Source organism: Macaca nemestrina, chromosome 8 (assembly GCF_043159975.1).
Source record: "Macaca nemestrina isolate mMacNem1 chromosome 8, mMacNem.hap1, whole genome shotgun sequence".
NCBI lineage: Eukaryota > Metazoa > Chordata > Mammalia > Primates > Cercopithecidae > Macaca > Macaca nemestrina.
The window spans coordinates 55,702,238-55,846,416 of NC_092132.1; the positions used below are offsets into that span (position 1 = coordinate 55,702,238).

At 37.0% G+C, this 144,179-nt stretch overlaps 2 long non-coding RNA genes across 2 annotated transcripts; one reads left to right on the forward strand and one right to left on the reverse strand.

Annotated features, from left to right (window-relative positions):
• Positions 1 to 34,584: 34,584 nt before the first annotated feature.
• Positions 34,585 to 94,207, reverse strand: LOC139355622 (uncharacterized). The gene is made up of 4 exons (XR_011606400.1): positions 94,170 to 94,207; positions 54,587 to 54,670; positions 49,057 to 49,159; positions 34,585 to 34,720 (listed from the first exon to the last, which is right to left on the reverse strand). It is a non-coding gene; the product is annotated as an uncharacterized lncRNA (long non-coding RNA).
• LOC139355623 (uncharacterized) lies at positions 67,312 to 85,785 on the forward strand. The gene is made up of 2 exons (XR_011606401.1): positions 67,312 to 73,181; positions 73,705 to 85,785. It is a non-coding gene; the product is annotated as an uncharacterized lncRNA (long non-coding RNA).
• Positions 94,208 to 144,179: the final 49,972 nt, after the last annotated feature.

A 144,179-nucleotide genomic window follows, 5' to 3' on the forward strand; every position in this document is an offset into this window, starting at 1 on the left:
CAGATATGTTCCTCTTGCTTTTTAGCAGTACAGTTCTAATAATATTTGCTGAAAGAATGAATAAATTCAGCAAATATAGCAAGACTTACTGAATCAATGAGTGAATGAATGAACAAACAAACATGATTTGAGTCAGTCTTTTTGTCCTTTTCTGCTCTGAGCAATGGGCTAATCACCATGTGTGTAAGTACATACTGGTCCATACATGAAGTTGTTATTCCTAATGATATAAATGTGATTTTTTAAAAAACTAAATTCCAACTTGAGATGAGTAAATAATAAATATGTAACAACTATATATCTTATAGATGGTATTAAGTCAGCATTATATTTAATTCCAAGGAGTGTTGAGATGTTTGCTAATAGTTTTTGGGGTTTTCCTAGGAGTTATATACAATGGTTGAAGCATTTTCAGTAATATACGTTCACCCCACCATGTACTTTTGTGCAATGATATACCAGAAACGCATTTTGGTAATTAAATGTGATAGTACATGTGAAGGCTACAGTGCATGAGACAAATTGATTGTTCAATAAACATTAGCCATTATTATGTTCTTATCATTGCATAACCAGAAGCTTTAGACTTACCATTGTGAAAAGGTAAAATTACAACAAATTTAGTGTAAAGATCTCATTGGGTTTTATTTGTAATTCTAAAATCAGGCACACCTCATTCTATAAAGTAGAATGAGTATTTTGATGGGCTGGGCAGAGGAGCTTGGCTTTACAGGAAGAAAAGGGCTGAGGAAAGCAGAAACAGAGAAGAAAAAGAGGATTGGTCATTTCAAAGTTACTTTCTTTGTAAAGTTTAAAGCAGAGGGGACTTCCTTACCATGCTGGCTAAAACCTACTGTTCTTAGGGTTTTGGATTCTCTCTCCCAGCTTCTTGGAAGGTCAGATAAACAACTTTTTTTTTTTTGCTGTGGTGGTGTGGAACTTCAGGACCAGTAACTAGATTTGGTTTGGTCTGTTTGGTCTAGTGCAGGAGCTCAGTCCGAACCAATGTCCTCTTATAAATTTTATTTAACACTACATAAAACCATGGGGATAGTTAATCTCCCTATAAACCTTAGAATGCTACACCAGATCTTTAGTTTCTCATCTGAAAGGGTCTTCATCCTTAATTTTCCAAGATGATTGAAATACAGTTATTTGCAGTCTTCCATCAGCTTTCAAGAATATAGTTTCTCAAAAGTACTACAGTTAGATACATTCTAGGACTAGTTAAATTAATTTAGAACCTGTTTTGTAGTTTGGAGAGTGGGTTCATATAAAGCCATAAATATATTACCCAGATCCACATGGGCAAGAGTACTCCACTATGCTCTGTATGTAATGTAGTTTACATTTTCCCAATGAAGTGCTAATTACACTGATAATGGCTTTATGGTCCCCCCCCACCCCACCCGTAGAATCTCTCTCTGTCACCCAGGCTGGAGTGCAGTGGTGTGATTTCGGCTCACTGTACCCTCCGCCTCCCTGGCTCAAGCGATTCTCCTGCCTCAGCCTCCCGAGTAGCTGGGATTACAGGCACTCACCACCACACCTGGCTAATTTTTGTATTTATAGTAGAGATGGGAGTTCACCATGTTGACCAGACTGGTCTCGAACTCCTGACCTCAGGTGATCTGCCCACCTTGGCCTCCAACAGTGTTGTGATTACAGGCGTGAGCCACCACGCCCAGCCAGCTTTATGTTTAAAAAAGGAGTTATTGTGTTTTATAAACATGAGCAAGATAACAGATAGAATGGTACATTTCAGATTTTCTTTAAAATGCTACAGTTGGGGAGAGGGTAACAGATAAAACAGGATTGATCATGAATTGGGAGTTCAGGATACTATTATATTTTCATATATGATTTGCAGGCTTCCATAATAAAAAGTTTAAAACAAACCAAATATAATGAAAACCCTCCCAATAGGTCAGGAAGTAATTAGAAATTATTTAATCAATGGTGCATATTTTGTGATATGCACCATTCTAGACACTAGGAATTAAATGTGAGCACTAGGAATTAAATGTGTCCTCTTGGACAAAACGTCCCCAGCTGCTTTCTTTCTCAAGACTGTGATCCATGTTCAGCAAAGTGCGTGTTCCAGTTGTGATCACAGTACTGTCATTTTCCTCTGGGCCTGTGATTCTCAATCCTGGCTACAAAGTGGCTACGTCCAAGAGTCCTAGGAACTTGACTCTGCTTGTGGGTGTGTAGCCACAGAGCTAGCCCTATCAGATTCTTAGCCTTTATCCCCCTTGACTGTATTCCATTTTCTGTAGAGGTCGTTGCCTTCCAACAGGGGTGGTCATTTCCAATCAGACACCTAAGAACTACCAATGAGCAATGATGGAGGCACATTCTAGATGGAGGCACATTCTAGAAACCGTTGAAACCGTGTGTTGCTTTGGACAGCTATTTCATGTACGTTTTGGAGTGGGAATGGGATCAACCTCTCAACATTTTTCTTGTATGGTGATGTGTTGTTAATGTAATGGCTTTGATTTTAAAACTACCCTTATTTCCATACTTTCAAATACAACAAATTAGGTAATTTGCAGTTGGTTTCCTATTCATTGATGCCTGTTATTAAGGCCTATGGTTTTCTTTCTTTAGTTCAATAAAGTGTATCAAGATTATAAATTTATTCTGAACATTTGAGAATTCAAAATCATGCAGCATGACAAACTTCTTTCATTTTGCTTCTCCTCAGGTAGTAAAGATATATTTTTGAAGTGACAAACACACATAAAAAGAACCTGAAGGCATCTATTGTACATGTGTTTGTTAGCATTGTTACAGATTTCGTTAGAATTCTTTCACATCAGTCATTTAATGGAGTCTCAGCGTGTAGGAAGAGTGGATGAAAGACCGTGATTACTTATTTACATTTTCAAAAATTTGTTTTCTTTAGGTGTTTTTTCCTGTTTCCACTTTATGTTGAATATTATTTACATACAGTATACACAGCATCATAAGTTTATGAATGCCAGGTTTAATGAATCACCTAGCACAGACTGTATATTTAAGTAGAACACACTTACGAATGACTGATCTAATGAGCAATGATGTTAATAAATGGTTGTCACTTCCAAACTGTGGGTACCCTGCCCAGATTTCAGAAACATGCACAGGATAGTTAGGGTTAATGGTTGATAAAACTATAATTCAGGGAATGTTGCTACCCACACAACCTCACTCCTCTGCTTACAGCATGTAATGGTCTTCACATCATTCCTACACTATCATCCAAACTCCTTAGGATGGACCTTCATAACCTGTCCAGAACCTACCTCAGCAGTCCTATTGCCTTTTGATCTCTCCTTGCTCACTGTGCTGTCTTTACATTCTTTCCAAATTCATTCCAGGGACTCAGAGGGTTTAAAGTCTAGATTCATATAACTTGTAAATGGTAGAGCTGGGATTCAAGACTAGGTTTGTTTGATATCTTTCAATTTGTCTAATTTAAAATAAAATATATTATTTCTCTTCAGGAAAATGTAGGAAGGAGGGCTTTACTTTCTGTAGAACATTTGTGTAGGGGAAGAATAATAATTTTTTTCTCCAACATTTTTAGACTTAGTTGAAATGAGTCCCTATAATGAAAGACTGATTAAAAAAATAAAAACAAACAGAAGTTCATTAACATGTATATTTCTCATATACATGGGAGACACCCAGGGAGTGAGTAATTCTTAACAAGATAGCTTGTTCTGAAAATATTCCAAGGCTGATGTTTCCTTTAAATCAGTCTAGAGATTGAAATGTTAAGCACATCGTCTCTGGATTGAATGTAGTCATTAGATGTGTTTAGTTTGATTGCTAGTGTAAAAAATGTTGAATTTGAATGTCTTTAGAGAAGACTCATACTCTAGTTCTGCCACAAACCCTACCATTTTCTATTCTTTTAACAGCAGACATTCATTTATATATTTGAGTGACCCCTGAGGGCCTTTCAGATTTGATCTTTGCTTGAGTATTGAGGATGAACTGGCTGTCTAAATGACCAAAATGATACTCACGTTTTGACTAGTAGTTGTATCTTAACTTTAAAAACTGAAATTCAGTTGGATTTCACCACTTGCTGTGAAGATGAGCTACGTACCTTTTGTAAGTATCAGTTTCCTTATGTGTAAAATGGAAAAAAAAAATACAAATCTCTAACACTGTGGGGTTGTTGTAAGGATTACATTAAAAGATATCCAGTATATAATATTACATGTTCAATAATTGAAGGTATTATTGTTGTCTTCTATAGCCTTACCAAGTAAGCTTTCAAATACCCATGGTTGACATAAATACTAATAGAAGTAACCTCATAAAAATAAACATTTATAGTGTAATGTCTATGCTCGTTATAGTTATTAACCTCAACAAGTAAAGATGGCAATATATTTTAGATTACTTCCATTTTGAAAAACCTACTTTCTAACAAGTTTCTGGGAATGATTTCTCAGCAAGAAATATGGTGCATGGTTTTTGGCCATAACTCCTTTTCTGAGGGTGTTATCTGTCATTGGTAAGAAGTGCTTAGGACCCAGACACATGGGATTCCCTTAAGCATTTGAAAGGAATAAAGGAAGGTAATTTTTTGGCAGCTGAAGAGTGAAAACAGTTACCATATCGTAATTACATGGTATGGTTGATGTATGTTTTGGCCCAAATTTCTGTGGAAACATGACTTACCAAATGACTTTACCACTGTGCCCTTTTGTGTAGCACAGATGGGGATGCAAATAGCAGTATGAGAGAGCGAGTTACCGTCCTGCATCTACCTTTAGTGACCATGGAACATCACATAAACAAACACGTAGGCAGCAAACAATCTACTTTTTAAATAAAACATCTTTGCCTTTAAAAAAAGTAACCTTTTGTTGTTCGTAGATTTTAGTTACATTTAATAATAATATAAACACAGAAAACCTAGGAGACCAATGAATTTTACAAGCACAACTATCATCTTTGGGGCAATGGTTTGTAATATAATACATTCTTCCCATTAAATTGCCCTGCGTATGCCAACAATCTTGCCAAATATATTTATCTGGGTACACAATAGCAGCATATTTGGCATATGGACAATAGAAACTTTCGAATCCTACATTCTTGCAGGAAAGAAGGTGGAAAGCTAGTAAGGTATAAAATAAAATGTATTTTGTAATGAGAAAACTTAGCTTTGGGGGCATAGTTCCAATATGTACTATCTGAATCTTCATTTAACTGCTCTCCTTATAGATACAGCTGCAGTGTCCCCATTTTTCAGATGTAGAAACTGGCAATCAGGAAGGTTAAGTAAATTTGCCAAGGTCATTCATCTAATTAGGGCCTGAGTCAGGATTTTGAACCCTTGCTTGACCGACCTGGGCTCGATACCTCATGATCTACCTCCTCATAAAGAAATGCTGTCTAATTATGAGTCATTATTCACAGGAACTAGAGAACAGGTGTTCACCCCAGTCCTTGGGACCAGAAAGGAGAGATATGGAGAATAAAACTCAAGAAAAGACAGAAAACTTGCCCCAGGGCTGCCTCTGAGAACAAATTAGAAGACAGGAGCCTAAGGCTGAGTCAGAGGAGTAGCTACCAGTAATTAATCAGTTTGACAACTGGCTGCTGGCACAAAAGAAGACCAGCTGAATTGGGAGGGCAGAAAATAGGGGAACCTACAATGCCAGTGTAGATTTGGCCAAAGCAGGAAGAAATTTGGAAAAGGAAGAGAAGGCAGAGGCAGCATGAAATAGGCTACAAGATTCTGATTCCTGTTACTTTTTACATGTCCTTGGGAACTTCCTGCTGGGAGGACAATGAGCTGCCCAGGGGGGCTGGACCTTTTGCATTACAGGCATGTGGGATGGCAGGGGAACCCCACCAGGAATAATTTTAACAGGGATTTGGGAGGAGGAAAGGAGGAAACAAGAACCACACCGAACAGAGCAGAGAAAAGCCACCAAAAAGTGAGCTGGATTCTCATTTTTATATGCAGAATGGTACAACTTAATTCCTCACTCTGTATGGATATTGCCAGGGAGTGATGGAGGGAATGCCCAATGAGATAGGTCACCTGTTTCAATCTTGCTAGAAACTCATCTTTGATTGGGGAAAAAAAACTCTTCTGTGAATGTGACATTCCTAGGTTTTTAACAGCAGATGTAGGGGGTGTACGTTAGGGCAGCAGATAGAAAGGCCACTGGGGGATCACAGACAGGTCTGGCCACACTTGCCTCACTCTTTTTTCACCCTCAGTCTATACCCTTGAATGACCTTTTCAATATATGTGTAGGGAAGAAACAAATTTTGCAGTTGCAGTATCCTGAAAATGTCATAACAATATGAAAAATGGTAATTTCCCATAGGAAATTAGTTTTATGGGCTTGAAGCTTGCATACACTTTTGTATCCTTCCTTTTTTTTTAAAGTGACATTTTCTCATCTTTGTACTTGTTGGCATTATGGAACCAGCCATTGGTGTGAAACAGAGCTGTCAAACAAAATACAGAATTCTATAAGACTCAGAAAATTGGAACTCTTAGTCACTACACAGGGCCCAATTTCAGGTGCATTACATGCTCTGTCATATCGAGTAAGACTGCTTCAAGCTCTGTCACTATTACAGCTGCACATCCCACATATCATTCAGTTACTGCAATATTTTCACTTTTTTTTTTTTTAACTACTTTATCCAATGGCAGTGGTGCTGAACACTGATGAGAATGACAGAGCTCTGCAATGCCAAAAGCATTCAGGGAATTTAATCTCAATTCTAAATGCATAAGCTCGACTTCTGCACAGACACTTAGAATATTAAAGGGCTGGAGGAAATGGTTTTGACAGATTTTAATCATACAATAGCTAGGTACAAAGAAACTTAGATATAGATAGGAGAATTATTTTTAAAAGCTTCGTACAAAGATGTGAAAGCAGGAAGTGAATTTAAGGGTCTTTCTTTTAACAACTTCCAGCTTCTCAGTACCAATTGAACACAAGAGTATACTGCCATTTACTTTGGGAAATGAACTAATCTGAAAATCTGATGTTGCTTTTGTTTCTAATTATTGAATAAAATGCATTTACTAAGAACCACTAGGCACCAAAAAAATCTTAAAATTCCATGGTATCTGTGCTCTCACAATGTAGAGGTAATGTTCTAGAATATCTATGTGATATGGTTTGGATCTGTGTCCCCACCCAAATCACATGTTGGATTGTAATCGCTAATGTTGGAGGTGGGACCTGGTGCAAGGTGACTGGGTCATGAGGGCAGATTTCTCATGAATGGTTTAGTACCATCCGCTTAATACTGTCCTCATGATAGTGAGTTCTCTTGAGATTTGGTCATTTAAAAGTGTGTGGCACCTGCCCCCCACTCCCCGTTCTTGCCCCTGCTTTCGCCACGCAATGTACCTGCTCCCCCTTTGCCTTCTGTCATGATTGGAGGCTTCCTGAGGCCTCCCCAGAAGCATATGCCACCATGCTTCCTGTACTGACTGCAGAACTGTGAGCCAAATAAACCCCTTTTCTTATAAATTGCCCCATTTCAGGTATTTCTTTACAGCAATGTGAGAATGGACTAATACACTATGCAGCCTTTTTTAGCTGAGGGTGCTGTGGTGGTTATGCCCCTAACTCTTTATAACCTCTTCTTGGGAAGTCTTATTTAATTGGGTGCTTTCATAATGTTTTATTCTCTTCTACTACTGGTTCTGGCGCAGGACTAATCATATTAATATGATGTTGAGTAACCCTACCTTTCAGGATGCCAACCCAGTGTGGGGGGTATGCATGAAGTATATTTGTACTAAAAAATGATCTATTATTTATCTGAAATTCAAATCCTATTGGGCATCCTGTGTTTTTAATTGCTAAATTTGGCAACCCTACCTGGGAGACCTGTATTTATATAATCCACATTTCTTTTATGAAAAATGATGGAGTTATTCAACATGCATGCATGTGTATGTGCATGCATATATACACACATGCACACAGGCTCCCATTAGTTAATCTTTTAGGAAAGCAAGTTCTAGGGCAATGCTGGAGTTAGCACTCACTCAGCTCTGTTCTGCATTTCTGAACTGAAGTACCCTCTACCAGATGGTTACCTCATCTTCTAGAAAGCCTTTTTTTCCTCCTCAGTATAGATGCCTGTATCTTTTCATCTCTTAATGTTATCCAACTCTATATTACTTATTATTAACTGATTCAGAAATTATAATTTATTTCATTAGTCTGTAGTTTGATGGGTGTGAAGGAGGTATAATCCTTATCATTTTAAGGATTTTAAGTATATGCCAGAATGCATTCTTTAGGAGAACTCAAGCATCATTTGAGGAAAGCCTAAAAATTCCTCATAATCATAAATTAATAGTATTAATATTCATAATAGCATTAATAGTATTAGCTGAATACATATTGAATGCTCTATTTCACATGTATTACCTAATTTAATTAGGAGGTAGGTGTTATTATTTGATTGCTGTTTTAGAGAGATAAAGTCCAAGTTACATACCTACAAGTGGTGGATTCAAGCATAGGTATGCCAACTTCAAAGCCTGTGCTCGTAACCACTCATTATTCTATACTGACAATTCTGCAAATGTGACCTCAGGTCATACTTTCCTCTAAGTTTTCTAAAACACTTGACTCCGAATAGAATCCTAGGTATAAGCAGTATCACAGAAATTGCATCTTTAATATTATAATGAGTTTAGAACTCTTCTGATATTTCTTCAGGTGAATCAGCTTCCCTCAGAATTCTGCTTAATAACATTTCATATTTTGAAAAACATTCTGGTCCATTAGTTGAATCAATGAGGTAACAACGGAGAGAGGAAAATGCTAAAAATATTAACAGCCAGTAACCTTGCTTCCTCAGGGTGAGTTCTTCAGTATTATAGCTGTAGAATAGCTTTGCTATCTTCAGCTAAGCATATAGTTCAGAAATTAACCTTCACTAAACATATGAAATGATGATAAAAATACAGAAAATGTTTTCCATTCATCCGTGAATTAGCTCACATTCTGTGTGTAAAAAGGAGAAAATATCTTTGGAAGCTTTAAAATGATGGTATTTTCTAAGTTACAAGAAATTTAAGATTTGCAAATGCTAGAACAATCAATTCCCTTTTATTCTCTTAAAATCTAGGTGAACTTGATTCACTGTCTAGATAATGGTAAGGTTTACCAAAGTAGACTCTTATGAACAGCAAGGTAGAACCCTTCAAAAAGACTGGACTCCTTCATTTGGCTGTCATTTTCTCACTGTGCAACTGCTTAGTTCTAGGGTTTGTATTAGGTTCTAGGTTTACAGGGATGTGCTTTTAAGAAGGTCACAATTTGGCTATTGGGGTAATGGAAGTAAATGGGGAAAAATAAACAAGAATTATTTTACTGTGGAGAGTGCTATAATAGATTTAGGGAGAAAACATGATTGAGAGGAAGATCACCCCTCCTGGGAGAAGGTACCAAGAAGGCATCTTGGAGGAAATGACATTTGACCTGGATTTTAAGGGATGATTGAGGTTTTGGCCTCAATCTGGATCTATTGCAAAAACTCTCTATAGTTCTTTGCCTTCAAAGTTTTCAGATTTTCTTTCAAGTTGCTGTTTGTCTTCTCTGATGTGTTCTATTTTGAAATATCAGATTAATCATCAGAAAATGCTTGTCAATAAATGAATTGCATTTGCTCAATATACACATTCATATTTATTTTCAGGTAACTTTGAACACATGGTAAGGAAATGCATTCATTTTTTCTCTGAGAACTGCTCACCTAATTGCTTGGTACAGTCATGTTCAACGATATGTAGTTGATTAAAAAATGACAAATACTGTGACCAGCTGCCCTTTTGATGTCAAATAATGTGGAAGATTGAACACCATGCTGATCCATTAGCCATTTCTAGGTCTGGCTCTTTTCAAGTTATGTACAGTCATTTTCTCTTTCAGAGAGAATATAACTTTTTAAAGCTTTATTCTTTGCTCTTAGCTTATGAAAGAAGGAATTCACACTTCAAGAGGATGTCTGTACCTAATTGTGATTTATTAATTGGGTAGATTATTTCAGGGTATAAACAGACAATGTTCCTGATGTTTCAAAGATATGGCATTGGGCCAGTGAATCAGGCTAAGGTCTTCATGCTTTTCTCCATGAGAGCATCAGTTTGCTGTGGCTTGAATATTTATATCCTTCCTCTCCAAATTCATGTGTTGAAATCCTAACCCCCAAGATGACGGTATTAGGAGGTGTTAGGGGACTTTAGGAGCTGATTAAGTTACAATGGTAGAGCCGTTACAAATGGGATTAGTATCCCTAGCTCGCTCACCCCTTCTACCATGTGAGGACACACTAAGAAGGTACTCCCCATAAGCCAAAAAGCAGACCCTTTCTAGAAACTGAATTTGCCTGGATTTTGGACTTCCCAGCCTCTACAACTGTGAGAAAGAAATTTCTGTTGTTGATAAGCCACCTAGTTTCTGGTATTTTGTAATAGCCACCTCATTGGACTAAGACATGGTTGCAGTATTATCTCCTTAATTGTCCATCACTCAGCCATATTTCAATACTGTAACTGAAATGAGATTTTCTCAGTCTCTCACAATTTTCACTAACCAGACTCTATTGAAAGTGAGATAAATCCAACTCAAACTAGCTCAAATGAGAATTGTGATTGTCTCATGTTCACGGAAAGCTGAAAAGGTTAACATTTTGGCATCTTTGGATCTAGGGATTCAAACCATGTCATCAGAAATTTCTCTCTCTCTTTCATTTAACATTTCTCAGCTTTCCCTTCCAGCTGAATTCTTTTTCTGACAGCCTCTTCCTATGCAGTAGCAAAAATCAATGCTGATCGCTTTACACTTACATTCTACTTCTAGAGATCTCAGAATATAGACTGATTGGATAGCTCTGGAAAAAATCCTGGGGATGAGTTTGAATTGACTGGATTTGGGTTCAGTGACAATCCATGAACAGTCTACTGTGACCAGGGTGATTGTATCCTCTGAGCAACACATCTTGTAATAGATGTCACTGTTGGTGCTGGAAAGTGGGGTCAGACTCCTGAGTCACTTGGACTGAGACTGGGGATGGGACATTTTCCAAAATATGCTGGGAAGAAAGAAGGTGTCTACTATAAACCTATAGATAGCCAAGTCAGAATTTCAGCCAGTTCTGTGTGATCTTAGAACATTAATGTGAAAATATGATCATCCATTCATTCAACAAATATTTAGACATTTTTCAATGCTATATGATAAAATAAGACAGAAAACTTGCCTGCTTATATGGAGCTTACATTCCAGATCAAGGCAGAAAATAAAATATTCAAAAATAAGGACAAAAATATGTTTTCAGGTAGTGGCAAGTTCCCTAAAAAACTTGCATGGGTGAGTGGTGAATTTAGCTGGTGATGTCAAGAAGGTGATTATTTGTGCAGGAACTGGCCATGGGGAAATCTAGGGGAATACATTTCCATACAACAGATGGCAAGGGCCTTGGGAGATGGCTTACATGGCTTGGATTTTCTTTCCACTAAATTTTTTTCCTTCCCCCATTCCTTGATGTCTGTATCTCTAATATTCTATCTGTTGCATTCAGAACTAAATCTGGACTTGTGACTACATGGGTTCTTAATTTTTGTTCACGTAAACAGTCATTATAATGATGATTAAATGATACCCATTTAATTTTGTAGTCATGCTAGAGTTGAGAGTTGTGCTAGCATCTCTCTCTCCATTGCTAACTCTGTTTTTCCTTTTTGTCAGAGTGACAGATGTTTGTCACTTCCAATGCTTCCATTCTCCCCTGCCACTTCTGTTGCTTATCATATTGGCTGTTTGCCATTTGCTTATTTTTTCCTTTTTCTTCTCTCTCTCTACTTTTTTCTGTTACTTGGTTGAGACGGCTTGGATTTTGCACAAATTGGCTTGGCTCTTACAGTCATTACTAACTGTTTAGAGAGTATCCTTTCTTTTAATGTAACAAATCGACAAATCATAGCATATTCTGTGTAATTTTCAGCTCTTCTATTCTTAACAATTTTGCTGTGATTTTCTTTTCCTCTTCTAGAGGTACTTACCCTTCCTCCCCATTGGGTGCCATCCTGAAAGGTTGAGACTGCAGGACAGCTGATCTATCTGAGTCACTACTCTATTTGCTTACTTGCTTTTTGTACCCTACATCTACGCTAGGGCCAAACACCTGTATTCTTGCTGTTTACCAAATCCTTTAAACTTAATCTTGGCAGCATTTCTCACATTTATGCTTTTTTCTTACTGCCTTCAGCAAAACCAGCCTATTTCAGATTCTTACAATCTCATCCCTGTACAGCAACCTTCAGCTGTTCATATTTCTCTCTATCTTTCATGGTCCTTCGTATTTCCAACCAAATTATCCCCCAAATGCTACTTACTTAGTACCATCCTCATGATCAAAATCTTTCAAAATCTTATCACTAAATAGAATGAAAGACCAAGTCTTTAGCCTGGCATTCAGCACACTTCATGGTAAGTTATGAATCCACTGTTTTCAATGCTCACTGTAGAAATTCTCTAGAATCTCAGCTCTAAGCAAACTAATCCAAGCATGGTCTGTAATGCATATTGAATAGTCTTGACTTCACAATTTTTTGAAACTTGACTCCTTTCATCTGCCCAGAATTTTCTCCCAGTTCTTTGTCTCTATAAATACAACCAAAAATATGGTTCATATTTCTTAGCTATTTTTGAGTCCTGTGTAATGACCAAAGTTGCAAGTTCTGATTCCTTTTAAATCATTGTAGAATTTAATATATGAAACTCATATTCTGATACTGTTTTTGCATATGTGTAGAATATTTGCCAACTTGCTTATTAATACATTTCTCTCTATCCTTTTATTTCTTTCTGTCCTTCATAGTGCCATAGTCTAATGTTCTCTTCAAAATATGCATATTGAGTGATTTTATTCTTACTAATTATTGTGGTTTTATGATAATGTGGAAGACCAGGTAGGAAAGTTAAGCTCATATATAGCTATTGATATCTATGTAGATCTTATCATACATTATTTTATATTTCTATCTATATCTATATCTGTATCTAGATCATCATCTATATGTAACAAGAGTATTCCTTCAAATAGATGAGTGCTGAAAGCTATAAAGTCTGTCTTTTCATATGGTCAAGTTCCCTTGAATCTTTGCTTTTAATATTTCACTTCTAGGCCGGGCGCGGTGGCTCAAGCCTGTAATCCCAGCATTTTGGGAGGCCGAGATGGGCCGATCACGAGGTCAGGAGATCGAGACCATCCTGGCTAACACGGTGAAACCCCGTCTCTACTAAAAAATACCAAAAGAAAAAAAAAAAAAAACTAGCCGGGTGAAGTGGCGGGCGCCTACAGTCCCAGCTACTCAGGAGGCTGAGGCAGGAGAATGGCGTAAACCTGGGAGGCAGAGCTTTCAGTGAGCTGAGATCCGGCCACTGCACTCCAGCCTGGGCGACAGAGCAAGACTCCGTCTCAAAAAAAAAAAAAAAAAAAAAAAAATTTCGTTTCTGAGATGCTAGAAAAGATCCCTACCACTAAAATAAAAATTCATATTCACAGCCTTTTTGTTAGAGCTGAAATGTGTTGTTATTTTTCCACATATTTCTTTCTTAAAAACAAAGTACCAGCAATAACAATAGGTGTCGCTATAGCAAAAGAAACCAGCCATTAAGTTTTTTTTTTTTTTTTTTTTTTGTTCTTTTTCTAGGAAACGTTGCAGCGTTATAAGAGAAATTATAGACTAATTTGTTGAAGCTCAGCGTGTCCATCTCCCTGCTTTGAAGAAGGCAAACTTCATTAAAACTAACATCTTACTTGGCCTAAAACATCTTTGGAGTAGGAGATTTATGGCCTTTCTGGGAAAGTAGTTTTAATTTTTATAAACCTTAGAATTAAGAAGTCCTTTTGTAAATCCAATTATAATTCTTTCTTCTAGATTTAGAGTCATTTATTCTTATTCAGTATCCATAAAAGTAAATAATTAAAATATATATTTCCTCACCAAAATTTTATTAATTACCTATATAATTTATCTATTTAGGAAATGGAAAGAGAAACCCCTACCTTATAAAATTGATGGCAAACATGAAATGAGGTATTATATGCATTAATTCACTTTTTTATTAAACACATTTAGTTGAGTACCTGCTGCGTATGAGGCATGATGGTTATAATACAGATAATGTCCTTGCCCTTAAGGTACTCATACTCCAGCACATTTATAGAGGTTCCTACACATCGTGAAGCTTAAATTACTATTCAAGAGTAAAAGACATAAATTATTATTATTGAGATCTATTGCTAATCGATTGCTAGGAAGCCATTTTAGTCCTCCATTTAGGAAAAATATTAATAGGTAGTATCAGCTCTTTCTCATTTGGCATCTATTCACTTTTCTGGTAATAGCTCCCAGATAATCCTCCAGGCATCAACCCACTCACATTCAGGTCTTGTGGTTTGAGTGACACTGATTCCTCTCCACCCTCCACAGGCATCCTTGAGACTCAGATCTAGTCAATTAGGGTTTTATGTCCCAGTGTCTACAGTGTTATCACAAACCAGACCCTCCGTGGTTCATCTCCTGCTTCTCTTTGGACCTGATCTCCTGTCACTGACTGTCTCACATCACACCTGTACATACCATGGTGGTTTCGCTTATATTATTTGCTTATTTATCTTGCTTATCTTGGCCTCTTTTCCTGGGATACCCTTCTCCTGACTCTTCCTTTGTCAATTCTGTCCATTTTTTAAGACCTAGCTAGTCAACTCTCCTTCAAAAGGCTTTCCCCTCCTCAACTTGGATAAAGTTTCCGTTCTGAGAGCTTCCTCAATTTCTGGGCAGTTCTCTATCTGCAATTATGTACTATTTTCATAATATGCTCCCTGTGTCTCTGTTTTCCACTTAGATGGTGCACTCCGGCTGTCAGAATTTTACTTCTCTATGTGTTCCTAACACCTTGACTGATGTCTGGGACCCTGTGGTCACTTGATCTAGGCTTGTTGACTGAAAGTACTTAAGACGACTGTGGCAGAAACCTGTCTTTCTGTAACATGCCTTTGCTGAATTGCACAGCTCCGAAGAAGAATAGTTCAAATGACTATGTATTGAAACATTCTAATACCCCAGGCTTTATGTCTCTAAGAGAAGGAACGTTGCATTCATTAGCTTACTTACGATTGCCTTAGGGAATGATATCAGGACTTAATTCAACAAGTATTTATTAAGTTATATAGGCTTGCTGGATCATTCAAGCTTGCTGTGTTTTTCTCCTCTGATATCCAGCATGTACAGCCTGGGCTATTAATTTGGCAATTAATCATATGCTACCGTGTGAATTTTGTTTATGATGTATTTTCATGTAGTACTTAGCCTATTATTTAACATTTTACACCCTTACATATGAGTAGGGATTACTCATTCATTAGCATATTGATTATTTCTTCATTAAATATATTTTGAGAATTCATTATGTGTTCATATTATTTTTCTTTTTGCATATTGTATCAGTTGAGGTTCTGTTTAGGCTAGTAACAGAAACTGGCCAATTTAATAACAAAAACAATTTATCGAAAGGCTGTTAGGATCTGACTGTAAGGAAGATAGGATTGGAGAACCAGGTTTAGAAGAGAAAAGGCAGTGCCAGAAGTTTTTGATTGGAGGAAACTGCAGGGCAGTGTTGCACAAGAACCATAGCTGGTAAGAATGAACTCTCTTTCTTTCCTCTTTCCATTGTCACCCTTATCAAGACTTAATGTTCTGGGAGAACATGGCCAAATTCAGGCCGTGAGTTTGTTCCTTGGCTGTACTAGTATCGTGGGTGGGAGGACTTGAAAGAAAAAGACTGAAAGGATTTTCTTGGCTTCAAGTAAACACCAAAGCAGTTGAGGAACTCTGAAAAATTGTCTGGATATTGGGTAGTTTGAACAGATGACAAGTATCAGCAGTTATACTTATTTGTTCACACAGACGTGCTATCAAATCCCAGCATTGCCAGTGACTAAGTGTGTGGCTTTGTGAACATTTCTTACCTTCTGTAGGTGCCATTTTTCTCATCTATAAATGGGGATACCAATGTATATTCTTACATAATGGTTTTAATGATTACATTAAATACGATGTATCCTATAAAAGGTGCTTTTTACAGTGTCTGTCACATAGTAGCTACACAATAAATGATGGCTATTATTGATTGACCTATGTGCACACAGCATGAGGCTGTTCTGTATACATTAAGCAAAAAAGAAACAACTGTTATCTCAGACCTTGAACTGTTTGCAGTTTAATGAGAAGAAAGAGCATATGTGATTTAATTTAATCCCCACAACTACCCTGGAATTAGGTAGAGAAAATGTAATTATTTCTGTTTTTCATATAAGCAATCAGAGAGAGTCAGAGAAGTTTAGCTACTTGACTGTGGTCACACAGCTCTTAACTGACAGGGCTGAGGCTGGGGTCAAACTTACTAGATCTTAAATTTGGAGAGATAAGGATAGCTCAGTGAAGGACAGAGTTACTCAACTCAATTCCAACCAGAAAACTTACTGAATACCTACTATGACAGTTTGGGATATTGCTGTGGGGGAATATACATATAATTAGTACATAGTCCCTGGTTTCAAGACGATTACAGTCTAGGGAGAAAGATGGACATGTACACAACTTAAATTGAGATAATACATGACAAGGGCTGTATTTTCCATTTAATTCTCTTAATATACACTCATCAAATGTGTCACGGTCTGTATTAGGTGCTGAGGATTCAGTGATGGACAAAGCCATAAGCAACCTGTCCTCAAGGGGCTTACCTGTTGTTGGAAAGGGACAGATGAGAACATAAAGGAAATATATACATAAAATCATTTGAGATGTTGATAGTGACGGGTGCTAGAAAAAAATTTAGGAAGTTTTTTGGCAGTGAGTTGGTGTTGGCTATTTTCAGTGGAGTGCTCTTCTGAAGGTCTGAACAAGTCAGTCATGTTAATTTGTGTGGGAAGAGTAATCCAGGAAGAGGGAATTGTAGTGCAAAGACCATAGGGTGAGGATGACATTGGCGTTTTACAGAATAAAAATGAAATTGTGTGACAGGAACATAGAGAGCGAGAAGAACAGTGGTACAAGTGAGATCTAGAGATGGAGACAGGAGCAAGAAAAATGCAGAGCCTTGTATAATACACACGATAGATTAGAAGTATCTGATCTATCATTCTGCATTTAGAGGAAGCTCATAAAATTTAAGCAGAGAAAATGTATTATTTGATGGTTTTGTAAAAAAGATCACACTGGTTGCTATGATGAAATGTAATGTGTACATCATGCACGAACAAGAGAAAGAGTAACATTACTTTGAAAAAGTTAGGGGACATAGCCAGGCACAGTGGTGTGCACCTGTAGTCCAGGTTGAGGCAGGAGGAATGATTGAGCTCAGGAATTTGAGGCTGTAGTGTGCTATAAGTGTGCCTGTGAATAGCTACTGCACTCCAGCTGGGCAATATAGCAAGACTCCATCTCTTAAAAAAATAAAGTTGGAGAGGCATTGAGAAGGAAGAAGTACTTTGAGCAATGAGATGGGCATGTTTGGGCAACAGTGAGTTTTTCAGTGTGGCTGGAGTATCCAAAGTGTGGGGAGGATGTAATGAGAGGGAATCAGGAAGCAAGGTGGCTACCAGGTTATGTCTTGATAACATTTTGTAGGCAGCTGGAAACTGTTCTGTGTTTTGGAAAGATAATGTTGGTGACTGTGTCAAGGATATTAGAGGAGGCAAGAAGACCATTGATGAGGTTCCTACAATAGGTCATTTGAGAGGGCCAAGTAGTGACAATGAGAAAGAGGAGACAGAAACAAGAACCACTGACTTAGAGTGCTGACAGTGCTTGGTGATGAACTGGGTATCAGTGGTGAGGGGAGGGAGAACCTGGAGACATCTGCAAGGCAAGCTGGGGGCGCCCTTTTCTGTGAGAAGAAAGTTGGAGGATAGGGTAGAGATTTAAGCTTTGAACCAGTTGAATGTGTTTTTGGCAGGACCTCCACATGATCCTGCTGGAGAGACAGCAGGAAAAGCAGAGCTGGAGCTCAGGAAGTTTGGCTTTTAAGAGCACACCTATTCCAACTAATTTCTTATAATCTGTGAAAAATTTTGTGAATTTTAAGATATTCGCTATTTTCAAGAAGACAGGAGTTTCACGAGTGTTTGTCATAACCAAGTGGCATTTTCTACCAAATGAAAGGTTTTCTTCTTCAAAAAAACAGAACATTCAGTAAAGAGAAAGTTGGTTGATGATTTAGACTTCCTTTTCTTTCTTTGGAAACTGAGTTGTCAGACTTGTTCAGGCCCAAGGAATAAAATTAGGGAAGATCATTACACAACATTAGTGGTATAAGGAAAAGAAGCCTCGTTAAAATAATGAAGAGATAGACAATCTCTTATATCCCTGCAGGAGGTATTAGGAGAGAGTAGAAGAAAGCAACTTTTTTCTTAAAGTTTACGTTTGATTATTCTGATAGTTCTTGCAAAATACTGGACACAAAAGACTAGGTCTGGGGCAATAAAAATAGCTAGATGAGAAAAAAATATGTCAATAAGAGAAAAAGGGACTTAAAATGTTGGAATTGGAAATCATTAGTTGTCTGCAGTGCCAAGTTGAATAAACTAAAAAGCAAAATGAAAGACTTATGTTCAGTCCCAATCCCAGCATGAGTAGGAGCCTTATTCTCTCGGTTTCTCCTTCTCAGTTGTATAATCATATCTTTCTTAACAGTTACATTTCCTACTCGTGAGCCAGGAAATACATTCTTTGCTGATACTAATGTGAAGGTATGGAGCCAGCAGTGTGGAGACAACAGAGGTCATTTTTAGTTGCTATCTCTAGTGTCTCAGGACTGCATCATTGCTTACCCGACATGACTCAGCCACGGTATTGCCACTGACTCATGGAGCTCCTAGTAGAGGAGAATTAGTGTCACCAGTCGACTGGAAAACCAATCCACATGAAGCCAGGAAGAGAAATGAGGCTGCTGTTGCTGAATCCATAGCTGTCCTTAATGATGCAGGCTAGGAAAGACAGCCCATTCTGGGGGAGATAAGTCAATTTTGCCATGTCTGCTATTATCATAGTGACTATTGTCTTTCTGTTTTATATTTATTTACCTAAATTGTTTTGGAAAGACTCAGAGGTATAGAGACATGCCTACTTTTTGAAAAAATCATCACACTGTCATGGAGGCAGTCCGGGCTATGGGGATCTTATTTGTTGGTGTCTTGGGCAAGTTGCTTGACCTCTGATCATTGTTTGCTTATTCTTATATCGCCCCTATATTTCAGACTCACTCTGTGTCAGGCATTTGTTTATCTTTTTAGCAAACTCAGAAGGAAAAGACCATTGCCCTTGTTTTACAGGTGATGAAACTGTATGTTTTGCAAGGACACAGTGCTAGTAAGTAATGAATGTGAAATTTTAACTGTTTCGATCTCTTCTCAGAGCCAGTGCTCTCTAACTACTCTCCTAAACTTCCTCTCATCTGTAAAATATGGATGATAATAACACCTGTCTTACAGAGTTGTTGTACAGATTAAATAATAGAACTGTGAAATGTGTAGTACTTCATTACGCATTAGGCAATCAATAAATGGTTGATAGTGTTACTAAAAATAATGAAGAAAAATCTTCACTAAAGCATCCGTAGCAGTGAAGTCCTTGCTAGAACATAACCTTTGTCCCTTCAGTGTAAATCAGTGTGATGTTACCAGCACTTACAGCAGATGGTAAGGAACACAATACAAAGGAATGAATCTCTAGTAGTGAAATGTCAGATACTATAACATCTGGATGGAAAACAAGCTTTTGTACATGTTTGAATCATCTTGCTAACTACCATATCATTTCATGTTGATCTTAGCTTCCTTTTCCTTTAGTAAGATTGCCCTAATAAAAACAAAACTATTGAGTTCCAAGGTAAGTGGAGGCTATACTGATCTGAGGGAGGCTGGGGTTCCAGAATAAGTTTGTGAAACACTAATTTGGGATAACAAAATACAGTTCCTGATAGCTGTTGTAAATTTTATGTAAACAAATGCAATTAACAAGAGAGAAAAACAGGAGAAGGCAGTTTCTAGGTTTTTAACAAAATAGCAGCTACAGGGTAAGTATTGTTCTAGAAAAGTCCTGGTCAGGACACCTAAAGCAGAATAAAAAGGACTGTGGTTTGGCCATAAAGATTACTTGTGTTTAGACATTTATAAAGCCAACAAAACAGAAATAAAGATATGTTGCTTATAATGAGAAGGGACATCAATCTATGGCTTTGTGTAAGAAAGACTAACCATATTAGACTGTGACCTTGAAAATAGGGAGAGTATCTTATTCACCTTTTTTTGCCTAGAACATAGCTCCATCCCTGTCAGTTACAAAATGAACAACTAAGTAATTGTAAGGAAAACTATAGAGTGGAAATAATAAAGATAAAATCCATCATCAATCTATTAAAAAACAGATACAAGCGTCTATAAAGTTTAGCTTCTGATTATTGACCATTTCGTTTATTACTGCATGACACACAACAAAGCTAAATTCATTTTTCACCGAATTGGGATAAAGCCACATTTGGGATGATCTAATTTAATATACAACCTATGTCATAGCATAAATAATTTGATGTATGAGTGGGGCCAAGGGCACCACAAAAATACATGCAGACTTTTTAAAATTTGTATTATTTAAGAGATGGGGTCTCACTTTGCTGCCCAGGCTGGAGTGCAGTGGTGCAATCATAGCTCACTGCAGCCTCAAATTCCTAGGGTCAAGGGATCCTCCTGCTGCAGCTTCCTGAGAAGCTAGCACTATAAGCATGTGCCACCATACCTGGCTAATTTAAAAACAAAATCTTTTGTAGAGACAGAGTCACCATGTTGCCCAGGCTGGTCTAGAACTCTTGGCCTCAAGTGATCCTCTTGCCTTGACCTCCCAAAGTTCTGGGATTATAAGTGTGAGCAACTGCACCTGGCCAGACGTTGTATACAGCAGCAGATATTAGATATTATGGCAAGTCTGTGTGACTACAATTTGAATTCAGACATAGTGGACACTAGAAAACAACAAGGGTTCCAAAAATATGTGCCCAAATAGAAATAATGAAAGCAGACTTTCCAAACAGTAGGCAGCGATGTGCAGTTAACCTGCTTCCCATGTGAATAATTCTATGTAGCATGCTCCAGAGTATCAGGATTTATTCACCTGTCCCCCAGACATTAGAACTAAAAATATGGCACATAAACTCTTATTTCAAAGCCAGAAATTTTAAAGACCAGAATTAATTACTATACTTGTAGAAAATTATTATAACACTGATGTTATTTTTTAAAATTAAACTTTTGTTGAAGGTATGAATGAATAATAATGGGGTTGTTTATGAAGAGGAGAGAATGAAAAAGCTCAGCTTAGCAAGATGAATGCTTCTCTGTCTTGATGGGCTAAAGCCTTGAAGATTGCTATTGGGAAACTTGACCCAGTTGGCTGCCAAAGGACTACACATCAGGCTGCAGATCATCAAACAGATTCTGAGCAGTATTCCCTGGGGCATCCCCTAGTGCAGAAAGCAATAAAAATCAAGGAGGACAGATGCCCTTTGTGTTTTGTGTCTGGTCAACAGTGGGATATCTAAAGGCAGATGAGTATCTTGGATGGAAGCAATCACAAGATTGAATTCCAAATCTTAGACAGGAGAAAGTTAAAGAAAGCAGTTGCATTTTTCCAGGTTCACAGCATGAATAGGAAGAATTTGATTGCAGTGAAGTTCAAGAAACAAAGGGGTTTAGGAAAGTTGGTTAGTGTATGTAAATACCATCTCTTAGGACTAGGTACAAGAGATTCCAGAGTATAGAATGTAAAGGAGCATAACAACACCAAATGGCTTTTGTTGTTGTGGAGACAGGGTCTTGCTGTGTTGCCCATGCTGGATGGAGTACAGTGGTATGATCATAGCTTACTGCAGCCTTGACCTTTTGGACTCAAGTGATCCTCCTACCTCAGCCTCCCAAGTAGCTGGACCACAGGCATGCACCACCATGCTGGCTAATTTTTACATTTGTGTAGAGATGGGGTCTCACTGTTGTTGCCCAGAATGGTCTTGAACTCCTGGGCTCAAGTGATCCTCCCACTTTGGCCTCCCAAAGTGTTGAGATTGTAGGTGTAAGCCACTGTTCCTAGTGGCTTCTTTCATTCTATTACTAGCCCTAGCAGATAGGAACTTTTATTTTACTCATGCGTAAGTGTTGGGACTGAGGTTCAAAGAAGCTAGAAAACTTGTCTAGGGTCACATGGTTAGAAGGGGCTGGACTCCGTCAGTACTCTTAATTGCTTAATAGTACTTACCTCAAAGATTATGAGGTTTAAAGTGTTGGCAATGTAGGAAAAAATCCAGCAAATGTTAGTTCTTTACAATAAACAAGAGCTCAATGGTTAGGCAGTTAATTGGTGTCTCATTTGTAAACCCTGGCTTTTTGAGTAGTTTTCTTTTGACATTTTCTAATAGCATATGAGAGAGTTCATGAGTCAATATTTATAAACTGATAATTTTGTTGTGATAAGTTTTGATGTAGATTAATCAAATTCATTTTTTGATAATCTAATATGTACCTAGTGGGTATTCAGATTCATAGATTTCGTGAAAAAACTAATATTTGTTTTACATTAAGAATATAACATAGATGAGATTACAAATGTGAGCAGGAAAAAGGAAAAAATAATTTTTTTCTGAGTATCTTACATTCATTGGATGAGACTTGGTATAAATGGCCTGATGTATGTATGTGAAAGAATAGAGGACTTTTAAAGGACCAATTCTATGCTTTATGCAGAGAGAGGAACTTTATTTATAACGTATAATTTAATAAAGATGTATTTTTCTTTGGAAGTAACTATGATCCTCCTTTACTCTAGAAATAAGAAAACTGAGGCTAGGAAAAATTATGTGACCTCACATACCAGGGTTTGAATTCTATTGTAAAACATCTCTTTCACTATATCACACAGCCTACTTTGTAAACTACTTAAAGCAAAAAAAGATAAGAGGCCAGTCAGGGTTCATTGCATGAAACAGAAACCACTCTAGGTACTTTAAGCAGATAGGGATTTAATTCAGGGATTTTGAAGCTTGCAAATTTATTGGAAGGGCCAAAGGAGCAAATTCTAGGATGAGCTTCCTAGATGATTCTCAGAAATATGCAGAGGTGATACCTTTGGGCCACCATTAGACCTATGTCAGAGCAAGAACTACATCCAATGCTTCTCCAACTATCTGAGAAATCTGGAGAATGGACAATTAAAATTGTCCTCCAGGGAAGTTAAATCAGGAATCTACTATTACTACTATTGCTTCGGGATGTCCAGGAAGCTGGAGAGTGATAATGTAAAGTTTCTGCAGGGAAGTTCCATGTTTCCATGACTGTGCTAGCCAGCAGCAACAGCCAAGAATCATAGGAAGATGGTCTTTGCCTCAATTCTCTCTTCCACATATTACCTGAGCATATTAACAGAGTAGAACCTGATTTGCACATAATACCCTAGTTGCAAGGGAGTCTGGGAAATATAAATTTTAGATTTCCAGCTTCTCAACTAGAAAGAGGAGAAAATGGAGGTTGAGTAAGCCATTCCAGAAAAGATAATATTATTATTATTGGTTAAAAATGTAATAATTATTGCCATCTGAATATTCTAACTCAGGGCACCAAAAAATGAAAAGCTGATACACTTTACAATGGTTACTCATCTTTCAGTCTTTTTGCTACTCTTGGTGTCTGTAGGACACTCCTAACTGAGTAGGACCTTTGCTTTAGACACAGCTGTTGTTTTTTATCAGTGTGGTAAGCAGTTTATGTCTAACAGCAGTTTTCTGGTCCACTGACTGTACTGAAATGCAGCACTTTACCAACCATGAACTCTGACATATTTATATCAGGTTTTTAATCTGAAAACATGCAAAAAGAGTCTTCTAAATATAATTTATTATCAGAACAACTCTCACGTAGGTGTTGAACAGCATATAAAATTTATATATGGGCCTTGGATTTTGTCCTCCTTCAAGAGACATAGTGACATCAGTAGGTGAACTGAAGGTGTTGAAATCCCAATTGCTTTGAAGGGACATCAAGCCTTATGAATTTGCATTAGTACTAAAAACAGCAGGGTAATAGTATAATTAACATGTATAAGATTCCATTTTTAAATACAAAGCAAAACCTAGGATGAACTTTACAAAGGACCTTTCGATAAGCCCTCTGTTATGTCACAGCTAACAATGTCAATAGCCTTAGCTATTGTAGATGAAGATCGTATTTCTGCAAGTTTGTGGGCTTTTCCTGAATTCCCAATATATACTTTATTATGTCTGATCTTTTATTCCTTAACTCTGTCAATTATGTACTATTTAATGCCACTGTTTTAATTTTTTTCCCCAAAGTATTCAGTTCCTAAAATTGAATAGGAACTTCACATGCCTACATTTAGTCTGAAGTGTTTATATGCTTTAATTAGAGTAGAAATATTTCCTAGCTTTCAAAGTACTTCTATGCAGACCATAATCCAAAGCAAAGGGGAAAATGCTACTATTTAAATGACTGCTCTGTTCTAAAAGTACTCAAGAAAATTTAACTTTCAGCTGAGTACTAGACTAAACAGTAACAGAAATTTCTTGGTAGTAAAAGATGATTCAATATTTTGCACTCAGTGATTTGAAGTGTGCTTCAGTTTTTATTTTAATTTTTTCTTGTGAATATTTCATCAGTAAGATTGTCAAAATAAGTTTCTAGGAACTTAGCTGTTAATCAGTGAAAAGAGACGAAATACTTAAGGATAAAATTGATCACATTACACAATTACATTACAGATAAGTGCATATAACAGAGAGTGGACTTATTACATGGCTAAGGGCTTCTGAACACTAGCAGTGGCTCAGTTGTAGAATATTTTTGTGAGTGTACGCTGGGGTAGTGTGGGCCTAAATATACATGAATGTTTGTGCTCTAGGGGATTGTCAGTCTCAGTCAATGCATCTGGGAGAGCTATGTTTCTGAATCTTTCTTGGTCTATCATGTATCATATATGAATGTACATTAGTCAAAGGATTTGAGTATGATAGAATATTACTTTGTGTTTATGTGTCTATGTCAAAGAGCATGCAAACTGGTATGTTTACATTTGGATGAAGCTATAATCTTATTTATTTCTGTTGTATTATTGTTTCTAAAACATTTGATTACCAGTATTGATTACCAGTGTCCTACTTTGTTTTCTGCCATCCTGGTCACTCACCATCACCAAGATGGAACTCTAATGGTATCTCTCATGTCATTGCTGTTTCTAAAGCCACAGACTCAGGATCAGGAATCAGGAATCAGAAGACAATATTAATGATAACTTCATCCTCAAGCACAATGGACAAAGCTATAGATGTACCTAATGCTTCAGCAAAAATGTACAGTTATGATGTCATTGCTATTTTATGTTTTTATCCACTATCTTACAAGTTGATTTTAGCCTGCAATAAGCAAAATAATTCCGCTCTGCATAGTTCTCCCGTATCTACTCTTTTAGTAGATTTGAAACTTATGAAAACACCTTGCAATTTCTAATCTTTTCTCTTTATCTTAGGAATAAATGAGAAGAAAACCAGAGTAAGTTGCATATCATCTTAGCTGAGCGAAAAGGGGCTGCAGATCTTGGATTGGAAGATGAAGCAGTTATCATTAAGGGTTAAAAGAGGAATCATGAAAAATAATAAACAGACAAATTCTGGCTATGTTTACTTGAAGACATCAATGAAGATTTCAGTCATTAATTTGTGATACTGATATATTTTGAAGCACAACTGGTCACAGCAGTGGCAAATGATTCCATGAATAACATAGTAAGGGAGTTTCAGTCAAGGTGGGAGGTGCTGATTTCTGCAGATATATAAGACAAAATGGTATAAAACTTAAAAATAATGTAAAAAATTATTCAGTGGCTTTAAAGAGTCTTAAAGACAGACTTCCCCCAAGAAGTTCATGGACATTAAAGTCAATTTCAGCAGCAACACAATGCCCAGAGAATTTATAAAAACAAGAGCAAGGGGGTTGCCTTCCAGAAACATATAAATTCTTTGGTCTGTAACTTGGTTTTCTGGAAATCAGCCCTAGAGACTCTTCAACAAAGGTATATTTTAACTTTAGGCCTTGGAGCTGCTCTTACTTGCTTCCTTGGGCATCCATAGCTGGCTTTTCTCCCAGATATGTCTATGGACTCCATTCCAGCCAGGTCTTATTATGCAGCGCATGATAGTTGAGGCACAGTGAATTGGGAGCCATGCGATTCTTAGAAGATACGTAGGAGAGAACAGCAAAATTTGAGCGTAGGCTAATAAAACTTGGTCTTACCAACAGCAAATTGTTCAGCATATTTGCCAAAGATTCACTGTGTTTGAAAAATGCATCCTTTCCTTACCCACATCCATATAATATCTCATTCCCTTCTAGCTTCATCTCTGGCTCCAGGTTTGATATCACCTGTGGAATATTGCCTGCTCTCCTCCTTTAGATTCTTGACCTAACTACTCCCCAGAATTACTGTGATAGCTTTCTCCCTTAAATTGGCACCAATTTCTTCATGCTACTTCATTTTGCTGACTAAGACTCTCATGGATAAGGGAGAAGTCTGCCATCATGAGATAAATATTTATTGAGTGTCAATCTGCAGACTAAGTCTGAGACTCGGTTGTTCCTGTTTTTGATTGATTCTTTCAGTCAGCCTTCAGTCCAGAAAATGGAAGTCCCCTATATATTCCAAGAATGGAGGGTCTAGTAGGAAATTTGAGATTTATAGAATCATTGACGGACTGGAGAAAAAAGGCAAGAAAGTCACCATTAGGACACCACCGAAGCAGTGGTTCTTCAAGCTCACTTGGAAGCCACTGTAAATCTCAGGCTTCTCTGGAACTCTTCTGCAACTGTCCTGATAAGCAGCATTTAAGTGAGAGGTTTGCAAAGGGCCACTTTAAAGCTGCAGTGAATCTCATGTCTGCTCATGGATGTGGCTGCATCTGCCTCTGGGGAATTATGATCTTTCCTTGGCACTTGTGGTCATCTTGTAAAAATGAGATGATCCTCCACCCCAAATTTGATTTGAATATCAAGACTAATGATATCCATACAGGTATCAAGAAAGTATAAAAAGGTTTGCTACATAATGAGACTTTGTGGAGAGAGCAGGGCATGCTTCCAAGCAGGTCCAAAAACTTGCTTGAAGGGGGATAGAGCCTGTTTGGCTTTTATTGTGGTTAGGAGGTAGAGTTGTCATGATTTTTGCACATCCATAGGCTAGAGCTTGCACAGTTTAAACTTCCCACTGGCACAAAGGAAGCTGTTACCAGGCTTTCTCAGCTTTCCCAGATGCGGTACAGAAGGCAGAAGGGGAGTCGTGGGGTTTGAAAAACTGTCAGTAGTCAAATGTCAAAATTGGAGTTAACTCTTCGCTATTACACTATCTTGGAACTATGTAGGGAACGGGATTTGGAGATCTTTAAAGGGGGTGGTGGTGATGCTGAGTTAAATAGCCACACATCTCATAAACTGAGCATGGTCTCAGACTTCTTTATCCCATGGTACTCAGGCCAACAAGGTGCCACTGTGGATGTGAGCATTATTTTCTAAAAATAAAACAGTCCCTTTTGAAGTTAAAATAATATCCATTTTAAAAACCAAGATGAAGACCAGAAAAACCCTTTAAAATATGTAAGGAGAAAAAAAGAAAACAGTAAGTGACATAAGCCTTAAATCATAGTAAATCATCAACTAAATGTAGCTAGAAAGTTTCCCCTGCCAGAGAAGAGGATTGGTACTTGAAAATTACACACACACACACACACACACACACACACACACACACACACACACAGTTGTCTTCTTTAGATAGTTCACACTATTAAACACAGGACTACACTTTCTCAAAATTTCTCAAAGACAAATGGTGTGTATAATATGATGAATATGGATATTCACCTCCAGCATACACATGAACTGGAAATTTCAGCTTAATTAGGAAAAACATCTTTAAAAATTGGAATCATGCATATGGTAACTGTTTAGTTTTAGTGAGAGTTGCTTGACAGTAGGGAATTCAGTTCATGAAATACTGTGGTTTAACTCTGAGAGGGCAGAATATTACAGAAGCTTAGATTGTTTAGAAGTAGGTCACCTTAGTGATTAATATCAAGGACTCCATGAAATCCCTGATTATACAAGAATTACCAATGGATGCCAGTTTGATGTGACAAGCATGGGGTTAGGTATTGGGGATAAAAGCTAAATAAAATATGTTTTTTTTTCTAAGAACCTCATAGTCTATTGAAATCATTTTTAGTATTAAAGGATTCTAAGGATTCAAGGAACAAAAGTCTGCAGTTAAAACCAATGCTTAGCCTACTAAATAGCAACTTCTGCAAAACATAGCCTACCATTACCTAACATTTCAAAATAAAAATACAAATCTGTGAAAAACAAGTCCCCAGCCTCAATGTTTTTTGTTTTGTTTTGTTTTGTTTTTTTAACATATTATCTAAAATAAAAGAAAGATTAGCCAGGCAAGGACAAATTCTAATTTGATCTTGAATGTTTTCCATAAAAGATAGATGATAACTGACAGTATTGTCCAGCATTCTTAAGGCAACACTGATTTCCATTTGAAACAGAGAAAACAGTGACTTGCTGCTTGTTGAAGTCAGGCACCTCTGAGAGATGCTTTATTGTGTATTCCGAGGCACATCTTTCCAGGTAATGAGGTGTAAGAGTGACTGATAAGCACCGAGAATGTGGAAGAGAACAAAATAATAAAACAAGCAGGTTCACTTTTAGTCACAATTGCATATGGTAAATAAGCAAAAATCTTCTACTAAAAATGTTGAGTATTGAGAGTTGGAAAACTTTTAAGGTTGCTTTTTTTTTTTTTTTTTTTTTTTTTTGAGGCGGAGTCTCGCTGTGTCTCCCAGGCTGGAGTGCAGTGGCACCATCTCGGCTCACTGCAAACTCCGCCTCCCGGGTTCCCGCCATTCTCCCGCCTCAGCCTCCCAAGTAGCTGAGACTACAGGCGCCCGCCACCACGCCCGGCTAGTTTTTTGTATTTTTAGTAGAGACGGGGTTTCACCATGTTAGCCAGGATAGTCTCGATCTCCTGACCTCGTGATCCACCCGCCTCGGCCTCCCAGAGTGCTGGGATTACAGGCTTGAGCCACCGCGCCCGGCCTTAAGGTTGCTTTTTAAAGCCAACAGTCTAGAATTGGAAATGAATTTAATTCTTTAATAATCCTGCCCTAAGTAGTGAAGAACTTTTAAATGTGTCATGAGATATAAATGCATAAACTTTATAGTTTAGTGCACAACTGCTAATTTTTGTAGGTGAACTTGAAAAAATATTTTAGTATGTTTTCTTTTTCAGCTGGTGATGGGCCCAGCACTGATGATTTTAGCTAATGTTTTTAGGGAGAGATGTGTGTATGGGAGGGGGAAAGTTATTGTTTATTTTAATTGGGTGGTACTATATTTTGTAAACTTCCAGTTTTCATTTCACTTGGTCCACACAGGAATCTTACAAGGTAGAAAGAACAAATGTTTTTACACCAATTTCACAAGAAAAAGCAGATTTGAGGAGGTAAATTAATTTTCCAAGGTCTTTTTCGTTCGTTTGTTTTGAGATGGAGTCTTTCTCTGTCGCCCAGGCTGGAGTGCAGTGGCGCGATCTCGGCTCACTGCAAGCTCCTCCTCCCGGGTTCACGCCATTCTCCTGCCTCAGCCTCCCGAGTAGCTGGGACTACAGGCGCCCACCACCACGCCCGGCTAATTTTTTGTATTTTTAGTAGAGACAGGGTTTCACCATGTTAGCCAGGATGATCTCAATCTCCTGATCTCGTGATCCTCCCTCCTCGGCCTCCCAAAGTGCTGGGATTACAGGCATGAGCCACCGCGCCGGGCCAATTTTCTAAGGTCTTGTATCTGGCTAGCGACAGTCAAAAGAGAAGCCAAATCTACTTTCTCCCAGTCTAGATCTTTCTACTATGAAGTACTGTCTTCTTATAAGTGGTACCCTGCTAGAGCTTTTGATTTTGATGTTCTGAATTCACATTTTTGACATTTTTGATTTTGTATATAATAGTATTTGTTTTTTTTCCCCCATTTGATGACAATTTCTGATACCCATCCAAAAGATTTAGACTGGGGGATGAAGCACTATATATATATATATAATACTATATATATATATAATATATATTATATATATATTATATATATATATTCTAGACTATCTTAAATGTCACATTAAGGTTTTAGTATTTAAGGTATTAGTTAAACTTTTTAATAGGCTTTTTCAAAGAGATGTTTTAGGTTCGCAGCAAAGAAGTTATCTTTTTTACTCAAGGCTTGTATATTTATTCTTGTGTTACTGGAAGGCAAATAATTTCATAAAAATGGTTTGAGGGATAAAAACTTGCAATTAAATATTCAAATACGGGCCTTAATTTGGATACATGTTATTTTCTACTAAAATGATTTCATATTGATTAAAATTAAAAATATTTAACTCTTAATTGGAACATGTGATTAATTTCAATACTGATTTTTTAAAAAGATTGTAGATAAGAATATTATGATAGCCTTAATTTGACCTCATGGGTGCTGTTTTACCTATTGGTCATGGTTTGTCATTTACTAAGTAAAAAGAGAAAGTTTGAGATTATGGAAAGAGTAGAAGACTGAGTTTAAGTTTTCAGCACTACTGTTTACTAATTGTGTGAATTTGTCGTTCCTTCTCCCCATAATCTCAGTACCCTTAATCTTCACATCTATGGTTCTTCATTGTTCAGGACTCAGCTGAAGTATTACCTTTCCCAAGAGATCTTTCATGACAATAACCACCCCTGTCCTATGTAAGTAGTACATACTTTCACACATCACCCTGTTTTACTGTGTTTATTGCAGTTGTCATTGTGTGAAATGATCTTGTTTCAACATTATTATATTTTGCCAAATAGAGCACTATCCAACAGCGAGATGACAGTGTTGAAGTTTACTTAATGTTTCAGCAATGCATTGCATCATTTTAACTACTTGGATATCTTAAGTCCTCCAGGGCTACTTCCTGTCCTTAACAGTGAACTGTATTATGACATCATGCAGAGCCCATGGTGCTAGCAGTAGCCCTGCTGGTAATGCTTGCTTATGCTTGCCGAATTGGGGGTCAGCCTGTCCTGTGTTTGTGTTTTATTTATTATCTTCTGCATGTAGCTAGGGGATAAATGTGTGACCTTACTCCACTGTAAGAGAATATAAACTGATGCTGTGTAGTACAAAACGTCTCATTCAGGATATAGTTTTTCTGGTATCAAGCTGAAATGTAGATGCTTTGTTTTATGGAGATTAATTTAAAATTTATTTGTCAGAAATATTCAGAAGTGACCTTTAGAGCTGAAAGGAACTCAAGTATTTCAGAGGGATAAAGTTGAGGATATTATTTTCTCCTTCCACAATTCAGAAAGTGGGTAAAATAACACAAAATTTATTTGTCCTCCAAGTCCTGATTTTCACATGTTAAGAGTTAACTTATCTCAAGGCCTTTTTTGAATGACATGCTTGCAGATGTTTTTCACATTTTTTTCTTCATTTTGCAAGCTCAGCAGCTGTACACTTGCAAGCTAAGCCTTGTTCCCTGAATATGCCAAATGGCTGCAGAGGTAGAATCAGCTCTAGCTAATCTAACCTCCAGTAGGAATCATTTTGGGGAACTTGACACCTAATGCTGTTCTGGTGGTGGTCAGTTCATGTCCAAGACATCCGTGTGACTCCCATTTTCCTATCACACTCTCTGGACACAATGGGCCACATTTCCTATCTCCCCTTTCTCCAATTTCCTTCTCAGGACTCCTTTGAGGACTGGGCATGCTCTCAAAAGGAAGTTTGGCAAAACCAGATGTGAACCTTGTAAAATGAATGGGTGGTCTCTGGAGTGATCAGTTTACAGTTTCAAGCTCCTCTGAATTAAGAGCCAAAGCAAATCTTATGAAACAGAGAAGGAAAAATTACTTCATATTTTCCATCTCAGTTCTAGTTCATTTCATAATCATCAGCAAAAACAATCTACCTCACAAAGATAAAAGTCTGCATTTCCCCCAAATGTTATCTTTATCAAAGAAATTAGAAAAAAATGTGAGGCATGCATCATAGGAGAAGTGACTGAGGAATTAAAATGATGACTAGAGTTAATATTGCTAACAAATAAAAATACTGTTAAAACTTTAGATTTCAAATAGATAATATTGTTTGCAATAAATTACATGTAAAGTTGCGATAAATACTTACCTTTGTTGCCTAGTGCACTTCACCTTTCAATGCTTAACAAAAATGTTACTTGTTATATGAAGGTTTCCACCATCCTCAGGCAGAATTAATTACTCCCTCATCTGTATTTGTAGCACTACTTCAAACCTCTATTACTGCATTTATCACTGTAATATCTTTATTTTGTTGGTTTGTTCATTCATGAATGTATTAAATGGAGCAGAATGGTTAAGAGGATGAACTCTGGAGCTAGACTGCCTGGATTGTAGTCTTAGTCCCGATTCCTTCCTTCCTTCCTTCCTTCCTTCCTTCCTTCCTTCCTTCCTTCCTTCCTTCCTTCCTTCCTTCCTTCCTCCCTCTCTCCCTCCCTTCCTCCCTTCCTCATTCCCTTCCTCCCTCCCTCCTTTCCTTCCTTCCTTCCTTACTCCCTCCCTTCCTCCCTTCCTTCCTTTCTTCCTTCTTCCCCCTCCCTCCCTCCCTCCCTTCCTTTCTCCCTCCCTCCCTTCATCTCTTCCTCCCTCTCTCTCTTCATCTCTTCCTCCCTCATTCTTTCCTCTATTCCTCCCTCTCTTCCTTCCCCTCTTCCTCCCTCCCTCCCTTCGTTATTTCCTTACCTGTTAAAATAAATTTTATATTATATATAGCATACAACATAATCTAGTGGGATACAAATAGATAGTAAAATAGTTACTATAGTGAAGCAAATTAGCATCTCCATCATCTCACATAGTTACCCATTTGTGTGTGTGTGTGTGGCAAGAGTAGTTGAAATCTACTCGTTTTGCAAAAATTCCTGAATACAATATTATTAATAATCATCCTATTATACATTAGATCTTGATGTTATTCATTGTACATGTCTGCTACTTTGTATCCTTTGTCCTACATCTTTCAATTTCTGCTTCCTCCCAATACTGGCAACCTGGCAATACTGTTTTATTATCCGTTTCTGCATACTTGACCTAAATTTTTTAAAAAAAATTCCACATGTAAGTGAGATCATACAATTTTTATTTTTTATTCCTGGCTTATTTCACTTAACATAATGCCCTCTAGTTTCATCCATGTTGTGGCAAGTGGCAGGATCTCCTTCTTTTTAAAGGGTGAATTATATTCCATTATACACACACACACACACACACACACACACATATGTGTATTTGTTAATCACAGTTTTTTATCTATTCATCCACTGAAATACACTTAGGCCATTTTTATATGTGGCTATTGTGAATAACACTGCAATGAATATGGGAGTGTAGCTATCTTTAATGAAGGGTGATTTCATTTTCTTTGAATATACACTCAAATGAGGGATTGCTGGGTCAGAAGGTAGTTCTATTTTTAATTTCTTTAGGAACCTCCCTACTGTTTCCCAGAATGACTACAACAGTTTACATTCACCAACAGTGTTCAAGAAATCCCTTTTCTCCACACCCTTGCCAACACTTGTTATCTCTTGGTCTTTTTGATAATGTTGGCTCTACCACTTTCCAGCTGTGTGACTTTGTGCAAGCTCTTTCATGTATCTGTGTCTGAGTTTTCTCATATGAAAAATGGGAAGGACAATAGTAACTACCTCCTAGAGTATCATGAAGAATATGTGAGTTAATGTCCATAATGGACTTAGTGCCTGGTGCTGAGTATGAATTATTTAACAAATACTTATAGAATGTTTGTATATGCCAGAATCTACACCAGGGTCTGATTCCACAGATATGGGAAAGCATGTATTTTCATGGGATATGTATACTGATGACCCAGACATTCAACAATTCAAAAGCAGTGATAGGTTCTATTAATTCATTCTACACATATTTATTAAGCACCCATTTTAAAATGCCTGGCACTGTTCTACATGCTAAGAACACAGAGTGAACAAGACAAAAGTCCCTCATTGAACTCCTGTTCTGGTGCATGCAAGGGCTGTATGGACTTATGAACACAATGTTGTGGGAAGACAGATGGACCTCTAAACTAGCCTGGGGTGGGGTTAAGGATAAACGAAAGCTTCTGAGATGAAAAGATGCTCAAACCGAATTTTAAAACACACTTAATATGTAGCCAGGCAAAGAGGTAGAGGGGCTGGGGTTAGGCACAGGAACAGCAAGGTCATAGATATTTATTTCCTTATGCAAAAGCACCTGTCCTGTGAAGCTGTATATTCCGTGTGTACAGATGGAATGACACTGCTTTTCTGCTTAGAGAATCCCACAGAGATTGTGTCGACAATTTCTGGTAGTGGAACTTTTCCTTTGATATTCCATGCTGTAGATCAGCTTCTTCTCAAGGAACTTATGTTCTATCTTTACATCTTTATTGCATTTCATGTGATATAGCCTCGTTGCAACTGTGGAGATTTGGTGGAAATATCACAGAAGTTAGGTTCAGATGATTTGGATGCAAGCCTCAACTCTTTTACTTACTGGCTGGCTGGCTGGCTGGCTCTGTACAAACTCCTTTACTTCTTTGAGCTTCAGGTTATCTATACATTGGGGCTGTTTATACTGAGTCATACCTAACAGAATTGTGGTAAGACTCAAATAAAAAAGTTGTAAAAAGTGCTTTTTTTTTTTTTTTGAGACAGAGTCTTGCTCTGTCACCCAGGCTGGAGTGCAGTGGCATGATCTCGGCTCACTGCAAGCTCTGCCTCCTGGGTTCACACCATTCTCCCGCCTCAGCCTCTCGAGTAGCTGGGACGACAGGCACCCGCCACCACGTCCAGCTAATTTTTGTATTTTTTTTTTTTTTTTTTTTTAGTAGAGAAGGGATTTTACCATGTTGGCCAGGATAGGATGGTCTTGATCTCCTGACCCCGTGATCCTCCCGCCTTGGCCTCCCAAAGTGCTGGGATTACAGGCATGAGCCACTACGCCCGGCCAAAAAGTGCTTTTTGTGCTGCAAATGCTATAGAGTGCTACTGTTAATTACATTCCTGAAGTACACATTATTTTCAGCAATTGACAAAAAGCTCAGTGAGAAAATATGGCAAAAACAGCAATTAATTTTGCTCCAAGCTAATAGTGTAAGGGTATCTTTATTGACAATTGATGCTTCACAATTAGAATTAATAGGCATTTAACAACAGCTTGAGTATGAATCATGCTCTTTCTATATAATATTTCAATTGTATATATTTGGATTACATGTATTTTAATTGCATAATCTCAGTATTATCTCTGAACGAGGAGAGTAACATGCTCAATGTTGTATAATGAGTAGGTAGGAGAAACAGGTTTGAAACTGAAGTTTATTTGACTTCCTATCATGGATTTTCTTTCTGTAATATAATACTGCCTCTTCAGAAGCCTTGCAGAATGTACTTATCCTGAGGAATCTTGATTATGTAAACCCTCTGTTCTTTGTTGTTATGCAATGTAATCCTTAAAAGGTGGGCTTCACAGTCCTTCAATCTTAGAGTTCTTTATTTGGTTTTCTAAAAACTGTGAAGGGACTGGGTGGGGAAGAATAAGTAGATGAGAATAACACTTAAAAAGAAAAACCATTCTCTCTTTATCTGTTTCCCTTACACACAAGAAGTCCTATGCCTCATATCCCAAATTCTCTGAGAAATTCCACCCCTCCCTAACTTTATAAGCCTAGTTTCCCTCTGCCTCTCCTCATTTTTGCTCAGTTTCATATTGCAAAGCCTGAAAGAGTTGATCCCTGGAGAAAAGGGGTGGGGAGCAAAATACATCCATCAAATGGGTCATTCCAGAAATCTTTTTAGTTAGCTGAATAAAAAGAAAATCTGGATATACTCATACATTAATTTTATTCTTATAAAAAATTATACTGTTGTGGCATTTCTTAATTTCATTTTAATGGAATGACCTGAGTAACAGAATAATGGGTAAAATTTCAGCCACATCCTTGAGTATGTAGGCAGAATGCCTGTGTTCCTTTCTGAGAATGATAGGTAGGTCTGAGTTCACCTGAAACAAATGTTTTCTAAATTCTCCTGACTCTCTGGCAAGATCTCACTGGCTTCATGTCATGGCTGTTATTTATATTTGAAGTCATGCTTTCGTGTAGTGATATAATCTCCCTGACTAGACCTTTACTGTGACAATTGTACATATTTAATTTAGTTTACTAAGAAAGACAGATTGGTTAGGCTGATTAACTCCACATATATATTAATTTGATTAATGCTTATCAAGATGACCCACAATATATCTTTTAAAGAAATCCCTGTGTGGAAGCAAGTTGTTTACTCTAAATGGTAATCGATGTTGTCTTTTTATATTGCTGATTACATTTATGAAATTTAAATGTGCAAACAATAAAAAGTGGCATTCGAAATAAGTGTATTTTCTATTACCTTTCAATCTACTAAATTTTGTAAGTTTTGGTGAAGCCAAAGCATTAAGAAACTTAGTGGCATGTGTTATGGATACAGCAGTGTTGACAATAATATACTTCCATACAGACTATCTTATCATGCCTCTTTGTGTCAGAATTTTGCTCTACTTCACATTCCATTCTATTTCCATATATTAGTATCTTCTCTATTTTAGATACAGTGTTAGTTGCTATAAGGATGAAAAAAAATGTGTTCCTGTCCTTGATAACTTCAAATCTTAGACAGACAGACTGTATATACCTTGGACTATAGTTCAGTGTGACCTGTCTAACAATATATATATAGGAACAGCTTGCATAAATAAAAATGCAGGAGCCTGGTAAGTAGAGGTAGGTGAATTAAGGACTTGAGAAGGATTTCTGAGAAAGTTCACAAAACTAGGCTTCAGTAACAGTGACCACCATGTTAATGTTCTTATTATACCTGGACTTGCTGGTGCTAGGTTTCCAAATTGATTTTTTTTTGGCAGAAACCTGGAGATTCTCTAATTATATTTGGCAGTCAGGCTATTAATTATAAGAAAATGTTATTGTATTGTTTTAGGCACTGTCTCAATTAAAGCAGCACACTCTTCCTTATAAAGCACTGGAAGACACTCAACAGAAACTTAATAAACACATGTTTCCATTATACAGCACTTGATCTCAAGAGTGCTAACTACCATAACCATTATAACAAATCTGTTAGAAAATTGAATAATCTTAAAATGCTTGTCCACCCTTAATTACTTAGTGTTTTGCTTTCTGAAAGTATTAACTCCTGAAATATTGCAATATACTTTGTTATGTTTTCTAAATTCAAGTGTCATGCCAATAGATGAACTTAATAAATAGCCAACAATAACATTACAAAGCATAAGGCATTGACTGTTTTGGAAATCAACTTAGATACAAACCATGGGATAAAATCCCATTTTACTCAAAGAGAAGTAATTTCATCTAAATTATATTTGTGAAAAATTAATTTCTTTAATGAAATATTTTAAAAGTTATTTCTGATATACAGAGAAGGCAAACTCTGTTAAAGATATTTGAAATATTCAAAGAGTGTAAGAGAAACGAAAATAGGAAGTGACTAATGATTAAAATGTATTAAGAAATAAGCCTATATAATCTAAAATTCAGCCATTGATATGGAATCTTAAATCTTCAAACAATTACCTGACACATTGAGCTTGGCAAAATCTACATGCCTTCACAAGTCAATAAAATACTACACTGAAGACTGAAAAAAAGTCTTTGTAATATTTCTGTTGTCGCTAACATAAATAAATTTACCAGATTGTCTTTAAGTTTTTTTTCTATTATCTAGTCCATTAAAATCTATGCTCATATTTTGAAAATTTGTACCTTTTATGGTCAGCACAAAGCAGGTAACCCAATTTCAATTTTTCAATACTAAACTTGTGGAGAGAAGCTTCACAATTTTAGGACAGGTATATTAAAAAATACTGAATTGAGTGAATTTTGACAACAATCTGAGCAATTCAGGCCACAGAGAGGATGTAGGCTGTCTGTACATGACAGTAAACAAAACCCTTGGAATGATATGAGTGGGTTGTTTGGAGGAGGACAATGTCAAGACTTGAAAAAGTTCATAATTTTCAACTTTGTTTCAAAGGAATGATTTAAAGGGAAGCACTTGGCTGACTGTCAGTGAATCTGGTTTCCATGACACTTTGTTTTCAATATCCCATCTATATCTGCATGCCTCTTTGGACACACCAAGCAGAAGAGGAAGATAATTATGGAATGAAATATACAGAGTCATTTGAAACCATCTTGTAGAAATGCTTCTATGTTATAAATACAAAAAGCATAGGGAAATCTTTTAGAGAATAAGGTATTTAGACAGTAAGCTTCAACTTTTTAATAGAAAGAATGACAGTGGTTCAAGTAATGGAATTTTATTTTCAATGTGGGTTATTATAGTCTAGCTAAGTGTAACAATCTAAGTGATAGATCAAGTTTTCATGACATTGGTTCTGCTTTACAAAGTTTGTGATCCCCAATGGGAATAGATGAAATCAAACCTTAAATATAAAAAATAAAAGAAATGCATAACATGATATAGAAATCTATGGCATTTCATTAACTGTACCTTCAGCATTTGGATTAAAAGTTGAAATAAAGATGATCATGATCATAATGATGCTGCTGTTTTTATAATGGGGAGGAGGTAAGAGGAGGATAAGTATCAGTTGTTCTTGAAAGGAATGCTATTTACTGAATTAAAAGTTTGATTGTGTTTTGAAAGTTCAATGTTGTATTCCTAGGTATTTTATTCTTTTGGTGGCAATTTTGAATGGAATTACCTTTCTAATTTGGCTCTTTGGTTTGACTGTTGTTGGTATATAGAAATGCTAGTGATTTTTCACAGATTTCATATCCTGCAATTTTGCTGAAGTTGTATATCAGCTGGAGGAGCTTTTGGGCCGAGATTATTGGGTTTTCTAGATATAGAATCATGTTGCCTACCAACAGAGATAGTTTGACTTCCTTGCTTCCTATTTGGATGCCTTTATTTCTTTCTTTTGCCCAATTGCTCTGGCTAGGACTTCCAATACTATGTTTAATAAAAGTGATGAGAGAGTGCATACTTTTCTTGTGCTGGTTTTCAAGTGGAACGCTTCCAGCTTTTGCCCATTTAGCATAATGTTGGCTATGGCTTGTCATAAATGTCTCTTATTATTTTGAGGTATGTTCTTCAATACATAGTTCAAAGTTTTGTCAAAAGCCTTCTCTGCGTCTATTGAGATAATCACGTGGTTTTTGTCTTTAGTTCTGTTTATGTGATGTATTACATTTATTGATTTGCATATGTTGAACCCACCTTGCATCCCAGGGATGAAGCCTACTTGATCTTGGTGGATTAGCTTTTCAGTGCGCTGATGGATTCAGTTTCTGAATAATTTGCTGAAGATTTTTGCATCGATGTTCATCAAGGATATTGGCCTGAAGTTTCCTTGTTTCTTATGTCTCCACCAGGTTTTGGTATCAAGATGATGCTGACCTCATAGAATGAGTTGAAGAGGAGTCCTTCCTCCTCACTTTCTTGGAATAGTTTCTGTAGGAATGGAACTAGCTCTTCTTTGTACATCTGGTAGAATTCGGCTGTGACTCCATCAGGTGCTGGGCTCTTTTTTTTTGGTAGGTAGGCTATTTATTACTGATTCAATTTTGGAGCCCATCACTGGTCTGTTCAGGGAATCAGTTTCTTCCTGACTCAGTCTTGGGAGGGTGTGTGTGTCCAGGAATTTATCAATCTCTTCTAGATTTTCTAGTTTGTGTGCATAGAGGTGTTTATAGCAGTTTCTGATGGTTGTTTTTATATCTGTTGTGTCATAGTAAAATTCCCTTCATCATTTTTAATTGTGTTTATTTGGATCTTCTCTTTTTTCTTTTTTGTTAGCCTAGCTAGTGGCATATCTATTTTATTAATTTTTTAAAAAAACAATTCCTGGATTCGTTGAGATCTCTAGAATGAGAATTACAAAACACTGCTGAAAGAAATCAGAGCAGACACAAACAAATGAAAAAAACATCTCGTGCTCATGGATAGGAAGAAACAATATTATTAAAATGGCTATACTGCCCAAAGTAACTTACAGATTCAGTGTTATTCCTATCAAACTACCAACAACATTCTTCACAGAACTAGAAAAAACTATTTTAAAATTCATATGGAACTAAAAAAGAGTCTTAATAGCCAAGGCAATCCTAAACAAAAAGAAAAAGCTGGAGGCATCATGTTACCTGACTTTAAACTATGCTACAAGGCTACAGTAGCAAAAACAGCATGTTTCTGGTACAAAAACAGCATGTTTCTGGTACAAAAACAGGTGCATAGACCAACGGAACAGAATAAAGAGCCCAGAAATAATGCCGCACGTCTCCAACCATCTAATCTTCGACAAAGCTGACGAAAACAAGCAATGGGGGAAATGACTCCTTATTCAATAAATGGTGCTTGGATAACTGGCTAGCCATATGCAGAAGATTGAAGTTGGACACTTTCCTTACACCATACACATAAATCAACTCAAGACAGATTAAAGACTTAAATATACATCCCAAAACTATAAAAAACCTGCCAAACAACCTAGGCAATACCATCCTGGATGTAGGAATAGAAAAATATTTAATGACAAAGACACCAAAAGCAATCACAACGAAAGCAAAAATTGACAAGTGGAATCTAATTAAACTTAAGAACTGCACAGCAAAAGACACTATCAACAGAGTAAACAGACAACCTACAGAATGGGAGAAAGTATTTGCAAACTATGCATCTGAAAAGGTCTAATATCTAGCATCTATAAGGAACTTAAATTTACAAGAGAAAAGCAAACAATCCCATTAAAAAGTGGGTAAAGGACATGAACAGACACTTCTCAAAAGAAGACATACATGTGGTCAACAAGCATTTGAAAAAGAGCTCAGAATCACTGATCGTAAGAGAAATGCAAATCAAAACCACGATGAGATACCATCTCATACCAGTCTGAATGGCCATTACTAAAAAGCCAAAAAACAACAGATGCTGATGAGGTTGTAGAGAAAAGGGAACACTTACACACTGTTGGTGGGAGTAGACATTTGTCTGACTATTGTGAAAAGCAGTATGGTGATTCCTCAAAAAGCTAAAAGCAGAACTACCAGTTGACTCAACAATTCTATTACTGGGTATATACCCAGAGGAATATAAATTGACCATATAGTGTTTCTACCATAAAGACACATGCATGTGAATGTTCATTGCAGCACTATTCACAATAGCAAAGACATGGAATTAACCTAAATGCCTATTGATGACAGATTGGATAAAGAAAATGTGGCACATATACACCATGAAATACTATGCAGCCATAAAAAAGAACAAGATATCTGTGGACGGAACATGAATGGAGCTGACAAAACAAAAAAACAACAAAGAAAGTTAGCAAACTAACACAGGAACAGAAAACCAAATACTGCATGTTCTCACTTATAGATGGGAACTAAAGGATAAGAACTTATAAACACAAAGAAGGAAACAACAGACACTGGAGTCTACTTGAGTGGGAGGGTGGGAGGAGAGAGGGGAACAGAAAAGCTATTTGGTACTGGGCTTAATACCTTGGGTGATGAAATAATAAGTACAACAAACCCTTGTGACACCTGTTTGCCTATGCAACAAACCACGTGTACCCCAAAACCTAAAATAAAGTTTTTTTTAAAAAAGTTAAATGTCATCTTTTGATTTTAGATTTTTATTTCTGATTATTTCAACTATCTTTCTTGTGAATTTCAGTACCCCTACACATAAAATGAGATTTCTGTGTATTTTGTTGTTAGGGACTTAGTTAAGTTTGTAATACGTCCTGAGTACCGTGGAGTCAAAAGACACAATGTAAACATAAAATGTTGTTTGTATTTACTATTGCTTTATTCCTCTCAGACACCATTTCTGTCATTGATGTGTGTCATTGTTTCATTTTGAGAAACTTATCTCTTTTTTTCCATATTCTTAAATGTGGGGAAGTAGCTTTCCCCAGTGTTGTGGCTGCCATTTTTACAAAACAAATCATTGTAAAATCTGATCTTAAATCAATTTTATATTTTGTTAACAAATTCTGTAGGTCAGGAATTTGGATAGGTCACAACGGGGACAGCATGTCTCTGCTCCATGATGTCTGGTCACTTCTAAAAAGACTCAAAGGCCAGGAGAGGGACTCAATTGCTAAGGGTTGAAGTCCTGTTCACTCCTTTGTTTGGTAGTGGGGCTGGAAGAATTTGGATTAGGACTCCCTATAGAAGCGCCTGTCCATGTGGCATCCTTGTAGAATGGTGGCTATAGAGTAGTTGGATTTCTTACTGGGTAACCCAAGGCTCAGAGTGCAAGTGTTCAGGCAAACAAGATTGAGGCTGCATTGCTCTTGCTGACCCATGTTTGGAAATCACACAGTCCCTTTTGCTGAATTTTGTTGGTAACAGGGAAGACAGGGAAGACACAAGTCTGCTCAGGTTCAAAGGGGAAAGGACATAGATTTCCCCTTTGAGGAGGGATATCAAAAAATGAGCCACTATATTTTTTTAAAAAACCACTACAATTAAATTTTTGTTTTTATGGCATATAATATTAAAAAACTGTTTAATCAAGGGCAAAAAAACCAATAACAACAACAAAACTGACAAAAACCAAAATTAACAAAATGCATATTTAACAATTTGTGTATAGTTACTTTTTTTGGCTTGATATTTGTTTTATTTTATAAAACAAATTTTTATTTATATTTATTTTAAAAATATTGATGCATGAGAAAAATAAAGATTTTAGTTTAAACATTTATATACATGTTAATATAAGGAGAAAGATCACTTGTTTCCTATTTGTTTTGGTTTAATACTACATTTGATTACACATGAAAGGGGGTGAGGCATGGTGGCTCATGCCTGTAATCCCAGCACCTGGGGAGGCCGAGGCAGGTGGATCATTTGAGGTCAGGAGTTCTAGACGAGCCTGGTCAGCATGATGAAACCCCATCTTTACTAAAAATACAAAATTAGCCAGGCGTGGTGGTGGGCGCCTGTAATCCCAGTTACTCAGGAGGCTGAGGCAGGAGAATTGTTTGGACCTGGGAGGTGGAGGTTGCAGTGAGCCGAGATTGTGCCAATGCACTCCAGCCTGGGTGACAGAGTGAGACTCCATCTCAGAAAAAAAAAAGAAAAGAAAAGTAAAAAGAAAAAGAAACCTGTTTACAGTGAGTTAAGCAAACAGCAGTTTCATTTTTCTGATACAGCAAGAAGCCATTTAAGAAAATCATCAACTTTCTAGGATCCATTTCCTTATTACTCTGCTGTCTTTGGCATGTGGCCTGAGTCCTTATGTGCAAAGGATGGCACTGCATTCAAATTCCAGGTAAGAAGTAAAAGGAGAGAATGAAAGTTAAAAGTTGCTCCCAACACTTTGATTAAAGCAATTATTTTGGTAAGACTCATTTAATTAACTTCAGCTTTTAGTTCATTGGCTAGAATTGAGTCAGATGCTCACCTCTAGCTACTTGGGAGACCGACAGATGGATATTTTTAACCTAGCACATGTATATCTCATATAAAATCAATGCTAAAAAAGAAGAAGGTGAGAATGGATGGTGAGTAATCCCTAGCACTGTCTGCCACTTGGTGAAGGGAATGAAATATGGTAGAGGGACCAGAAGAGTTAGGACGGGAATAGGAAAAGGTGGGGAGGAAGTGTTATGAAAGGCTTAAAAAAGAGATGGGTTAAAAGCGTGAAGTATCAGGTGATAAGGCCATTATTCTTAGGTGGAAGAAAAGATGGGAGATGTGTGACTGATCAAAAGACATATTAAACACAATTATTTGGGTTTTATTTATTGATTCAATAATTTCTCCTTTGAGGATGTGTATGTAGTATTTTTAAGAAATAGTATAGAGATATAATAGTTCTTGGCACACTGACTTGAATCATGAATGACCTTGAACACTTTGGAATCGAATTTCTAAATTTTTTTGAACATGAAATTTTCCTCACTAGAACAGTTCATATTTTCATGTGTGGTATGGGCTTTATCAATAATATAACGTGATTTTATTTCTATGTTTTGACTTATCATAGTTTCTACTGCCTGAGTCCAACTAAACTTCAGCAAAAACATTCAAGCCAAGTGCCATGAACCAGTAAATACAACACTCTAACACAGTTAATGAAAATTAGAATTACGTAAACGAGGTTTCCGCCAGACATTTAGAAATCATGATTCCTCAGGCATTGAATATAGAGTATCTCTGTCAGCCTTTTACTATAAGACAAAATGTTGTTTACAAATAACATGTACCCTTTCTCTTACATTCTCTTGCATTCCCATATCTTCCATTTAGTCTACTGAAACAAGTCAAACACGAAATTCAGATAACTCCAAAAGAGAAGGCTAAGAGTTTCTGATAATACTTTTAGTAATGGAATACTTTGAAGATGGAGATATTTGGATAGATAAATGGTTCTTAGAAAAGCCTTTTGGAGCTTGGTATGAACATGGCTCATCATTTGGCTAATGGGTTAATTCTCATACTCTAAGGTCTGATTGCCACCATATTTTTGGGGCCACATTTGACTGAATGATTTACTTTATCTTTCCATTTGTCCTCTGTCACTGAAGAGATACTTAATTATAGCTTTAATGTGACTCCATTTCCCTCACAGTTTTATGTGACTCCTTTGATCTGATCAGCATGCATTATCCCGCTAGTGATTGAATTTGGCAATTTATAGTGCAGTTAATTAAAATGAGTAAAAATTATCACAGCACATATCAAGCAATTTTGTGAACCACTTATTTAAAAAGTTTAGTTAAATGTTCCTTTTAAATATTGGTCCAGTATTGACGTTTGAGAATTCACCAAATCCTATAAAAGCTCATGAATGAATATCTTCTTATTTGAAGTCAAAACAGAGAAGCACATTTCAAAGATGCTTTTATCATGTTGTTTGTAAATGTGAACTCTAAGAGGAGAAGCCCTTGTTCCTGGAAATACTTATATTGCTGTAATAAGAATTGGACTCCAAGCTATCTGAAATAACTCCTCTTGTGTTAACGTTCTGGAAGTGAATTTTTTAAAACTAGCTATTGTCGGCCGGACGCGGTGGCTCATGCCTGTAATCCCAGCACTCTGGGAGGCCGAGGCGGGCAGATCACGAGGTCAGGAGATCCAGACCATCCTGGCTAACACGGAGAAACCCCGTCTCTACTGAAAATACAAAAAATTGGCAGGGCGTGGTGGCAGGCGCCTGTAGTCTCAGCTACTCAGGAGGCTGAGGCAGGAGAATGGCGTGAACCCGGGAGGCGGAGCTTGCAGTGAGCTGAGATCGCGATCGTGCCATTGCACTCCAGCCTGGGCGACAGAGCGAGACTGTGTCTCAAACAAACAAAGAAAAAACTAGCTTTTGTCGCTCTGAACGTTCATGTATTCCAATAGCAATATCCCCATCTAACAATGGTACCTACCTGTTTTTTCCCTTAAAAAGAATTTGACTTAGTTAAAAACAAAACAAAACAAACAAACAAAAAAAAAAACCTGTAATTTTGAGCATGATACAGTGTTATTATATAAAAAATTCAATAAACACATTTACAAATTATCTAAAATGAATTAGGGAAATCATTAAAATAGCAAATAGAAAAGATTTACAGTAATGTATAAATGAAGGACTTAAAATCCAATTGCAGTGTACAAGGGAGGGAATTATGTGCATAATCATTATTTAAGAAAATATTTATTTTTAAATCCTATGTAATTGCACATTTTCCATGGAACAGAATACCTAGCAGGTATCTTTAGATCACTACTTCTAATCTACACTTTATCTTAGCCAGAAGGCCAATAAGTGTTAGTTCACTAATTCTAAAAACTCACTGGTTTTAAAGTACCTGAAACAAGTTTGTTTAAATTAACATTGTGTTCTCTATTATGCGTTATTTCTTGCATATAGTAGGCATTCAAAACATACTGTGACCGGGCACCGTGGCTCATGGCTGTAATCCCAGCACTTTGGGAGGCTGAGGCAGGCAGATCACCTGAGGTCAAGGGTTCAAGACCAGCCTGGCCAACATGGCAAAACCCTGTCTCTACTAAAAATACAAAAATTTGCTGGGCATGGAGGTGCATGCCTGTAATCCTAGCTAATCGGGAGGCTGAGGCAGGAGAAGCACTTGAACTTGGCCGGCAGAGGTTGCAGTGAGCCGAGATCATGCCAGTGCACTCCAGTCTGGGCAACAGAGCAAGACTCTGTCTCAAAAAAAAAAAAAAAAAAAAAAAAAAAAATTGTGGATGGAGGAAAAAAAAATTATAATTGATTTTAAAAATATAAACAGGAACATATTGTATTGATATTTAAGAAGAATTCATTAAGATAATAGCTTCTAGTGCTCACATTTAAGCTAATTATTCCAAAATGAAGCTCCAGAGTCATCACTGATTAGAGAATAGGTTTTAGCCAGAGATGTAAAGAGCTAAAATGTATTGTCTTATTTTATGTGAGAAAATAAATAAGACAATATATAAGTCAAGTCACAGAAAATAAATAAGTCAAGTCTTGACTCTTTTCTATAGGTCTCACATTAATACCTGATAAAAATGCTGTAAGTTTTTAGGCTATTTTTCTTGAAGTGTTGTCTTGACTGTCTGTATCAGCATTATCTGAGTGCTTACTAAAATGAGAGACATAAATCAGTCTCTCTGGACTGGAGGCCTGGGATCTCTCTGTCTTTTTAGCAAGCACTCAGGAGATCCTTAAGCATCCTGAATCATGAGAACCACTGCCTTATGACCTCCAGTAGAATGAGGCCCCAGTGTTGACTGCACTGGAAGCGTCCAGGAGCTTGTTGAAAGTGCAGATAGACTAATTCCACTCCAGAATGGACACCGAGAAATCTTGGATCCCAAGAGTTTGGTTGGCTTTATCATGCCCCTTAGTCATTTCTAAGTATGAGCGGTTCCTCATACTCTGCATCCACGTGCTGAGAGGCAAATTTCCTCATGATCTGCTTTGCTTCCTCATCAAGCTACTATGCCCCACCATTGCTGGCTCTGCTTATGGTTGCTGCAATGTAGGCAGGGGCTGTTTCTCATTCTTACCACTTTGACAATATTAAAATAGAGCCTGACTCTAATTCTCCATTAAGAAATGGAAACTGGCTGGGTGTGGTGGCTCATGCCTGTAATCCCAGGACTTTGGCCTCCTATCTGAGGCTAAAGCAGGGGGATCACTAGAGGCCAAGTGTTTGAGACTAGCCTGGGCAACATAGTGAGACCCTGTCTCTACCAAACATTTAAAAAGTTAGCTGGGCGTGGTGGTGCACACCTGTTGTCTGAACTCTCAGCTACTTGGGAGGCTGGGGCAGGAGGACCACTTGAGCTGTGATCATGCCACTGCACTCCAGCCTGAGTGACAGAAGAAGACCCTGTCAAAAAAAAAAAAAAAAAAAAAAAAAAAAAACAGAAGAAGAAGTAGAAACCATCAGCTAACTTTTGAAACTTTTCCTATAGGGTTAGATTTCCTTACAAGGTAAGGCACTTTCTAAACAAATTCTCAGTCCTCCATTAGCAATACAGAAATCCCTACCAACCCCACCCTCACCCCCTTCCCCTGCCTCTAGGAATACTCAACAATTCCAAGGTCCAGAAAGAAAGGAATTTATTCCTGTCACCTAAATCCCTGCAGAAACATTCTCACTCTTCTCATAAAAGCAATAAAATCTGCAGGCTTAAGGCTTAGAACTTTGATCCAATAAAAGTTATATTACTATACCAAACAAACATTTAGCTTCCTTCTCTAAAATATCTGCTTTCAGATTATGGGTAGTTTTATTATTTCTTTTTTCACAGAAAAAATGGGCAGATACTTTGGTTTATCTTTGTGTAATTAGGAGCCTATTACGTGGTTTTCTTGGGATGAAAACAGTTTCTCAAAGCAAAAAAAAGGATTCTACTTTCTGAGATAGAAACTGCATGTGACTTTTAAATGTTAATCTTTTTTTTTAAGTTTCTACGCTTCATGACCTCAAAATTGCTGTGCCAAATTTCAGACATGACACTGATATACGGCATAAATACTTAAGAGATTTGTCTATTGCTTTATGTTTCCTAAGAATTCCTAAGGTGGAATAAATTACAGGCTTAACATTTTTTTCAACTATTCATTTCTATAAAATGGTAGGATAGTTAAAGAATGACAGATTGCTGATAATAAATTAAAAACCACATTTGGCTTATTTGTTTTTCTAGTTTTATTATATTATTCTAATACAGTTTAATTAACCTGACTACCTATCTATATTTCATTGATAATAAATAAATGAAAATAGATTTTGGTGTTAAGGATCCCTTACCTGAAGTGTACCCATGTGTCTGTCCTATTTTAGCCCCTTTGGGTTGCTGTAATAAAACATAAACTAGATGGCTTATATACAACAGAAATTTATTTCTCACAATATTGGAGGCTGGGAAGTCCAAGATCAAGGAGCTGGCAAAAGTGACTTCTGGTGAAAGCCCTCTTGGTTCATAAACAGCTGCCTTCTCACTGCATCCTCACGAGGCAGAAGGAGCTAATGAGCTCCCTAGGGCCTCTTTTACAAGGGCACTAATCTCACTCATGAAAGCTCTACTCTCGTGACCAAGTCACCTCCCAAAAGCTCCACCTCCATTAACACCATCACCTAGGGGGTTCGTATTTCAATGTATAAATTTTGGGGGACGCAAATATTCAGATTATATATAGCATGGCTTATTAGTAAGTGTCATATATAATAGAAGCAAACCAACCTTGATGCTTTTGTTCTTGTTGGATCTGTGAGAAACTAATTACATCAGCTTTGTTGTTTGCAGCCAGCCTCTACTTCCCACTTTCCAAACTGCCAGAAGACTTCTAATAAAATTAGCCGTAAAAGAACATTGGTAAACTTCAATTTTCTACATACCATTATAAAATTGTAGGATTGAGTTAAAAAGGCATGTGGCAGATTTTTTTTGGCATTGAAACCATCACAAAATATTTGCTTCATTAGTTTCAATGACAGTGGAACTAAAAGAATAGAGCCTGATCTGGAAGGACCTGTTTGTAGTTCTTAATACTTGAAGAACACATTAAGTAGAAATATGAGTAAATAGAATAGAATCTCTCTTCTAAATTTTCTAAGTTTTACCATTGAAGCAAAAATTATAACACTATCTGAAATGATTCTAAACACAGATAGAGGAAGTTATTAAGGCAATTATATTTTAAATGGGTTAGGGCAAAGGGAGACATACTCAAACTAAGAAAATGGGGACACGAGAAGACTGATGTTAAGTTACATCTATATAATATAACAAAGCAATCAATCAAACAGCTATACAAAGATGTGCACTTAGAAACACTGTAGATAAATCAAAAATGAATTTAGATAATGTTCCAAAATATAAAAAATCAACAATGTAGCTTAAAAGATGGCAGAAAAAAGAAAACAGAAAAATTTAAAACAGAAAGAACTAACAGAAAATAAAATGTCAGACTTAAGTCTTAACAAATCAATAATTACCTTAAATTTAAATGGTCTTCATGCACAATTAAAAAAGAAAATCTGGTAGGGTAGATTAAAAAATCATCTACCTATATGCTATCTACAAGAAACTCACTTCATTGTACAATATAGACAGATTGAAAATAAAAGAATGGGAAAATATGTATTATAAAACATTCATTAAGAGAAAGCAGAAGCTGCTGTATTATATGAAATAAGTTTTAGAGCAAAGAAAATGACTAGAGACAGAGAGGGATATTATATAATGATAAAAGGTTCTATCCACCAAGAAGATATAGTAATCCTAAATATTAGGTTTACTAACACTTAGTAAACCTATATTTACTAATACAGGTTTATATTTGAACCAACCTATGTATTCACTGATCAACAGAATTGCAAAATGTGTAAAGCAAAAACTGATAAAACTGAAAGGAGAAATAGACAAGTCAACAATTTTAGTTGGAGTCTTCAGTACCCCTCTCTCAACAATTTATAGGGCAACTAGACTAAATACCATTAAGGATGTAAAGGAACTGAAAATCACATCCACCAACAGCATGTAATTGATATTTGTACAATGGTCCACCCCAATATAGCAGGATACAAATTCTTTTTAATGCCCACAGAACATACACCTAGATAGGCCATAAAACAAACATCAGCAAATTTAGAATTGGTATCATATAGAGTGTGTTCTCCATCCATAAAAGAATTAATCCAGAAAGGATAACAGGAAGATAATAGGCAAATCTCCAAACACTTGGAAACTCACTTCTAAATAATCCATGGATCAAAAAGGAAGTTTCAAGATAAAAATAAAAATACACTTAAATTTTCTAAGTTTTACCATTGAAGCAGAAATTATAACACTATCTGAAATGATTCTAAACACAGATAGAGGAATGAAAATAAAAATACAACATAAAACATTTCATAAGACATAGTTAAAGCAATGAAGAGAGGGAAATTTATACTTTACACATTACTTTTTACTTTATCTGTTTACTTAACTTTTTGTCTATTCAAAAAGAGTAAAAGTTTCAAAATAATAATCTAATCTCCCACCAGAAACTCAAAGCAAGCAGAAACAAGAAAATAAAATAAGAACAGAAATGAGAAAATGATTAAATTTAAAACAGAAAAACAGTAGAAGAAAATCAATAAATCAAATACTTGTTTCTCTGAAAAAAACAATAAAATTGACAAACAAGATGGACAAGGGAAAAAAAGAGAGAAGACACAAATTACCAATATCAGAAATGAAACAGAACATATTACAGCCTACCTTGCAGACACCAAAAGAATAAGGGAATGCTGCAAACAGTTTTACACACATAAAATTGACAGCTTAGACAAAATGAACCACTTGCTTGAAAAACACAAACAACTATAACTCACCCAATATGAAATAGGTAATTTGAGTAGCCCTCTAACTATAAAGAAAATTAAATTTGTAACTTAGAAACACCCAAAAAAGAAATGCCCTAGACAAGATGGTTATACTGGAGAATTCCACCATTGTATGAAGAAGAGTTAACATCAATTTTATATAGTGTCTTTCAGAAAATAGAGGAGAACACTTAAGAAATTCAATTTATGAATGTAGAATTATCTGGTTACTAAAACTAGATGAATGCAGTACAAAAATTTAACTACACATCAATATCTCTTATGAACATAGGCACACATTTCTTCATCAAAATATTTGCAAATAAAATGCAACAATATATCAGAAGAATTGTATATCATGACCAGGTGACATTTATTTTAAACATGTAACACTGCTTCAGTATTCAAAGACCAATCAACCATATTAACAGGCTAAAAAAAAAAAAATATTACCATATCAATTGATACAGAAAGAGTATTTGACAAAATTTAACACTTGTTCATGTTAAAAAGTCTCAGAAAAATAGCAACAGAGTTCCCTCCACTTCATAAGCTGCATATATGAAACACCTGTAGCTAACATTATTTTTAATGGTGAAAAACTGAATGCTTTACCCCTAAGATTGGGACAAGACAAGGCTACTGGCTTTTACTCCTCTTTGTAGCATATTACTGGAAAGTCTAGCAGCCAGTGCAATAAAACAAGAAAAAGAAATAAAAGGAAATACAATAAAGGCAATAAAAGAATGAAATAAAATTGTCTATATTTTTATATGATTATGTGGAAAATCTCAAGGAATCTACAAACACTTTGGAACTAATACATGAGTTCAGAAAGGCCATGGGATACAAAATCAAGAATCAAAAATTAATTATATTTTTATGTAATTACAATGGACACCTGAACAAAAAATTAAAAATATAATATTATTTGCAATTGTTAAAAATAAATGATTTTAGTTAAAAATATACCACAATATGTACAGGACTTGTATGATAAACATTACAAGTGTGATGATGAAAAAAACCATATGAGATCTACTTAAATTGAGAGACATACCATGCTCATGGTTTAGAAAACAATTCTTTCCAAATTGATATAGAGGTTTAATATAATTTTTATCAAAATTTTAACAAGACCTTTTTGTAGATATAGACCCAATTATTCTAAAATTTATATGGAAAGGCAAAAGAATAAAATAGTATTGAAAAAAAAAGAGTCACATGGGATAAATCCATCTATCCAATTTGAAGTTCTGAAATAGGATAACCACAGTAGTCAAGTATGGGTCATAGTGGCAGAGGATATGGAATAGAACAGAGACCCCAGGAATAGACCCATACAAGTATGCTCACTGAATTTTTGACAAAGGCACAATAGCAGTTCAATGGAAAGAAGATAGCCTTTTAACAAATGTTGCTAGGGCAATCGAACATTCATGGGCATAAACATGTACCTTAACACGTCTCACCCATTATACAAAGAAATGTCGAAATATATAATGGACTTAAATTTAAAAATGTAAAACACTGTAAGACTTTTAGAAAAAAGGACAGGAGAAAATTTGGGGGATCTAGAAGTAGGCAAAAGTTTCTGAAACTTGATGCAAAAAGCATTGTTCATAAATAAAAAAATGAGTAAATTGCACCTCATCAAAGTTAAAAACTTTTTCTCTGTGAAAATTCCTATTAAGAGGATAAAATGAAAAACTACATAGTGCGAGAAACTATGTGTAAGGCACATAATGTAGTAAGGAACTCTCAAGATTCAATAGTAAAAATAAATAAATAAAATAAATGTGTGTCTATATGGTGGTGCAATAGTAGTTGCAATTTCTGCCATTACCTTTAATTGCAAAAACCGCAATTACTTTTGCACCAACCCAATATATACATACATACACAAACCCACAACGAAATGATTTTGTTAAAAATGTTCAAAAGGCACAAAGACAAATTCTACTGAAGAGGATATACAGATGGCAAATAAACTCATGGAAAAATGTTCAACATTATTAGCCATTAGGGAAATGCAAATGTAAACCACAGTGACATCATTATATGCCTAACTAAGGGGCTGTAATAAAAAATATTGACAAAACCAGTTGCTCAAGAGGATGTGGAGAAACTGGATCACTTATGCATTGCTGGTGAAACTGTAAAGAGATACAGCCCTTGTGGAAAATAACATGGCAGTTTTGTAAAAATATAAACATGCAGCAACCATATGACCCAGCAATTACACTCCTAAGCATTTATCCAAGAGAAATGAAAACTTAATTTTACATTAACACACGTACATAAATGTTTATAATAGCTTTATTCATAATATTCAAAATATAAAAACAACTCAGATTTTTTTTTGTTTTGTTTTGCTTTTGTTTTTTGAGACGGAGTCTCACTCTGTCGCCCAGGCTGGAGTGCAGTGGCGCGATCTCAGCTCACTGCAAGCTCCGCCTCCCGGGTTCACGCCAGTCTCCTGCCTCAGCCTCCCTAGTAGCTGGGACTACAGGCGCCCACCACCTCGCCCGGCTAGTTTTTTGTATTTTTAGTAGATACGGGGTTTCACCGTGTCAGCCAGGATGGTCTCAGTTTCCTGACCTTGGCCTCCCAAATTGCTGGGATTACAGGTATGAGCCACCATGCCCGGCCAGATTTCTTTAATGGATGAATAGCTAAACTATGATATATCTGTATCATGCAATACTCTACTCAGTAACAAAAATGAACACATTATTGGTCCAGACAATAACTCAAAAAAATCACTGCAGAATTATGCTGACTGAATAAAACCAAACTCAAAAAAGTGATACTGTATTATTCTTTTTATATAACATTTTGAAATTAAAAAAAAAAAAGGAATTGTAAAAGATTAGTTGTTGCCAGAGATTAGGGAAGTGATGAGGGTAAAAGAAAAACAGATGTGACTATAAAAGGCAATGTAACGGGAAACTTGTGTTTTTTTAAGTGAGGAAAATGCTCTCTATCTTGACTATCATTGCCAATATCCTGGTTGTGATATTGTGCTACAGTTTTGCAAGATATTATCATTGGGGGAAACTGGGCAAAATATACATAGAATCTTATCTCTTACAACTGCATATAAATGTTCTATAATCTCAAAATTAAAAAAATTCATTTAAAAATAAAAACTACTGGAGCTCCATTCTAGACTAATCAGATCAAAATCTCAGAAGGTGGAGCCTGGTCATATCAAGGACCTTAACTTCATCCTAGAGAAGTTTATATTCTCAATGAGAAATCATTGAGATACTAACCTGGCCTTAGTTACATAATTCTGATGTGCCCTCCCTCTTCCAAGGTGTCTGAGTTCATTTTTTACTGCTATAACAAAATACCACAGACTATGTAATTTATAAAGAACATTTTATTTCACTCACAGTTATAGAAGCTGGGATGTCTGACAGCCAAGTGCTGGCATCTTGTGAGCCATGTTATCCCATGGCAGAAGGGCAAACAAGTGCCTGAAACAGACAGCAAATGGGAACCAAACTTATCCTTTAATCAGGAGCCCGCTCCTGCAATAATGGCAATAATCCATTCATGAGTGTAGCGCCCTCATGACCTCATCATCTCTTAAAGGCCCGACCTCTCAATTCTGTTACATTGGCAATCAAATTTCAACGTGAGTTTTGGAGGGAACATTGAAACCATACCAGAGGGCTACTTCATTGACAACGAGTCCTAGAATCTTATGCCTTTAGCAGTATGTACCCCATGTTCCTTTGCCCCCTGTTTTGGGTCCAGCCTTCGTAGGTTTTGCACAGTTGCCTCACTGAACCTCAATTTCTGTTTAGGGCTGAGGTGTTCCCTTGACAATATGCCTATAGCCTTGCTTAGTCTCTGTCACATCTTTTTCAGGGGTTTTAGATCTTAATCTCCTTCCTTTTCCATCCAGACAGATTTTTCTGGGTTCTTCTGTAAGTATAGTTGGCCTTCTAGATTTCTCTTCTAACAGGTTTGTCTTTCACGTGGGTTTGCTCTGTTGAGTCTCAGCTCTGTCTCTTTTTTCTTTTCTTTTCTCACTTGCCTGTGTTGCTGATGTCCCAGCATTGGCAGCAGGACCCTGACCACATAGCTAATTCCTGATCACCCTAAAATCACCTGAAACATTCAGGTATCCCATTGTTATTCTCTAGCTCACCTTTTTGTTTGTTTGCTTCTAGCATTTATTATGGCTTGTGATTATTTTGTCTTTCTACTTTTCTTTTTTTCTGCCAGTCTAAACTATAAGTTTCCTGAGAGTGGACGCTATACCTTGCCCACCGTTGTATTTACTGTCCCTACCATGGTATCTGATGTGAAGTTAGTAGCCACTCAATAAATAATAAGTAAATAAAATTATTGGAATAAAGTATAAAAGATCAGTTACAAATAACGTTTCCATAATTCTGAGCATCTTCCAATATCTAGAATCCAGATAACTAGATTATGAAGCAACGTGATGTACTGGGAATAATATATTTTGGACACAGACATAACTGCTTCTTTCAGTTATTGGCTGTGGACCTTGGCAAGTTAACTACACTTCCTGAACCTCTATTTCCATTTTCGTAAAGTTGGAATGATTATTCCTATCACTAAATTTTCTTGTGAGGATTAAATGAAATAACCTAACACATAGGTACAGAGGCTATCATAGAGTTTAATTGGAGTTAGGATCCCTTCATAAACCCCTCAGCTTAATGTATTTTTGGACAGAGCTATTTTATTTTTAGAGTTAGGCAAGTGGAAGAAAAAATAAGTTCAGATCAGGGAAACTATTTTTAAAAGACATTCAGCATTTGTCTTGAAGTATAAATTTGATTCAGTCTTTAGCTCTGTCTTTGTCTTCATCTGCAATTATTTTTCAACAAGAACTGATGTATGTAATCATCTTCTTTAGGGGTTATAATGGCCTTAATTATCCATAATGCTATGAAAATTAATCTATTGAGGTGTGGAGGTTACTTATTGAGGTAAGTTTGCCAGTACCTTTAAGAAAGATTTAAAAAAGCATAGGAGTTAAAAGTGGAGCAGTTTAATCAAGAATGTTTATATTCAACCATGTTTGACTATTTCTTGCTTTTGAAAGTGGACCTTGTGGGGCGCATACATCCCTTGGCATTACATTTAGATAATGCTTAATTTTTTTTTTTTTTTGCTATTACATCATTTCTGAGTAAACATAAATTTGGAGCCTATCTCGAATTCTTTAAAAATTTATCCTCTGCTACCACATGTGGGACCTTGCTAGAATGTTATTTGCTGTAGAATACAAGATATGTTTCCATATCAAGATGCTCTATCTTGAGTACTCTCCAGTAGGATTGAGTTACTAAATACTCTTAAGGACCTTTTGATGAGATTTTCTTAAGATATGGTGGTCTCATATTATAAATAATTGAGTGTGGTGTTAAGATGTGTTCCAAAATATATGGTTTTACCTTAAGAACTTAGACATTAAAAATGAGGAAAATTATCTTGCTTAGACATTGAATTCACACAAAATAGTGCATACTGATGAGCGATAAGACCTTTATTGAAATTTGAACTGAGGTGCACTGTTTGGAAAACCACTTCTTTTGAGTTCACGTTTATTTAGTAATCATGTTTGAAAACATATTGCAAATAATGATTACCTATGGTCAAAATCTTTAACTATATTGCACAATGTTTGAGGAACCTACCCAGGGATTTCTTCCTTCTTGTGTCTTTACTAATACAGTTGTTGAGAAAAGAAGCTTTCTGTTTTAAAATACTCCATCTATTTTAAGTCAACTTATGGAAATTCATGGGAAAAATAGGTTTTAAAAAATCTAATTTCATTGCTTTCAATTTTTCACGGTCCTGAACATCAGCTTTAAAATGGCTGACTTCTTTGATTATTAATTCAAGCAAGACAGTTTCATACATAGGAAGGAAAAGCATTAGGAGTGGCTTCAGAGCCTTTTTGTTTTTCTTTTAGATTTACTTCATTTGGCTGCTTTCCTCTGACGTACAGTGACTGTTGTTTGTTTTAACGTCTTGGTGCATAAATGGAAAAATTTTCAATGGAAATGAATTTTGAAGAATGAAGAATGCAATAGAATATTAGATTCACCAATCTATATGAAATGAACTATTATGGCATTTATCTTTGTGGCTAAGCCATTTGTGAGTTATCTTTCTCATATGTAAAGATATGCTATAACTCAATAATCCATCATGAATTCGTTAAACATTTACCCTCTGCAGAAACACATTGCTCATACTTCACTGATATGAGACAATTTAAAAATCAATTATTTTATATGCTTATTAGAAAGGTGGTGATAGTCTACAAACAGCACTGTTAGAGAAGGTCAAATTGTGATTGATGTTCCACCCAAAATATGACTCAGCCAGTCAGAGTGATTTAATTTAGGAAATTCTTTCTCTCCTTTCTAAGAGGATCATATTCATTACTACGTAATCACCAAGGTAATAGGTTGGGATGAAAATAACCCCTGCCAGCAGGTATCCTGAAAAAAAAAATACATCAATTATCTGATATACACAGGAATATGTCATATTTTAGTGTCACATCACAGAAAGCTTCCTCTAATTGCTGACATTTTTCTGAAAACCACTCAGACATCACCAATGCCTCATTTCACATCACACATGTAATTACAGAATGATTTGTTTTTGAAGATTTTACCTAGTGTTAAACCAAGATGATCTATACTCTTTGAGTCAAAAGCAAGTGCTAAGGAATGAATTCTAAGATTTATTTAACAACCTAGAACCACGGAGTATTGATAGTCTACAGCTTCCTTGAGCAAAAACATTAACTCCAGATTTTTAAGAAAAGGACATTACGTTGGAGAATTCCAATGAATTTGCACAGTGGGAGAAAAGTGTAGTGCCATACTGTGATTTAATTGGGCTGTTAATGCTGTCATCTTAAACTGGTTATCCCAGAATCATATTAGATCCAGAACAATAGATTTCAGGCATTGAAATGTTTGCTGGAATTTCTGATAAAGCTTGCATGCCTATAAGAACGTCAGTACTTATAATCAAGACGTGATTATCTCAAAATGGTTTCTGTATGGAGGCTTCTATTAATATTATTGTCATTTCTAATTTAAGGTCAGGCAACAATTGTTTTTGCTGTAGGGTGCTTCAATAAAACTTCCTCTTATATTAGAGTGCCCCAAAATGGGAGTCGGGAAGTAAACAATACCAATTTATTCTATGTGTGTTCTGCCTGAAACTTTAGCAAATTCTATAATTTCTCAAAAGACTGAAAGTATGGGATTTCAAGCTCTTTTGGTACTCTCAAAGGAGGTAAAGAAGTAATGCTTCTTGCAGCCAAAGGTTTATCTGGATTGCTCTGTAGAGAGCATGCAGTATTGCTGGCAAATCAGAAACAAAAAATTCTCAGAATTAAGCTCTCACATTTCCATCTTGATTGTGATGTGACTGACAGAATCTTTGGATTCTAGATAAACATACACCACATTGAGGTACATTGGAGTGTGCTGCTCTAATCCATTTCCTGAATAACTAGTAAGATTTTCAGCTTCGATTAGTGCCCAGAACAAAATAGAGTTCTGCAACCAGTTCAGGCAATACAATGGTATACCACTTAGCCTTATGACCCAACAGATCTACTGGTACTTGAAATAATGGTAGGTAGAAATGCAGATTGGGACAGCTGGGAAACTTAGGAGAAAACTCAGAGTTTTGAAGCAATTGAAACTGTTTAATCATGAACTGAGAATGATCTAATCTATCAAGCTGTAAGTTCAGCCCTAAACAGTTGCATTGTGTCCTCCATGATGCTGAGCTTTGGCAGATCCCAAGATACAAGCTAAGCTGCTTGAGCAGGTGGCTCAAACCCATGTGACATCTCCTTTTGTGGCATTGCTGCTTTTTCTTCAATCCTATGATATCATGGGGAGCAAATAATGTACCAAAAGTGATACATTATTCTATCCTGACTCAGAGATAGCCCTGAAGGATAGTAGGTAAAGAAACATCCTCCTGGAAGGTAGAAGTGCAAACATAAATATGGATTTTCACTTTGCCTAGAAGAAGAGATGGTCTGAGATTCTATCTGTCTATATTATGCCATTGGTAGGTAGTAGCTGAAATTTTGGTCAAGTGATCAGGGACTTGGAAGGAATAAAACTGAAAGATGGTTCATTAGAAGATCTCAAGAAGAGGTATGTGAAGATGAACCACTCAGAATAGCCACACAATGGATTATTTTTGTATCTCATGATCATAGGGATCTACTGCATAAAAGTCTGTTAGTAATCATAATCACATGGACCAGAAGATCCAGTTTATGGGCATAAGTTAGCTTCTCTCCAGTCACCCCAGTGCTTACTCAATAATTGTGTGTTAAAACTGACCATTATGTCAGGCATGTAAGCTATGCAAAGACGGAATGTATAGAATTTCCCTTATCAAGCCTGATCTTGCTGCCACCACTGATGACTAATCAGCTTATTAACAGCAAAGAACAATATTGGGCTTCCAGTATGACACTGTTCCCCAGAGGCATCTGCTAGTCACCTAGTCTTTCCTGAAATAGACATATATCTTGGATACAGATTTGTCTTTCTTGTGCCCATTGCTTTCGTCATCACCATCATCTAATGTTTTATTCACCACCTTGCTTTTGCACGCAAGATTTCCTCTGACTAAAGAACAGCAAAAGAAATGATGTATAGGCTTATGTCCATGGAATTCACTTGTGTTTCCATATGCTCAATTCCCAGAAGCAGCTGGCCTGATAGAATGATGAAATTACCTACTGATGACTGGGATGATGAAATGATCTATTGAAGGCTCAATTACAATGTTGTATAGGTCATAGCTCCTTATGGAACCAGGTTCTGAAACCAAAGAATAGAAATAGAAGTGACTCCTCTAATCCTTAGTGATCACTTGTAAAATTTTGCTTTCTATCCTGAGCTCTGCTAGTTTGTGGTCTTAATTACCAAGGGAAAAATGTTTCTACTAGAGGACTCAATAGCAACTCCATCAAACTGGAAGTTGAGACTATCACTTGGCCACTTTGGGCTTCTTATGCCATTGAATCAAGAAACAAATAAAGGGGTTAATAAAGTTGTTAATGTGACTGATCATGTCTATCAAGGGGAATGAGGGTGCTACTTCTTAATGGAGACAGAGAGGAGTGTGTTGAGAATCCAAAAGTTTTATTGCGTTGTCTTTTAATAGTTCCACATTTTGTGATAAAAGTTAACGGGAGACTAGCTACAGCAAGACCGCACATCGCTTCAGGAATAAATGTCTCTTCAGAAATAAAAGTTTAGGTCACTAGGTATAGAGTCTCGAATGTCAAGAGTTGTGGAGAACCTGAGACTTTACTGCAAGCTAACAAGTTAACCTGTCACAGTTTAATGAATGTTGCCCAGTGGCATGAGATTCTTGGGATAGGCAAACAAAAGAGACTTTACTTTTTACCAATAGTAACAGGCAGAGTGTCAGCATCTGTGCTGGTTCTCAAGTACCAATTCCCACACGGTGGTAGAAAATGTGTACACACACACTAAGTTGTATTACAGGAGAAGGACCCTGAGCGTAGGAAACCTCAGTCCTTTATAAAGGGCTGTAAGCCTGCTTGGCCATGTGCCAGTGAGAGATATTGTCTTTATTATCCTGGACAATAAGTAAATCTACCTTTTGCTCTGCAGGGATATCCTATCTCTGTCTTCAAAGGTGATTCGCTATGCAACTATCCCTTAAAAGAATCCCAGAACAACTACTTTCAGTGTCTGTGCTCAAAAGATGTATAGCGAAGTGAGAGATCCATGAACTGTCTTTCAACAATGACAAATTTCGGTACTGGTTAAGGGAAAAGGCAAAATGGAATGTAGGAGAAGCAAATTTGACAATTCTGACTTTGGGAACAGTTTCAGAATCAAGGGCAACTATGTATGCTTTTAAAATCCTCACCTTGTTATATATATATATAAACACACTTCTATTTATATATACACACACACACACACTTCTGTATATTAAGTGTTTTTCTTTCTCCCCCTTTCTCTACTGTTTTATATGATATGCATTGGTTGGAATTAACATTATCATTTATTGTTTACGTTATAAATTATCTATAAAAGAGGGGTTGTGCCTGAGCTACAAAATAAATGAATATTACTCAGATGTTGATACAGTAATTTATGGGAATTTTTGTCTGTCTTTTTCAGGAGAGAAGTTGCATGTGTCTTTGTTAGTATGAAATATAGTTTTATTGTGCTACTTGGAAGCGCATTTTTGGTATTATTATTGTTTGGAAGGTTAATGATGGGCCAAGGATTGTGAATGGACACTGAATATCCAAAGAGTAGAAATTACCAGATATTGTTAGAGTTCCATCCCTGACATTTTAAACTTTCTCTATACTACAGAAGCACTGAGCCTGGAAACTGTTTTTTCCCTTGCCAGCAGAGTGCCAGCTAGATTCTGTCAATGGAAGTCTCAAGCACAAAGTTTAGAAGGCAGCGGAAGAGCTGCTTTAGAAGAACTGCTACTGTTCTTGCTTGGAGCCATGGGCACTTCCTGAGAATCTCTCACTTTGGCATTGCAAGCAGTTGAGACCATTGGTGGAAGCTTTTCCCTGCGTTTGACCTCTGTTCTTTTGAATTTCCCCAAAGAGTTCCTCCTGACATTTGCTCCTCCCACTTCCTGATGGTTCTGTAATAATTTGTGTGTGTGTGTGTGTGTTAAACCTCTTCCTATACAAAATAGCTGGAGTGGTTTAAATAATTAATTTATTTTAATAATTATTATTTTTTTAGAGATGGGTCTCGCTATGTTGCCCAGGCTGGACTTGAAATGGATTTAAGTAAGCCTCCTACCTTGGCTTCCCAAGGAGGTGGATTACAGGTGCATGCCACTGTGCCTGGCTTGGAGTGACTTTTATTTTCCTGGCTATACTCTGACTTATACAGAGAATGATTCTTTAGAAAATAGACGCTGACTTTCTTGGAAGAGCAGTGTTAGAAGGATTAAAATGAATAATCAATCTGTGCAATATTCTTACAGGTAAACAAATGCTTAAAAATTTCTTTTTCTTGTACCTATGAGACATATACATGGAAGATAACATAATTTTAAGTTATATCTAATATCCATTTTAGAATTAACCTCAAATCTGCTTTTAGGTGATTGTTTACTTTTCACAACCTGTGCATCAGTTTCTTGGTAGTATGGTTATGAAGAGTAAGTGTAAATAATTCATATAAAGTACTAAGTGCATAGTTAAGTACTCAATAAATACTAGATACGATAGTTTAGAACAATTATCATGTAAGGTGTAGTGTGTTATATCCTGAAAGATGTTGTAGAAAAAAATACTGATCTTACATTTCATCTCTCATTTTTCCCCATTCAGCCCTCAGAATTTGAGTGAACATTGGGGCTAGGGGAAGCAGTCCTTCATCTATTGTAGCAAATCAATTGAACTTTCTTGAGGGCTCGTTATGGTCAAGGTACTTATTCGACAAAGTGGTGTCAGGGCCTGTATGTATCTTGTCTCAGTCTGTGTCCTAGCATCTAACAAGCAGCCTGATACATAGCCGATTGTCAGCAAAAAATTTGGTAAGTGAATGGAAAAAGACATTGCGTTGACTACTGTATTGGGAAGGAGCCATGTAGTTCAGTGCGCACAAACAGGAGTGAAATATAGTTCTTATCTACAAAGAGTTTATAATCTCATAAGGGTGACAACTGCAGTCATAGTTTACCATCACTCAGGCAGACTATACACAGAGGAGGATGGCTTATTTTATTTGGGGGTGATCAGGGAAGATTTCAACAAAAACTGAATAAGTGAGCTGTGAAAGGTGAGTTGAATGTGTCGGGCTGAGAATGGCAAATGCAGAAAAAAATTGAGAGGAGCAAAAGTTTGAAACATGAGGGCTTGTTGGGGTTTAGGGGTGCAATAAATGATTCCCCCATCCCCTCTCCTGAATTTCAGAGTCAGTTGAGAAGTAGAGCAGGGATCCCTCAGACACCAACATGTTCAGCTTTATTATAGATAAGGCTGAATTGATTTCCTGGAATTGACCTTACTTCCCCACCTCCAAACTATAGGTCTTCCCCTTGCAGGTTCAGAACATGTTAAGGTAAGCTCACGGCAGGGATAAACAGGGTGAGGACAGGCCAGTGCTAAAGAAAGACAAGAAAGAAAGTCCACATACACTCCCTTTCTTTTCTCACACTCATTAGTCGCTTAGGAGAAGTAAGCTAGGGAGCCAGAGAAAAAGAGGCTTAGAAGTCCTCCTTCCAGATTTTTCCCTCCTGGAGGTAAAAATTCCTATGCTCTATTATGGATACATGAGAGTTGAGGGTTAAGCATTTCCCAAGAACAGTCATATAGCATAGATTTACATAGCTTAATTTTAAATACATTTGTGGCTTTGATTCACTGAAATGCAAAGAATAGTAGTATGACCTTGGTAAACAGGATGTGATTGTTAAGCCTTTGCATCAGTTTTCAAATTTGAACTTCTGGAAAATGGAAATGGGAGTATTAGTTCATTGAGCAACTCACTTCCTTTAATTTAAATTTTTTTCCTTGAGGTCTGTCAAAGGTATGTCTCAGGGGTCCTCACAAGCTTCTCTATGGAGGAGATTCCTATTATCTTGCAAGGCAATTGAAACCTCCCAGCTACCCTTTAAGAGAAAACTCAATCAGCAATTCCAACTTGGTTGTATTCAAGACCTCAGTAATTGTTGACATAGAAGCAGGTGCATGTTTGTGATGGGGATGAAGGATCTGGGAAGGAAGGGAAGAGGCGACAGAATTCAACCTCTGTCACATTCAGTTCTATTCCACTAGTTTGTGGAGTTTTCAACTACAGGTTAATGCCAAGGCCCCCCAGTAACAATATTTTTGGTCCTAAAATGCTGCATTCTCACTGCCTTTCAGGGTTTTTAGAACTGGTTTCTTTCCTTTCCATATTTTCCTTCCTGCCTTTATCTTTAGTGGTTTTGTGACCTTGGGGAAATTACTTTACATATCTGAACTCCATATTCCTTAACTCCACTGTGGGTACTTATTTTTTTAAAAATTATTTGTTGTTGATAACTTTACAGGTACTTAAAGGATTTACTCTTTTGCTGGAAATACACGTGTTTAAATATTTAATTATAACAAAGTGTGATGAAAACTTTGCAGTCACAGTTAACCATATTTAAGGCAGACTACACAGAGGAGGGTGATTCATTGTTGGGAATGATCAGGGAAGATTTCAACAGAAATGAAATAAAAGTGGGCTGTGAAAGGTGAGCTGGATGTGTCAGGCAGAGAATCTAGAGCTTCTCAATGCATGGGCCTTAGACAAGCATTATCAGAGTCAGAGTCACCTGTGAGCTTTTTAAAGCACACATTTACTAACTCCATCAGATGGATTCAATCAGAGTCTGGAAATGGAGCGCAGGGAATACACCTAACAAAGCCTCCAGGTGATTAAAGTTGAGAAACAATGCATTAGGGGGCCCTAATCTAGGCCAATGAGTCAGAGGCCACTGAAGGAGGTGGTATTTAATCTGAGGAGTGAGTGATAAATTGGGGTAATGGGTAGAGGCTGGGAGATTCTCAGGCAAAGGAAACAGCTAATGTGGTGGCCTAGAGAAGAGCTTGGCATATTCAGGTACTAACGTTTTCTCTATTAGCAGAATTAAAATGTGTTTTCTAGGGACTAGATGTGAAGCCCATCTGTAAGAGAGTCAGTCTTGGACTCTAACAGGAATGCCTCAAGGGCTAGAGGGATGGCTATGCTGGGGTGAAGAGACCCAGTAGAAAAGTGGGTTTGGGAGTGAAGAATGAGCAGCATCACGGAGTTTCAGTCCCAGGCCCGGGACAGATCACCCATGAAAGTGCTCCATGTGAGAAAGCCAGGGACTCTTCACTCATCTGGTAAATATTTATGGAGCACTTACATTGTGTTAGATGTACTAGGTGCTGGGAATAGAACAGTGAAAAAAATGGGGAGAATAACAATGAAAATATACATGATGTTGGATGGTGACAAGTGCCCTCAAGAAAACTAAAGCAGGATGAGGGAATAGAGGGTAATGGGTGCCGTTACATATGAAGGTTGTCATAGAAGGCTTCAGTCTGTAAGGAGAAACTCGAACGAAGATCTGAAGAAACTGAGGGGCTGTTTTGTAGAGATCATTTCCTTCCAATTTGGTCTCAAGGTCTCATTTGAGAGTGGCTATAAGTTCTAGCCCTGAACAGAAAAGAAGTTAGATTTGGGTGTATCAGTCAGGTGAGACACAGAGGAAGCAGCACAACAAAACCCATGAAATGGCAGAAGCATTTTGATCACCTGCAGCCCCCAAAGAGAAGAAGGCAGCAGGCTTCACAGGGCCAAGGGAAGGTGAGGGAGTGAGGAAGTTGTCCATACAAGCCCGCTCAACCAGTGAGTTGGGAGCAAGACAGGACCTGTGGGACCAAAGTCTTTACTGGGGTCCAGGGTGTTACCCAAGCAGGCTTCCTACAGGGAGCTTCTGTTTGGTGGGTTTAAAGGCAACAGGCATGAATTCCAAGGGGTCATGCAGTGACTGAGAGATGGTTATTGCAGCACTTCTATGCGGTGCCTATAGAGTGTGCGGAACAAGAGCAGTGAGTCAAGTAGGAGTATCTAGCTGACCCATAGGGAGGTTGGAGAGTTGGTCACCAAAAGGCAGTGGTAAAAGGTGATATCTCGACTGTCCACATAGAGGAACTGGGAGGGGGTGTGTAACTGGAAACTGTGTCAAGGACAAATGAGTCCTGCTTCTGGTATGAGAAAAGGAAACATATTCAAAATGCATATCGAATCAACATAAAATTTGTAAACCAAGAATAAAATTCTAGTCCCTACCTAAATGAATGGACCCCTACTCTAAGTCAAGGGCATTTCAAAGTTAACCTGAAAAACTAGTTCAGGCCATGATGGGAAGAAGGTATTGGACATGCCTCATTATACCCTGCTCCCTTTAGTATTTAGGCACAACTAACCAGCATTAACATTAGAACAGATTATTTTTAGCAATAAGATACAAGCACAACAGATTACAGACCCTTAAAGAAGTCAAAGAAAGTATTTTACCCCAAAATATATTTCTTTAACATATTTTGAAGTGTCTTGGCAAAACTGTCTATTATGGGGAAAATGTATATTCTGTAGAGCATCCCTTTCCCGGTCTTTTCCCTGATCCAGGAGACAATTAACTGAGAAACTGACACCTTTGTTGTAAGTCTGATAAGAAACATTTAAGGCCTATTCTCTCTGAAGCCTGCCACCTGGAGGCTTCATCTGCATAAGAAGCTTGTTCTCAGATGAGGGCTAATATCCAGAACCTACAAAGAACTCAAACAAATTTACAAGAAAAAAACAAACAACCCCATCAAAAAGTGGGCAAAGGATATGAACAGACATTTCTCAAAAGAAGACATTCATACAGCCAACAGACACATGAAAAAATGCTCATCATCACTGGCCATCAGAGAAATGTAAATCAAAACCACAATGAGATACCATCTCACACCAGTTAGAATGGCGATCATTAAAAAGTCAGGAAAAAACAGGTGCTGGAGAGGATGTGGAGAAATAGGAACACTTTTACACTGTTGGTGGGATTGTAAACTAGTTCAACCATTATGGAAAACAGTATGGCGATTCCTCAAGGATCTAGAACTAGATGTACCATATGACCCAGCCATCCCATTACTGGGTATATACCCAAAGGATTATAAATTATGCTGCTATAAAGACACATGCACATGTATGTTTATTGCAGCACTATTCACAATAGCAGAGACTTGGAATCAACCCAAATGTCCATCAGTGACAGATTGGATTAAGAAAATGTGGCACATATACACCATGGAATACTATGCAGCCATCAAAAAGGATGAGTTTGTGTCCTTTGTAGGGACATGGATGCAGCTGGAAACCATCATTCTTAGCAAACTATCACAAGAACAGAAAACCAAACACCGCATGTTCTCACTCATAGGTGGGAACTGAACAATGAGATCACTTGGACTCAGGAAGGGGAACATCACACACCGGGGCCTATCATGGGGAGGGGGGAGGGGGGAGGGATTGCATTGGGAGTTATACCTGATGTAAATGACGAGTTGATGGGTGCAGCACAGCAACATGGCACAAGTATATATATGTAACAAACCTGCACGTTATGCACATGTACCCTACAACTTAAAGTATAATAATAATAAATAAATTAAAAAAAAAAAAAAGAAGCTTGTTCTCCACAACGCTTTCCTCTAACCCAGACACTACCTTCTATTGATTCCAGGTCTTTAAATAATAACTTATCTCTATCCACCAATTGCCAGTCAGAAAATCTTTGAATCCACTTATGACCTGGCAAGGCTCCTCCCCAACCCATTTAGAGTTGTTCCACCTTTCTGGACCAAACTGATGTGTATGCCTTACGTGTAGTAATTGATGCCTATGTCTCCCTGAAATGTATAAAACCAAGCTGCAGCCTGACCATCTTGGGCACATGTTCTTAGAACCTCTTGAGACTCTGCCCCAGGTCATGATGACTCATACTTGGCTCAGAATAAATCTCTCCAAATATTTTATAGAGTTTGACTCTTTTTGTTGACAAATTATAGGAATTCACTATAGTGCGAGCCATATGAACAACCTTACAAGTAGAAAACACAAGTTCAAAGGCTGCCAGGTAGGAGTATGCTTGTCTAGAATGGAGTGAGGGAGGGCAGAGAGGGATAGAAAATGGAGCCACTAAGATCACAGGGGACCTTGTGTAGCAATGGCCAGGACTTTGGCTTTCATTTCAGAAGAGATTGAAAGTCACTGGAGGGCTTTGAGTAGAGCAGTGACATGATCTTAGTTTGAGTTTAAAAACGCCGGGGAATTTTAGACCCTTGGAGGAAAGATTAGATGCTGGGAGGCTGGTAAGGAGACCAGTGTGAGTGAAGAGATGATCATGGTTTGGACAGGGGTAGTAGTGGTGATGGTGATGAGAAGTGGTCAGATTCTGGATATACTGTCTGTCCTTATTAGCAGATTGTGTTTTTGCAAACCAGCCTCCTTGCTAAAGTTTGTTTGCAACCCCAAAATCAATACTCAAGTTGTCTTACAGTCACTCACAGACCAGCATATGCACAAAGTAGTGAAAAATCTGCCTGCTGTGCGTGTTCCCTGCTGAGTTCTAATAAGATGACGCTCTGCCTTCTCATTTCAGGTCTCATGTTGTAAACAAGTTTCCTTTTCGTGGTATATTTAGCGCCATTTTTTTTTCATTTTTGTGCCTTTTGTTGGTGATAATTGCTGTTTAAAATGGCCCCAAATGTAGTCCTGAAGGATTATATAGTGTTCCTAAGAACAAGAAGGCTGTGATGTGCCTTACCGAGAAAATACTAAGGCCAGATCAGCCTTGTTCAGATGTGAGTTATAGTGCTGCTGGCCATGAGTTCTTTGCTAACGAATCTATAAAATAGATCACTGTTTCTTTAAACAGAAACACACATAAAACAAGGTATGTGTGGATCAGTTGATGAAAATTTTGTGAACAAATACATGTCAGAACATAACCCTGTATTTCCCCTAGGGGCAATGATTCTGTATTAGCTAATTCAGTATTTACGGTGACTTTATAGAACATAAGTACTGTTAATAATGAGAATCACTTATATTTTAAAGACAGTGACAGGATATGTTAATGGTTTGAAAATGGGTTATGGGAGAAAGAGGGCTTTAAGGTATTTGGTCCAAACGACAGAATGGAGTTGCCATTTGTTTATGTGGGAGGAGCATTTTTAGCAGGTGAGAGGAAATCATGTTTGATCTTAGCCACACTAAGTCAGAAATGTCTTTAGACATCCAAGTAGAGGTCGTGAGTAATCAGCAAGACATATGGGTCCCCACAAGAGGGTACTGATCCCACATTTCAACTCTATCAGCTACTTCAACTGTGTGCTCTTTCTTTACTAATCCTCTGGGTTCTCACCAGGAGGAATCAACTATAACAGCCAGTGAGTGGATAGAGAAGGAAGTGGGATGAGGAAGAGAAAAGAAACCAACCATATCCCTCTTTACCCTGGCAGGCCAGAGCTGAGGAGTTTGGAGTTTTGGTCATTACACTGGATTTGACTGTTTAAGCTTATAAGCGACTTTTGATTACTCATGACTGATAGAAAAGCTATGGGATCTGCTTCAGTTTTCATCACAAGTTTGGGGAAGAATGGGCCCAAAATGTTAGTTTAACAGGAAAAGATAATGCATCCTAGTAAGTACAGCTATGTCTATAATTTTAATTATCTTTCATATGCTGTAGGTTTTCAGATTTACATCTCCAAACAAGATCTTTCTTATACTCTCTAGACACATATATCTATCTGCCTACTTAATATTTCTATTTGGGTGTCTCAGAGGTTACTCAAATTCAACATGTGTAGTATTGTACTCAGTGTCCTGGCCACACCCACCTTCCCTTTCCCTCTCAAAAAAAAAAAAAAAAAAAAAAAGCTAGTCTCTTTTCACTTTCCTATTTTGGTGAAAGGCACCATCATCCATCTACCTGGATATGTCAGACCCTTGGACATTATCCTTAATATCTCCTCACTCTAATTGATATTACCTCCTCATTCTCGATAACCAATTCATCATTACAGCCTGGGATTTCAACTTTCAGATATCTTTTGAATCTGTATACTTCTTTTCAACTCTGCTGCCATCGCTTTCTGGGCAGCGTCATAGAACATGCGATATGAGCTAGACTGCCTGGCTTGGATTTCTTTCCCATTGCTTGGTATCTTTGTGACCTTGTCAAGTCACTCAACAGCTCCAAAGTTCATTTTCCACATTGTAAAGATATTTACAATCTCTAATACATAGGATTATTGTAAGCATTTCATGGGATATAGTATATCTGGTGCATGAATTCTAAATGAGCTACTGTTAAGATACCCTTATCTCTTGCCTGGACTATCACAATATTTTTCTGACTGGTCTCTGGGTATCCATTCTGTCCATTTCCACTGTAGCCCTAGCCTGCAGTCCTAACCTTATGATGGTTATCTCTTCAAAGTTCAAATGTAATTGTATCTCAAGCGTCAAGGGAAATACCTAATGTAGATGACGGGTTGATGGATGCAGGAAACCACCATGACATGTGTATACCTATGTAACAAACCTGCATGTTCTGTACATGTACCCCAGAACTTAAAGTATAATAATATTTAAAAAATTTCCTAAAAAAAAAACTTTCAATGACTTCAGCTGCTCTAAGGAAAAAGAACTAATCTTTAATATGACCTACAAGGCCCTGTCTCAGCTGGTGGTTGTCTCTTTCTGCACTCCTGCCATGTTCACTTCTGCATTTTCAGGCGGTCTGTGCAACCCTGTCCTTACCACTTCCCTGCTTCTCTGATGTGATAGTCTCCCTGCATAGACTGTTTTCTCTGTCTGGAATGTTTGTCCACTGTGCCTAATTAATTCTTTTTATCTTTTATAGCTCAGCTTGAACATCACTTTCTTGGGTAAGCCTTCTCTTACTCCTTTAGCGAGGTGAAATCCTTTGATATACTCTCTTAATAAAAAAATGGCTTCTTTTTTTCACAGCATCTGTATGTGTTTGTATTCATTTATTCTTACTTTGTTTATATTCATGTCTTATTTCTGGTAGGCTGAATGGGAACAAAGAGTTTTGTCTGGATTGAAGCTTTTTTTTTTCTTTTTGTTCTTAGCGAATATAATAGTAAGCTTGGTATGTAGTAAACAAAAAACTTTGTTGGATGAATATGCATGTAGAGCACTTATGCTCCACAAATATTAGCCATTATTGCTACTGATGCTTATTGAGAAGGGATACAGGGTAACAAGCGGCCCTCACTCACTCACCAGGAGGCAGACTGGAGCCCTGAAGTAGAAACCCAAGCAAAGAAGTGGTAGACTCATTATTATCCCCTAGAAGGTCAGAATCTGATGGCAAGATGAAAGGACAAGCAGGAAAGCTCAGAAGACAGCCTGGACTTCAGGATGAAGCAAGATAAGGAGAACACCTGCTCAGGGGCCTCTTGATTTCTTCTTTTTTGAGATGGAGTCTCACTCTGTCGTCAGGTTGGAGTGCAATGGCGCAATCTTGGCTCACTGCAACTTCTGTCTCCCAGGTTCAAGTGATTCTGCTGCCTCAGCCTCCTGAGTTTAAGTGATTCTCCTGCCTCAGCCTCCCAAGTAGCTGGGACTACAGGTACACACCACCATGCCCAGTTAATTTTTGTATTTTTAGTAGATACGGGGTTTCACCATGTTGGCTAGGATGATCTCAATCTCTTGACCTCGTGATCCACCTGCCTCAGCCTCCCAAAGTGCTGGTATTACAGGCATGAGCCACCACCCGGCCTGTCCCCTTGATTTCTTAGAGGTCTTGTCTTCAACATTCTTAAAGGGATAGTAGGTAAATGGCATAGCTTATGGAAGTGACTTTGCCTAAGACGACAAGCAATAAGAGAGCTCTGCATTCCTAAATTTGGAGCCCCAAGGAAAAAGCCCAAATCCTCAAGTGATTATTACAGCAAAGTGGAAATGACAGGAAAGACAAGGAGGCTCTGTTTCTTCAGATTACATTCTCCATTCCTTCTCTCATATCTTCTTTCCAGAAGGCATATTGTGAAGAAGGAAAACAACAACAACAACAATAACAAAATAACTATACATGTAAGCTATGTTTAGTTTCAGCCAACCATTTAGTTTCCACCAATCTATACACTCTTCACTATTTTGTTAATAGTAGCAAAAATTGCAAACCTGCATGACATTTTCCATAAAAAGCAAGTATAATATTACTAAAATAGCTAACTCATTCTGTTTGAATTTATTATTACTTATGCTATTATTTTATTGTTGTAATTCATAAGAATGAAACAAATCCACAAAATAAAAAATCTCCTACATTAATATGGGTACTATTCAGTTTACTTTCACATTTATTATTTTTTCCCTAAAAAAGCCCTTATTAGGTATAATCACTAGGCTTTTTCATTCAAGAAATAGGAGCTTATGACTAGGCTTTCCAATTGCTTCCCAAAGATACATTGGTCAGCTTTCTCATTTTGGAATAAGTGATTCAGTTTTTTGTTTATTCACGGAGTTATTCTTTTCTCTACGTTTTTTTTTTCCCCTAATACATGATCAGCTGATCAAGTGATTATAACAATGATGTTGGCTTTCTGAACTATTAGTAGAATACATTTTCTAAAGTCTTAAAATATTTGGTAAATAATTAACAGTGAAATTAAGACCAAGTGAAACTCACTTTAAAATTTTCAAGGTCTGCTTAAACGATCTTATATATAAAGAAAATGAGGTGTTTATGTCCACTTGATGTGGCTTTACAAGTAAACATATATTAATAATTTATTTCAAAAGTAGTAGCCCATTATGTATGACTTTGGTGGATGTATAGTGTATTATTCCATATATTTTAATTTACCAAATATTTTTATGCTTCCTTCTCTCCACACAAATAACATGAGATTAATATGGAAAATAAAGCTGGTGGAAAAATGAAAGCTACTGATGCTGTAACCATGAGCTTAGCATCATATTTTTGTAGTTGTACTTCAGGTTTGACTCTGTGGTTCCTGGATATCAGAGAAAAAGGAGAAATTACTCTCATTACTGGAAAGGAGGACACATACCAGTTCTTTAGGGGAGATTTCACTAATTGAAAATTCTAAAATAAAACTTCTCATACGGGGCTTTATGTCCAGTATACTTAATAATTTAATGGACGGTATCTTCTAAATGAGAAATTATATAGAATGCAGAACAAAATTTCATATCTGGATTGGTTATTGTTTGTATTAATTTGGATTTGGGATCAGAGGTCTTATATTTTTGCAGGATGAAAATTCATCTGAACATTTTTACGAAAGCATCGCCAAACAAATCAACAAAGCAAATAGCCTTTAGAAAAAACTACCTAATGAAAGAGAAGGTACTGTTTTTAGAATTTGAGAAATATCTTTTTTATATATAACGTGAATAATTGCCAGATGATCTAAGTTGGTGCCTTGATATATTAACATTAATTTCTAAGGCTTGTTAGAGGAGAATACTTACTAGGAACCACTTAGACTAATTAAAGATACTATATATTTGAAAGCTTAGAGAAATACATTTTTTTCATTAATTTGCTTATTTCAGAATAATATTTGTACACTGTTCCTCCCACAAGTAATCTTGCCAAGTGAAAGCTTACTGCTTATGGAAAGGCATTATCATGTTTTGTACCTTTCAAATATCTTCATTCATATGCTATTACACTGACTGGTTCTTTGACACGCTTGTGTAATCTTCACAGCACATAGCAAAGTATTTTGTCATAAAATAGAGTAGTAAACTGATAAATAAATAAATGGCATATCTGTCCAAAAGGCACCATCATTCTCCTCTGTCTGTGGTGGCAATTGTAAACGTTCTAAGTGCTGGGGTTCAGGAGAGCTTTCTGTTCTTCTTAGGTTTTGTCTGCCGAATTGTGAATACTCTCTGGGAACCAGTTCACTAAAGGCTTTTCTGTCGATCCTCATGCACAAAGTAGCTAATAATTAAGGCAAAGATGTATATGTATAAAAATTGAATTAACTTATGTAAAGCACATCCAGTAGTATTCATAGTAAACTGGCAATAACTATCAGTCCTTTTCCTGTAAAACACATTTTAATTGTAATAGATTCTCTTGAAAACCTGAATGAAGAGCCTTCCTGATCTTAAGGAATTATATTAAGATGAATGAATGTCAGACACTGGCTTCTATGTTTTCGGAAAAGCCTTGTGCCTCCTCTAGGTATGTCAGGTTAATTGCTACTTATTTATCTACTCACAATTGTAACCCTGACAAAGTTACTAAGTCAAACAAGTAGACTTTCCTCTCAGTTTATAAAGCCTTACTGCTTTTTGATGGGTAGTACAGATGGTCTTTACTCTGGAAAAGATTAGTTTTCTCCTCTTATCGTGATGTATGAGTATTAAACAGATAAAAGATACATAGTCAGGTAGAGCCCATATCTGTTATATAAACCTACACATATGAAAAAGCTCATGTCAAGAAATCAGTTCATTTTTATAGGTCCCATGTATACAATGTTAGTTAGAATTTGTGCAGGGGCATAAGAAAGCTAGATTCAGAATGGAAAATGTAATAAAATTAATTTTCTCATATTTGTTTCAAAAATAATGAATTCTAAAGCAATCTCACAAAAATTTCTAAAATTCTGTTTTCATTGGGTTAACAGATGGTGTGTAATAAAACAAATAATTATTTCTAAAAGCTTTCATGGAATTAAAAATATGGCGAAACGGCTTTATTGGCTTTTTTTGCAATTTAATAAACTTTATTTTGGAATTAACTTTATCATTTTAAGATTTGAATTGATATTGGAATGCTGACACAGTTTTTCTTTGGTCTTGGGCAACTTCTCTCTGCCATATTTCAAATCAGCAGCCTCTTTTACAAATAGCTCTATTCTGCATATAGGTGTATTTGTGGGCTCCTTTGTGTGTGAATGTGTATGAGAATGCCAACTGCAAATCACTCTGTAAGGTTCTATCCTTATATAAAACAAAGGATGAAGTTTGGAAATTATTACAATTTTTTTTAGGAACTGTCATTAAGTATGTAGCAAACAGAGCAATTTAGTACTAGACAAATGGGCTTTTATTGACCAGATTCCACTATAAGGCAGAGACTTATCATTGATACCAGCTAAAACCTATATGGATAGCCCCAGGGTTAGCACATTGTGTTAGACTGTTATTACAAACTTTTAAACATCCATTGTTTACTATGATTTTTTGACAGGAATATGTTGAAGATACAAAATCCTAATAACTGAACTCTCTCCCAAGTTGTATAAACAGTATCTACTATTAGCAAAAAATGATTTGCTGTTAAGCTAGATTGGTACCTCATTTGCCTGCATATGTTTATTGCAATTGCCAAAAGCTATTGTGAGGCAAAATTTTGAGTTTATGTAAAGCAAAGCACCTGGCCTAAATCTTAGAGAAAGAGATTACAGTTTATTTTGGTTGCTAGCATATGCCAAATATCTGCAGCACTTTTAAGAAGCAACTGTTTTACTGGGAAAATTAATTCTATGACCTAAACTTAGCAAAATAAAACCTGAGTAGCTTTAAAAATTTTAGTGCTTTGCCACTGCTCCTAAGACAACTAAACCTTTTGCCAACTTTTGCTTTTTAAGAGTGCACACTGGATATAAAATGGCCAAATTTTCTGTAAACCTTAGTAACTTTCTTAGAATGATTCAGAATAGCAGGTATTATAAAATGTTACAGGTCACCAAGATTTTAAAGTCACCTTTCTTAAAAATGACTGTTAACAACCTCTGACTCATAGCATTACTCATCTACCCTTTCTTTTAGACTTTATGAAAAACTACAACCAGTGAGTCAGAAAGAGATTTCAAAAGGGTAGTAAGTTTCCAAGGTGAAGCATCTTTTGAAAAGTCATTATTTAACACACTTGCCATTGTTTTTCATAATAATCCATTTTTACTTTCCGTCCTGTAACCTTGGATTTTGAGGCCATTTCACGAAATCACCAAAAGCTCCCTACTCTCTCTTTTTAAAAGATTTGCTTCCATACTGCAACCATATTTTCCATACAACTTTTGAGTTTTGCGCTCTGTTCTATAACAGATAAATCTTCATTTCTACATATTTTCTTTGTGTCATTCGACGATTCAGATTTAAATACAATTTTTAATATATTATTTTGGCTTTCTTTAAAAATCTGCCTTTTTCTAGTATGCTTAAATTTTAAAATATTTTGTCTTATTGTTCTTGATTTCTTTTCTTTTTAAATTACAGGTTGGCAGGGCACAGTGGCTGAACGCCTGTAATCCCAGCATTTTGGGAGGCTGAGGCAGGTGGATCACTTGAGGTCAGGAGTTCGAGACAGACCTAGCCAACATGGCAAAACCCCGTCTCTACTAAAAATGCAAAAATTAGCCTGGCATGGTGTTGCATGCCTGTAGTCCCAACTACTTGGAAGGCTGAGGTGGGAGGATAGCTTGAGCCCAGGAGGCAGAGGTTAGAGTTAGCTGAGATCGCGCCACTATACTACAGCCTTGGCAACAGAAAATTACAGGTGACTATTGAATAACACAGGTTTGAACTGTGTGGCACCACTTCCACCTCAGCTACCCCTGAGACAGCAAGACCAACCCCCTCTCTTCCTCCTCCTCCTCAGCCTATTCAATATGAAAATGAGGATGAAGACATTTATGATGATCCACTTCCATTGAATATATGATAAATATATATTGTCTTCCTTGTGATTTTCATAATATTTTCTTTTCATTATCTTATTTAAGAATACAGTATGTAATATTAATACATATAAAATATAAAGATGTGTTAATTAATCATTTGTTTTAAAACAATTCTTAGAAGTTATTCACTGAACATAATTTAAAACCTTTTCTCTCTGTTTTTTATTCTCACTGCTATTACATTTGCTCAGGCCCTTGTCCCTCTCACCTGACGATTACAATAAGTTTCTTAGTTGGTCTTTTAATTTAACTTAAATCTTCTTGACCTATAGTCTGTCATTTCCCCGTCCCTCCTCCACATTGTCGTGAGAATACTCTCTAATACATAATTCGGATCGTGTAAGCTCAACTGTTTAAAACTCTTCAATATTTCCCATTTGCCCACAGGAGAAGGTCACAAATCCTTATTGAGGCCCTCTGTATTCTGACCCTTGTCTATCTACTGATTCCACCTCATCAAAGATCAGTCCCTCTTTCATCTTTCTCTTCTAGCTCACCCAGTCCTCCTATGCTTCTCCAGACCAGTCTCCCTGTTGCACACAATTCTGCCTTTGTTCATTGAGTTTCCTTTGCCTGCAAAAGACATAATTATATTTTAGGTCCTACCTCATGTGTTATATTCCTTATGATCATTGCTCACTGCCCTCCATCAGAGCACCTAGCATAATTGCTGAGCTTACTGATATCTAATGCTATTTTTTTCCCTTTTTAGGCTGGAAGTGATAGGGAGAAGGAATCATATCTTTTTTATCTTTGTATCCCCAGTATTGCAATACTGGGCACATAGTTGATGATTACATTACTGCATATATTAGTTACTGTATGATTCTTATGTTTCAAGCCAAGCAAAACTTGGTGGTATTATCTACAAATTCATTTTTCTTTTTTATTTTGGGTAAGTGGCCTCTTAAAAACCAAGCCACTAGCTAAATGTTTAATGTGACCACAAATTTCAGCTTGTGTTTGTTGGATTAAACAACTGCTAAGTAGCATCTCCTTTGTTTCTAGTTACTAGAAAAAGTTAATGCAGCTTTTAAACTACATAATTTATAACTTGATGTAATAGGTTCAAGCCCATAAATGACATGTTTAATTAGTGTGAATTATGTACAGTCTGGTTAAGGATTGTGCTCATTTCCCAGTGGGATATCCTCAGAGAAGGAGGTGCTTCAGAAGAACTAATTTAAAAGAGGATGCACATCTATTGTATTTTGTTCAAAACTTGCACTTAATGAAGCCACTTTGTTTTTTTAGTAAAACAACCAGCACCTGGCTGTTAATTAGTGATCCAGAGTTACTGAGTCAGAGGGAGACCAAGCTTCTGTAAATCGAGAGAGTAAAATATACCTTCCATTTTCCCATTGGTCTATGTGAAGGCAGTGTTATATGAAATGGTAGAAAAGGAAGACTCCAAATTTTAATAATGTCAACGAGACATTTTTTATTCTTATCTGAAGTGTGTGAATATATGAACAGTCACAACAGTTTTCACAATTATGTGCAGGTTTGAGATTTGGGATACAGCATCACTGAACATCTCAGTCAGTAACATCCAGAATAAACCACAGCACTGCCAAAACTCCAAGCATATTAATCTACATTCTTGTGAACATACTGCTGTGCGAGAAATTCTCCTGAAGGGAACAAAATATACCTGCTGCATGCACTTCAGTAAGGTCTGCGGTAATGTCCTCTCCTATTCAAAACAGACACTTAAGATACATTTGCTCCTTTGCCCTTAGCCTTCACGCTACCATTTATTAGAGATTATGATAGGCAGAAAGGTTGTCTTAAATGTGGTCAACTAGGAGCAATGTGGAGTTTGTAAAACTCCAGGTGATTCTGCTAAATCAGGTTGCCTCATCTCGTGAACCATGCATTAGTTGAAGATATAAGCATTTTCTGCAAATCTCAGTTTCTATTTCTGGGCTGCTGTTTGACCTTGCATATTAGAATTAGATTTGCAACTTTTGCAAATATATGGGCATTCTTCTTACTGTGTGTAGCACGGTGACAAAAATAGTTTGCATAGTGCTAGGCCCAGAACCCATATATTCTGCTTATAAAAGCAGGAAGTTTGTATGTGCTTTCTTTTTATTTATAATGGGTCCTTCTACATTTGCTTATAATATACTTCATTTTCCTTCTTTATTTTCACAGTTATTACACACATAGATTATTAAAGCAGAGTTTTAGCTGTTCTCTGGTGCCTTAAATCTGTATTAGAACCAGGTTGGGTATAAATAATAAAACCCCAAATCTGCTGCTTGCTCTGTTTAAGTATTTTTTCCCTTCTGATTATTCTGCTTATGGTCTAAAATGTTTCTTTATCTAGGTATTTTTGGTTCTAGAACCACTAATTGATTTATATGCTTAACATATGGAGTTGACTTTTCATTTATGCATTCATTCACTCATTCATTTCCTAAAAGTCTAGAGACAGCCCGTTACATACCAGGCACTGTTTTTTTGGTCCTAAAACAGGTCATGAAAAGCACCTACTCCCTTCTGAGAAGACTCAAAACATTTTTGGGATTCATCGAGGGTATTTAATATTCCATTTTATGTCAACTTGGATTGCTGGCTATATAGCTGTTTTTCTGGTATGATTGCTGTAGGGTTTCCAATGTGCACATTTAACTTAATCATAAATAGTATGAAGTTACCTTTAAATAATCTTATTTAATGTATAATGAAAGAAGCTTACAAAGTATACTTCTATATTAGTTTTCTAATTCTGCTTAAAAAATTACAATGAACATAATAGTTTTAAAGAATACCCATTCATTAGCTTAGAGTTATGAAAGACGTGCAACTGAGTCCTATACTCAGGTTATCATATAGCTGAAATCAAGGTGTTGGAGGCTGAGCTTTTATCTAGAAGGTTTGGCAAAGAATTTCTTCCAAGTTCATTCAAGTTGTTGGCAGAATTCAGTTCTGTGTCCCAGTAGCCCTGGTGGTGGGTTGCACTCAGTGTCGAGAGGCCTCCTACATTACTCGTCACCCCGACCCCCATTTTATAGCCCCAATACTTCACCTAATACAGACGGCTCGTGACATATGATGGCTCGACTTAAAATTTTTCAACCCTAGAGTGGTGTGAAAGTGATACTCATTCAGTACACTCCTTGATTTACATGGGATTACATTCACATAAACCCATCCTAAATTGAAAAGACTGTAAATCTAAAATGCATTCTAAACTTACAGTGTTTTCAACTTAGGATGGGTTTAGAGGGAGGTTACCCTGTTGTGAGTCAAGGAGCATCTATGTTTTTCATGCTTCAAATGTCTTTGGTTTCCCCTACTGAGAAAGACTGAGAAAATTCTGCTTTTATGGGGCTCATGTAATTATATTAAACATATCCAGATAATCTTGCTATTTGAAGGTCAATGAATTTAGTAAACTTAACTACACCTACAAAATATCTTTTGCCGGGTAACAAAGATAATCATGGATATGATGGCTTATCATTTTCACAATCCCGTTTGGGGATTAGGGCAGGAAATCTTTGGGTCCTTTTTGTAATTCTGCCTGCCACAATTTCCATTTCACTTCGATTATTCACTGTGCTATTGTTACTATACATTTTCTACATCTGTTGTAACTCTCAAAATACATTATTATTAGTTTTTTAAATTAGTAATTGATTAGCCAAATTTTATTTAAAATTTTAAAATGAAAAAGACATCTATGTATGCCCACGTACTTAGAATTTCTAGTACTCTTCATTCTATTGTATGTATCTGATTTTTCATCTGATGTTATTTTCCTTCTACCTGAGGAACTTCCATTACCATTTCTTCAACTACAAATATACTGGCAACAAATTCACTGTTTTGTTTGTCTGAAAAATGTCATTATCCTACCTTCATTTATGAAAAATATTTTTAGTGGATAAAGACATCTAGGTTGACATTTTCTTTTAGCACTTCAAATTTGTCATTCCACTGATTTTGTTGCACAGTGTTTCAGATAAGATGTAAACAGATATTCTTATTTTTCCCCTCTGTATAATCTGATCCCCACCTCCCACCCCTTGCTACTTTTAAGATTTTCTTTTCATCACTGGGTTTCAACAATTTGATTGTAATAGGTCTTGGTGTTGTTTTCTTTGTGTTTATCTTGCTTGGGGTTTGTTGAGCTTCTTGGATTTGTGCATTTATAGCTTATATCAAATTTGGACATTTTTCAATATTTAATTTACCAAATATTTTTTTCTGCACCTCTGGAATTTTGTTTTACTTCTCAATATTTTCTTTTTTTTCTTTTCTATGCTTCTGTATAGATAGCCTCTATTACTCTGTCTTTTCTTTCATCGTGTCCATTCTGCTATTGAGAAAAATCTAGTCTTTTTTTTAACTTCAGGAATTTTTAGATATAGAATTTCAATTTTGTTGTTTATAAATTTTTACTTTTCTGCTTGGGTTTCCTATTTGTTCACTTATTTTTTATGCCTATATTTTTAAGTATTTGAATGCATTTATTATACCTTATTTGTTAATTACAACACTTTTGTCATCATTGGTTGTGTTTTTACATCCTTTATTTTTCTTGATTATGTACTACATTTTTGTGCTTCTTTGCATGTCTACTAATTTTGATTACATGCTGAATATTGTGATGTTACATTGTTGAGAGCCTATATTTCATGGTCTTTATGAAAGAATATTGAGTTTTATTCTAGAAGCTGGTTAATTTACTGGCTGATAAGTTTTATCCTGTTGAGGCCAAAGTAATACTACTTTTAATGTGTGGCCTTTCTAGACTTGTAACTGAATGCTTGTGGAGTTCAGTGAAGCCACTCATTCAGGATAATCAGAACATTAATATCTCTCAGCACTGTGTAATCTCTGGGGCCTCCATTAAGTACAAGTCCCCAGTAACTCTTCTGTATCATGCCTCATGAAGTCTTGCCCTGTATAGATGCAAGTTAATATTGTACCAACATCTCAGAGATATCTCTGCAGATGTCTGGAGATCTTTCTCTGTATCGCTTGCTCTTCTGTGGTTTCATACCCTAAAAGTTTCTGATGCCTCAGCAGCCGTTGACTCTGATATTTGTTTTCCTTACCCGGCAAGACTATTGCTTTTTTTCCAGGATACTTTTCTATGTTGCACTTTGGAGCTCATTTCATCTGTGTCCTTTCTCTAAAAAAATCACAGACCTTGGATGTCTGGTGTCCAATTTTTAAAAATGATTGATTCACATATTTCTAATTGTTCAAAGTGAGATGGTGATCCAATGCCCATTCTTCTGTCATAGCTAGAACTGAAATTTGGCCATTTGAAAAATTTGAAGTTATTTATTTGATAAGAACATGCTTTAGATATTAAACTTATTTGATTAAATGATTACTCAAGTTCCTGTATGTCACAAGAGATTTTATCTGGGATATGCATTTCAGAATACTCTATCAACTCTGTGTGTTAAGAAGACTACAGCATTCTTAAATTGAAATATTTCATGCCGTCTTTAGTTTTATTTATTTTGCTTGGGGAGCTCTATTTCCAAGTCTTACTCTCCATTGTTTTCCCATTGTGGCTTAATGCTGAAATTTAGATTTGGTTTCCTGGTAATATCTTAAAAATGCTTCATTTTACTCACCATTATTTTTATCTTTTGTGACCTTTCACTTGCTTGTAATTCTCCACAACTCTTCTCTAGTTAGCTTACTGCTAATTGCTAAAGTGGACCCAGTTGTAGAATGACTAATGTAAAACTAGTTTTCTATGAACATTCTTCTACCAATTTTAGGGTCTCCAGAGATTATTGTCTTATATCTGTATTATCTAATGTATTGATTAGCCAAGTCCTTTCAGTAAGTGCTGCCCATAGTAACTCTAATGGAGTTTTATGTCTCGTGATGCACTCATTCAATTGATTAAACTCATAGCCAATCTGTCTTTTGTTTCCAGAATGATTTTATTTCTGTGTCATTAGAGTGGATGTGTTAGCTATGGACATACTATTTGCCAGGCTGCAAGTACACAACAAAGTTACATGGCTTCCCCTCGTTTAACCAGATCTCTAAAATGCCTTAAATATCACTCCAGACTTGTATCATGAGAAATCGCTTTTAGCGTTCTAATTTTATTTTATTTTTGGTAATATAACAGTATCTGCTTCTATAGTATAAATTCTGTTTAGTTAAGCAAATCTAACTTTTATCTTCTCTTGGGAACATACTCCTCCTTATGTTTTGTAATTTGTACAAGATGTAAATTCTTCCTCCCCTGTGTTTTCTTTCTATTTGCTATCATTATTAATTTACATATTCTTAGTAGGTGGCTCTCTCTTAGGGTATCAACTGTGCTAAACTCTCCTGGCAATGAGTTGACAGATGAGGGATCAAAAAGAAGAATTACTATTTTCCAACTATTTATCTTTGGGACTTTTTATTTAGCATGATTATCTTCACTTCTTGTTTTCTCTTACTGTATTTGACAAATAAACATGAAAGCACTTTTTTTTTCTGTCCTTTCTCTTAATATAGTTAAACTCAGCTGATAATGTCTCAGTAGGGACAGTAGTCTCCTTCTACTGCATTGGATTTTAATTGTTCCCCTGTCTTATGTTTTCTGTAATAGTAGCCATAGAGGTGTTTTTAAATAGATTTAGGGCTTTCTTTCTCCTTCACACAATAAAAATTTAGAGAGAGACAATGTAACAAATCTGTACTCCTTCATTGTCTTCCATGCTCTTCCTCCTACCAAAAAAAAAGGTCTGTTCTATTTCTGTTTGAAATATAGGTAAGTGCAACTATTATACTAATAAAAATTAAAATTATAGATAAAAATGTGAGTCACTCCAGTCAATTTCTTCATTCAGAGAATGTCAGAATCTTGTTGTTTTAGAGATGGGGTCCTGCTGTGTTGCTCAGGCCATAGTGCAGTGGCTAATCACAGGTGTGATTATAGCCAACTACAGTCTCCAACTGTTGGAGGCTACAACTCTAGCCTCCAACTTCTGGCCTCAAGCAATCCCCCCACCTCAGCCTCCTCAGCAACTGGGACTACAGGCATGTGCCACCATGCCTGGCTACTTTTTGGTGAATATCCCAGCATCTTGGTGTTTACAGACCACAGTAGTGTATAAGTATTTCCACCCTGAAGCCTTACTCTAGATGGTCAGTCTCAATGAAAGAAAATCTAACACCAATTTCAGCTGCGTATGTAGACATTTATTACCAAGCAGGTACAACATCCATACAACTTATCTATAGTCCTGTCCCAAGTGTACTCAACATCTTTCTTGAAAGACTTGCTCTGTGACTAATGTGATGATATTCTTATAGGATACTGGGCAAGCCTCATGTCAAAATAGGAAGCAGGTTGCTCCAAACTCTGTATGTAAGAAATATCATCTTCCTTTATATTCCTAAATTGAGGGTATTCTCTTTTGAGTTCCCCTCCTCTCCTTGTCTTAGTGGGAGATGAGACTCTCTTCCTCTACTCTCTAGATAAAAGTAAGATTCCTCGGGTCTTAAGCAGATGGAAACATCTGGGGTTGGAGCTTGGCATTCAGTTCACATTTATTAGGCCTTCTGTCTAAGCTTGCTCACAAGGTTTGTGAGAATGGGTTGTTCTCTGTGCCAAATTTTGAACCTAGGAACTTTCCTTTAATATCACCACAGTATTTTATGATTGGTACCAGGCTTCCTTAGATCACTTTATCAGAGGTGTAATCAGTCATTCTTGTAAAGGAGCTGGTCTCTGTCTTTATCTGGTACTAGGTAAGTCATCAGGTGTTAGTCGTTGGAACCCTCCATCCCAACCTGCCTGTTTTCAAGAGCACAAAACAAACAAACAAACAAAAAATTTTTCGAGAAAAATCGAAACTTTGTTAACTTCTCCAGAATTTTATAATCAATAATTACAATTTCAATGGGCCTGTAAAGTTTGTGTTTTACCATGTTGTTTTATTTTGAATTACATGTATGAGTACGTAGGGACACTCAAGTCTTTTAAAACCTAGAAAGATCTTCATCTGGCCCTAGTACCAGAGAAAAAACACCCGACTCTCTTCCCAGCTTCTGTAGTGTGCTTTCACCCTCATTTCCCATCTCTTACCCGCTAAGACCACCTTTCATTTCCTTTGGAATGCTGGCTTTTGGTTCTGGGGCAAAAACTGTCAGTTTTCCTCCAACTAATTAACTGTTAAAAACATGTACATTTTTGTGGTTTATTTTCTTGAAGATTTTGACAGTTTTCCAGCTTGTTCTGTATTGTGAGGTACATTGCATGCATCCTTAAGTGAATTAGCACTGGCATATTTTTATGTAATTTTAAAATTTGTCAAGTGAAAGTCAATAAATGTTTTAATTAACTAAAATTTTAAAGGATCTATGAAAGCTACTGTTTATAATAGCTTTAAAATCATGGGAATTTTAACTTTTAAAAAAGTTTAAATCCTAATTTTTTCTTGATTATTGTTTTAACCCAAGTAGTGTACTTAATTCTATTTATTTTAATTATAAACATATTATAAATAACAGGAGTTTAAACCCTCAGTACCCTGCCTGATCACTTATCATAATTTATGTTGATATTTAGATACAAATACTTCGAAAAAAAAGAAAAGTTGAATTTACATGCTCCGAGGCTGAAAAGAATGAGTACACTTTAAGTTGCTAAGATTTTTTTTGGCAAGTCATGGTTTTGTTATTTTCCTTAAAGCAAAAGTAGAAGTTCAGATATTTTTAAAGTGTAATTTATGGAGAACTATTTTGTCTGGAGCTAAACCTAATTAATACTTTAATAACTTTTTCTAGAATTTTTTTTCAGATAAATCGTAGTTAACTCAATCATTTTATATTCTTATGGAAGTAAAAATACCATAATGTTCATCAGATGTCTTATAAATATTTTTCTATGGAAAGATAGAACTTATTTAAATTGTTCCATATATGATCCATTTCAGGGTATCTAATCTTTTGGCTTCCCTGGATCACAATCGGAAGAAGAATTGTCTTGGGCCAAATATAAAATACACTAACACTAACACTAACTGATGAGTTAACACACACACACACACACACACACACACACACACACACACACTCGTCTTATAATGTTTTAAGAAAGTTTACGAATTTGTGTTGGACTGCATTCAAAGCTGTTCTGGGCTGTATGCAGCCTGAGGGCCACAGTTAGACAAGCTTGGACTATATCTTGCTGTCAAATATGATAGCCACTAGCCACATGTGGCTACTTAAATATAAGTGATTTAAAATTAAGTAACTTTTTTTTTTTTTTTTTTTTTTTTTGAGGCAGAGTCTCGCTCTGTTGCCCAGGCTGGAGTGCAGTGGCGCGATCTCAGCTCACTGCAAGCTCCGCCTCCCGGGTTCCTGCCATTCTCCTGCCTCAGCCTCCCGAGTAGCTGGGACTACAGGCGCCGCCACCACGCCCGGCTAATTTTTTTGTATTTTTAGTGGAGACGGGGTTTCATTGTGTTAGCCAGGATGGTCTCGATCTCCTGACCTCGTGATCCGCCCGCCTCGGCCTCCCAAAGTGCTGGGATTACAGGCTTGAGCCACCGCGCCCGGCCAAAATTAAGTAACTTTTAAAAACCAGTCCTTCATTTGCCTTACCTATATTTCAAGTGCTCGATAGTAGCTATATTTGGATACCGCAGATATTAAATATTTCCACCATCACCTAAGTTCTGTTTGTCAGTGTTGATGGTCAGTTATATGAGACCATAAATTTATAATGAAATGCATAATAAGATAATTTTTATTTGTTAGCATCTACGAATACATTATAACATGTTTTAGAAGTGTAAATATCTGTTTAATTAGATCTCAGACTATGGAAGCAAAACCTTATAATTGTTTTCTGGAGTTTACTTTTTGATTATTATTCATATGTCATTTCTGAGTAGTCTGTATTTATATATTAAAAATGGAAAACATGGGCAGATATCATCAGTGTTTGTTTATATTTAAAAATAACTCTAGTATATTTAAGATATGACAAACACGTATTTAGAAAGGAAAAGTCATTCATATGAAAATAGGGAAATATAGTGATTTTGATTGACATTGTTGTAAAAGCCAAAATAGACTCTCCAGCAGAGGCATTTTTTTTCTTTCCTCTGAAAGAGCCGATGCTAGAACACCGGCCAAAATTTTGTTTAGCCATTTTTTGCATAGATTTCATTATGGACTCAACCCTTCCAGCAACCTGTAGAATGGAAGCAGTCTTCAAACCAAGGCCAATGAAATTTCAGGAGACCAGCCACCAACACTGTATGTTTAAACTCAACTTGTATTCTAATTTCTAGAATATCTTGTATCTGAGCTCTAGCTGGATTGAGCTTCAGAGGTCATTCAATGTCTCATCCATAGATCTTGAAGTGGACAGTGTCTTGCCTAAGAGGACATAGGTGCACAGTGGCAGAGCCAGAGCTGAACTCAGATTTAGTGACCTGTCATCTCAGGGCATTCTCTGATTTGGTACTTGAGGTTGGTATTGCTTCTCTGCACCACACTTGACTCCAGTGTGTGAGAATTCTGACGGAGTTTGATTTTATAACTGTTAAAAAATATCTAGCTTCACATATTTTATGCAATATGGAGTGAAAATGAAGAGGAAAAAGTGGAACCACTTAAGAAATCCTATAAGTAATGAATTACATTTGAAGGAAAAATGTATGTGAATAAGTTTTAACATAAAAATCTTAAAATTGTGTGGATCTTAAGTATATATTTTTGGATATTTATGATAAATTGATAAAGAAAACAGGCAAAAATAACATATATAGTATGATTCCTTTTAAATAAAATGAGTATCATACAGAAACTAGAGAATATATTCCAAATTGTTAATAATGGCTGTGTCTGAGTATTATGGGTAATTACAAATTTTTCCATTATATCTGCCTTCTATTCAGATAACAAAAATAAAAATATATTTTAATTCGAATTACATTTTTTTCAGGAGTGAATAAATATTTTAGTTTAGATAATAAATTTTTGAGCAAAATTAGAGTATTTTAAAAACAGGGAAAATTTGTTAGATTTTAAAGAGAAGACTAAACTACGATTAATACCTTATCTCTTACTAATTTAAACATTCTTATATATTCAGATTTATAAAAATACCTTAAGAAGGTTAATATTCTGTAAGAAATATGAATGAAATTTACCCGATTGGAAATTGTGTTTCGCTCTATTTAACCTTCTGGTATTAATAACAATACTCAGAATTTTTATCTTAAACCTTTCTTAACACCATAATTATCTTCTGAATTTAAATAATATCTAATAGCTTCTACCTTTCTTTTTAACTTAGTTTGATCTTATTTTCTATGTATATTGTACTTAATTTGTCATATTTGTATATATTCACTAATTATTTATTTCACATAATTTAGCCATTAAATTGAACCATTATGTATTGAATATATTATCCTGCCTGATTCATTAATTGTTTCATGTTAACATCTTCTTGTTCTACTTTTTGTAAAGTTTTCAGGGTCTTGATCCTATGTGACAGGTATTTTATGCCACTCAGGATTTTAATATAGCACTTGTTGATGTAGTGCTTACCCAGCTCTTAGACTCTGAGGTACTGGATAGATTGTAGGAAAAGGTTTTCCTTTACTTGGTACTCTTCCCACTGGATCTGGGAGCTCTCCCACAGTGTCAAATAACACAAAACCTTTGAGGTGCTTGGCTATTGGGTAGGATTTTAAAAGTACCTTTTCTTAAAATTCTTAATATAAAAATATTTGAAATTTACCTATTCAAGACTTAGGATAAAGTGCACAACTACACAGAATGGTCCCTGCTTTTAGAAGTGATATGGACTGTATTAGTCAAGGTTCTCCAGAGACACAAAGCCAATAGACAATGTATAGACATATAAAAGAAGATTTATTACAAGAGTTGCCTCGGCTGGGTGCAGTGGCTCATGCCTGTAATCCTAGCACTTTGGGAGGCTGAGGCAGGCAGATCACCTGAGGTCAAGAGTTCGAGACCAGCCTGGCCAACATGGTGAAACCTTGTCTCTACTAAAAATACAAAAATTTGCTGGGCATGGAGGTGCATGCCTGTAATCCTAGCTAGTCGGGAGGCTGAGGCAGGAGAATTGCTAGAACCCAGGAGGCAGAGGCTGCAGTGAGCCGAGATCACGCCACTGCACGCCAGTCTGGGACAGAGCGAGACTGAGAAATCCCATAATACGCTGTTTGCAAGCAATCCTTGAGAACAAGGAAAGCCAGTGGTGTGATTCATTTCATGTCTGTAAGCCTGAGAACTGAAGGAGCCAACGTGTAACTCTCAGTCAGAAACCAAATGCTTATGGGCAGGAGAAGATGACTGTCCCAGCTCAAGAAGAGAGAGAGAGAGAATTTGCCCTTACTTGGACTTCTCCCTCTCACCTGGCCCTCAGTGGATTGCAAGATTCTCATTTACATTGGTGGAGATGGGCCTCTTTACTCAGTCTGTCTATTCAAATGATAATGTCTTCTGGAAACATCCTCACAGACACATCCAGAAATAATGTTTTTCCAGTTATCTGAGCATCCCTTAGTCCAGTGAAGTTGACACATAAAATTAACCAACACAGAGACAAGCGAACAAACGGTGACCATTTGTGACAGGGAGATAGCGGGTGCCTCCCTGGAGGGTGATAGAGTCCTCTCTGCTTCTCATCCCAGGACTTCTTTCCTTCTGCCTTTTCTTTCCAGTCTGACCAGCACAGCTCCCAATAGGAGAGAATGGAGCAGAATAGGTCAGGAAAGAAAAAATATAGGATTAGCCCGAAAATGAAGACAGCCGGGTGAACTGGAAGAAGTAGTCTGAGATGATTTCTGGTCGCTCTGAAGGGGAATTAGAGCTCTAAGGGGAGAGGGAAAGGTACTTCCTTGTTTCACTATATCTCAAGCCCTAAAAATCAAAACTCCCTGGAAACATGAAAACCAGTAGATTCAATGTGTAATCATTCTCACAGAAGAGTCAGTGCATACCTCCTATCTCTTTTATAGGTTGCTTTTTTCTTTTCAATAACTGGTTTGATTGAGCCTTCCCTACTTTGCTGCCACTTCCCAAATTGGCCTCTTTGGATTGGTATAGATTCTCTGACAAGGTGTTTATTTATGGCTACATAGATTTTCTGTCTCTTGCTCCTCTGGGTGTGCAGTTGTGTTTTATTTTCCCTTTTTCTTCTTTTGTTTGCTTGCTTGTTTCACTCCTTGATATTTCCTCATAAAGAAAAAAAATGTTTTCTCTGTCGCTAGCTTACTTTTTTCCCCCAAACATTTCGGAGCAACTTTTTTCCCAATATTTTACCTCTCATATGCTTACCCTCTGTGATAAAATACACTGCCTGCATGGGGAAATGCCTATATGCAAAGTAAACTGTTGTCTTTATTTTTAAGTCATGAAAATAATCAACCTGTTTTAGAATTCTACTAGAATATACCTCACTTATCAAAGTTGGTAAGAAACAAATGTGTGCTTATTTTGGGGGATTTCCAATTTTAGATGTAACTCTTTATGTTGAGGAATATTAGTAAGTTAAAGTTTCAGAGGCCTCATGCAACAGAGTCTTAATAATAAGAGTAAAGAGAGCTATTATTTAAATAAAATTGGAGTGAATTGAGATGGAAAAAGCAGGGTTCTTTTGTTTTGTCCCTGTTCAGTACCCCCTTCTCTGGCCGATGTCTTTCATTATTTCTCAAGGCACAATAGCTATGGATGACTAGAATTTCTCTAATTGTTCTTCTCTGATTTCTTTTGTTCTTATAGTTTCCAAACTAATTGCCTTATAACAGTTGTTTCCAAACATGGAAATCGTGATTTACTTGATCTTCTAGACCAAAAAAAAAAAAAAAAAATGTTTAGTTCTTGGATGACTGACTCATTAACAATGAAGTGTGTCCCAAGTCAGCCCCTTCAACCTCCCATCTTCACAGCTGTGTCCTTGCTGTTTAGCCAGGCTTATTGCACAAAATAGGAATTGTCTGTTTTGCCTAATAGCTCCATACAGTAGAAAATTCCCAGATAAGTCTGTTTTCTCTGAATCAGGGTCTACCAAATAACCCACTTAAAGTAATTGTCATTCCACATACATTTTCTGATAGGAGATGAAAGGTTCTGATCAGATGAAAAGGATAATTTGGTCCACTTGGTTGCTATCACAAGTATTGAGAAATAACTTTCTACTCAAGTTTATCAGTCTTTTATGACTTTTGATTATTGTGAATTAGTCTTCAGTTGCACTGAAAACAAATAAACAAACAAACAAAAATCCCAAAATGTTGCTGAACCAGAAAAACAGAGCTGTTTCTTGACCTTTGGTGAAACTCTTAAGGTATGCTCCCTGTAGGTTTTTGTCCTGAAAAGTTGAGAAGTCTAGCCTTTTGATTTAAGAGTGCATCCTGGGTTTGCTATAATCTAATAATAATAATGTTACTGGTGCAAATAATAATAATACCAATAAATATTATCTGCCAAAACTTGATTTTGTAACCTTCAAAGCTACAAAGAATACATTTCTGTTGTTCATAGTCCACCCAGTTTGTGGTACTTTGTTATAACAGCTGTAGGAACCTAATTCAGACCATGGACAGATCTATCCAACAGATATGCAATGGGAGAATATATCTGAAGTTCAAAACTGACAAACACAACAAATCAATAAGAAAAAACTAAATCAGCAAAAAAATGGATAAACATTTTAAAATAGGCAATTTATATAAAATGAAACTAAATCAAATACCTGGAGATGCTCAAAATAATTATCAATCAGAAATGCAAGTTAAAATATCACTTTTCACTGATTAGCCTCGCCATAATTTAAAAAGAGAGATGTGTCAACTCTTGATTGATATTTGAGGATACAAGAACCCATATGTCTTGTGGAGGGAGTGTAGACTGAGCCAGCCATTCAGAGAGCAATGTGGCAATCTTCACTGAAATTAAGTATATGCATACACTTTGACCTATCAATTCTGCCACTGAATGTATAAGCCAAAGAAATTCTTACATAAGATCATAAGGGATATCTGTGAATGGAAACGTTATTACAATACTGTTGTTGGTCAGAGTTGGAAGCAACCTGGGTGTCTATCATGGAGAGAATAGATAGATGCTATGGACTGAATGTTTGTGTCCTTCCAAAATTTATATCTTAAAATCTTAACCACCAAAATGGTGGTATTAGAAGGTGGGGCTTTTGTGAGATAATTAGGTCAGGAGGATACTAGTGAATTCACAAAACGGACTTCAGAGAGCTTTCTGGCTCACCTTCCACCATATAAAAACACAAGGAGAAATTGGAGGTCTGCAACATGAAAGAGAGCTTCACCAGAACCTAACCATGCCATCCCCCTAATCTTTCACTTCCAGCTTCCAGACTTGGGAGAAATCAGTGTTTTTTGTTTAAGTCATCTAGTCTATAGTACTTTGTTATAGTGACCTGGACTAACTAAAACAATGGATAAGTGTGATGATTGTACATCATGGTAACTTATCATGTAGCAATTAGAAACAATGAATTAGAAATACATACAACAATGAATGGATGTTAAAAAGATGCCTGTGAAAAAGAAAGGAACATAATGAAATACATCACACAGTATTACTTATTTAGTTAATAATATCTGTCCACTAATCAGAGCACATTTTACAAGAACACATAAAAAAAGATTCACTAAACACAACAGAATGGTCACCTATTAAAATGGTGGGTATGGCTAAGAAGGAAATAAAATAAGGAAAGGCCTTACATGGATCAATAGTAATGTATAATACACTAAGAAGCAAGATTTACTTAACTCTGTTTACTTAAGGTATAAAAACACAAAGTTCACTTCATAAAAATTGGTCACCAAATTATAGTTGACTTTTGAATAACATGGAGAAGAGGGGCACTGACACCTCGAGCAGTTGCAAATCCATTTATAAATTTTGACACTCAAAGCTTAACTACCAATTTCCTACTGTTGAATTAGACCCATTATATACAGTCAATAAATATTAAAAAATAATCGTTGACTCTAACCATTGCCAATTAGCGATCAGCTCATCGCTTTTCCAACAAGCCTCTAATGTGAATGAAAACAAGTGAGACACATTGGTAATTATTACATTAAATTAACTGATACCACAGTTGTTAGTTTAAAATAAAGCATACTTCTTTTAAGGTATTAGTTTCTTCTGACTGTGAGACAACATTTATATTATACTGGTAGAGTTCCTTCTTTTACCTGTGAAAATAAGTAAACTAAAAAAAAAAAAATCTAACAATGAGAACTGTTGGCTGGTAGAAAAAGAATGAGAGAGAGACAGAGAGAAGGAATTTAAAAACCTGAACAAAAATTAAACAAGTAAAGGATAAGAAAAAAGAAAAACATATATCTCTTTGTCTAGAAAGAGATTCTTTAAAAATAGCCATCAGCAATATTTAAAAGATAATTCTTCATAGAGTCATTTTATAAAATGTTAATTATTTCTTTCCAACTATCTTTGTGATTTATTATCTTAGTTATACATCTTCCTTGTTACATTTTTCTCTCCCTTTAACCATTTTTTTGTATTTTATGTAAACATTCAAAAATATTATATGCCTCTTTTATAATTTGATTGCATTTTTTATGTAGTGACTACTTCATGATATTTAAAGGTTACTACTATGTGATTTAAACAAGACAAATGTTTCCTAGCTTCTGTTGACTGCCATTTTGAATTTAACTTAGCCATTAACATGCAATTAACTTAAAAACTTTTCTCACTATTATTGCTCAGTGCAATGCTGTAACATGCTGGGCATCTTACTTATTTAAAAACAATCATTTCTGTGTTCTCTTAAGAATGGAATACAATCTTTGTAATTTAACCAGATGTGAAATGACATTTCCTCCCTTCCCAAAAACTTTCTGATTCTTGCAAATGAACTCTTCATTACTCAGGTAATTTCTTACAATCTTGACTTTAGGAATTAAAGTTAGTTTATTGAATTATTCTAAGTACCACAATTTCAGCATGCAGAATTTACAGGTATTACAAAATAGTCAAACAGCTTAAAAATGCTTTTCTTAAAAAATTTCCGCCTGTATTGATTTTTTGTACCTTGTGAGTATGATATTCAAATGTGAAATATGCTTTTTTCCTTTTGTTGGCCATTTAAAATTCTGTGTTCCTCTGTAATGTTTTGGGACCTCGTTCTGAGAGATGGCATTACCTTGTGAGGTACAAAGGATGCATTAGCTATTTGGCTCTATTTCTAACTGCTTTTCCTTCTGGTCTTAAAAAAGACATTTTAAAAGTTTCTCATAATATTTATTTGAAATGTGGATCATAATTATTTCAGCTTGTAGTTAACATGTAGTAATAACTGATAGATTACAGTCTGAATTGTGTTAATAAATTTCATTTTTCCTGACAAATTTCCCAAGTACATCTTTTATTCCTAAATTATATATATGTAGAATTGTAAAAATATATATTAAATATATATTGTGGCAATAAAATGAAATGCATAGTAAAATTCTTATTGCCTTGACTGAATCATCTGTCAACAAATACTTATTAATACTTATGAACTTTAAAGTATTTTTTTCCAATTCTGTGAAGAAAGTCACTGGTAGCTTGATAGAGATGGCATTGAATCTATAAATTACCTTGGTCAGTATGGCCATTTTCACAATGTTGATTCTTTCTATCCACGAGCATGGAATGTTCTTCCAGTTTTGTCAAAGGCCTACTATTTGCCAGGCATTCTACACTCTGATGAAATGGTGGTGAACAATATAGATATAGACAGACATTCTACCCTCTTTGAGACTTTGCTGTTAGCGAAGAGAGTAAGACAATAAATAGGTGAAAAAAAAGAAGGAAATGTAATTTCAAACAGTAATTGGTGAAGAAAGTAAAAAGGGTATATAATAGAACTTGCCTATTTGGGTGGGGAATGGTGTATACCACAATCAAGCAAACTCTTTTCTCTAAAGAAGGGACTTTTAAACTGAGACCTTATTGCTGAAAAGCAAGCAGTCATTCAAAAGCTGAGGAGGAGCAACCTGGGAAGAGAAAACAACACGTTCCAAGGTCAGCTTGACTGGATCCTGTCTGGTAGGAGGAATAAGGACAGTGGTGTTGGCAAGACACAGAGTTAAATTAAGAATACTTTTTCTTCTCAATTGAAATAAATCACAAATCAGTTCCTCAACCAATGTGCAATTATTTCTTTTAAACTCCCTATGCATTGAGTGAGTCCCATGGGAGATAGAAAATAGTAAGTTTCTTTTAAAAATAATTTTCAAATATTTCAAATCTACAGAATGTGCAGAGACTAATAATATAATTAATGTTCACCAGATTTAAGAGACATAACCTGTTCATATTTGACATTACTTCTTCAGATTCCTTTTCAGAAAAAAAATGTTACAGATATACTTGAACTTTTTGCACGCCCTTGCTTATACCATTCCCTTTCCTTTTAAGAGGTAATTACCATTGAGAAGTTTATATTTGTATAAACTATCCCTTCATAATTTTATAAACCTTTCTTTGTGGTAAGATATAGACATAGAGAAATGGGCAAAACCCAAAAATATATGAATCATATTCCAAAATGCCATTTAATCATCATTCAAGCAAAGAAAGAAGAATGTCAAGAAAGAGAAGAACCCACCATACACTTCCTGAATATCATTCCCTCCTTTCACCCAGAAATACATTATCCTGACTTTAATGATCCTAGCTTTCAAGCTTCTGTATAATATTCTCACCAATAAGTTACCTTTGCCTGTTTTATGTAAATGTAATTGTATCATGTGTAGAGATTTTGTCTGGCTTATTTTCTTCAACATATTTGTGAAATTCATCTATGTTGTTACATCACATGTCATTGCAGTTTGTTAATTTTCATTGCTGTAAATTTTTTTTATTATATTTTATGTTCTAGGGTACCTGTGCACAATGTGCAGGTTTGTTACATATGTATACGTGTGCCATGTTGGTGTGCTGCACCCATTAACTCGTCATTTACATTCGGTATATCTCCTAATGCTATCCCTCCCACTCCTCCCACCCCACAACAGGCCCCGGTGTGTGATGTTCCGCTTCCTGTGTCCAAGTGATCTCATTGTTCAATTCCCACCTATGAGTGAGAACATGTGGTGTTTGGTTTTCTGTTCTTGCAATAGTTTGCTGAGAATGATGGTTTCCAGCTGCATCCATGTCCCTACAAAGGACATGAACTCATCCTTTTTTTGGCTATATAGTATTCCATGGTGTATATGTGCCACATTTTCTTAATCTATTCTGTCACTGATGGACATTTGGGTAGATTCCAAGTCTTTGCTATTGTGAATAGTGCCGCAATAAACATACTTGTGCATGTGTCTTTATAGCAGCATGATTTATAATCCTTTGGGTATATACCCAGTAATGGGATGGCTGGGTCAAACGGTATTTCTAGTTCTAGATCCTTGAGGAATCGCCACACTGTCTTCCACAATGGTTGAACTAGTTTACAGTCCCATCAACAGTGTAAAAGTGTTCCTGTTTCTCCACATCCACTCCAGCACCTGTTTTTTCCTGACATTTTAATGATCACCATTCTAACTGGTGTGAAATGGTATCTCATTGTGATTTTGATTTGCATTTCTCTGATGGCTAGTGATGAGCATTTTTCATGTGTCTGTTGGCTACATAAATGTCTTCTTTTGAGAAGTGTCTGTTCATATCCTTTGCCCACTTTTTAATGGGGTTGTTTTTTTCTTGTACATTTGTTTGAGTTCTTTGTAGGTTCTGGATATTAGCCCTTTGTCAGATGAGTAGACTACAAAAATTTTCTGCCATTCTGTAGGTTGCCTGTTCACTCTGATGGTAGTTTCTTTTGCTGTGCAGAAGCTCTTTAGTTTAATTAGATCCCATTTGTCAATTTTGGCTATTGTTGCCGTTGCTTTTGGTGTTTTAGACATGAAGTCCTTGCCCATGCCTATGTCCTGAATGGTATTGCCTAGGTTTTCCTCTAGGGTTTTTATGGTTTTAGGTCCAACATTTAAGTCTCTACTCCATCTTGAATTAATTTTTGTATAAGGTGTAAGGAAAGGATCCAGTTTCGGCTTTCTACTTATGGCTAGCCAGTTTTCCCAGCACGAGTTATTAAATAGGGAATCCTTTCCCCATTTCTTGTTTTTGTCAGGTTTGTCAAAGATCAGATGGCTGTAGATGTGTGGTATTATTTCTGAGGACTCTGTTCTGTTCCATTGGTCTATATCTCTGTTTTGGTAGCAGTACCATGCTGTTTTGGTTACTGTAGCCTTGTAGTATAGTTTGAAGTCAGGTAGTGTGATGCCTCCAGCTTTGTTCTTTTGGCTTAGGATTGTCTTGGCAATGCGGCCTCTTTTTTTGGTTCCATATGAACTTTAAAGTAGTTCTTTCCAATTCTGTGAAGAAAGTCACTGGTAGCTTTATAGAGATGGCATTGAATCTATAAATTACCTTGGTCACTATGGCCATTTTCACAATGTTGATTCTTTCTATCCATGAGCATGGAATGTTCTTCCATTTGTTTGTGTCCTCTTTTATTTCACTGAGCAGTGGTTTGTAGTTCTCCTTGAAGAGGTCCTTCGCATCCCTTCTAAGTTGGATTCCCAGGTATTTTATTCTCTTTGAAGCAATTGTGAATGGGAGTTCACTCATGATTTGGCTCTCTGTCTGTTATTGGTGTATAAGAATGCTTGTGTTTTTGCACATTGATTTTGTATCCTGAGACTTTTCTGAATTTGCTTATCAGCTTAAGGAGATTTTGGACTGAGACGATAGGGTTTTCTAAATATACAATCATGCCATCTGCAACAGGGACAATTTGACTTCCTCTTTTCCTAATTGAAATATCCTTTATTTCTTTCTCCTGCCTGATTGCCCTAGCCAGAACTTCCAACACTATGTTGAATAGGAGTGGTGAGAGAGGGCATCGCTATCTTGTGCCAGTTTTCAGAGGGAATGCTTCCAGTTTTTCTCCATTCAGTATGATATTGGCTGTGGGTTTGTCATAAATAGCTGTTATTAGTTTGAGATACGTTCCATCAATACAGAATTTATTGAGAGTTTTTAGCATGAAGGGCTGTTGAGTTTTGTCAAAGGCCTTTTCTGCATCTGTTGAGATAATCATGTGGTTTTTGTCTTTGGTTCTGTTTATATGCTGGATTACATTTATTGATTTGCATATGTTGAACCAGCCTTGCATCCCAGGGATGAAGCCCACTTGATCATGGTGGATAAGCTTTTTGATGTGCTGCTGGATTCAGTTTGCCAGTATTTTATTGAGGATTTTTGCATCGATGTTCATCAGGGATATTGGTCTGAAATTCTCTTTTTTTGTTGTGTCTCTGCCAGGCTTTGGTATCAGGATGATGTTGGCATCATAAAATGAGTTAGGGAAGATTCCCTCTTTTTCTATTGATTGGAATAGTTTCAGAAGGAATGGTACCAGCTCCTCCTTGTATCTCTGGTAGAATTCAGCTGCAAATCCATCTGGTCCTGGACTTTTTTTTGGTTGGTAGGCTATTAATTATTGCCTCAATTTCAGAGCCTGTTATTGGTCTATTCAGGGATTCAACTTCTTCCTGGTTTAGTCTTGGGAGAGTGTATGCATCCAGGAAATTATCCATTTCTTCTAGGTTTTCTAGTTTATTTGCGTAGAGGTGTTTTTAGTATTCTCTGATAGTAGTTTGTATCTGTGGGGTCAGTGGTGATGTTTCTTTTATCATTTTTTATTGCATCTATTTGAATCTTCTCTCTTTTCTTCTTTATTAGTCTTGCTAATGGTCTATCAATTTTGTTGATCTTTTCAAAAAACCAGCTCCTGGATTCATTGATTTTTTTTTTTAGGGTTTTTTTTGTGTCTCTATCTCCTTCAGTTCTGCTCTGATCTTAGTTATTTCTTGCCTTCTGCTAGCTTTTGAATGTGTTTGCTCTTGCTTCTCTAGTTCTTTTAATTGTGATGTTAGAGTGTCAATTTTAGATCTTTCCAGCTTTCTCTTGTGGGCATTTCGTGTTATAAATTTCCCTCTACACACTGCTTTAAATGTGTCCCAGAGATTCTGGTATGTTGTATCTTTGTTCTCATTGGTTTCAAAGAACATGTTTATTTCTGCCTTCATTTTATTATGTAATCAGTAGTCATTCAGGAGCAGGTTGTTCAGTTTCCATGTAGTTGAGCAGTTTTGAGTGAGTTCTTAATCCTGAGTTTTAATTTGATTGCACTGTGTTCTGAGAGACAGTTTGTTATAATTTCTCTTCTTGTACATTTGCTGAGGAGTGCTTTACTTCCAACTATGTGGTCAACTTTGGAATAAGTGCAGTGTGGTGCTGAGAAGAATGTATATTCTGTTGATTTGGGGTGGAGAGTTCTGTAGATGTCTATTAGGTCCACTTGGTGCAGAGCTGAGTTCAATTCCTGGATGTCCTTGTTAACTTTCTGTCTCGTTGATCTGTCTAATGTTGACAGTGGGGTGTTAAAGTCTCCCATTATTATTGTGTGGGAGTCTAAGTCTCTTTGTAGGTCTCTAAAGACTTGTTTTATGAATCTGGGTGCTCCTGTATTGGGTGCATATATATTTAGGATAGTAAGCTCTTCTTGTTGAATTGATTCCTTTACCGTTATGTAGTGACCTTCTTTGTCTCTTTTGATCTTTGTTGGTTTAAAATCTGTTTTATCAGAGACTAGGATTGCAACCCCTGCTTTTTTTGTTTTCCATTTGCTTGGTAGATCTTCCTCCATCCTTTTATTTTGAGCCTATGTGTGTCTCTGCACGTGAGATGGGTCTCCTGAATACAGCAAACTGATGGGTCTTGACTCTTTATCCAGTTTGCCAGTCTGTGTCTTTTAATTGGAGCATTTAGCCCATTTACACTTAAGGTTAATATTGTTATATGTGAACTTGATCCTGTCATTATGATGTTAGCTGGTTATTTTGCTCGTTAGTTGATGCAATTTCTTCCTAGCATCGATGGTCTTTACATTTTGGCATTTTTTTGCAGTGGCTTGTAGTTCTCCTTGTTCCTTTCCATGTTTATTGCTTCCTTCAGGATCTTTTGTAGGGCAGGCCTGGTGGTGACAAAATCTCTAAGCATTTGCTTGTCTGCAAAGGATTTTATTTCGCCTTCACTTATGAAACTTAGTTTGGCTGGATATGAAATTATGGATTGAAAATTCTTTTTTTAAAGAATGTTGAACGTTGCCCCCCACTCTCTTCTGACTTGTAGAGTTTCTGCCGAGAGATCTGTTGTTAGTCTGATGGGCTATCCTTTGTGGGTAACCTGACCTTTCTGTCTGGGTGCCCTTAACATTTTTTACTTTATTTCAACTTTGGTGAATCTGACAATTATGTGTCTTGGAGTTGCTCTTCTCGAGGAGTATCTTTGTGGCATTCTCTGTATTTCTTGAATTTGAATGTTGGTCTGCCTTGCTAGGTTGAGGAAGTTCTCCTGGATAATATCCTAGAGTGTTTTCCAACTTGGTTCCATTCTCCCCATCACTTTCAGGTACAACAATCAGATGTAGATTTGGTCTTTTCACATAGCCCCATATTTTTTGGTGGCTTTGTTCATTTCTTTTTACTCTTTTTTCTCTAAACTTCTCTTCTCACTTCATTTCATTCATATGATCTTCAATCACTGATACTCTTTCTTCCAGTTGATTGAATCAATTACTGAAGGTTGTGCATTTGTCGGATAGTTCTCATGCCGTGGTTTTCAGCTCTGTCAGGTCATTTAAGGACTTCTCTACATTGATTATTCTAGCTAGCCATTTGTCAAATCTTTTTTCAAGGTTTTTAGCTTCTTTGCAATGGGTTCAAAATTCCTCCTTTAGCTCGGAGAAGTTTGATCGTCTGAAGCCCTCCACTCTCATCTCGTCAAGGTCATTCTCCATCCAGCTTTGTTCCGTTGTTGGCGAGGAGCTGTGTTTCTTTGGAGGGGTGAGGTGCTCTGATTTTTAGAATTTTCAGCTTTTCTGCTCTGTTTTCTCCCCATTTTTGTGGTTTTATCTACCTTTGGTCTTTGATGATGGTGATGTATAGATGTGGTTTTGGTGTGGATGTCCTTTCTGTTTGTTAATTTTCTTTCTAACAGTCAGGACCCTCAGATGCAGGTCTGTTGGAGTTTGTTGGAGGTCCACTCCAGATTCTGTTTGCCTGGGTATCAGCAGTGTAGGCTGCAGAAGAGTGAATATTGCTGAACAGAAGATGTTGCTGCCTGATCTTTCCTCTGGAAGCTTCGTCTCAGAGGGGTACCTGGCCATGTGAGGTGTGAGGTATCGGTGTGCATCTAGTGGGGGATGTCTCCCAGTTAGGCTACTCAGGGGTCAGGGACCCACTTGAGCAGGCAGTCTGTCCGTTCTCAGATCTCAAACTCTGTGCTGGGAGAACCACTACTCTTTTCAAAGCTGACAGACAGGGACATTTAAATCTGCAGAGGTTTCTGCTGCCTTTTGTTTGGCTATGCCCTGTCCCCAGAGGTGGAGTCTACAGAGGCAGGCAGGCCTCCTTGAGCTATGGTGGGCTCCACCCAGTTCGAGCTTCCTGGCCACTTTGTTTACTTACGCAAGCCTCAGGAATGGTGGGTGCCCCTCCTCAAGCCTTGCTGCCATCTTGCAGTTAGATCTCAGACTGCTGAGCTAGAATGAGGGAGGCTCTGTGGGTGTGGGATCCTCCAAGCCAGGTGTGGGATATAATCTCCTGGTGTGCTGTTTGCTAAGACCCTTGGTAAAGCACAGTATTAGGGTGGGAGTGACCCGATTTTCCAGGTGTTGTGTGTGACTGTTTCCCTTGGCTAGGAAAGGGAATTCCCTTCCCCCTTGTGCTTCCTGGGTGAGGTTATGCTTCGCCCTGCTTTGTCTCTCACCCAGTGGGCTGCACCACTGTCCTGCATCCACTGTCTGACACACCCCAGTGAGATGAACCTGGTACCTCAGTTGGAAATGCAGAAAACATCTGTCTTCTGTGTCGCTCACACTGGGAGCTGGAGGCTGGAGCTGTTCCTATTTGGCCATCTTGGAACTGCCTGCTGTAAACATTTATTTGTATGCAAGTAACACTACCCTTTCTAATGTTGATTCACATTTGGATTTCTTTCAGTTTTTTGGCTATTACAAAGAACACAGCTATACATATTCTTATACATAACTCTTGGTTGTGTAGGTGCTCTCATTATTGTTGGACATACCCCTAGGAGTGAAATTGTTAATTTGTAGGATATGTCTGTCCTGAAATTTAGTAGAACCTTCTGAATTGTTTTACAAAGTGGCTGTGCAAATTTATATGTCCACCAGCAATGTAAGTGATTTTATTGTTCCATGTCCTTACCAACACTTGATATTTCAGTTCTTTCAATTTCAGCCATTCTGGGGGGTGTTTATTTTATCTCTCTCAGGTTTTAATTTGTATTTCTTTGGGACTAATGATCTTAAAATCATTTTCATTTCCTTATTGACTATTTGGCCATCCTCTTTTGTAAAGTGTCTGATTCAGTCTTATTATTTTATTTTATTTATGTTATTTTATTTTATTATTTTTTGGGACAGGGTCTCACATTGTTACCCAGGCTAGAGTGCAGTGGTGCAATTATCGCTCACTCTAACCTCAGATGCCTGGGCTCAAGTGATTCTCCTGCCTCAGCCTCCCAAGTGGCTAGGACTACAGGTGTGTGCCACCACATCAGACTTTTTAATTTTTTGTAGAGACAGGGGTCTCACTATGTTGTGCAGACTGATCTTGAACTCCTGGCCTCAAGTGTCCTCCTGCTTTAGCCTCCCAAAGTGCTGAGTTTGTAGGCCAGAGCCGCCATGCCTGGTCTTTTTTCTTATTGATGTGTAGGATTCTTCACATTTTGTAGAAAATTATAGGTTACTAGATATTGAAACTATTTTCTTTTACTCTGTAGCTTGTCATTTTACTCTCTTAATGGTGTCTTTTGATATTGCCCAAATTATGAGTCTTTCCCTTTATGGTTTAGTACTTTGATGTTCTGTTTAAGAAGAACTTTCTTATTCCCAAATTATGAAGATATGCTCCTATGTTATCTTCTATAAATTTTTATTGTTCTGTCTTTCACATATAGAACTATAATCCACCTGGAATTGATTTTGTAAAATGTTTATTTTTGTGAACAGTGTAAGGTAGGTGTTAAGTTTTACCTTTTTTCCTTGTGTGGGTAGCAATTGTTGCAGCATTATATGTTGAAAAGACTTCCTTCACTGCTTTGCCTTTTCTTGTATTGTAAATCAAATATCCTTATATATGTGTGTTAGTTTCTGTTCGTTTTATCCCATTGGTCAGTCTATTCTTATGTCCATACCACATTATTTATTGTAGTTTTATCATTTTTGATATGTGGCAAGGCAGATTCTCTCTTCTTGCTCTTCTTTTTTTAAGATTATTGTGATTGTTCTCAGTCTATACACCCATACACCAGTACCTTCACACACACAGATTTTAATTGAGAGACTGCTCTAAAATTATAGGCACATTTAGGGATATCTGATATCTATATAATAATTTTTTAAGTTCACAAACATGGTATATTCTTTGATTTATTGAAGCCCTCTTTAAAATTAAAGAATATCTAAATATGCCATTATTATTTTAGAGTTTTCTAGATAGAAGTCTTTTGCCTGCTTTGTTAGAGCTATTCATTCCTAGGTATTTGATATTTTTGATGTTATTGGAAGTGTTTTTTTTCAGTTCATTTTTTAACTGTTTGTTACTAATAAATAGAAATGTAGTCAATGCTACATTGACCTTGTATTCACAAATCTTAGTACTCTTATTTATTAATTGTAATAGTGTTTTAATATAATCTTTGGGATTACTGACAAATAATATATTTTCTTCAGTTCTAATCTTTGACCAGAAGTTGTCATATCAGATGTCCTTGTATTATTTCTGACCTCAAAAAGGAAGTTTGCAACATTTTACTATTTTCATTAATATGAGTTTATCAGAGAAACATTTTCTGAGTTCTTATTTTTCTTCACACATCATTAACATACTTCCATTTTAAACAATATTTTCACTAGATATAGATTTCTGTGTTGGAAGGTATTTTATTTTTTGGTCATTTCCACTTGAAAGTAGCGTTCAATTGTCTTCTGGGCCCCCTTGTTTTTATTGAAAGGTCCACTCTTACTCCTTTGAGGGCAACATTCTTTCCACCTTGTCTCCTAGCTTTGGCTACTTAAGGTTTTTACTTATGTTTTCAGCACTTATACTATTATGTTATTAGGTACAGGCTTTTTTTTCATTTGTGTCCTTGGGATTTATATGGCTTTTTTGATCTGTGGATTAAGGTCTTCAATTTTGGAATCATTTACATTAAATAGTTCTGCTTTTTTTTCTTCTTTATCTCAGGGACTCCAATTACATGTATTTTAGATCATGTCACTGTTTTCTCTCTCTCTCTCTTAACTCCTATTCTTTATCTTCCTCTCTCTTTTCTTCATGCCCAATAACTCCAACAGCTGCAGTATAATTTGACCTATTTTCACTACCTGTTTCTACTAGTTTTCATTCAGGCAGTTTTGTTCCCTTTGGTGCCTGGTTACTTTTTATTATATGCTTTTGAACTCAAAGTTGTTTATAGATATTATCTTTATTCACAGAGAACTTGTGTTTGTACCTGAGGTGCCTTGGAGATGCTAGCAATCATGGATCAACCTAAGCAATTTCCAGAATTGACATGATTCAAGCAAAACTGCCAATTTCTACAAGGACCTGTGTACTTTTAGTTTATCTGTACTTTAAGGGTGAAGCACATGGGGGATTCAGTCTGAAGCTAGATAGATCCACCAGCTTTCCCGACCTGCCCTCTACTGGGGGATCCCTGGACCCCAATTTTTGTTTCACTAGCACAACTAACCTGTTAAGAGCAATCTTCTATAATCAGCAAATGACCTTGACATAAAGAAGCTGAAATTCAGTTTTTTTTTTTGTTTTTTTTTTTTGTTTCCAGACTTCCTTCTTCTTTGGTTCTTGGTCCAGTAACTTTGCAATATTTTCTTATCGTCTCTATTACCATACACATATCTTGAAAATATTTTCTACAATTTTTCCTGGCTTCCTCATTGGGATAATTGGTTTGAGAAAGTTAAAGTTTGTTCTATTCATGGTTCATGCCACGTACCACATATGCTTCAAAACTTGAGTGTCTACTGCTTATCAGAACCTAATCTGGAAATTTGGGTTATATCATTGAAAAACTAATTCTTTGTGATTGAGATTTTACAATCTGTTTAACTATTCAAATTGTATATTTAAATCATTTGAAATGTTACAAAGTGTTATGGATTGATAGAGGAAAATAAGGGCATTTGGGAAATATGGCCACTAGTTTCACAACTGTTCTTTGAATTTTATGATAATCCTGTAATATCGGTGAGCATTCATAGATAGAAACTCTATCAGATATCATAAATATTTTAACAAAAGTGACAGATTTAGTGGCTAGTTAGGAATTGGCAGGAATTAGAATTCAAGTCAATTTTTGTCGTTAACATTTCATTGCCTCTCCTGACTTTGAAGATAATTACTGAGCATGCTAAATATTTTTCATATAACTATTCATTTTGCTGAAACCATGACCAGGTAACTGTACTATGGGAGATGAAAAATTATTATTAATTTTTCTAACAAAGTTGAACTTGAGGCATAATTAGGTTGGATATTAGAAAATTTCAGAAAGGGAATATAAAAAGAAAGACATGGTTTCAAATCTGGCATTGCCACTCATTAGCTGCATGACCTTGGGCAATTTATTTAAGTTCTCTGAACTTGTATTCCTAAGATTTGGAGTAACACTACCCAACTCCACAGGTGAACATATTAATTATAGGAATTATATTAGCTAACACATGAAAAGCACAATAGTTTAATAGAGAGTTTGGCTGATCTTTGTCCACTGTTTCTGAGAGGTAGCCTCTCAATCCTTGGGATTGTTCAAGTGAGAGGAGTATCTTTGTTATTCTTGGTAGGTTCTGATAGTTTGTACTAATAAGGTGGCTTATGGTAGGCCCCTAGATATTTAAAGCTAATGAGATGACTCAGGATAGGGGCCAATCATACAGAAATACCAACCATGTGATTAAAGCACTGGGGCTTTCAGCCAACAAACATAATGAGAAAATGTTCATCATCACTAATCATCAGAGAAATGCAAATCGAAGCCTCAATGAGAAACCATGTCACACCAGACAGAGGGTTTTTGTGTCGGCAAGGCTACAGAGAAAAGGGGACATTTATACACTGTTGGTGGGAATGTAAATTAGTTCAGTCACTGTGAAAAGCAGTTTGGAGATTCCTCAAGGAACTGAGAGTTGAACTACTCTTCAACCTAGCAATCCCACTACTGGGTATATCCAATGGAAAATAAATTATTCTACCAAAAAGACACATACACCCATATTTTCATCACAGCATTATTCACAATAGAATGTTACATGGGTTGACATGAAATTAACCCAGTTTCCCGTCAGTAGTGGATTGGATAAAGAAAATGTACATATACACTGTGGAACACTATGTAGCCATAAAAGAGAACAAAATCATATCCTTTGTGGCAACTTAAATGCAGCAGGAAACCATTATCCTAAGTAAACTAACACGGAAACAGAAAACTGAATACCCCATGTTCTCACTTATAAGTGAAAGTTAAACATTGGGTACTCATGGACATAAAAATGGGAATAATAGTCACTAGAGAATACAAGGAGGGGATTGGAAGGGAAGGAGATAAGGCTTGAAAAAAACTACCTATTGGGTACTATGCTGACTACATGGGTGACAGTTTCATTTGTACTACCAACTTCAGCATCATGCAAAATAGTTTTGTTACAAACGTGCACATGTACATATGTACCCCCTTATTCTAAAATAAAAGTTGAAAAGTGAAAACAATTGGGATTTTGAGTCATATAATGTTAGCCTAATCTCCAGGGAGAATTCAGACTGGAGACTGAATTCAACCTCATGGTCAATGATTCAGCCAATCCTACCTACATAATAAGGTCCCAATACAATCTCTGGAATCTGAAGCTCAGGTATATTAGTCTGTCCTCACGCTGCTAATAAAGACATACCTGCTACTGGGTAATTTATAAAGGAAGGAAGTTTAATGGACTCATGACTGGGGAAGCCTCATAATCATGGCAGAAGATGAAGAAAGAGCAAAGGGATATCTTACCTGGCGGCAGGCAAGAGAGAGCTTGTGTAGGGGAACTCCCATTTATAAAACCATCAGATCTCATGAGACTTACTCACTACCATGAGGACAGCATGGGAAAGACCTGCCCCCATGATTCAACTACCTCCCACGGGGTCCCTCCTACAACAAGTGAGAATTATGGAAGCTACAATTCAAGATGAGATTTGGGTGGGGTCACAGCCAAACCATATCATCAGGTGAGCTTTCTGTGCTCTGTATTGTATTGTACAGTACCTTTGGCGAATTGCCACACATTGATGTTTTGGGATGTGTCCTGACGCCAAAAGGAAAGACAATGGACACTTTGCATTTAGGACACCCCAGATTTTGCCCTGTGCATCTTTCATGTTGACTTGTTCTGATTTGGCTGGTTCAGTTTTGCTACAATAAAACTGTAATTGTAAGAATAGTACTTTTCTAAATTCTATAAATTGTGCCAGCAAATTGTTGAAACTGAAAGGGTAGTGAGAAGCCCTGAATTTATAGCCATCTGGTCAGAATTGAAGGTAGCATATGGACCTTTGAACTTGTGCTGGTGTCTGAAGTGGGTGTAGTCTGTCATGTAGGACTGTTCCCTTAACCTGTGAAGTTTGGCCTAACTCTGGGTAATTTGTGTCAGAAGTCATTTCGATCACTTATCATAGTGTTCAGCAAATAATAACTGGTGACTTAGTAGGTATCATAATTGGTAATCAAAAATTAATATAAGAATAGATGAATAGTCACTGCTACATATGGTAAATTTAAGTTTATAAATGCATATAAGTTAGTGAATAATTAATGAATTTGCTGAAAATAAATTTCATACAGTTAAAACATATAATCACTGAATATTTTAAAATCTGTACTCTTGGGTGGTTTGAGTGACAGAAGTTTGAAAACTGATCTTCCATTATGTGATACTATATTAATTACAAGAGCAATTCTTCTGGGATTGCCTTCTTGTAAACTATATTTTTAAAGTCTTTGTTTGAATTCATGTCAAGTCTTTCACATTCATGGAGAAACTTCTCTGTGTTAAGCATAATGCTTAGACAGAGATATGAAGTCAAATAAGACAAGATCTCTTCACTCCTAGGCTCATTATTTAGTGGGAGAAGCAGGCATATTAACTTGCAACTCTAATAGGGTGGACTGTAATAAGTATTTTAGCAGTTACAAGCAAAATGCTATGGGAGCACAGAGGAAGAAAATAATGTCAGATAATAAGACTCTCCTAAAACAGGCTTATATTTTTGACTCAAGGCAAACATTGCAAATGAAATTCTTCTTCTTTTTCATCTTTTTTTTTTTTTTTTTTTGATACGGAGTCTCACTTTGTTGCCCAGGCTGGAGTGTGGTGGTACGGTCTCAGCTCGCTACAACCTCCACCTCCCGGATTCAAGCAATTCTCCTGCCTCAACCTCCCGAGTAGCTGGGATTACAGGCGCCTGCCACCATGCCCGTCTAATTTTTTGTATTTTTAGTAGAGACGGGGTTTCACCATGTTGGTAAGGCTGATCTCAAACTCCTGACCTTGTGATCCACCCACCTCAGCGTCCTGAAGCGCTGGGATTATAGGCATGAGCCACTACGCCCAGCCCAAAATTCTTCTTTAGCATGTTTTTGAGATTTTCTTCCCTGTTCTACTGTGCCACACATGTTCAAGTACACCATGGATTCTTAATCTGTGGTTCTCAGGTAGTCTGTGGTCCTTTTTCCTTCTATTTCTTTTCTCTTACTTTGAAAATTTGAGGTGGAAAGATCCTTATTTATTCTAAATTATATTTTACAGCTATAATTTAACTTTCAACAAATTATAGGAGAAAGGAATATAAGAACGACTCAATGGATAGTAGTTATCCATTCCATGATTTATGTCTCAGTTTGTTGATGATGCAAATTGAACATATTTGACCCCACCATTATAACTGGGAACATAGATCTTTGTTTACAACAGGCTAGTTTAAGATGGAATATGTCAAACTTGAGAGAGAATGGTGGTCAAAAGCTGCAGTGTTTCTGGTGTGACCACATTCCTCCAAATAAAAATAGGAAGCCACAAAACCTGGAAAAATGTCTTACATTGACCATCTGAAAATAAACTCAACAATACTAATCAATTTTGTAAAAAATGCTGTCATTCAGTGCATCCAAGCATAAGGATCAGATGGTATCATGTTATGTTGTTACGAACTGAATGTTTATATTCTCCCTAATACCTAATGTGATGGTATTTGGAGATGGTGCTTTGGGGAGGCAATTATGTCATCAGGTGGAGCTCTTGTGATGAGATTAGTGCCCTTATAAGAAGGGACATAAGAGGGTTTGCTTCCCCCCTCTCTCTCCACCATGTGAGGATGTAAAAAGAGAGCCACGTGCAAACCACTCTTCCTGCAAACCAGGAAGAGTGGCTTCACCAGACACTGGATCTGACAGTGCCTTGATCTTGTACATCCCAGTTTTTAGAACTGTGAAAAATAAATTTCTATTGTATAAGCCACACAGTCTATGGAATTTTTTATATAGGAGCCAAAACTGACTAAGGCACAGGCCCATAATTGGACTTTTCTCTACATCTCCAGATTTGTCTTTCAGAAACATTCTAATCATGGCCTTTACTTTCTAGTCCTGCTTTTCCCAGAAGGGAACAGGTGTTTCCAAGGGTGTTCTGCATTCTCTGTCTAGAATGTCCTTTACATGTTGGTCTTCCTGATGAACACTTACACATGTTTCAAGACCCACAGATGTTGGCTCCTCTTTGAATCTTTCCTGTTACCTCTTAGAATGAACTCTGCAGTAGGCAGCTTATAAAATGACTCTCAGTGGTACCCACCTTCTGCATGCACAGTCTTGTATAATCCCCTCTCTTTGAGGCTGGATTAGTAACTTGCTTCCAACAAATAGAGTACAGGAGAAGTGTTGGGATGACATATTTGACATTAAGTTTATAAAACTTGGACTCTCCTATCCTACTTAATCCTGATTCCACTCCTAGCAGTTTCTCTGGAGTGTGGAGATTTTCTCTGGGAGAAAGTCCTAGAAAATCCATTCTGAAAGTTCACATGTGCTAGAATGTTTCATTTCCTTCACACTTTCCTTGAATTCATTTATTTTATTCATTTTCTGTTTTTCTCTATTAGTCCTGTGTTGCTTTCCAGACTCTTGGTTATTTTGGGGGTTTTCTTGTTCTTTGATTCAGTAGGCATCCTTTGTTTCCTTCTGTTTCCTCCTGCAAGACTAATATCATGTAGGTCTTGTGGCTATTGAAGGTTTGTCTCCACTTACTCTCATTTTAACAATGGATATCTCATCCTTTAGATTTTTTTTGGTAACAAATCTATTGCCCAGTAGTTTTTGCTATCTAGCTGCCTGCAGATCTTGGCAGATCCAAAAATGATGATACTTGCACGCTGTCAGCAATCCAGAATTTCCCACTGGCTTCATCTTTTGATATAAGTACCTCAGTTTTATTCTGGGTAACTAAAACTCTTCCTCACTCTCAGTCCACCTGCTTCTGAAGGTATTGGCTCCATTCCCAGGCTCTAGAGATGGGTATCTTTCACTGGCAAATTAAAACGAAATTGTATTTTCTAACAGTGACTGGTTCAATGGCAAATAGGTAACCCCAAAAGGCATAGGACTTTTATTCAAACTATTGAAAAACATATCTATTCTATTTTCTTCTGCAAATTTGAATTACTTGGCAACCATGTACAGTCCAAGAATGATGTAGAGTAGTGCAAAAGTAGGGGCAAAGAAAGACCAAGTCCTGGCAGTGTCCTTAGGACCTTTTGATCAAGCTGTCATTGAAGAAATTATGCCCCTATGTTTTCAATTATCTAAGCCAATGTATACCTTCCAAAAGTAAATTTAATTGTGGTTTTCTTTCACTTATAACTAAAATGATCTTGAATGACATGAGCTTGTATCATTCTATACCTCAGAATTTGGAATTTTTCCTGTGGTTTATGGGATAGCATGTAAAGATTTTCCCATGGGGAAGGAGCCAGGTTACATTTAAATTTTGGAAAACCACATAAATAGTAGTGCAAAAGTTCTATGATAGTAAATTAGCTACATACAGAGAAACTAGTAAGGATGTTAATTCAGTCATCTAATAAGCAGAAGATGAAGAGTACAAAGGAAGGCCCTGACAATAGGAAGGAAGGAAAAAGCAGAGGTGAAACATTTCTGGAGACAGAATTCACAGGACATAATGAGCAATTGAACGACGAAAAAAGGGGAAAGGAGGAATTGAGATTGAAGAATATTTGGCAACTTTTAAATGGGGGGTGGGATAAATACCGGGTTTTAACTAATCATGAAATTGTTGAGTACTAAGAGAAATAGAAAAGGGAGGGATAACTTAGATTTTTCTTCTTCATAGGTGAAGCAATATTTAGCTGAAGATTTATTTATTTCTATATAAATTTATCGTAATTATTATTTTTGAGACGGATTCTCGCTCTGTCACCCAGGCTGAAATGCAATGGTGCAATATCAGCTCACTGTAACCTCTGCCTCCTGGGTTCAGGCAATTCTGCTTCAGCCTCCTGAGTAGCTGGGATTACAGATGCTTGTCACCGTTCCCAGCTAATTTTTGTATTTTTAGTAGAAACAGGGTTTCACCATGTTGGCCAGGCTGATCTCAAAGTCCAGACCTCAAGTGATCTGCCTGCCTTGGCTTCCCAATGTGCTGGGATTATAGGCGTGAGCTACCACACCTGGCCTTATTTCTATATAAACGTATTATTACATACATTCTTCATTGCAGAAAACTGGTTCTTAGAGAACTGTAGAATCCCAAGTTATTATTACATAAATGTCATTATTATAAATGACATTTAAGAATTCAATAAAAATGGAAGACAACTATGTAAAAAATGCATGACAGAATCTGGTGCAACCCTGTAAATGATCTGGATAGAGGAAAATCATTATATAAAGAATAGTTGGGAAAAGTTGATGCAGGGGTAGGATTGAGTTGACTCATGAAGAACTAGCAGGATTTGGTTGAATAGAGAGTAGTCAAGAGGGGCTTTCAGATTGGAGAGGCCAAAATATAGTGATTATATAATGTATGATTCAATTCAGGCCACTCTTAAGAGTGGAAGTGGTGCTATTAGTAATTATACTTGGACATGAGGCATAAAATGAGACTGTCACAGGCAAACAGAGACACTGGTTGCCCTATCCCTGAGAAGATGATGTAGGCAATGCATGGAGGCAGAAATGAATCTCCAGTCCTCAAGGCACAGAGAAAATGGAGTCCAGCTGCTACAAGGGGTCCCAGAAGATGTCATGGTTAACAACATTTCTGATGAACAAGTTCATGGGCAGGTGGTAACAGGCTTGACTTCCAGTTAAGGAGTTCTGTTTCTCTTTATGTAGGGTGAAGAACAGATTGGAGGCAGGAGAAATGACTAAGCACACAGTCTGCTTGTTAGATTGAGCCTGAGTGACAAAAAGCACAAACGAACCGAGTATCCCTTCTAGGTATAATCAGTTAGGTTGGTAAAGCCTGAAGGAGGCTCTCCACTGATGCTGCCAGCTCCCAGGAGGAATACCATGTTGATGTCTCAGAAGGAATGTGAGCTGGTGGAGAGATCCCTGATGCTATTACTAACCAGCCACACTATCTTGAACAAGTCACTTCATCTTTTTGTGCTTTACCTAATGCTAGCAAGAGCTTATACTTATTGAATACTTATTATGATCTAGCCTCTGGATTATTACATTTGTTACTTGCATGAGCTCACTTTCATGAGCTCATGGCAATAATCCTATAAGTGCATGTGCTATGATATTTTGCCTATTTTTTCCAGATGGGGAAAAGGTGGCTTAGAGAAGCCAAATATGACTTGCTCAACACATGACATCTAAGGAATAACATGGAATCAGAGTTCAAATCTTCTTGGCCCCCAAGTCCATGCTCCTAACCACATGTGATTTCATCTTCATCTGTGGAAATGGGGATAACAAAGACATGCACAACCCCCATAACTGGGCTCTTGTGGGGCTCAGTGAGATAATTTATGGTCAACATAGTGTCCCAAGCCCAGGATTCCTGTACCAGAACAAGGGTCTGGGGCTTATTCAGTTTACCCACCGAGTACTGGTAAGGGAATTCTCACTGTCATTCCTCTGCCAGTCCCAGGGGTCCCTCTTTAGGTTGATGGATGTTCGGGGGTACTGGGCTTGGAGATGTTCTAGGTGCCATGTAAGGTCATCACTGCTGGTGGACAGTTAATAGACAAATCACTTCATACACCTGAAAAATACTTGAACTTTTTCTCAGGCCAGAGCCTTTCCTTCTCCTCAGACTCCCAGAGCCCCAGCCGATCATCAAATAAACTTGCTCCTCCTCAGTAATTCCCTCACCAAACTCTATTTTTTCACATAAATTCTCGCCATGTCTAAAACCATCTATTTTCATTTGCTTTTATAAAAGGCCTTGTTTTGTCATTAAACTCAGAGTTAGAACTAGTATCAAGCTAAAATCTGGTTTTCTTTCTTTGAAGTTAAGAAAAGCTTAAGCTTCAAACATTCTCAGGAAGTGTGGGGAAAATATATATGTATATGTATACATTCTAACTTTCTAATGCAGCATGCAGCACTGAATAGATACATGAGCAAAATAGTTGTTTTCATAATAAAGAAGGTCGAATGCTCACACCCTGTCACATAAATAACAATGCTTTGAAAACCGAAAAGTCATCCAGAAATGTAAAGAAATACAAGAACTGTTGAATCACCCCCAAGACTTGGTGAATGTTACTGAAGTATTCCATTTAGTGGTAGTTTCTAAATTTCTTTGTCCACATGAATCACAGAAATTGTGTTAGGCAGATAACAGGCACACACATCTTGTGATTAACTAGAGGAGTCCTTAATAATGATATTAAGGTGAGCATATTGGTTAACAAAAATACAAATGTAGACCAATACTCAATGGTACACCAAAATTTTATACATATTAACTCTTTACCTATTTAGAAACTAGTTTATTAGGATAATTGTCCAAATTACATTAATAGTTTCAGTGCACTTTTTTTTTGTTTTGAGTGGACATGAACTGTTATCTTTAAAAGAAAAAAGATGAACTAAAAAGACATTGAAAACAAAATGTCAATTTTTGCCATAGATGTTAAAAATGGAATAATCAAATATAAGATGAAATAAATATTTGTGAGTCATGATTCAGCTTTTTCACTGGATAGGAAACCGATATATTTCTTTTTGAGACGGAGTCTCGCTCTGTCGCCCAGGCTGGAGTGCAGTGGCCGGATCTCAGCTCACTGCAAGCTCTGCCTCCCGGGTTTACGCCATTCTCCTGCCTCAGCCTCCTGAGTAGCTGGGACTACAGGCGCCCGCCACCTCGCCCGGCTAGTTTTTTGTATTTTTAGTAGAGACGGGGTTTCACCATGTTAGCCAGGATGGTCTCGATCTCCTGACCTTGTGATCCGCCCATCTCGGCCTCCCAAAGTGCTGGGATTACAGGCTTGAGCCACCGCGCCCGGCCTGGAAACCGATATATTTCTATGGTAACAATAAAACGTCCATCCAGGAATGAGCACTTGTGTGCGTGTGTGTATGTGTGTGTGTTGTGGTGTGTGTTTTCATGAACATATAATTTCAGAAGCATATGATTAGGAATAAGCAAGAAACTGAAATGAGCTGCCTGTAAGATCTGTAAGAGCTGTAAGATCAGTTGAAGTAAAGGAAAACAATGGAACAAAATAAAAATCTGAGAGGACTGATGAAGAAATAATTTCAGAGGTGACCAAGAAAATGTATATTTATGCAAAAAGAAAAGAAAACTTCATCCAGGGATAGGAGGAATTTTCTATTATGAAAACTGGGGCTTCTTTCTCAAGTCTGTGAGGTAAAGCAGAAAAGTACAAGAAAGAATGATGGGTAAATTGATCAAGGCCACAGAGCTAATAGCAGAGTTTCAACTTTGTTCCATGATTTCAGAGAGGAGTTTTTTGGTTCTAGAGTTGCTGATTTGAGTCAGGCAAGGAGAAGCAAAAAGGCGCAGCAATTTGGATGGGTTTACTAACCTTCGTAGGTCACCTAGGTTCTGGCTAGCAGGGTAAAGGCAAAGAAGTATTGTTTGTAATTTGAGTCCCTCAGGTAGTATTAGGAAAACAGAGGGTATGGTAGGCTTGAGAATCACATGGCCATGTAACAATACTCTCTAGTTGCTGCAAGGGAGTTCAGTGGGGGTCAGGTACCTGGAACTCTGACAGCTGTTGGGGGCAATTGCAGCCCTATGGAGGAGCAAGACTGGGCTCCCATTCTGCACTCATCTTCCCAGCCAGCACCTTTGGAGTTGAAGAGCTTCCCAGGTCCTTTCATCGGTAGAAACCTCCACTAGAGGGATAAAGAATTCAAGAAGATCCAAATTTTCTGGGGATCATGGTGAAAAGGGAGAGGTCCCTTTTTCTCCTCACAGGGCATGTGACGGAGGCGTGGCTGGCTTCTTTGGTGCCCTGCTGCTCATACCTCCCCAGGGGAGCCTGTGGACAGGCAGCTGCAGAGATTGTGGAGAGCGTTTTAGGGCTCTGATCCTATGGCAGCATCTAGGGGTGAGTATTTACAACTCCTGGGGCCCAAGTGGATATGTGTTACAGTATACTCTTTCAGCTTTGCTGTCTGCAGGCAGCTTGTGTTAATCAGCTCAATTACACCCTTTGCCTTAGCAAAGACAGAGGGCTTTTTCTATCCTGGGTTCTCCCCCTAGTGTACCAGAAAAATTGGATCACACATGGGCTTGGAGGAAGAGTGCAAGGTTTTACTGAGTGGTGGAGGTAGCTGTCAGTGAGAGGGATGGGGAGCCAGAAGGGCGATGGAGTGGGAAGGTGGTCTTCCCCTGGAATTGGGCTGCCCAGTGGCCAGACTCGCATCTGACTGCCCCTGCTGAATTAGCCTTGGTGTCCATGTTGTTGCACTGTCACTGGCCTGCCAGTGTCTGCTGGTGTCTGTCAATGTGTTCTGTTCCTCTCAACAGCTGCTTGTGTCTGTGCTGGCTAGCTTCCTGGGTTTTTATGGGCACAGGGTGGGAAACGTAGCGGGCCAAAAGGCAATCTTTTGGGCATGAAAACAGAAACACCTGTCCTCATTTAGGTCCATGGGCACAGGCCCAAGGGTGGAGCCCTCACCAGGGACCCTGCCCTTCTCTACCCAGTACTTCCATGCCCCCCTCTCATATTAATAGGACTTCAGTCCTTGCTGGCCTTTGCGTTACCACTGTTGGTTCTGAAAGAGTTGTCAGGAAGCATGGTTGTAGAGATGCTGATTCCAATCTTAGTGCCTTGTTTTCCTTCACTTTTATCACTAGCCAAGCGAAGAACATTGCCCTAAGTTATAATAGTGTCACAGAACATGGATATTTTCACATATTTCTTCCTTCTTAAAAGAATAAAAAGGATGAGATAATTATTTAAGGATGATTTGATAGTCTTTTATTAGGCAAATTTACATTTTTATCAAATCACCTCCACATTACTTAAAAAACTAAAATTATGCTGGAAGGTTAATAATAAAATGCTATCCAGAAATGGTGTGTTTGCACTTAATCCTTCTTTTGCCTTCATCGTGATTGTACTCTGTTGTTCTTGGAGTCTCCAGTCCAGAATTTCTGTGGACCAATTGCTCAGAGACTAGACATCTGGTTTGCTGGGGAGGTTGGAAAGGGGTATTAACCAGGCTGTGCAGGTCAAGGAGAGGGACAGGAAGCAAGAGGTCTGATTATGTAGATTTTTCAACAATTTCCCAGCTCCAAAACTCACTATGGCTGACCAATGTGCCTGGTGTTGTCTCAAGTTCCAAATCTTTCCAGTGATCCGTTTGGAAAAGCCCACTTTTCAGCACTGTCTCCCACTGTAAACTCCTAAGTTTCAGTTTCCATTTACCTACAAATTCAGTTGCCACTACACGATTTGCTTTCCACATCTTAACATTTGGTGATACTTTTCACTAACTCTTGTTCCCATTCATTTTTCCTTTGTTTTTAGGATTTATATCTTTTTATATAGTATTGACATTTAATATTCTTTCCATTGGGAACATAGATGAACACAATTTGACTGGAAATCTAAACGGCTGTTTTATATATTATACTGTGGAATAACAAATTAGAAAAGCTGGAAGAATATTTAGGAAAATATTTGCTATATTTCTTTTCTCTAGTCCCTGAATTTTGCAGCAGGTAGCATTCATCTCTCAGTTTTCCATTACCAGTCATTTATTCGTCCTTACATTCTGTCACCAATCTTTTTCTTCAGCTAGGGAAAATCAGGATCCCAGATCAAATCTTTCTCTTGATCTCTAGAGTCATGAATATCCAACTATCTTCAGGCCTCTCTACTTGGAAGTCCCAGAGGACATTCAGAACTAAAATATTCCAGCCTGGCTCACCTCTATTTAATTGTCCCCCATCCTGCTTCTCTACTCTTTCTTTGTTTGCTCCCTAGGCAAATGGTATGATTATTCACCCAGTTTTCAGAGATAAGTAACTGGGACTTATCTTTATTTCCTGTCTCACTGCTGACTGCCCTTCCTCGTCACCCTGCCCCAGCACATTCAACCAACCCTAACTCCTCCTATCCATTTACTTTCTCGATATTGCTCAATTCTCTTTGTGCTCTTTGCCTCCACCTTTCCAGCCTCCTCCATTTCTTAGATTCCAGCAACAGCTTCTTCCTAACAACTAGTATCTCCATCTATGTTCCTACTCCCGTGAATTATCTATATTGAAATCAAAGTGAGCTTTCTGAAACATAAATTTGACTTTCTGTTTCCTTATTTGAAATTCTTTAATTGCTCTCCACTGTCCTTGGAACTTGGCCAAGCATGCAGCCTACCTTTTCAGCACTTTTCCTCATCTAATTGTACTCCAGCCCTTTTAGTTCCCTGTTTGTGCCATGTTTCTTTCACTGCTGGGATTTAACATGAATTTTTTCTCTCTTCCCGGAAGCTTGCCCATATTTCCTCCCTCTTCCACCACAACCCAGATTGTAGTTGTTGGGTTAACTTCTACTTAATCTTGAAGACTAAGCTTAGAGTCATATACTCTAGGATAATTTCCCTGCTACTTTCTTACATGAGGATAATTATTCTTCCCATTTGTTTTCACTAACTCTCTGTTTATTTATTTGAGAATGTAACATTTTGAATTGAATCCCTCCCATTAGACTGTAAGTTCTTTGAAGGCAGGGACTGTATCCTGTCCACTATTATGCCTATGGTACCACAATTTGTAGCATCATGATAGGACCTTATAAATGTTTACTGTATGGATTAATGAAACAACATGAGTGTATTAGTCTATTTTCATACAGCTATGAAGAAATATCTGAGGCTGAGTACTTTATAAAGAAAAAGAGGTTTAATGGACTCACAGTTTCACATGGCTGAGGAGGCCTCATAATCATGGTGGAAGGTGAAGTAGGAGGAAAGGCACGTCTTACATGGTGGCAGGCAATAGTGAGTGCACAGGGGAGCTACCCTTTATAAAACCATCAGCTTTCATGAAACTTATTTACTGTCACGAGAACATCATGGGAAACACCCTCCCCCATGATTCAATTACCTCCCACCAGGTCCCTCCCACAACACATGGAGGTTGTAGGAGCTGCAATTCAAGATGAGATTTGGGTAGGGACACAGCCAAACTATATCATACTGCCACCAGACCTTCCCAAATATCATGTCCTCATATTTCAAAACCAATAATGCTTTCTCAGTAGTCCCCCAAAGTCTTAACTCATTTCAGCATTAACTTAACTCTTCCACCTATGAGCCTGTAAAATCAAAAGCAAGTTAGTTACTTCCTAGATACAATAGGAGTATAAGCATTAGATAAATACACCCATTCAAAATGGTAAAAATTGGCCAAAACAAAGGGGCCACAGGCTCCTTGCAAGTCCAAAATCCAATAAGACAGTCAGTAAATCCTAAAGGTCCAAAATGATCTCCTTTGACTCCATGTCTCACATCCACGTCATGCTGGTACAAGAGGTGGGCTCCTATGTCCTTGTGCAGCTCTGCCCCTGTAGCTTTGCAGGGAATAGCCCCCCACCAGTGGTTTTCATGGCTGGCATTGAGTGTGGATTTTCCAGGTGCATGGTGCAATCTGTCAGTGGATCTACCATTTTGGGGTCCGGATGCCAGTGACCCTCTTCTCACAGCTCCACTAGGCAGTGCCCCAGTGGGGACTCTGTCTGGGGGCTCCAACTCCACATTTTCCTTCTGCACTGCCCTAGCAGAGGTTCTTCATGAGGGCTCCACCCCTGCAGCAAACTTCTGCCTGAACATCCAGGTGTTTCTATACATTCTCTGAAATCTAGATGAACGTTCCCATACCTTAGTTCTTGACTTCTGCATGCCTGCAGGCTCAACACCACATGGATGCTGCCAAGGCTTGGGGCTTGTACCCTCTGAAGCCATGGCCTGAGGTGTACCTTGGCCCATTTTAGCCACAGTTGGAGCAGCTGGGACTCAGGACACCAAGTCCCTTGACTCAACACAGTAGGGAGGCCCTAGACCTGGCCCAGGAAACCATTTTTTTTTATCCTAGGCCTCTAGGCCTGTGAGAGGAAGGGTTTCCATGAAGGTCTCTGACATGCCCTGGAGACACTTTCCCCATTGTCTTGGTAATTAGCATTTGGCTTCTTGTTACTTTTGCAAATTTCTGCAGCAGACTTGAATTTCTCCCCAGAAGATGGGTTTTTCAATTGCATCATCAGGTTGCAAAATTTCAAAATTTTTATGCTCTGCTTCCTCTTGAATGCTTTGCTGCTTAAAACCTCTTCTGCCAGATACCCTAAATCATCTCTCTCAAGTCCAAAATTCTACAGATGTTTAGGGCAAGAGCAAAATACCACAGTCGCTTTGCTAAAGCATGATGAGTCACCTTTGCCCCAGTTCCCAGGAAGTTCCTCATCTCCATCTGAGACCACCTCAGCCTGGATTTTATTGTCTATATCACTATCAGCATTTTGGTTGAAGCCATTCAACAAGTCTCTAGGAAGTTCCAAACTTTCCCACATCTTCCTGACTTCTGAGCCCTCCAACTTTTTAGGAAGTTTCAAACTTTCCCACATTTTTCTATCTTCTTCTGAGCTCTCCAAACTGTTCCAACCTCTGCTTGTTACCCAGTTCCAAAGTCACTTCCATATTTTTGGGTATCATAATAGCAGTGCCTCACTCCTGGTACCAATTTACTGTATTAGTCCATTTTCATACTGCTATGAAGAAGTACTCGAGACCGGGTAATTTGTAAAGAAAAGAGGTTTAATCGACTCATAGTTCCACATGGCTGGGGAGACCTCACAATCATGGTGGAAGATGAAGGAGGAGCAAAGACATGTATTACATGATGGCAGGCAAGAATGTGTGTGCAGGGGAACTGCCCTTTATAAAACTGTTATGAGACTTATTCGCTATCATGAGAACAGCATGAGAAAAACCCACCCCCATGATTCAATTACCTCCCACCAGACCCCTCCCAATCATGTGGGGATTATGGGAGCTACAATTTAAGATAAGATTTCAGTGGGGACACAGCCAAGCCTTATCAGTAAGTACCTGAATCAGCATCATCTCCTTTGTTACTGATCCTGCTCTTTCTTATCCCTTCTTTCCTTCCTTCCTTCTTTCCTTCCTTCCTTCCTTCCTTCCTTCCTTCCTTCCTTCCTTCCTTCCTTCCTTTACTTTTGTGTTTTATGTTCAAATTACTGTGATCTAGTTCTAATTATTTGCTTCTCAGCTTTGAGTCTTAAATCTGGGTTCCTGTCAAACCCCAGAACTAGGCTCTGTCTCTTTGCTGAAACTTTAGCTACACATTCCTTATTCAGCCATATTTATTTAAGTATTTACAGTGAGTTAGGTATAGTGCTCACCCTGAAGATAAAACAGTGAATTAAATTGACTTAGTCTCCACTTTTGCAGAGCAAAGATTCTAGTTGCGGGGTCTTGGAGGCAGATAACTTGTCCTTTTTGGTTTTATAGGTCCACAGACAGAGAAATTGTGTCCTAGCAGCCTTATTTAATGTATCACACCCATGTCTCTCGTCCTTGCCTGAGTCTCATTTAGATAATGAGATTTTGGACACTGAATTGATGTTATGTAGAATGCCATAACAGGATGCTACAATAGAAACCTTGAGAGGCGGATTAATGTATTTGACATGTGGGAGGGGCATAAATCATTGGTGGTGAGAAGGTGTACTGTGGAAGGCTGCCTTTAAAACAGCCCCAATTATCCCCACCTCCCAGTGTTTATACCCTTGTATGATCCCCTCACTTGAGTGTCACTGGGACCTGTGACTTGTTTCAAACCAATAGAATATGGCAGAGGTGATACTCTGTAATTAAATTTTCTGGTGGAAAACTTCCTTTTGCTAGTAGCCTTATTCTAGGAACTGTCTCCTTACTGGCTATGAAGAAGTAAGAGGCCATATTAAGAGTCCCATGTGACCAGGAGCTAAAGGAAGCCTCTAGCTGGCTGTCCTCAAAAGCTAAGGTGCAGTCTTACTTGCAAGGACATAGATTCTTCCAAAAATATAAGTGAGCTTGGATATAAACCCTGTCTCAGTCAAGCCTCCAAATTTGACCCCAGTCCTGGCCAACAGCCTTAATTGCAGCTTTGCAGAAGATGGTACTATACCTGCTTGGATTCCTGAACCACAGAAACTGAGATAACAAATGTGTGTTAAGTTGCTAAGTTTGTTGTACAGCATTAGAAAACTAATAGAGGGAGGCAGCTAACAAGCATATCAACAAATAGATACACAGTTTTAAATTGGATTAAAATATATGAAGAAAATAGATAGGTTAATATTATAGATAGAAAGTTGGGACAGTGGCTATTTTAAATGGACAATCAGGAAAGATGTGTCCTGAGGACATGCTATGTTGGCTGAAACCCAAAGAGTGAGAGAGAGCTTGCAATCTCAAGGTGGAATAGAAGGCAGAAAGATGTTTTAGCAGAAGGAATGTTTGATGAAAATGCACTGAGATAGGAAACAACTTTCCCCATTGGAAGAACAAAACCAGGTACTGTATCAGCAAGAAGGAAATTGATGCCCTGACCATGTAGATTTTTGGGCCCAGTAGTAATGAATTTGAATCTCATTGGTAGAGCATTAGGAAATTTTGAAGGCTTCTCACAGGAAGAAGTATGATTTATCCTCTAGCTGCTTTGTGAGAAATGGATTAGAGTTGGAGGCTAGGATGGGGCAAGAATGAAAGGGAGATAGATATTTAGAAAGCTTTTGTAGATGAGAATTGATTATGACCTGTATGGATGGGACAGGAGAAGACATAAAGGTGTGGGCATGAATACCTCTGATATGGCTCAACTCTATGTCCTTATACAAATCTCATCTCGAATTGTAATCTCCACGTGTCAAGGGAGGGACCTTGTGGGAGGTGACTGGATCATAGGGGCAGTTCCCCCATGCTGTTCTCATGATAGTGAGTGAGTTCTTATGAGATCTGATGGTTTAAAAGTGTTTTGCAGTTTCTCCCTCACTCTCTCCCTCTCCTGCTGCCATGTCAGCAAGGTCCTTGTTTCCCCTTTTGTTCTGCCATGAATGTAAGTTTCCTGAGGCCTCCTCAGCAATGCAGAACTCTGTGTCAATTAAATATTTTTTCTTCATAAATTACCTAGTCTCAGGTAGTTCTTTATAGCAGTGTGAAAACGGACTAATACAGCTTCTGAGAGATCAGGTTGAAGTACAGACTTGTCGTCATGATGTACAGGGCTCTTTCTAGTCCGGCACATGATTCTCTCTCTATCTTCAGTTCCCTCTGTCCTCCCCTAGTGAAGTCTGTCCCTACCTATTGAACTCCTGCCAAGATTTCAATGCCAGCTCTTTTGGAGGCCAATGAGGTCTGACTGAACCTCCCTGTTTTTTTCTGTTGCATATGGTACCCTTCCTAAGCTCCCTCTGTGCACCTTTCAGGTCATGTGTACCCACTGTCCCTGTCTGTCCCGTCTGCTACTTTTGGAAGCTCTAGCTTGTTGAAAAGACAGCAAGAAAAGATAAGAGATTAAAGAAACAAGGGTAAAATAAAAGTCACCTTGCAAAACATTATGCTAGTAAAAATATTCAAGTCATATGTTGCATTTGTCAGTTTCTCTGTTATTCTGACCCCTTCTCCTTGTGATGAATTCTGAATATCCCTATTTATTTTATGTTTAATAAGAGGCAGGGGAAGGTGGAGCAACCTCTGTGCCAAAACAAAGACAGGGAGAAGCCCTTTAATTGATCACATTTACATTCCTAGAAAGAACACATTTGCAATGTAACCTGGCCTCTGGAACATGAGAAATGAAAATAATAAACAACTCACTGACGTACACAAGGGCTATTTTGTTTCTCATTTTGTTAAGCATATTTCAGGGCTTTTGAGGAATAGATATCAATGAACATGGGGTGAGTAATCATATATAATCAGATGATAGTTTTTATTTCAAATAGACAAAAATATGACCACTTTTTAAAAGAATACATTTCTATTTATTGATATTTGTTAACTTATTTGATTTTGTTTGAAATAATACAAGAAAGTTTTTTACTTTTTTAAAATATTGAGTTTCACAGATGTATTACTTAGCAACTGTGAGGCAGTTATGCTGTGGCAAGCTGGAAACATTTTCTCTGGACAAGATGCTCCAGACTCTTAATCATGGTGCTCAAGGCCCTTCCCAATGGGTTCAACCTAACTTTTCAGCCTCTTAAGCCTCTATACCCACTCTCATCTGATCCCTGGGATCCAGCAATGCTGGGCCAGTCATTATTCCCTCCCGCTCACTGTATTAATTTGTTCTCATGCTGCTAAAAAAGACGTACCTGAAACTGGGTAATTTATAAAGGAAAGAGGTTTAATTGACTCACAGTTCAGCATGGCTGGGGAGGCCTCAGGAAACTTACAATCATAGCTGAAGGGGAAGCAAACACATCCTTCTTCACATGGCAGCAGGAGAGAGAAGTACAGAGTGAAGGTTGGGGAAAGCCCCTTATAAAACCATCAGATCTCATAATAACTCACGATCACAGAAATAGCATGGGGATAACTGCCCCCATAATTTAATTACCTCCCACTGGGTACCTCTCATGACACGTGGGGATTATGGGAACTACAATTCAAGTTGAGATTTGGGTGAGGACACAGACAAACGATATCACCCACCATCCTAGTCATGTTTATAATTCATCTGCTGATCTTGTTTAGAATGCACGTTATGATTCAGTAGATCTGGAGAAAAGCCAGAAATACCACATTGCTGACAAACTGTCTGGTGCTGTTGCTGGTGGTTTGGCAAGGATAAGGGAGTCTAACTATTTTTGTTTTTGACCTTATCCTCCAACCTGGCAGATTCCTTCTACGTGGAACCTCTGTTCATGGGATGACTCCAACTCATTCTTTTTTTTTTTTTTTTTTTTTTTGTGATAGTGTCTCACTCTGTCACCCAGGCTGGAGTGCAGTGGTGCGATCTTGGCTCACCGCAAGCTCCGCCTGCCAGGTTCACGCTATTCTCCTGCCTCAGCCTCTCCAACATCTGGGACTACAGGCATCCACCACCACACCCGGCTAATTTTTTTGCATTTTTAGTAGAGATGGGGTTTCACCGTGTTAGCCAGAATGGTCTCGATCTTCTGACCTCGTGATCCGCCCACCTCGGCCTCCCAAAGTGCTGGGATTACAGGCATGAGCTACTGCGCCCTGCGGACTCCAACTCATTTTTGTGCTTTCAGGTCAAATCTTACTTCTTCATGTGAAGAAGTTTTTCCTGTTAAGTGAAAATATCCTTCTACTTTAATGGCTTTATCTTACACTTAGCATAAGGTGCAAAGTTCTTACCAGGCTTATAAGGTCCACCTTTCCAACCCCTTTTCATGTTGCTTTCCCCTTCCTTGCTCACCCCACCACACTGTTCTCTTTGCTGTGCCTACAATGTACCAAACATGCTCTAGTCTTAGAGTTTTTTTTTTTTTTTTAATTGCTCTTTACATCACATTTCCTTATTTCATTCAGGCCTTTGATCAAACATCCCCTCCTCAAATAGGCCGTTGCATCAGCTGAACTCTACACAAAGCTGCAATTGTAAGATTAAACTGGGGGCTGAAATCCAACATCTCCTTGGTTTGCTATGGCAGATTAATTATGATTAATTAAAATTAATCTGATAGCAGTGGTCATGAAAGCTTAAGAGAGGAAGAGCCTGAAGGTAGACAGAGAAATCAGAAAACTTGCAATTAACAAAATGTGAGAAAATGAGAACCTGGACTGTGTGGTTGCCGCGGAAACAGAGAGCCATGCCGATGGCCAAGGAAGGGGTGCATATGCCTGGAGGAAGGTGGGCCTTTTTCTAATGTGCCTAGAGGTGTTAAATGGGCTACAACTGCTCAGCTCTCAGAGTGGTCTTCCCTGACTACTCAATTTAAAATAGCAGTCTCCTCAGTATTTCTATACCCCTACTCTGCTTTGCCTTATAAAAAGACTCATTTTATTATATATCTTATTGACTTTTGTTGTTTTTCTTTGCAACCTTGAATGCCAGCACAGTAAAGGGAGAGACTTTTTGCTTTTGTTTACTGCAATATGCCAAGTTCCTAGAATAGTATATGGTACAAAATAGGCACTCACATAAATATTAATTGAATGAATCAATACTCATAACTGCCATGAAATGGAATAAGATAAATATAAGCTCAAGTGCTAATTTCTCACTTACTAGTTGTTTGAAATTAGGTGAGTTATTAATCATCTCTGAAAATATTTTCTAATCTGTAAATGGGAATAATACACGATCCAATTGGATGGTGAGGACAATTACATGGATAATGGGTATAAAGTTCTCAATTTATTGCCTTGTACATAGCATTGTATCATACCCCATTGCAGTTGTATTCCTTTTAGGATTTTTCCCCTTGGCTATGAGTGCAATATATACTTAAGAAAACCTATTTTTAATAATTCATTCACAAATATTTTAATTGAATTACTATCTGTGCCAGGTGCTCTGCTTGGATATTGGGGATGCACGATAAAGAATGCAGACATGACTTCTGTGCAATGAGTGAGACAAACAAACAATCAAGGAAGCAAAGCAAATGAAAAAACCTCTATAACTATAGTAGCTTGTAATATCACAAGAAATAATATAAATAAGGAACTATGATAGAATGACCATTAAAATATTGCTTGACATCTTTGCAGGGTAAAGATATGGGTAATATTGGTATTTGTTTATTTAAAATATCCACCAATATCACATTGTACATTCTTAGTAACCTCCTCTTCTTTGTCAATAACATGTAGGATATATACTGAGGGATCTTGCAATCATTTCTGGCAAATATCTTGAGTAGATTCATCCTGGTCAGTAGAAGAAGTGGGGTGATGTTCATAGAGTAGTCATTTCCAGTTCTGCCCTTCAGGAGTGACCCCTTGGCATTTTGCCCTCTGGCTTTCCCAGAGCTTCTTAGGGAAGGAGTATGATGTGTGATGTCAGTGAACGTCCTGACAGCAAAGAGATGGCACACTCGGGGGGTTTAATTGGGGAGACATTTATGAGTAGAACAATCACTGTTGTGTGTGCAGAGTTAAGTAAATGATCAAAGACTACTATATCAGGGACTGGCTTCAGAGGAAACCATTACTGCCCATAGGCTTGAAGGGGCAAGAGTAGAGAATTGGTTGTTAGAGCTGGGAGACAGCTTGGATCCAAGGGGGAGTGGCTGCTGTGATGATGGCAATGCCCATTGAATGCCAGCAGCAGACTGACAAATCAGGTGGAAAGTCAGTGACACCCAATCAGTGTCTCCTTTTCTAACTTTCAACTTTTGTCCGCCATTCTCATTAGCCAAAACAAAATGAAAGCCAGAGAATAAGGAACCTGGGTACTGCAATACTAAAAGGTTTCTTGTGGAAATACAAGAAGTTTCTTGTGGAGAGAACATGATGGAAAAGAAGAGAGAGTGGATCTGGTGGCTGGAATGAACACAGACCTTCTTCCTCCAAACTACCTATGCTTCCGCATGATATCTCTCTGGTCTGAATCATCCATCTTGACCATCACCTCAAGACTGAAAGACTCCTTAGTAAAGGAAGACATAAAGATGAATCCTCTTAGCTATCCCTATGATGACCTAAGAGTTCTGAGTCTTTTTCCTTTTTTGCTAGATTTTTGTAGGCATGAGAAGCACATGTATGTAGCATAATTAGAAAACTTTGAGAGACACTGGTAGGGAAGTACTCTAGTGGATACCAGTGGTAAAATGGGAAGGTCAAAGTCCCTAGGATGGAGAAGGTTTCAAAACTGTAGATACATTAGATGGCATGATTTATCCTATATACTATAGGATAGTAGGATTCTAGGAGGTGTAGAGAGAATTTGCTGAGCGTCCTGGCTAGATCCTTTTTCTTTTCTGAGTAATATTTATTTACATCATTACTTCTTTCCTTTCTTTATTCTCATTGTTCATCTTACCACTCTCTTCAGCTATTACACCTGTTAAATCATTCCTACTCCTTCTTTTCTTCATACCTTCCCTATGTACTTTCAGAAAGCACTATCTTCCCTGTTTCTCTTGGTTGACTGACAAGAAAATATGTTATTTAAAAAACTCATGCCATAAACTACCTGTCATCTAGTCATTCTTTGACCACTCTTTATGTATTAGCTAGCAATTTTTTATCCTTTGTTTTCCAGACTACATATGTTCAATATTATTGAAATGATCTAAAAGATAGAAGGAGATTTTTGGTTACATGTTAAAAATAAAAAATGAATTAAAGTGATATTCCTCAATACCACCAATATAATAAATACACAATTTAAAAATCAATTTCCATCAAAAATATAGAAAATGAATTTAAGTGATATTCATTGATTATACAAATACAAGGAGCACACAATTTAAAATGTTATTGTAATCTTTTTCTTAAATATGCCATTTTACTAAAACAAGAATAAATTTAGATTTATTTAATGTTTGGGAACAGTACTGAGAACAAATATCTTATGGCATTCATTAGTTCTGTTTTACTAAGTTGGCTTCTTTAATTTGTTTTCTAATTTTAGAATATATATTCTCTGTATATTAATTTATGCATTTTCTGGTTAAGTCTTTTCATTACCTTGTGTAATGATTGAATTACTCCATTGATTATTACCTCAATTTGTTCATAAGAAAGAAATGTTCAAGATACTATACTACCCTCTATAACTGTTGAAAGAGTTGCTCATTTAGAGTGACATATCAGTTCTGTTTTGCTCTCAACATTTAATGAGAGGCAGTCATTTGAATCACTTTCATCAGCCTGGAGCCTGAATTTCCAAATGTTGCATATAAGTGTTCATTGAATTTGTGTTTCATTCTGGTAGAGATGTTCCTTTAATGGATTTTGCCTGAAGCTGGTTGTATTCACTGAGCAATGGTGGAAATCAATTAAATGATCCTTCCTTCCCATAAAAATGGATGATTTCATAAATGTACAAATTTTTAAAGAAAAATATATTTTAATATTAATATTTTAACTTGAATCCACATACAATTTATTCTTAATAAGTGGCTTATTCTTTAGGAAGGGAGATGCAATGATTCCACCAGGTATAATAGATAAAATTTCATTTAGGCCAATTCATTTGGTGCAATGGAGAATCTTAATTGTTTGGCACATTAAAAATTTTCTATTGCTTGAGGCTACAGTTAGGAATAAGCCTATGGAAATTCATTCTTTTCCTTTTTCTCCCCCAAGAATGCCATATTGTCAGAGTACATTATGGGATGAGCAAGACATAATAAAATAAATGGATTTGGGAAAGTATGGTCTCACAGTGCTATAGTTTTTTTGTTGTTGTTGTTTGTTTGTAGATTTCAATATAATGAACTTTTCCATGGTAAATTCTAATTATTGCTACAGACTATGAATAGCAAAAAAAAAAAAAAATCCAAAAGATTTGAACAGTTCAGTTTAGCAATTTTTTTCTAAGTCTTCCTGTTAAGTGATATGAGCCTCATTAGAAAAAAATGCTGAAGAATTTTTGCCTCAAGACCTTTGATTCAAATTAAGTCATATTTGTCTCATCTGTCAAATCTGTTTAAACTAATTTTTCACATTACTGATTTTTGATAGTGTAACTTTGGAGAGTCAGGGTCACAGGATTAAGTTATTCTTGTATGATCAGTGATTCAGCATCAGCATGTAGCTGAGCACTTCCTACTTGTTGTCCAAATCATACTCCTGATGCATTTATGACATGAACAATCTGACTGCCTGTAAATATTTCCTGTTCCAGTCCATTCCTTGTGTTCTTATCAGATAACATTTTCAGTATCATTTCTCTTCTACAGAACCATTCAGTTGCTTATTCATTCAAGCAGCAAACATCTATTAAGTGCCTGCTGTGTGCTAGATATTAAGATGAATATTAGGATACAAAAAACCACACATAACATATTTCCTATCCTCCAGCGTTTCCACAACTCACTGGAGAACACAAACAGTTGAGAAATCATTAGATTAATGGGAGACTTGCTGCATTCTCCCTGTTAAGCACGAAGAGAGAAAAGAAGAGGGTGTGCTTAACTGTGTCTGAAGATACTGAGAAAACATCCTGGGAGAGAAAGCATTTCAATTGAAATTTGAGGCATACATGAGAATTGCTATGAAGCCAAAAGGAATAAGTATGATATCTGTAGAGAAAAGAAAACATTAAAAAATCACCAAAAATAAAAGGCTGTTTTTATTAATTTCAAAATTCCTCACTTAGTTTTTATGGCCATTTACAAACTGGCCCATTTTAAAATCTAACCGCATCTCCTACAGCTTCTCAAAAGTTAGCTTTTCTCAGGTAGGTACTCCTTATTGTGCCCTACATTTGTCACTTTTTGTTTTCATGTTCCATATATTTAAGCAAAGCCATCATTAACCTGCCGGCTCACCAAACCTCTCTGTCAGGACAAGCTCATATCTTGCTTTCCCATTGAAGCCATTCTTAAAAAAATGTGTGCCTTCACTGAGCTTCTCTTTTTAGGGTCACATATGCACTCAGGTCAAGTACTCTTTCATTTAGCACGTAATTATTATTTGTAGTTTATTTCGTAATTGTTATTTATTCAGAGTAACTTGGGAAGTAGCCTAGTTCTGATCTGAATCTTGGTGAAGACTTTTAACACACAGCATTGGGCATATATTTGCCTTCTTTGTAAAGTGGGGATAATAAAACATACCTTGAGGATATTTATGAAGTTAAAATTAAAAAGGTATATGCTAAAAAATTTGCTGACCATGCAGAGTTGGAATCACATAGAAACTATGGAAAACATAGGTGAATAATCTTTACCTGATAAAGAAATGCAACTAAAAATAGGTAGAGATCCAAATGAGAGATGCAAAGAGTTAATATAATTGGTAATACAATGAAACAATAAGTAATCTTTTTATGGAATATGTTGATTATTTTAGTAACATATGAAGCAATATAGATAAGCAATTAAGAGAATGTTTAACCGGTTTGTAATTACAGCTAAAAAGCTGTGTGCAAAATGAAATGGGTGTATGTTTTAGTACATAAGATATTTTCTGTGTATCAGGCCTGATGTAAGCACTCTAGTATATACATCACTTGATCTTTATTGTGATCCTATGCTATCACTACCATTTTGTGCCTTTGGTAACTGAGGCACAAAGAAATTGAGTGTGCTGCTCAAAATTTTACACTTAGAATGTAATCATACCATAATTCAAAACAGAAGCTGTTCTCTTAATTCTATAATACATCTACAATCACACCAGCACACAGCAGTCAGGAGAGGTTAATTTTTGAATATATAAGAATCTTCTGTGGTTAGGAAATTTGAATTCTAGCTTCTTAAAGTCCCAAACTATGAGCCTCTCAGTATAGCAGGCACAATGGTACTACTAAACCAAGCAAGCGCTGTGAAACAGAGGATCAACTGTATTCAAAGTCCTAGCACATTGCAGGTATTAAGGCTAATGGGATGGAGTTCCATTAAAGATGGCATTAATGTTACTAGACCATGGCCCTAGGAATCCCTGAATCCATCTCTCTTTTCCAGTAAAGTCCCTGAGGAAGATACATAATGAAGGAGGGAAGGCCAAGCAACATAACACATACTAACGAGGATTTAGTCCTAAATTCCAATGAAGACTTCCAGTGAATAAGTCTTGAGCACATGGAAAGCTCTATTTCTCTGTTTCATAGGCATCAATTTCTTGACACTTAACAATCTGGAATGTTTGCCCTGGTTCTTCCATCAATGTTCAGCCTGAGATGGAAAACCAGCCACTCTCCTGGGGTTGCCGCCTCATCTCTACAAGTAAGGCCCTAGAGGCTACCCAGGCCGGCTCTGTATTCATATTGCTGGGTGTAGAGAAAGCAAGTGAGGGAGGTGGTGGTTTAAAGAGTAGGGAAGGCTTCTTTGCCTTAGGTAGGGCAAAGGGTAGTCGCAGGCTTTCAACAGATCTTAATTCCTTCTCCCACATTTTCCTTCTTAGGCTGGATTATCAACACTTTAAATGAGTTATATTCTTTTTTTATCCTTCGTAGTTTCTAGGCAGCCTAACTGCATGGTTAATGGCAAAAATTTTGATATCTGATGTACCGTATTAGAACCCTCTATCTGCCACTCCTTAGCTATGCGCTTTTAGAAAAATTATTTAATTTCTCTAAAGTCTCAGTTTCTTCACTTGTGAAATTGGGGTTATAATAGTACTTACAGACTTTTCATGAAATCAATCTAAAAATTATAGAGAAAGCACTGAATATTGTGTCTGGAACTTAGTAAGCCCTTAATAAAAGTGATCTATTATTATTGTTATCCATCAAGTTTATGCTCAATAAATGTTTGTTGAGCTCAGTTACTAATTTATTCTTTCTTATGTAAAACAGCTGTCATTGCAGTTAATTTGGAATCTGTAAAATGACAGAGAGACATTAAGAATATTCAACAGTAAAATGAGAAAATGCATATATTTTCTTGAATTTGAATGCAAATTTTTTAATTCATACTTTGCTCACAGAAATGTCTAGAGGTAAATATATGTGTTCATTTTCCTCCAGTTCAAATATAAAATGACTTTAGAATTTGAATAAATTTGTTCTGTCTTCTGAGTTTCTTCAGGGTAGAAAGACACCACAGGGTAAAGGGGGTTAAATTTAGAGGTTTATCCCTACATTAATTATAAAAATGGACCATGGTAGCAAAAAAAAAATAATAATAATAATATGATGGAAATACTGCTAACATTAATTTCGGAATACAACTGAAGTGGTGAGAACATTTTGAGCTTCCTCCGTGATTTATATTTTACCAATTAATCAAGTACCTACTTGACATCTATACTTAAATGTCTCACAGGTGTCTCAACCTTAACATGTCCTAAACTGAGTTCTTGTAATCTCCTCTACTTCCCAGCTTCTCTCTCCCTCAGGCTTCCTGCTTGCAGTTGATGGCACTACAAAGCTTTCAACTCAGAAGCTTGACTTCCCTCCCTGCTAACCCCACCTTGATCCCCTTTTCTTGCGGTGTCAAGCTCATGGGCAGTTATTGTTGCTATAATCTCCAAAATATACCTCAATTTGCTCATTTCTATTAATCGCCATCACCAGAGTCCACCCTCTCATATCTGAACAACTGCAATATCCATCTAATCCCTTTGTTTAATACTCTCTTCCTTTTCTAAATTCAATTCTGTACACTTCAGAGAGAATGCTGTCTTAAAACTTAAAAGTCAAATTATGTGTCAACCCTATTTAACCCTGGTGTAACTTCCCACTGCTGTTAGAAGAGCATTCATATTCTTTTACCATGGCTGGCAAGGTCCATCCTGACCTGACCTGAAGCTGTGGCTCCAATCTCATCTTGGGCCACCTCCCCACTTGCTTGTGGTCCTTCAAATACCTTGGGCTTCTTTTAGGTCCTGAATGCCCAAGTTTCTGTCCCAGGGATTTTGTACTTATTGTTCCATCTGTCTCTCATTGACATTGACGACTTCACTGATCCTTCAACTTCAGCAGAAATGTTGTTTTTCCAGGGAAGCCATGGGTAGACATTAAATAAGCCCTTGGTCTTATTATTCCCACATAACACCCCTTTTTATTTCTTTCCCGGAACTTCACATTTTGTACAATACGTACATATATGCATTTCCTCCACCAACACATATGTTTGTTTGTTTATGTAATGCTTGTGTCCCAATACTAATATGCACTCTTAAGGGCAGGAACTACTATGTCTCTTTTGTTTACCAATGTATATGCAATACCTAACATTGTGCTTGACACATAGTATGTGCTTTCTAAATATTTGTCCAATGAATAAATGCATGAATCTTATAAATAAATATAGTAATATCTTAGGTATCTGGAATATCTTTAGACATGTTAAGTGTAAAAACTACATAGTGTAACTTTAGCAGAGCATTTTAAAATAAAATTTTAAAAATGTGTATAAGTCACACTTTCATATTAATAAAAATATAAAATAATTCTAGAAAACAGAATTTCTTTTATAATTTCACATACGTTAAATAACAATTAGAAATAAAGCTTAAATAGAAACATGTAAAAAACAATGATTGGTAAATTAGAAACACTTACAGTTTAATGATAAGTTCATAAACCTCAGGTTGTTTTCATGTTTTTAGTGAGCCAATTAAATCTAGGCTTAGTCTTGGTTGAGTTATGAAGATCAGGTTTCTGGGGATATTGACCAATAAGTCACAAATGGCTAAAATATCCATAGTTCTTTCTTGCTTACATACCACGCACCAGGCACCGTGCTAAACAGAAGAAGATGCACAGTAAGAAAACACTCAAGCCCCAGTCTGTCTCCAAGAGGACCTGCAGCCCTATTGTAATAGTTCCTCAAATGTAGTAGGCTTAGAATTACCTGAATGATTCATTTAAATATGGAGTCCCAGCCCTTACTCCTAGAGATTCTGATCGCGTAGATCTAAAGTGGTATCTTAGGATGTACAATGTTAACAAGCTCCCCAAGTGATTCAGATGAAGGTGCTGTTTGGACCACACCTTGACCAATGCTGATGTAACTCAAGAGGCCCACAACAAGGAGGAAATTACCGTCTTGTGCAATGAGAGTTATATGATGGGCCAGCACAAAGTGTAAAAGTTTGAAGGAAGAGGACCTTACTTATGTGTAGAGATAACTGTTAAACCAAGTCCCCAAAATAAAGAGAAATTAGTTGGGAGTGGGAGCCATGAAGTCAGAATATTTCAGACATAAGGAGATATAGTGAATCTCTCCAATAATGGCAGAAGTGTGATTCTGAGAACGATTAGATCTCAATAGGCACTGTAGGTGAGGTTGGCAGTAATGAAGCTGGAGAGGTTAGCAGGACATATTAAGCCTTGGTATTCTATGCTCAGAGTATGACATAAACTAGTGTCTGATGATGATTAGGTGACCACAGTTGAATTTACATGCACATGAACAACTAGATTGGTATATTTACAAAACTGTAGATGAAGAGCAGAGAATAGATTGAAGATGTGCAAACTAAGATTCAGAAAAGTAAGTTAGGAGGTTTTCATAGTTATGCAGGTGAGAGATGGCAGAAATATGAAATAAGATATTGTGACAATGGAGAAGCAAGGAAATGAGCAGATCTGAGAGATGTTGATAAAGTAGAACTGACAGAATTTAATGATTGCTTGTAAATGAAAGACGAGAAGGACAAAGGAGCAGGATTTCTCCTTAATCTTTAGGTTTCCTGGGTAGAAACATTGCAGATATTAATAATTAATTAAGAAGTAATGAACTAATTATCACCAAAGATAAACAGTCATTTTAGCACCTACTGGTAGTAATACAGATGGGACATTGGGGGTCTTTGAAAGGGAAAAAGATGCATTGCATCGGTTAACACTAATTTTTACATTTCTAGATGAAACTTAAAAGTAATGTTTTGTTTAACTTTTAAAAATCTGAAGAGTTTAAAAATAATATATGGCCCTGAGTGGTGGCCCACACCTGTAATCCCAGCACTTTGGGAGGCCAAGGTGGGTGGATCATCTAAGGTCAGGAGTTCAAGACCATCCTGGGCAACATGGTGAAACCTCTAAAAATACAAAAATTAGCTGGGTGTGGTGGTGAGTACCTGTAATCCCAGCTACTTGGGAGGTTGAGGCAGGAGAATCGTTTGAACCCGGGAGGTGGAGGTTGCAGTGAGCTGAGAATGCACCACTGCACTGCAGCTAATGATGAAGGTTCAAATTATATAAGCTATTTAATTACCTAACACAATAGTTACACTTATTTCATTAAAACAAACAAAATCACTTCAATAAATGGTGATGGTGATGTTGATGTTTCAAGTACTCTTTTCACTTAAAGAGTCAAAAGAGATTGACTTATAATTTCTTAGGCAACTAGTTTTATGGTGGCAAAGTAGTGACTATAACAATAATTCTACCAGCAGATATACTCCCTGGGCCACCTTCCCTGGTCGCAGATCCCATAGATGTACGACTAGTTCTGACCAATAGACTGGAAGGGCAAATGCCTGTATCATTTCTGGGCCAAAGCACAGAAGAGCAACAATGTGATCTCTAGGTAATCTCTTCCACTATTAATGCTGAGATGGCAAAACCATGAGATAGATGTAGCTGGGTTACTGAGTCACTCTCTGGAGGCTAGATTAGATGCCTTAGAGAGTCACCTGATTTCCACTAGACTTTATATGAGTTAGAAATCTATCTTTATATTGTCTAGCTATTGAGATTTTAGCCTTAGTTTGTTACCACAGCCCAGCCTAGCCCATACTGACTAATGGAACAGAAAACTATTGATGGAGAAGATAGGAATGTCTTGGCATGTCACAAGAGCCCAGGAGGCAGGCCCTGAATTAATGAATATGTGAATGAAGCATGGAGATGACTTAAGCCAAATAAATCATGTTTGAGTGCCTAGTTGATCACAGCAAATACTTAATTTTATCAAGTGTTAAAAGAAGTAAGTTTAAAGAATCAGTGCGGGATCACCTGACTTCTGCTGTTGCTGTGTGTTTCAACCTTCTGTTACACAATCAGGAATATCATGACTCGTTTATATTGTTTCAAGCATAATACATCTGCAGAGAAAGTACCTTGGGCACAATTTTAATCCCTACAGAGGATGTGGTTGGATGTGTCTATGATAAGGCTAGTAATGCTCTGTAATTAAAAATCCTCCAGATTGTGTGAGAGAAAGCACAAGAAAGTTGTCTTTTTGGAGTTAAAAAAACTCTTGTTTCCCTAGCAGTGTTATTCACTGAAGTCTGGGCTAAAATGTGGCTTTTAAAAGACAGATTAGGAAAGGGGAAGAGGGAAAGTTTCTTCAGTTCAGATGAAGAGAAAACTTTACTGCACAAAATATTCCTTTTGTCTGCAAAGAAGAAAATTGATTGGGTTATTTCACATAGCTAGAACAAAAAAACTAAGCCAAATTGTGAGTGTATACCACTACAGCAAAACTGAAACATACCTGTTTAAATACTGTTTGCATTCAGCTTGAGTCCCACATTCATTGTGTTTTCTGTTATTTAATTATTGCAATAATATGACTTTTTAAAGTTTTATGAAACATTAATAGTTTAATTCCCTATGAATATTATTAATATTAATGTAATGACTAAGAGTAATACATATCACACAATACTTGCCTGTGGCCTGTTTGTTTTATGTGTCAGTCCCAACTTTGTTATTTAGATGAGAAGTTATATAATTTTAAAAATATTAAAACCATTTGACTAACCATTTTATACACAGACTGCATGGTATGAAGTTTTAACAGGATATAAAATGCTTCATTAAGTGTTATCTAACATGTGTATAGGAAAATCTCTGTGCTAGAATTCTTTTCTTGAGAATCTTATGTTTAATTACAATCCCAAATGATCAATTTCCATGCTTAATAGAAATTAGGAAGAAGTTTAAGGCCCAACTCTGGTGTGGAAGTGAACTGCAGATATAAAAATTCAGAAACCACAAAGTAAAAGTTATAATTGATTAGGGAAATTTTATAGAACAAATACCTACTTAATCTTAGAGTAACTAAGTTTTAGGTATTTATTCTTTTTCTGAATCCCTATTGGGACCAGAATGGGCATTCTCATCTCCTGTGCTCTGAGAAAAAGGCAAAAACACCAACTGAATTGAAACATAAAATGGCTGGGTATAATCAGAATCCTCCAGGCTGAACAAAATTGCCTAATTATGGGTTATATGTGTATATAACTCATAATTAAAAATATCTGTCTGAGTCTTTGGGAAATAAATGCCTAGCAAAATAGTAAGAGTGAACTGAAAGGAATCATTTTTGATTCCTTTGTCACATTTTTTTTTTATTAGCAAAAACAGAAAACATCGCAGGAGGCACACAAAGTAATCCTTATTTCATGTAAATAATAAAGTCAAACAGATCTTTTCCAACGTAATTTTGGCTAGCAACTTACAGGTATGCTTAAATTTAGGACCTTAGAAGATTGATTTGAGTGTGTAAAAATAAAAAGATACAATGGTAGGAAGGAGAGAGAACAAGGAAGTTTTAGTAGTCAATAAGTAGTTTTGTGTGTCTAGAAGTTGAAAATTAATTTTAAAATTCAACTGAAATATGGAAAATAGAAATAATGTAGTTCAGATTATAGTCTCCAAGGAAAAATCGTCTTTATAAAGCTGTAGACTATTGACTGAGAGATTTCCACCCTGCACTTGCTACAGTTTTCTTTGGAAAATGACTGAATATATTTTGAAAAGCAGAGGAATCTCCTCAGTTTCACCCAGCTAAATTCCTAATTCCACAATTTTGTATGCAAATCTTGGATTCACTTGACAGAGACTTAATTTGCAACATTTCTGAATAATATGAAGGAATAACATTATTTTCTGTATAAATTCTAGAGAAGAAAAGTTAATGACTATATCCAAATACAACTGGGATTGCCACATGGCGGCTGTTGGCATTCGTTTTCTCTATTTTCTCTTGGACCATTGCACTTATTTGGCATTCACTATTATAAAAAATATTTAATTGCAGTTAAGGGAAAACACATATCGAGCCAGCCTATTTTTGAGGTAATGGTAGTTGCTTTTCTACATTATGCATTTATTTTCCTTCTGTTGCTTGTATGGGAATATGCAAGAAAAAGTGTAACAGAGCTTCAGAGCAAAGGTAAACAAATCCTTCAATTGCCCACAGAGTTTGCCAAGCATCTGCTATCAGGGGACAGAAATCACAGAATGTAGTTAAACAGAAATAGAATATTCAAAACAGGACAGGAGCAGCAGGGCTGGCCTAGTAAAATAGGAAGGAATAGGAAATTTGAGTGAAATGCTCTCTCACTCCCTTAGGTGACTTTTGCAGTTTGTCATCTTCTAGGGTAGCCATGGCCCTCACAATGCCCTTTGGTGAAACATAAGCCTCCATTGTCATTTTCTAGTGAGAACACCTGTTGGCAGCATGTGCATGGTCCATCTAAATATAGCATTAACTTTATTCTCTTCTCAAAAGTGGTCATTGGTACCTTTAGATCAGTGCCTTACAATTTTCAAGGGACATATGAACATTTTAACAAGAAGTTTTGAGAGCCATGTGATCTTGATTCAGAAAAGACTCACATAGGAGAGGATGATCAGAAAGATGCTTTCTCTCTGCTCTCTCTGCCACTCTTCTTGAAATTGATCCATCAACTAAGGCTAAAGGATTCTGGAGCTTAGAATGCTGCTCTAAATTTTACTTTATTTCTTCATGTTGTTGTCTGTAGTGGACACTTTAACATGCTGCCCAGATTTGCCTCTTTAGGATGATGATGTTTATACCACTGGCTACTGGGAGTGTTGGCTGCAGAGAACTCATAGCTGAGTCTTTTCCAGGAACTGCCCTTGATCTGCAGGGAGCTGCTTCACCCAAAATCGTACACCCTACCCCACCAAGGTTAGACACTCCACCCCAGGGACAACCTCTATCCAATGACTGGTTTACTGTGGTAGTTCAAAGATCCCATTGCTTCACTGAACAACAACTCTGAAGGAATGTCTCAGCCCCAGAGGATTCTGCAAAATTGGCTAAGGGCTCTGTTGCAACTGCAATGCAGATTAACTTCTCCCTCTGCACCATTCTGCTTTCCTCATTTCATTGCAAGTGTTGTTCCTGAGGGAATGCCCCAATAAAATTACTGTAAGCAAATCTCATGTGAAAGTCTATGACCTAATATATTATACTTTTCTACCCACATATATGAATTGTCAGGGCAGATATTATGTTCTATCTTTTTATCTGTTAGAACTAGAAGATTTTCCAGGTTCTTCCAATTTTTCTGCATTCATGAATTATGAGTATCTGCAAATCCTTCTTAAGTCTAATGAACAGAACATAACTACCACTGACTTACCTGCCCATACCATTGAGTTCCTCAAAACCAGGAGAGAGAGAAGTCTTTTCTTCCTTGATTATGCTACTTTTAAATTTCCCTTAGTATATAACTGACTTGGACATACATACAGTTTTTCATTGGAATTGTATTCTTCATTTGTTCTTACTTACTAAAGGATTATTTTTGGTCTCTTGATGACTGTTTTTATTCAGAAAGTAGGTTGAATCTCTATAGATTATCTCCAACTCACTTCACCTGTATGCTGTGATTTGGATTGACTTTTCAAAGCACGAGTGTTAAATATCTGGTCATATAGTATCACTTTCCGATATGTCCTAACAGACATCACTAATTTCATCCTGGCTTCCAATAATCTCACTGCATTTGCAATTGGCAGTAGGCAGTAGGCTCTAGTGCAAGAGACTCTCTGGCCCCTTTGACAGTATCCAATGATAGCCTAGTCTTGTTCATTTCCTATTTTTCTGTCTAGGGAAAAAAAAATGCCTATTTTCATATTGTCTTTAATGCAAGATGGAGGCGGTGACTTCATTCATCTTACATTTAGGAGTTGTTGCAGAAACTCCTGGACTTTGCTCTTTCATGTGATTTTCCAGTTTCAACTTCCAGTGTCTTCTTTTGGAGCCATAGTCTAGATTTGTGTTCTGCTCAGGCTGCTGGTCTGGGGACAATTGGAGGATGAAGGAAGATGTGCTATAAAGCCAATTAGACACAACCATCAGGGGAACTTACATGGTGCCTTCCAAAGCCCTGAGAAAAGTCTTTTTTGTGTGTGAAGTTTTATCAGATTTTACAATTAAGATGTTTCCAGCCTCTGTGTTAAATCCTCTTTATCTTTCTACTGCTTTTCCTGCAAAGCACTCTTCCTCCTGACAGGTGACATTAGAATGAGCATAGACATTATTTGAATGGAGCTAACTGAAAGTTGAATTAGGGATACATTTAATTTGTGTTCAGTGAAACATATTTATGTGATTTAAAGCCACTTTCATGTATAATGAAGTTATTGTTAGCTATCCTAATAACAGATCTAGCTTGCAGAGGTACTTCTTCAATTCATCAGATGAACAAAGCTATAATTGGAATATTTGGTCTTATCAAAGCCTTACCACAACAGAAATGTATGCAGCAGTGTAACATTCATAGTAATAAACCATAAAGCGAGGTTTTCTGAATCCTTGCATTTTTAGGGCACACACTGATAACAACAGTACTACAGAGTATATATCTGTGTGTGAAATCACATGTTTTGTGCATCTCAACCATCAATAATAAAAAATAACTTTTTGTTAGCTGTGAGAGAGAAAAGATTGAGTTATCATTATAATGTCTTCATGTAAATAGTTTAAATACCACTGTCACACAAAGAAGGAAAGAGCATAGTGTCAAAAGGGTAGGAAAAAGTGTTATAGAAGTAGATTAGCAATTAAGTAATAAAATCATTATGATTTTTTCATTTTATGATGTTTGCTTTATTTTCTAACATTTTAAAATTGGCATTTTTTTGTTATGTTTTATCTCTCATTATAAATAGATATTTACCTCTGTATTTAATTTTGTATTCAAAATATTGTATGCTTTTTCAACAAGAATCTTTTACAGTAATGGTATAAACTTTGGGCCCCACAAAATGTGGGTTTTTTCCTGGGAGAGACTCAGAAGCTTCCTTACACAGAGTGGCTCTGATGATCTGCAGGGGTCACAAGACCATTTCCCACATGGGGCCAAAGAAGGCTTTTTTCTTTCTTGTTGGTTCTAAATATGGGTATGGAATTTTAAGGAAGATACTAAAGATATATTCTAACTTGTTCTCATTTATCAGGTGAGGAAGTTAAGGTCTAGAGTGATGGTGTCCTTCTCAAGCATCTAAGTCCTGTCCAGGCTACTGACACATGGAGAATTGGTGGGCTGCTGCTGTGGTGACCTAGAACAATAAATAGGACATCCACATTCTCTAGAGAGTGCTGGTACAGGAAGAGAAAGTTACCAAACTGTACTTCAATTGCTCAGCACTGTGCTGAGATGAGGAGCAGAGATGCAGAAGCGGATTCCTCTGATCAGGGGTAGCACTCCTCCAGAATAGGAACTGATGTTTTTTTAAGACATGATAGAAGTTAAATTTTTAACAGTTCTCCACGACAGAAGTCATTATATGAAAAAGACACATGCATACACATGTTTATAGCAGCACAATTCACAATTACAAAAATATGTAACCAGCCTAAATGCCTATCAACTGATGAGTGGATAAATAAAATGTGATATATATATCATATATAATGTATATTATTATGTATATATCATACATATCAATATATAATATATATTATTATGTATAGATCATATATACATAATGGAATGCTATTCAATTATAAGGAATGAAATAATGGCATTCACAGCAACCTGGATGGAGTTGGAGACTCCATTCTAAGAGAAGTAACTCAAGAATGGAAAACTAAATACTTTATGTTCTCACTTATAAGGAGAGATAAGCTATGAGGACTCAAAGGCAAAAGAACGATATAGTGGATTTTGGGGGCTCGGGGGAAAGGGTGGAGCAGGATGAAGGATGAAAGACTACACATTGGGTGTATTGTACACTGCTTGGGTGATGGATGAACCAAAATCTCAGAAATCACCACTAAAGAAATTATCTGTGTAACAAAAACCACCTGTTCCCCCAAAATGATTGAAATAATATATATATAAATATACATAATATATATTAATATATGATATATGTTATATATAAATATATAATATATAAATATATATATTATATATATTAGGTGGGTTGCTTTGAAAAAAGATGTTAATCTTTAGATTATAGATACATTTTTATTTCAACCGCCAGGTTTACTGTGTGGTGCAAATAGTTCCAGAATGTAAAATTATAATCTCACTCTTGAAAAATTCTACTATTTAAGCACTTTCATGTTAACTTCAGTTGATATCTCTGTCTTCCTCCCTCCCTCCCTCCCTCTCTCTCACTTACACACACCACACACACGTACTCTCTCTCTCTCTCTCTTTCTCTCTCTCTCTGGAGTAGGTAGGGCAAGTGTAACAGGTGAAGAAATTCGAGGTCCAGAGCAGCTAATAACAAGGCAGAACTGGAACTAGAAAGAAGCCCTCCTGACCATTGTTTTTCTCTTTGTATCATGTGTTCTCCAGAATCAACAAAAGACTCCTTGTTTCCTTTGCTTTCATTAACGTGACAAAAACAGTTTGTAGCTTTATGTCTTAAGAATGTGTAATTGCCTACCTGGTGTAATTGAAAGAAACCAGTCTTTCCCAGATGACAGAAACCTGCCATTAACAACTCATTACTTTTATACATGGTCTTAATACTCTGTTAATGACCCAGTGGTACACTTTGGGGGATAAGAAAATTCCCAATATCTGTGTGTGAATGAATTTGAGTTTTTTTGTTTATTTTTTTTTTTTAGTGAAGGAAATAGGAGGGGTCTCATGACTTCAATTTTGCAATCATAATTATACATTTTGTCACCTGCAAATTATTTAATTTTTTGATACCTGCAAATTATTTTTGATACCTGCAAATTATTTAAATTACTATACTATACTTTATTTGCATTTTTCCCTTTAGTATTAAATATTTTATGATGGAAGATTTTCAGAATCACAACATTTGATCAATGTAGCAAATCGACAAAAACATTACCTAATGTTTTTATCAATATAAAAATAGTTTTTCTTTGATTTTTATTTGTGTCAAGAATTTTCTTCTGTAGTCTTCATAGCAGCTCTCATTTGTGTAGTTTTTAATGTAGTGAGATTACAAAGTGTTAATGCCACTACAATCTCGTTTTATCCTCAAGACAACCCTGTGAAATGAGCAGGGAAGGGATTATCATCAGCATCTGCAAGCCAAGGAAACAGGCCAAGAGAAAGCAAGTTAATTGTCCACAAGAAGGAAGTGGCAAGATCAGTACTCAAAATTCTGACTTCAAGGCAGTGATTCTTCAAGTGTTGTGGGTTAATTGCCATGCCCTTTGCCTTTCCGGTAAAAACCATGGGCTCTACATAGCACAACTGTCATTGAATTACAAAACACTCATTAATTCTATTTTAAATGAGAACAAGAGTGATTCAAAATAGGATACAGGACTCAGAAACTTCAGTGACTGCTCTCAGTACTGAGGAGAGTACAAATCATCAACACATGCTGTAAAAGGTGGTAAAGCAACTATGTAGAGCAGGTGCTATCTCTGAAACATAAAGTTAGAGGAGGAGGAAGATCCTTACATACGACATGTTGAAAATAATCCTGCAATACAGTTTGCTTCATTTGGTCTACACCAAGACTGTTGAAAAGAAAAGGAGCAAGCTTATCCTGGTAATAAGATAATGGTTCTTATTTTCTTTTTACAACACACAAATGCCAGAAAAGTCATCACCATTGATCATTGGGCACTTATATATTTTGCTATCTTTTGTTGTAATCAGTATGCTGACTTCAACAGCAGATAGTAATAGGATCTTGCTATATGGTGGTTTACAGCTGTAACATTTTTTGATTGATGATTTTACTTATTGCTACTATTTTGAAATAATTGTATCAGTTTATTATATTTTTTATCTTATCCTTTACCACTTTTGTGGTAGACTCTAAATCAAAAGCAGAAAGAAATACAGCTGCATTATTTTTTTATCATCTTTAGAAATGCCCAGTTCCCTTATATTAATTTGTTATTGTCTAGGACCCAAATTTCATGCTGCAAACTTTTTGTTTCCCGATATCCTAGACACAAACAATTTGTATTTTATCTACTTGGCAAATTTTGCCTTGCTTTTTTCAAGAATAGGGCCTCCAGATTTTTGTTTTTATTATCTACAATGTATTTGTGTATTTGTTTGACGCTGGTCTACATATAAAGTAGTTGCATAATTGCTAACCAGTACCCCAGTGAGAAATAAATTTACCAATTAGTGTGTTGTATTTGTTGTGTACAGTTCTTTGTTTTTGGCCTTATATTATC